The sequence below is a fragment of the Cynocephalus volans genome, chromosome 5 (assembly GCF_027409185.1).
Source record: "Cynocephalus volans isolate mCynVol1 chromosome 5, mCynVol1.pri, whole genome shotgun sequence".
NCBI classification, from domain to species: domain Eukaryota; kingdom Metazoa; phylum Chordata; class Mammalia; order Dermoptera; family Cynocephalidae; genus Cynocephalus; species Cynocephalus volans.
Genome location: NC_084464.1, coordinates 73122901 through 73267079, shown reverse-complemented (window position 1 = coordinate 73267079; position 144179 = coordinate 73122901).

Below are 144179 nucleotides of genomic sequence, written 5' to 3'. Positions count from 1 at the left end.
TTTATTGAAGAGGCAGTCTTTTCCCCAATGTATGTTACTGTTGCTTTTGTCAAAGATCAGTTGCCCATAAGTGCATAGGTTAATTTTTGGGTTTTCTACTCTGATCCATTGGTATGAATATCTGTTTTTATGCCAGCACCATGCTGTTTTGGTTACAATAGCTTTGTAGTATAACTTGTAAACTAGTACAGGCATTCTGAAGAATAGTATGGAAGTTTCTCAAACAACTGCAGATAGAACTACCTTACAATCCAGGAATTCTACTACTGAATATATACACAAAGGAATGGAAATCATCATGTCAAAGGGAAACCTGAACTCCCATGTTTACAGCAGCTCTATTTACAATAGCCAAGATATGGAACCAACCTAAATGTCCATTGACAGATGACTGTATAAAGAAAATATGGTATGCATACACAATGGAATACTACTCAGTCATATAAAGGAATGAAATTCTGCTGTTTGGAGCAAATTGGATGAACTTGGAGGAAGTTATGGTAAGTGAAATAAGCCAGAAATACTTCATGTCCTCACTCATAAGTGGGAGGTAAGAAGAAAGGAGGAAAAAACAGGAGAAAGAAAGAAAGAAAGAAGTAGGAAAGCATGCAATAATACATTGAACTCTCAGAAGGACAGAACAAAACTGTAATTATTGGAGGGGGAAAAGTGGAGGGGGAGAGGGTGTTTAAGAGAATTTGAATAATGGATCAAAGAATGCATACATTTGTACTGATGAATATACCAACTATACTCATTTTATCATTACATATTGTACACAAATACTGATAGTTAATGCTATACCCCATAAGCATATATAATCAATTATATTTCAGTAAAAAAGTTGTTAAGCCACAGGCTCTGGATGAGGTCACCCTGAAAGTTTTACGGATTTCTTTACAGAATGCAGTCACTACCTACTGCAGTAATGATTGAATTGCTGCAACATTTGTTCACAACTATTTCTTCCCTTGAGAAGGTATTACATTATATTTAAGATCATTTATCTAGTAGAATGCAAATTCTATTTTTTTTACTGAGACTAGTGTATTGATTGATGAGAAAAACTTTTCTCATGTCCTTGGGTAAAAAAGATGTGAGTTTTAAAGTGAAAACCTTGTACTCCAATCCACCTCTAAAGACCAAGGCTGATTAAATATTTATTGGGACCGTAATGGGCACATTGTTCTTTGGCTATTTACAAACAAGTAAGAAACATTAAAAGTCACAATTCCTTTAATATATAAATTGACTAGGTTTCTGGAAACTGAAAGAAAATAAAAATAAGTAAAACGTCATTAAATAATATCAGTACATTTCAGTGAATAAATCAAGCATTGGAATGAGATAAAATAAACAAGGAAAAAAAGTAACAACAAACTCTATTCTAATTTGGGACAATAGCCAACAGTGTAATATATATGTATCTCAGTCCTAAAAGAGAAAAAGACTCTGGTAAAGATCTAGTTTGAATTTTACCTAAAATTTGAAAAATCAAAGCAAAACTCTGGAAGTCTGTCAGTAAACATCTGACACTGATGTAAATGTAATTGTAAATAGTTAAAACATTCAATAATGAAGATAGTGATGTTTGTTTTTATGTTAGTAAATAAATGTAATGAACATAAATTTTGGAGAAATACAACATCATGGTAAAAAGAAATTTCTTGGTAAGAAAGTTATGGACAAGAAATGTAGTTGGACTGTGTTATGCATACACATAGTTGAAATGGTATCAAAATCCAATGTGACAAAAGAAATAGCTGCTCAATTGTCAAATTTATAAACTTACATGTATTGAGTCACTGAACCACAACATTCTGTGCCAAAGCTGATGGTGAATAGAAAACACACTTTAGAATGTATGTGCTTTCTCTTTTTGCTGACCAATATTTATTGGATTTCAAAAATGTTTGAGCCTTTGAAAGTTGCTTTATAAAATTAACTAAGTAATCTACAACAGTAATGAATTTTTTAATTATTATTAGCATACTCATTACTACTAGCATACTCATTACTACAAATCATGATTTTTCTTTATGTTCTTTAGCTCAGTTGGTTAGAATGCAGCCTTATAACACCAAGGTCACAGGTTCAGATCCCCACAAAAAATATTGGGCTGGCTGGTTAATTCACTTAGTTAGAGCATGGTGTTGATAACACTAAGGTCAAGGGTTTGGAACCAGTCAGCTGCCCCAAACAAAATTTTTTAAATTAAATAATATTCTAAATTTTGGTTCAAAAACTACTAGAAATCTTTAATCAAAATATTCAAATACTAACCCCCCACAAAAAGACAATATTTTGCTTTGAAATCTTTCAGTGAATCACATTTAATGAAATAAAAGCTTGCAAACGGACAATATTAAATATCGTACTTAAAAGTGAAGCCTGCAACAGAGCAAATTAAATTATGACATCCTAATATTTAATTTTAAAGTTCTATCATTTTTCTTTGGAATTTCTCAAACTGTTAGAAGAAAATTTTGATAGATATCTTATTCTAAATTAGATAATTTTATAATTTAAATGAGAATGAAATAAAACTGAAACATATATTAGTATAGTACTTAAAATGGAAAATCATTCAAAATAATAATAATCAGAGACAGCTAACTTGACAAGTGTTTTATATTTCCTTCTAAATGATTCATAAACTTTATAGTTCGGGAATGAAGACACAGCAAATTAAAAGATGTGGAGGTGGCCGAGCCCGTGGCGCACTCGGTAGAGTGCTGCGCTGGGAGCGCGGCGACGCTCCCGCCGCGGGTTCGGATCCTATATAGGAATGACCGGTGCACTCACTGGCTGAGTGCCGGTCACGAAAAAACGACAAAAAAAAAAAAAAAAGATGTGGAGGAAGAGTTCCTGGAAAAATAGTAGAGTTGGTTGGTATTTTTAGATTATGTGGATCCCATGTGCAGGACTAATGAGGGATGAAGGGCCATTAACAAGCAGCTAATTGTGATTCAGAGGGCCTCTTTTGTAGCTTATGAAAAGGTCATTATCTCCTACAGTAGAAGAGTACATATAGTTAAGCAATAGCTTTAACATATGATAGACTTATAGAATTCCAAAGATGTGTGAATGCTCACCCAAAGCACAACTGTTATGCTGGAAGGCCCTGCTGGGAAAATCTGGGACTCTCAGCCATGTGATGTGGATTTCTGGATGTTCTAAGAATGTTGCCTGCGCTGATCCCTCTGAACTCTCAGAGCTTTCATTTGTGGTCTCCCTTGTCCTAGTGAGGAATAGCACTTTTGCTGTGATAAATGTCACTGAGGAGTCCTTTCCTTTGCATGGAAATGGGGCCACTCTCAGGATCTTGACTCCCAGGAAAACACTTATGGTTAAATAAAAGTATAACCTGGCTATGAATGTTCCATGCCTGATGAAGGAGGAAAGAGATTACACCACAAATGAACTGCAATAATTAATTTGCATGTGCCAGCAGAAACTAGAGCAGAAATGCAGGTATTATATTTTGAGTCATCTTGATGAAGAGGGTGAAAATATAAAACTGGGTTAATTTGTTTTTTTTTTTTTTTTTTTTTGCACTTTCCACAGGGTTTTATTTTATTTTTATTTTTTTTTTTTTTTAGGAGAATTAACATTGTTTTTTTTTTTTTTAAATTTTATTTTGTCGATATACATTGTAGCTGATTATTGCTTCCCATCACCAAAACCTCCCTCCCTTCTCCCTCCCCCCTCCCCCCCGACAATGTCCTTTCTGTTTGCTTGTTGTATCAACTTCAAATAATTGTGGTTGTTATATCTTCTTCCCCCCCCCCCCGGTTTGTGTGTGTGTGTGTATGTGTGTGTGTGAATTTATATATTAATTTTTAGCTCCCTCCAATAAGTGAGAACATGTGGTATTTCTCTTTCTGTGCCTGACTTGTTTCACTTAATATAATTCTCTCAAGGTCCATCCATGTTGTTGCAAATGGCAGTATTTCATTCGTTTTTATAGCTGAGTAGTATTCCATTGTGTAGATGTACCACATTTTCCGTATCCACTCATCTGATGATGGGCATTTGGGCTGGTTCCAACTCTTGGCTATTGTAAAGAGTGCTGCGATGAACATTGGGGAACAGGTATACCTTCGACTTGATGATTTCCATTCCTCTGGGTATATTCCCAACAGTGGGATGGCTGGGTCGTATGGTAGATCTATTTGCAATTGTTTAAGGAACCTCCATACCATTTTCCATAGAGGCTGCACCATTTTGCAGTCCCACCAACAATGTATGAGAGTTCCTTTTTCTCCGCAGCCTCGCCAGCATTTATCGTTCAGAGTCTTTTGGATTTTAGCCATCCTAACTGGGGTTAGATGGTATCTCAATGTGGTTTTGATTTGCATTTCCCGGATGCTGAGTGATGTTGAGCATTTTTTCATATGTCTGTTGGCCATTTGGATATCTTCCTTAGAGAAATGCCTACTTAGCTCTTTTGCCCATTTTTTAATTGGGTTGCTTGTTTTCTTCTTGTAAAGTTGTTTGAGTTCCTTATATATTCTGGATATTAATCCTTTGTCAGATGTATATTTTGCAAATATTTTCTCCCACTCTGTTGGTTGTCTTTTAACTCTTTTAATTGTTTCTTTTGCTGTGCAGAAGCTTTTTAGTTTGATATAATCCCATTTGTTTATTTTTCCTTTGGTTGCCCGTGCTTTTGGGGTTGTATTCATGAAGTCTGTGCCCAGTCCTATTTCCTGAAGTGTTTCTCCTATGTTTTCTTTAAGAAGTTTTATTGTTTCAGGGTGTATATTTAAATCCTTAATCCATTTTGAGTTGATTTTAGTATACGGTGAGAGGTATGGATCTAGTTTCATTCTCCTGCATATCGATATCCAGTTATCCCAGCACCACTTGCTGAAGAGGCAGTCCCTTCGCCACTGAATAGGCTTGGTGCCTTTGTCAAAGATCAGATGGCAGTAAGTGTGTGGGTTGATTTCTGGATTCTCTATTCTTTTCCATTGGTCAGTGTGTCTGTTTTTATGCCAGTACCATACTGTTTTGGTTATTATAGCTTTGTAGTATAGCTTAAAGTCAGGTAGTGTTATGCCTCCAGCTTTATTTTTTTTGCTGAGCATTGCTTTGGCTATTCGTGGTCTTTTATTGTTCCATATAAATGTCTGAATAGTTTTTTCCATTTCTGAGAAAAATGTCTTTGGAATTTTGATGGGGATTGCATTGAATTTGTATATCACTTTGGGTAGTATGGACATTTTCACTATGTTGATTCTTCCAATCCAAGAGCATGGAATATCTTTCCATCTTCTTGTATCCTCTCTAATTTCTCTCAGCAGTGGTTTGTAGTTCTCATTATAGAGATTTTTCACATCCTTGGTTAACTCAATTCCTAAGTATTTTATTGTTTTGGTGGCTATTGTAAATGGGCAGGCTTTCTTGATTTCTCCTTCTGCATGTTCACTATTGGAGAAAAGAAATGCTACTGATTTTTGTGTGTTGATTTTGTATCCTGCTACTGTGCTGAAATCATTTATCAATTCCAACAGTTTTTTTGTAGAGGTTTTAGGCTGTCCGATATATAGGATCATGTCATCTGCAAACAGGGACAGTTTGACTTCATCTTTTCCAATCTGGATGCCCTTTATTTCCTTCTCTTCTCTGATTGCTCTGGCTAGTACTTCCAACACTATGTTGAATAGAAGTGGTGAGAGTGGGCATCCTTGTCTAGTGCCTGTTCTTAAAGGAAAAGCTTTCAGCTTTTCCCCATTCAGGATGATATTGGCAGTGGGTTTGTTATATATGGCTTTAATTATGTTGAGATACTTTCCCTCTATACCTAACTTATAGAGGGTCTTTGTCATGAATGAGTGCTGAACTTTATCAAATGCTTTTTCAGCATCTATAGAGATGATCATATGGTCCTTGTGTTTGAGTTTATTAATAAAACTACAGGCCGATATCCTTGATGAATATAGATGCAAAAATCCTCACTAAAATACTAGCAAACAGAATACAGCAACACATACGAAAAATTATTCATCACGATCAAGTGGGATTCATCCCAGGGATGCAAGGTTGGTTCAACATACGCAAATCAATAAAACTGGGTTAATTTGAAGGCACTTTTTCAGGACATGGAATTTGTTATCTTGGCAAAGGCATCAGAAGTTGTTGTCCTTAGAGGCAAAATAGATGGACAGTCGGCAAGGATGCTGCTTGGCATCTATATCCAAAGGAAAAAAAAGGGTAAGAATGGAGAAGTAGAAGGCCAAAAGCTTGGAAGGGGGAGGTATATGAGAGGGTAGGAAGAAGACTTCCAATAAAAAAAATCACCATCTCGTAAGCATTTACTAGATGTAAGCCAATTTTCAGATGTAGAATGCACTGACTGAAGAACTAGCTAAATTTATTGGAGGAAGGATGTCAAGTGTGTACTGAAATGATTCCTTTCGTCCTTTCCCAGAAAAGTCTATAGCTGCTCTTCAGATTACTGTTCTGTTAGAGACAATGGAACAACCAGACTGAATATCGTATGAATACTGAGGCAGAACACAGGCCGGATTTCTCTTAAGGGAAAACTTAGCTAAAGGACTCACCCTTAGGTTTAGAGCTGTGCTGCTGTCTGAGACTGCTTTTCCAAGCCATCTCCCTTCTCTCCCCACTTTGCCTGCATCTCCTTCAGCAGCCTTTTGTCTTCACAGATATTTCCTTCAATATGCTTTTGCATATCTAATCCCATCTTGGTTTCTGCTTCTTGGAAGACTTGAGCCAACTCATTAAAAAAAGGTAATCTACAAGGATTGAAAAATATGTGATACAAACAATTGAAAATTGCCTCCATTACAAAATTTTTTTTGTTAGTGTATCTGTTTCCTTAGGACTCATAGAGACATTTTTCAATAAAAATAATTGCTGCATATAGAGAAAAGTCAATTAAGAATGTTGACAATTTCAAACTTATGTATTTTAAGACACAACTGTAAAGAAAATCATAGAAAATGTTTAAGAAAATACAAAAAGTAAGTATGTATGAAGATATACATTTTCAGTAAAATATCAGTGACAAAGTTTCAGGTTCAGACACAACAAAGAAACTAATTAAAATGAATAAATAATTATTCTATTCATCTTATTTTTAAATATTTATATAATTAACATAAAATATTTCTTTTATGTAAATTAATTATTTAATCTATTAATGCTTTAGAGATGTTTCTATATAGATATGCTAAATTACATGATGCATTTATGTCTCTATAGTAATCAAACTGTACACTAAGATTGCTCATATATATTTTTTAGTGTACAGCAATTTTAGTGTATAGGTTGACTAATTTGAGCATATATATGCATCATGAAATTACTACTAAGATTAAGATAGAGAACATTTCTACCATCCCCAGAAAGTTCCCTCAGGCCTCTTTCCATTCAATGCCCTCTCCATCCCAAGGAACTAATTTTTTTATTTCTATCATTGCCGTTTTACCTTTTCTTGACTTCCATATGCAAAAACTACATAGCATTCATTGTGTGATACCTGCCTTCTTTCCCTCAATATGATAGATTTGAGAACCATTTATGTTTACATAGATACAAGATAGATTGATAGATCGATAGATAGATGAGTTGTCCATGAATACTATTCTAGTATGAATATACTACAGTTTTGAGTTTTGTTTGTTTTTATCCATGCTCTTGTTGATGGACATTTGGTTGTTTTCAGTTTGGGACCATTTTGAAAATAACTGCCATAGACTGCAAAATGGTGCAGCCTCTATGGAAAATGGTATGGAGGTTCCTCAAACAGCTGCAGATAGATCTACCATACGACCCAGCTATTCCACTGTTGGGAATATACCCAGAGGAATGGAAATCATCAAGTCGAAGGTATACCTGTTCCCCAATGTTCATCGCAGCATTCTTTACAATAGCCAAGAGTTGGAACCAGCCCAAATGTCCATCATCAGATGAGTGGATACGGAAAATGTGGTACATCTACACAATGGAATACTACTCAGCTATAAAAATGAATGAAATACTGCCATTTGCAACAACATGGATGGACCTCGAGAGAATTATATTAAGTGAAACAAGTCAGGCACAGAAAGAGAAATACCATATGTTCTCACTTATTGGTGGGAGCTAAAAATTAATATATAAATTCACACACACACACACACACACACACACACACACACACGGGGGGGGGAATAAGATATAACAACCACAACTACTTGAAGTTGATACGACAAGCAAACAGAAAGGACATTGTTGGGGGGGGGGAGGGGGGAGGGAGAAGGGAGGGAGGTTTTGGTGATGGGGAGCAATAATCAGCCACAATGTATATCGACAAAATAAAACTTAACAAAAAAAAAAAAAAAAAAGAACTGCCATAAACAATTTCTTCTGAACACATGTATGTTTCTAGAAGTTAAACTGATGAGTCATAGGTAGTTGTAAGTACATATATGTAGTATAAATTTTACATAATGTACAGAAATGCATCTAAAGTGGTTCTATCATTTTACACTTCCACTAGGCTCTTTCCAATAATGTATAAGAGTTCCAGTTGCTACAACTGCTTGTCAACATTTGGAAGTGTCAGGGTATTTTTTTTCCCTTTATTTTTATAGCAGTTTTAGTTTTACAGAGTAATTGAGCACAAAGTACAGATAGTTCCCATACAATTCCTCCATATACATCACAGTTTCTCCTATTATTGACATGTTACCTTAGTGTGGTACATTTGTTACATTTATGAATCAATATTGATAGATTATTACTAACTTAATTTTACAATAGGGTTCCCTCTGTGTATTGTACAGGCTATGGCTTTTGCCAAACGTGTAATGTCTTGTATTCATCATTGCAGTATCATATAGAATAGTCTTTCTACCCTAAAAATCTTCTATGCTCCACCTATTCATTCCTCTGTCCCCTCTATATCCCCTGAAACCCTTGCAACCGTTGATTTTTTTTTCATTACCTCCCACATTTATCATTACTTTGTGTTGTAAACATTTAAAATCCTCTCTTCTAGCTAACAGAAACTACACCCTAAGTTGTAAAATATAGTCAATCTACAGTGCTTTTGAACACTATATACTCCTATCACGCTGTACATTTTTATCTATTACCAAACCTCTCACTACACTCCCTCTCCCACTACCTTTTTCAGCCTCTGGCAACCACCATTGTCCTCTCTACTTCTATGTGATCAATTTTCTTTGCTTGACATATGAGTGAGAACCTGCTGCATTTCTCTTTCAGTACCTCGCTTACTTCATGTACTATAATGTCCTCCAAGCTTATCCATGTTGCTGTGAATGACAGGATTTTATTCTTTTTATGCCTGAGTAGTCTTTCATTGTACATATAAACTACATTTTCTTTATCCATTCACCTGTTGATGGACACTTGGGTTGATTCCATATCTCGGCTATTATGAATAGTGCCAGGAGTGCAATATCTCAAATATATTGATTTTCTTTCCTTTGGATATACACTCAGTAGTGGGATGGCTGGATCATATGGTAGTTTTATTTTTAGTTTTTTGAGGACCCTCCAGAATGTTTTCTATAATGGTCTTGATAATTTATATTCCTACCAGCAGTGTATAAGAGTTCCCCTTTCACTGCATCCTGACCAGCATTTGTTGTTTTCTGTCTTTCTGAAAAATAGCCATTTTAGCTGGAGTAAGATGCTATCTCATGTGGTTTTGATTTGCGTTTTTCTAATGATTAGTGATGTTGAACATTTTTTTCATATACTCATGGGCAATTTGTATGTTTTTTTTTGTTATTTTTGAGAAATGTTTATTCCGATCATTTGACCAGTTTTAAGTCATATTATTAGCTTTCTTGTTGTTGAATTGTTTGAGTTCCTTATGTATTCTGGATATTAATCCCTTGTCAGATGAATAGTTTGAAATATTATCTTCCAGTTTGTAGGTTGTCTCTGCACTCCGTCTTGATTGTTTTCTTTTTTTGTGCAGAGATTTTTATTTTGATATAATGTGTCCATTTTCACTTTTGTTTCCTGTGCTTTTGAGGTCTGCTTCATAAAGACTTTGCTCAGCCCTATGTCCTAAAGTATTTTCCCTATGTTTTCTTATAGTAGTTGCATTGGTTTCAGTTCTTACATTTCAGTCTTTAATCTATTTTGAGTTGATGTTTGTATTTGGTGAGAGATAGGGGTCTAGTTTCATTCTTCTACATATGGCTATCTTCTACATAGAGCTAAACTCCTACATAGTTTTGCCAGCGCCATTTATTGAAGAGACTTCCTTTCCACAATGAATACTCTGGTTCCTTTACTGAAAATTAGTTGAAAATAAACACATGGCTTTCTTTCTCAGTTCACTATTGTGTTCCATTGGTCCAAGTGTCTGTTTTTATGCCACTATCATGCTGTTTTGGTTACTATGGCTCTGTGCTATATTTTGAAATCAGGTAGTGTGATGACTCCAGCTTTTTCCTTTTTGATTAAAATTCCATTGGCTAGTCAGGGTCTTTTATGACTCCATACAAATTTTAGGAATTTTTTTTTCTATTTTTGTGAAGAATGTCATCAGTATTTTGATAGGTGTTGCACTGAATCTGTAGACTGCTTTTGGTAGTATTGAAATTTTCACAACATTAATTCTTAAAATCCATTAACATGGCATATCTTTCCATTTCTATGTGTTCTCTTCAATTTCTTTCATTACTTTTTACAATTTCCTCTTCAGACACACACATACACATAGATATATGTACATATCATATATATATATTTGTGCATATATTTTCCCTTTCACCTCCTTGGTTAATTTAATTCCTAGTGTTTTGTTGTCGTTGTTGCTGTTGTTGTTGTTTTGAAGCTATTATAAATTGGATTGCCTTCTTGCTTTTTTTTTTCATCTTGCTCATTATTGGTATATAGAAATGCTACTGATTTTTGTATGTTGATTATGTGTCCTGCAACTTTACTTTTATTTATTTATCGGTTCTAAGAGATTTTTGGTGGACCCTTTAGATTTTTCTGTACATAAGATCATGTTGTCTGCAAACAAGGACAATTTGAGTTCCTCTTTTCCAGTTTGGGTGCCCTTTATTTCTTTCTGTTACCTAACTGCTCTGGCTAGTAATTCCAGTTCTAAGTTGAATAAGAATACAGAGAGATGGCATCCTTGTCTTGTTCCAGTTTTTAGAGAAGAGCTCTTTCTCTATGAAAAATATTATATTGGCTGTTGGTTTGTCATATATGTCTTTTATTGTTTTGAGATGCATTCTTTCTATGCCTAATTTGCAGAGGGTTTTTAACATGAAAGGATGTTGAAATGCTTTTCGGCATAAATTGAGATAATAATATGTTTTTGGTCCTTCATTCTGTTGATATGTTTTATCATGTTTATTGATTTGCATATGATGAACCAACTTTGTATCTCTGGGGTAAATCCCAACTGACCATGATGAATGTTCTTCTAATGTGCTGCAGGATTTGGTTTGCTAATATATTTTTAAGGATTTTGCATTAACTTTCATCAGGAACATTGGCTTGTATTTTTCATTTTTGGTTGTGTCTTTGTTTGATTTTAGTTGAGGATAATACTTGCCTTGTAGAATGAGTTTGGAAGAGTTTCCTTCTGTTCAATTTTTGGAAAGAGTTTGACAAGAATTGATATTAATTCATCTTTAAAAGTTTGGTAGAATTTAAGAGTGAAGCCTTCCAGTCTGCCCTTTTTTTTTTTTTTTGTGGGGAGACTGCTAATCATTGATTTAATCTTGTTACTTGTTATTGGTCTGTTCAGGTTTTCTAATTCTTCTTGGTTTAGTCTTGGTAAATTGTACATGTCCCAAAATTTATCTATTTCCTCCATATTTTTTTTTCAATTTGTTGGTGTATAGTTGTTCATAATAGTCTCTAATGAATCTTTATATTTCTGTGGTATCAGTTGTAATGTCTCTATTTTCATTTCTGATTTTTGTTATTTGGGTATTCTTTCTTTTATTCTAAGTCTTGCTAATGGTTTGTCAATTTGGTTTATCCTTTTAAAAAAACAACTTTTCATTTCATCCATCTTTTGTATTGTGTTTTTGGTCTCTCCTTCATTTAATTCTGCTCTGACCTTTATTATTTATTTTTGTCTACAAATTTGGGGAATAGATTGTTCTTGATTTTCTAATTCTTGAGGTGGAATATTAGGTTGTTTATCTGAAATCTTTGTAAGCACTTAAATTTTCTCTTAGTTCTGCTTTTGCAGTATCCCACAGGTTTTGGTATGTTATTCTATTTTTGTTTCAAGAATTTCTTTTTTCTTGCTTAATTTCTTCTTTGACCCATTGGTCATTGAAGAGCATGTTTAATTTCCATGTATTTGCACAGCTTCCAAGTTTCAGTTGTTATTGATATCCAGTTTTCTTTCATCATGCTCTGAAAAATACTTGATATGATTTCAATTTTTTAAAATTTGTTGAGGATCAATTTGTGGCCTAACATGTGGACTATCCTGTAATATGGTCCATGTGCTTATAAGAAGAATGTATATTCTGCAGCTCTTGGATAGAATGTTTTGAAAATATCTGTAAGGTCCATTTGCTCTATAGTGCAGTTTAAATCCAATATTTACTCACTGATTTTCTATCCAGGTGAGTTGTCCAATGCTGAGAGTGTTGTATTGAAGTCCCCAACTACATTGTTTTGAAGTCTATCTCTCTCTTTAGATGTAATAATATTTGCTTTATAGAGAGAAATGCTCCAATGTTGGGTGTATATATATTTACAGGTGTTATATCTTCTTGCTGAATTGACCCTTTTAACATTATGTAATGACCTTCTTTGTCTATGTTACAGTTTTTGAATTAATGTCCATTTTATCTGATATAAGTATAGCTACTTCTGCTCAATTTTGGTTTCCATTTTGATGAAATATGTTTTTTCCTACCTTCACTTTCAATCTATGTGTGTCCTCACAGGTGAAGTGAGGTTTTGTATGCAGCATATAGTTGGATATTGTTTTTTTTTTTTAATCCATTCAGCCAGTCTATATCATTTAATTGGGGAATTTAGTACAGTTACTTTCAAGGTTATTGATAGGTGATCACTTACTCCTCCCATTTTGTTGATAGTTTTTTAGTTCTTTTGTATATCTTTTGTTTCATTCTTCCTTTCTTATCATTTATCATTGTAGTTTGGTTATTTTCTTTCCTGTTTGTGTACCTGCTTTACCAGTGAATTTTATTGTCCTGCATGTTTTCCTGATAGTGCTTATATTTCTTTTGCTTCCAAATGTAAGACTATCTTGAGCATTTCTTGTAAGTCTGCTCTACTGGTAATACATTTTCTCAGTTTTGTTTTTCTGGGAAAGATTTTATTTCTCCTTTGTTCATAAAGGGCAGCTTTGCTGGATACAGTATTGTTGGCTGGAATTTTTTTTATTATTATTAGTCTTTTAGCACCTTGAATATCTCATCCCATCATCTTCTGACCTGCAAGGTTTCTACTGAGAGATCTGCTGTTAGTCTAATGGGCAGTCCCTTACATATGACCTGATTATTTTCTCTTGCTGTTTTTAGAATTATTTCTCTGTCTTTGAATTTTGACTATAATGTGCTTTGGAGAGGATCTTTTGGGGATGAATTTATTTGGGGACCTTTGTACTTCCTGAGCTTTCTGGGTCTGTTTGTCCTTATCTTTGCCAAGACTTAGAAAGTTTTCAGCTATTATTTTATTGAATATGTTTCTGATGCCCTTTTCTTTCTCTTCTTTTGGAACACCCATAATTACAATATTTGTTTGCTTATAGATGCCCTATAGTTCTTATAAGCTTCTCTTCAGTCCTTTTTTTTCTTACTTTTATTTCATTTTCCCTGATTAAGTGATTTCAAATGACATATGACATATTTTTGAGTTCAGAGTTTTGGGTTTTTTGTCCTTCTGCTTGCTCTAGTATGCTGTTGAAGCTCTCTATTGTAATATTATTTTATTCCTTGAATTCTTTAGCTACCAGATTTCTGTTTGGTTCTTTTCAATGGTATCTATTCCTTTGTTATATTTCTCATTCACATCATGAATTATTTTCCTAATTTTATTGCATTTTCTCTTTGTATTGTCTTTTATCTCATTTTTTTTTTTTCTCTTCTTTTTTTTTTCTTTTGAGATCATTATTTTGAATTATTTTTCTGGTAGTTCATTGATTTTCTTTTCTTTGAGGTCTAGCACTGATGTGTTGGTATGCTCCTTGGCAGTTTTACATTTTCTTGTTTTTCTTTATTTTTTATTTTTTATTTTTCTCATGTCCCTGCCTTGAGGTTTGTGCATCTGGTGAAACAATCACCTCTTCCAAACCTTGCAGAGTGGCTTTTACAGACAGAGTCTTTCACCTGCAGTTGTCTCTTTGTGTGCTGGTTGAAAAGGGTGTTGTGATTCCATTTCCACATAGATGTAGTGGCTTAGTGTCTGGGCAGGTTCATCAGCTGCTATCAATGTGGCCAGTAATTGTAGGTGCCTCAGTGACCTAGGCTATAGAAGTTTGTTGCAGTGGCAGTGGAGGCATAGGTTCTTAAGGTCTTTGACAGCATGTGCTTTGGGATCCTATTCTCACTTTTCCCACAATGGGATAATATTTCCAAGGGGAGTTCTCTTCACGTTTGATCTGATATTACCTACAAGCAGCATCAGTAGTGCTGGTTCCAGGTGTGGTGATTGAAGCAACTTTGGAAACAGATTCTGGGCTTCATGTGTTATGAACTTATTGTGGTACCTAGGTCTTGGGGTGCAGGTTCACTCTCTTTGGCAGGGTTGGATGTCAATTGTGTAGAGTACCAGGATCTGTGGCTCTGAGCCAAGCCCCACTCCCTGCCCCAACCCCCCCACCCCCAGTGGCTTGGGATCTGTGAACCAGATTACAGCAGTGACTCTGACCTTGAGGGGCAGAACCCAGCACTGACCTGACTTTGGGGGAGAAGGGATGCTCTGAAAGAATGGGCCCTGAGAATGGTGTACAGCTATGATTCAAAAAGTAGAGCAAATTGGGCTCAGCTGTCACTTGGTTCCCAGGGGATAAGGCACTGTGTAGTGGTGACTCTAGTCCCTGGACTTGACACTATCTCAGTCTCCATGAGGCCAGATGCAGCAGAAGCAAGAGCCCTCAATAATGGGTCATAGCTGTTGTTCTTCCTTGCAGGAGAGGGAGCAACAAAATGCTGACTTCACTCCCCAGGGAAAGAGGTGACTGAACAGCTCAGTCTCTAGGGCAACAGTCCAGCTCCATGGAAGTAAAGTCCTAAAGTCATTTAGCTTCTAGGGCAAGGTGTTTCAGCTCAGCCACTGTTTTGTTTTCCTTGGACATAATGTGCTATATCATTTGAGCCCTAGGTTGCACAGGTGCTCAGCTTAGCCATGCAGCTTTTTGGCCAAGCAGCTTTTCAGCCAAGACAACAGTTTCTCAGGGGGCAATGTGCCACTTCAGCTCAGTCCCACAACTTGGGGCACATCTACAACTAGGAAAAGTAGTTAAAGATTCCCCTAGAGGGAGTGTGCAGCTTCAGCTTCAACCTGAGGATGAAGGACACAGATGCAGCTGGGAGGAACGAGTGGAGCAGTTCCACCACTGCCTAGGTCTAATGCCTCAGGGTAGGATGTAACAGTTGCTCTCATTTCAGCTTGAGAAAGTAAGATCAAAGTTAGCTTAGTCTCTAGGATAAAAGTCTGGGGTGAGACGCCCTCCAACAACAGTTCCAGTTCCAAGATAGTGCAGTAGCTATGTGGGAGACAGAGGGAGGGGTACAGTGTACAATCCTCTAGGAGAGCACAACTGTTTAAACTCCGGGCAGATCCCTCAGCTTGGCTTAGTTCCTGTGAGGATTGCCATGGTCCACGATGGTAGGTATAGTAGGTGTCCAAGGTATTGACAAGGGCTGCTAGGCTCTTCACACTTGCCTTTTCTCCACAGGGAGAAGTTCCTCCTGGTTCCCTGCTGTTCTTGGCTTGTGAATGGAGTGGTGGAAACGAGGTGTTTTCTTTTGTTCTCTATGTGGCTATCTTAAGTTTCTGTGCGCACTAGTGTTTCTGTTATTCTCTTATTGTGCTCCTGCCCTCTCCTTTAGATATTTTTCTCCAAGTGTGGTTGCTCATTCATTGTTTTGTCTCTCTTTATGGTAGAGACAAGAGGTAGAGTCTTGTTGCAGCCATCATGCTCCCTCACCATTTTTGATTTTTAATTTGAGACATTCTTATTGTTGTAAATTGGTATCTCATTCTGGTATTTGCATTTTCCTGCTGGTAATTATTTTTTACACTGCCTTTATTTATTAATATATCATTTTTGAAGCCTGTTCAAATTTTTGAGATATTTTTTATAGATTAATATTAGTAGTAAGATTGTCTAGATATGAATCCATTATAGTCATATGCCTTATGAATATTTCCTTCCACATATATATTATTTTGATTTTTATAGAGATTTTTATTTTAGAAAATATTTTGAATACAACTGTTTTATAGGGTGACCAACATAAATGAATTGGTTTGATGGCCAACTAACAAATATTTCAAAAGAGTATAATTTAAATTTTATTGCACATTCAGTCTCAAAAGAGTTCAAGATTAAATAAAAATAATAATTATATGGTCACTGTTACTGTGGCACAATTTGTTAATATACTAATAAAATTAATGTTGGTGCATTTTATGTATTTTTAAAAATAATTTTACCATGACTTGGCTAAAACAAGATTTTATTCACCAACATTAGTCATCTCGATTACATGTTAGGTAAATTACACTTTAAAAGTTTAATATTAAACATTAAAGCCACAGAAATGCATTCATTTAGAAATTCCACCTATCTACGAGTCACAGAGAGTAAGCAGTTTCGGGTCTACTGTCCATCTTCATGCCTAATCATACTATGTGGACTGCATACTGTTGATGTTAGTCACAACTTCTTTTTTCTTATTGAGCGTGAGCTTTATTATGCTGTCAATCTAAAATACTAAAATAGACATCTGAGGTTAGCAAGGCAGAGGAAGAAGATGAAGAATTTGCAAGGGGACTTCAGGCAACTGAAGGTACAGAAAGAATAATATCAGGGACAGATAAGCTGGGAGGATATCACGAAGAATCCATGCTATGTAATCCAGTGGGGGAAAAAAAAATGTGAGTCTGGAGGAAAAAATCTGCACAGTTTTTACTCAATACCAAAAGAACATTTGAGATCCAATGAGAATGGAAAAATTTATAAAAAAGAATTGTAAGTGGGCATTGTGACATGTGAAATAAGTTTTTACACGTTTCAAGAGAATGTACTGATCAAAGGATGCAATTTCACTTGCAATAAAGAGTATCAAGCAAAATATGATTATTCCTGCCAAGTCTCCGTCCCTGTAAAATTATCTTATAATTGTGTATCAAAATAAAATAATTTATCTTTACAAAATCATTAGAGAGCCTACTCTCTTTAAACCTTTATATGTAAAAATAAAAAAAAAATGAGGGGGGATTAGCTAGATACGTGTTTCATAACTTAGAACAATATGACAAGATGTCAGGAAAACAGAAGTTCTTAATAATCTCCTATTATGATGGAGGAAAGAAAGCTGGCTAATCACAACCACAAGTTATCAAAAAATCTAGACTACGTTAGGATGGAGGGAGCCACGCTATGTTCAGCCTGTAGGTTCTGCAATGTATTTTTCACAATGCAATCTTAACCTAATAAAGGACAGATGACTACCTGCCACTAAGCTATCACTCATCTCTACACTTAGTCATAATAAATTTGAGTTCCAATTTATCGTTTGTATGTTAGTACTCTATAAGAAAGCAGGAGAATGGATTTGAACAGCATTTTCTTCATCTAACTTTCTTAAACCTTCTTCTCACATTACACTATGCACAGATATATCACCTCTCTCTCTCTCTCTCTTTCTCTCTCTCTCTCTCACACACACACACACACACACACACACACACACACACACACACACACACACACACACACACACACACACACACACACATTCTTCCCATTCAGAGGAGCTTGGGGAAAGGAAGGGAGAGGTGTGTTTTATGTTTTATAGTTTTACAGAAACACGCACACACTATCACAGCCTTCTCCCCTGACCCCTAACTTATAAGCAATATCACTCAGTTTGAGGGACCCTTAATAACCTTACTCATTTGTTGACTTAACTGAGCAATGTACTTCTATGACTAGTGGTAAAAACCAAGATTATAGATGAGTATTAAAAAAATAGCAAAAGAATGACCAACGTCATCACCATTGAGTAATTTTTATTTACTTTCTCTTAGGCAATTTATTTTACTTGAGATGTCTATGCACCTGTTGTATCTGTCCTGCTAGATTTTAAGTTCCTTGTTCATGGGACACTTACCATTGAATCCTTCACACTGCTGAAATGTACCCCAAAGGACATACAAAATGAACCACTGTGGCTAAACGAGGCATTCAAATTGTTTAAGAGAACTAAATAGCCACATTGAGGGAAAGGGCAGACACTTTATTTCTCAGCCTGCAAGTATGTATCTTACTAACTGTCAAGAAGTTTTCTTTTCTGTAACCAAGCAAAGACAACTCTCAGAAGATACAGCCAAATCAGCTGTAGCTGGGAATTTCACACTGACCTTCAACAACCCCACCTGGCACAAGTCATTGTCCCTCTTCTTCTCATTCTTAAGGGCTCACTATGACTCCAGTTAGACAAGAGCCAGACTCCAAGGACATTCTTCTCCCTCATCTCTGATATAAGAGGACACATCAAAACTAGCCATGGCCAATCTATAAAACGTGTACAATGACATGCCTTTGTGATAGGTTCACACATAGCCTCCCTCATAAATATTCATAGTATTCCTATATGTTCATTGAATATGTATGTAAACCTGATCCTAGGAGAAATAGATAATAGCCTCCTCCCCTTGCCAGGTGGAATGCTTGACTTTGGCCCAGCCACAACCTGTATTCCGTGATCTGCAGATCCTCTTTTTCCTTTTTTTTTTTTTTTCTCTCTCTCGAAAATAAGGAGTCCACCTTCTCTTAGCAGATCTTTTGGTCCTCTTTTGTTAGCACTCTACACAGTATCGTCCATAAAATGGATGGTAAATGACTGTTTGCTGAGTTGAATTAAGTGTATTCAATTTATGCGTGGTAACTTCTTTTTCCCATTATTGCATAGCTGGCGAGTGATAATGCCAAAGTTTCTGATCAAATCTTCCTTTTCCCAAGCTGGTACTTTTTCTCCCTATTTCCAATTTTGTTTCATTACAGGCACATTTGCACAATTTAAAAGACACTTGGCAGCATATTTTATAAACTTTATGGGAAGTTTGCAACTAAGAACTGGAAATCACAATCATTTGAATTATCTCAACATGTATGCAAGCCAAAGTTGTTGGGATTTAATTTAAGGGTCATGCAGCCTCCTAACATCAGCATGAGTTGAGAAATATAGCACATTGAGAAAATGAAATAGAGTCCATCCCTTTTGAAAGAATCAAATTTTACTGGCTTTAATATGTTTTCATATGTCTAAAATCCAACCAAGTTCAAAAGTTTATCATTGTAATACACAAGAAATTTAGCTGCAAGTAAAACGTAAAAAATGGTTCTGAATTTTTAAAGCTACAATTTGTAGTCAAAATAATGAAAAAAAAAAAACAATATTTTGACCCTAAACCACCTTCCTATATTTTGCCAATTTAACGACATACACAGGCACATACATATACAAACAACCTGTTTGTCTCTGAAATTTATAAAATATACACATATAATTTCTGATATAACAAGAGTCTTTCAAAAGGGATGTGTATGACTGACAAATTGTGTTGAGCCTGATTAAAAAATCACTGCCTTTTCCTAGAAACTAGAAGATACCATTTTTCTCCTCTTTAGTAATTTTCTTGGCCTGATTTATTTTACATTAAAACAAAATAAGATGCTTTATGGCATACTTTTCTCCCCATCATTCAACAACTTAGATAAGATAAATAAATCTATAATTAAGTGGGACACCATAAGATGAAGAGACGTATACATATAATGCATGAGAAATGGAAATCAAGTACATTAATAGTATTTTAAAAACAATTAAATTACATTTTGAAGAGTATTTAAACTATGCCACTTGCTACTCTCAATGAGCAACTGTACTCAAAAAGACTCTGCTTTACAGATAATTGATTCTGCATTTTATTAGCTTTTATGAATTGATAAAACGACTTATTCATTATATGTAATCTCTATTGTATGTGTGTGTACATGCATGTGTGAGTGTATGAGTGTGTTTCTTTTTTGTTATAATTTCACTATTTCTCTCAGAAAAGTATATCATTAAAACTGCTGTTGCTATTGATTTCTTGAAACAGCAAGTTTCACTGAATATTAGGAAACATCTTTAGAAACATTATTTTTACTTTGTATCTCTTTATTATACATTAGAGTTTAACATACACAGATAGCATAATTGTGAAAAAAAATATATATAGATATAAAAGAGTAAAATCCACTGTAAATTTTGCCAGCAATTAAAAGGAAAAACCAATACTTGATATCCTTTTAGTTGTCCAGGATCATTTTTCATTCCTTCACAGGTGTGCCAACTTTACGGGTCTCTATCTCAGTGTTGTGAATAGGTTTTGGTTATTCTTTAATGTACAACAGTGCTTCCGGAGATATCTTACAATATAGTGTGTTGCAGTACCACATTCTCCTTTATGTAATTTAAGCAGTCTCAAAGGTGCCCAATTCTCCCCTCTTTAAGTAATTCCAAAGGTACTCATTCATTAAAAGTATAAAGCTTAAATGCCTTGAAAGTGTATACAACTGTCTTTATTGATATTGGGCCTGAACATGAACTGATGGCTTTCTCTTTCACTTATAGCATCACCTCCACCACTTTTTTCCATTCCTTTTATGTACCTTAACCAGCAGCCATACTCTCATACCCATTCTGATATATATCACATATATTCCATGTCTTTCCGCCTTTCTCCAAACTCTGTTTTCTCTCTAATTCATCCTCCCAAACACCCCTATCTAATGAGTCTCAGACACAACACGTTTTGAAGCTTCAGTTTAGATTACACTTCATTGTGAAAGTACCAGTTTTAGGTAGAGTCTATCACTAATTTTTATGAGAATCCTAATAATTTATAAACCATTTTTACTGTATATGCTTCATATACATTTCATTTATTTGTATATGACCTTCAATGAGTTATAAAGTGAGAACTTAAAATTTATATAAACGAAAGTGATTTAAGGGTATAAATATAAATTGAATATACAATCTTTGCTTTTATTTTTGTTAGAGAGTTTAAATTCAGGTACAAGGAAATGCACACTCACACACACATGCATTAAGCAAAAAGCTAACAATATTAAAAAGTAAAGATTTCCTTATCTCTAGATAGCTGTCAAAACAAACAAACAAAAAAGTCATTGTTACATTTGAAGCTATATAATGCCCAGGAAGTTGGGAAATCTTTTCTCAGAAACGGTTTTAGCAAGTAGGAATTATCAAATCTATTTCAGCCAATTTCTCATTTCAAAACAGGTAACAATAGAGTTCATTTCAAACATTGCTTTAAAATGTGATTAAATTGATATTGATGGGGGACATGCCTTTTTTTAGTCAATCATACTTAAATACTAAAAGAGATGTTTTGTTTTTTAAATGAACAATAGTAAATCCAATAACTTTTTCAGAGATGGCAACAAATAATACGAAATAGTTCCCAAAGAATTTTTCTCATCCATTTCTCTTTCCTATTATCTTTATGTCTTTCTGTGATTATATAAATGCATGTGTGTATATATATATATATTTATGTGTACTTAAATACACACACACATGTGTACATTATGTACACATTACATATTACTCCCACTGAGTTTTAAACTAAAACAATAGCTTTAAAAGAAATGCAAAGAATGCATTAATTTCAGTTATAACTTCTATAATTACAACCATTATACTGTATTAAGTTCAATTTCCAAACTGCTACACAGAATTCCTAAAATCTTTAAATGTACAATTTTACTATCATAGATTATAAAAGCTAAAAGTGTCTATAAAGGTAATTTTAGATATATATTTTTATTGATAGAGATATGCTAGATGCAACGGCAACATTAAAATTAGATTTCTGACTTCAAGTGACTGTGTGTGCCCACAAATGAATCAAAAGAGAAGCAAAGATAAACACATACATGTGTGCATATAAGTATACATAAACATGTATATGTATATATAAAAACATATTTTCTAAGCATCTGTATATCTACAGACACATGCACACACACTAAGGTATCAGTGGCAATTTACCCTGTTTTCTGGTAACCAAGACTACAAGGATATTCATTCAAATATTAGTTTGATTTTAAATGTTTTCTATTGAGTTGTTTGGTCCAATATGACAGAATGGGATAAAGATAACTTACCACTGAAAGTAGATGATCCTGGATTATTTTTGGCCTGTGGCAATACTGACTTACTATAAGCATGACCTTGGATATTCCACAGAAATATTTTTTTAAATCTTTGCTCAATTCCCATTTTTCCGTTAGTTTTTTATAATACCCAAAACAGACCATACTGAATAAAAACATAGACAATGACTAATAGTATTTTTAAGAGGACAGAATTTTATTGCCCTTTTGAAGTAGGGTGAAAAGGGTATGTTTTCTATATGGTATGACTAGTGAGACTGCAATTTAGATAATAAACGCAAATTCATATTACACCCCAGAGAATTGGTCCAAATAAAAGCAAGGTAGAACCTTAACACTAAAAATGCTTTCAAAGTCACAGCCATGTTTTCAAAGTCTGAATTACTGTTGACTTACCTCAGCATTTTCTTATAGTTGATTCCAATGGGACTTGTAGAGCTGTTGTAACACATTTCTTAGTTTAGTTCTGAAGAGTGCCTTCTACTTGCAGATGGTCAAAAAGAATTTCTGAAGGCTGGCTTTGGGAGACGTTGTTCTCAAATTCCATCTATCCTTTTTTTGTTTTGTTTTGGTGCATATCACCTTCTAGTTTATTCATTTTTAATCATTATAGAACCAGAAATTCTGGATGAAGTAGAAACAAATGTTATGAGGTACAAAAGAATAGGATAAAGATAATTTTCTATTATTGCTTAGCAGTGTATAGTAATCTTAAAAAGGTAAAAACATATTACTCTTACTGTGTTTTAAGCTAAAGAATAACTTAAAAAGTAATTCAAAGAATGCCTTAATTTCAATTATAACTCCTGCAATTATAACTATTACACTGTCTTAATTTCAATATCAAAACTACTACATGGAATTCCTGAAACCTTTAAAGTTAAATCCCATAATCATAGATCATAAAAGCTAAAAGTGTCCATAAAGATAATTTAGACACATACTTTTATTGATAGAGATATGCTGAATGCTAAATGCAAAGTCAATATTAAAATTAGATTTCTGACCACAAATGACCACATGAGCATGCTCAGAAGCGTGCGCGCGCGCGCGCGCACACACACACACACACACACACACACACACACACACCAAAAGAGAAGCAAAGACTTCCGATCAAGATAGCAGAATACATAGTACCCAGCATTCCCCTCTCCCACAATCAACTGATTTCCAACTATTACAAAGCAACAACTGCCAAGCTGGGGCTGCTAGAGCTCAGGGAAAGAGGAGAAGAGACCAGACCCACGGAGTTCATCAAGGCAGGAGAAGCCACGGTGAGAAAAAGAAAAGATTGTGCTCTGATGGTTTCGAGCCCTGGCCATTTCAATTTTGCCATGGTGAGCACACAGAGCAATAGCGGGCAAAAGCCACTGCTGTGCCCTTTGTATGATGTTGCTTGTATACTCCAGGGAAGAGGAGGGCCCTAGTGGCCCCCATACCAGCAAGACCACTAACATTGTTCCTGTGGACCCACATAGGAGTGCAGAGCCACAGACAACAGTAAAAAAGGAGCCACTCAGAAGCCGGTGAGTCATCTCTCTGAATGGCCCGTCCATGGGAAGTGTTTGGAGTGCAGGGGGTGGGGGAGATGGGCTACCAGGTGGACACTGGGGCACAACATGGACAGCCGATCTGCCCTCCAGTCGGCACAGCACCACTCAGTGGAGACTGGCCAGGAATATAGAACCGCAGGATTGCAGTTTGCTAAAAGACTCAGGCCCAGACCAGAGTTTCCATGCAGCCCAGGTGTACAGGACCTCACAAAACCCAGAAGTGTTTATAAGATCAACAATTAAAACTTAACTGTACATAAAGCCTTCCCCAGAGAATCACTAGCAAAACAGCAATTTAGCTCAACCACAGAGCTCAAGGGCTGTTCCCCACAGGAAATTCCCCCACTTTAGAAGTAACCAAAGGACAACAAATTAGTTCCACGCAGAGTTTAAGTAGTGGGAATAGAGAGCAATCCAACACAGAACTGAAAGAAAACACAAAAAGCCCACAGATCAGAGACAAAAATCTGATATTAACCAGTAAAGGTCTAATGCCACCAAAGAACACCTATAAAACCTAGAAGGACTGGAAGCCCCCCAGGTTCCCAAGCTGGGGTGGAGGGAGGGCCAAGGGCCTCAGCCACACCCCTCCAACATTAGCATTCAGCCCAGAGATGACCAGCAAGTGGCAGCCAGACACACCCAAGGCCCCTGAGCTGGGGCAGTGAGGAGGCAAGGGCCCCAACCTTGCTCCCCTAATGTCTGCATCAAGACCAGTGACAACCACCAGACTGCCACTAGAAGTGCCCTGGACACCCAAGCCAGAGCAGTGGGGGGCCAAGGGCATCAGCCACACCCCTCTGACATCCACATTCATCCCAGCAACAACCACTTGGCCAATGCCAAAAGGACCCTGGGCTCCTGAGCCAGGGCAGTGGGAGCTGAGGGCCTCAGCCACGCCTCTCCAATGTCTGCATCCAGCTCAGCAACAACCTCCAGGATATGGCTGGAAGTGTGCCAGGCCCCCAAGCTTGGGCAGTTGGGGGTGGAGGGCCTTAGCCATGCCCCTCCAGATGTCTGTGTCCAGCCCAGTGATGATTACTGACCATTGACCTGCCACTGGAAGTTCCCTGGGCTCTTGAGCTGGGGAAGTGGGGAGCCAAGGGCCTCAGCCACACCCCTCGATGTCTGCCTCCAGCCAGCTGTGACCACCAAGCTACTGCTGGAGGTCCCCTGGGCTCCCCTGCTGGAATGAGGAGGGTGTCACAGGCCTTAATCATGCCCTACCCTCCCTCCTTTTTCCTCTTTCCACCCTATCTCCCTCATTTTCCCCTTCTTCCCTTGCCCCTAATTGCTCCACAACAATATCGTAGAATGTAAAAAAAAAAGTAATAATAAGAAATAAATTAAAAGGAGAAAAAAAGAGAAGCAAACACAAAAACAACACAATGTCCATGGTCAATTTTGGCTAATTTGGGGGAGGTAAACCACTATTGTTTTAATATTTATTGATCATCATCAATTGTTCACTTACATGCAGGGAGTACAATGCAGAAAACACAATTTAAAAAGTTTTCATGCCAATTGGAGTGTCAGAAAATAAACATGTAACACATAATAATGAATAAATATAAATTTTATAAGGGAAAATTAGGTTGTGTAGATTAAAATTTAGTTAAATAGCAATAGATGGAGCATGCAGAGACACTCCTATGTAATTTTTTCCCCATGCATATAACTTTCACATCCTATAATAAACTAACTTAGTGTATGTTCACTAGTGTCATAGTAACTTCCTTTGGGAGTACCTCAAATTGTAATATTTCCATTGATTGAGCTATCCTTTGAATGATAAGCTATGGAAATAAGATACCCCAAATGGATAGGTTAAAAAAACAAGGCAAACAGTACCTGTCCAGACACACGAAATACCACAATTTGGGCAAGTGCAAAAATCAACAGTTTTATCAAGGTTAAAAATGTCTACGTATTTTAAAAATACTAAAATCAATTTATTCTAGATATGTTTGAAACATACATGTTTTAATATGATCACAGTAAAATGCACAATTTTACTTCTCTGCCTCTAGAAGGATTATAAGTATGATGCTATAAAAAACACTAGATTTTATATATTTATATATACACACACACACACACACACACACACACACACACACACACACACACACACTTTATGGAAAGACTCCTATTAATGTTCAATTCTATTTTTCCACAAACTTTTTAAAGTATCCTCTAGTGTATGTGTGTGTGTACATATATGTATTTTACATAGATGTCATATCTACTCAACTGAGTTTTAAGATAAATGTAAAGAAATTTTAATATTAAGGATATATCATATTATAAGCTATTATTTTATTTACAAGTTGAGCTAATCCCACCCTTATTTTCTCCTTAACAAATGAAATAATTGTACTTTCTTATAATTTGCATAATAGTATCATTTTTTAAAAATGCTTGCTTCTTAGATTATTTTGACAAAAAATGGCAAATCTAGCCCGTTTATATTTGGCTATTATAGTTTCTGAGTGTAAAATAGTTAGTGGGTAATTTATCAGTGTGACAGAGAGAGAAAAAGGAAGTGAGTGAATCCATCTGTAAGCTCACATTCAAACCAAGACTTGCAGAGCTGATTGTGATCTGATATGGACCTATCAACACTGCATGCAGAGACATGAGGATCATCACTGAAACCAAACCTGACATGCAGTGCCCAATGAGAAGCAGAATGATGATTGACAGCAGAGTTTTCTTTGTGCTTAGTTTTAGATAGGTATTTATTCTCACATTCTTCCACTCCATCAGTAAGAATTATATATAGGTATAGATACATGAACAACTGCATACACTAAAACAATGATTATTTAATCCTATTAGCCAGGATTTGTTATTCTTTATTTATTTTTTTGCAGTGTGATTGATCTTGTCATCTTCAAATAAAGATATTTACAGGAATATAGAACAAAACACCTATGTCCCAATTAAAAAGAAATAAAAATTATATGGGTCTGGTACTCTTCATCTCTGTCCTATGTACTGTGTTAATTTTAAAAAGTAGAATTCAGTGGTACTCATAAAATCTATTAATTTTCATGTTGCAATTTTTTACCTATCTGCTAATCAGATATTTGGCAATTGTTATCTGGAGCAAAGCCAGAAACCTAAAATTTTTACAGAAAATGTCCCTAAGAAACAAGGAGAAATGGCCATCACAAACCCCATGTGGGAGAATTATAAACCTACCACCCTTTCTCCTGCAATGTAGAGTCTATTAGTTAGAATTATTGTAAGATTAAGCTTGCCAAATTGACAAGTTTATATATTAGACCTTCACAATTTTCAGTCCTTCCAGTTTCAAGGTACAAGAAAGAAGAAGATAGTGAAAAAAACTGACTGCGAGCAAGTAGACATTAAAGGAGTAGAAAGTATAGGCAAATGGAATACAATTTGTTACCCGCCTGGGGGCATTTAGTGTCAGGCTAAAAGACCCATAGACCTCAATATTTCCTCAAGGCATTACTCAAAGTCTCCATTGAAGAAAACTTTCTGGCGGATTGTCTATTTAAAGAAGGCAAGACATCTTTCACTGTATTCTAAAAATAAGAACATAATTCCAGTTAGTTAAAAAGATGCTCGCAGAGGAAATTTCACTAATTAGATTAATGCAAACATAGATAATACCAGAGAAGTAAAATATTGAAAAGCTAATGTAAAAATAAATTAAAACACATTAGTTTTTCTATCTTGTAACTAATACATTAGAAGCAGCATATATCTGACTCAGTTAAAAATTATGTTCTTCAGTTATTCGTACAGATACAGCAAGGCCTCCAATCAGTTGCATACCTAGATTTGACACTGCTATAAAGAAGTTTCTAAACTTGACTTGAGGTATTTTCATTCACTGAATAATTTTTTTTAAAAAGTTTCAGATAATGAATATGCATGACTACTTTTGTTATTACTAAATACAGGAGGATTCTGGCACAGAACCTTAATATCTCTGGCAATATTTTGACTTTAAACTGCCAAGATGAAATAAAGTAAGGAAAGGCCCCCGTTTATTAATTTCTCATTTCCTATCGATTAGTAGCTGAGTTTTTACCAAAATTTCACCCATGTTAGAGGTTATAATTGAAAAGCAATTTGATTCATACTTTTTTTTGCTTCCTTCTGTTTTTGTTATTTTTATAGTAGACTATTTGGACATGATTTAATTTTTCTATCAGTATTATATATTGAATTTTAGTACAAATATCATTTAAAATATCTTACACTGGAAGGTGATCAGTAAATGTTCATTAAAAAAAGGTATGTTGAGAGTCAAGATGGCGGAATAGACGGGCCCCAGTGTCACTCTCTCCCACAAATCAACCAATTTACAACTATAACAATGTAACATCAGCCAAGCTGGGCCACTGGAGCTCAGGGGAAGACGAGGAAAGACCTATGGAGCTCACAAAGGTGGGAGAAACCATGATGAGAGAAAGGAAAAACTGCTTCCAGCTTTTCGGGCCATGGCTGCTTTAATGCCTGAGCACATGGAGCAGGAGCCAGCAGAAGCCGCAGCTGTGGGGAGGAGAGGGCCTTGGTGGCCCTCAGGACAGCAAGACCACTAATAGGGTTCCCATGGACCCACATAGGAGTGAGGAGCCAGAACAGCTGAAAAAGGGGAACCAGTGAGTCAACACAAGGGACCGGCGCAGGGCCTGTTTGGAGCATGGGAGTGGGGAAGAAGGGCCCACCTGGAGAACACTGGGACACAGCAAGGACAGCTGATCCGCGCCCCCCCCCCCAATCAGCACATGACCACTCAAAGGAGACTAGTCAGGAATGAAGAATTGCATGGCGTGCAGTTTGATGAAAAAGATTCAGGCCCAGATCAGAGTTTCTACACAACCCAGGAGCCAGAAGTACCTATACCATTAAACCCTGAGCTGCACAAAAAGCCTTACCTAGGGAAACAGCAGCAAAGTAGCAATTTGGCTCAACAACACAGCTCAAGTACTGGTTCCCACAGGAAATTCCCCTGTTTTAGAAGTAAGCAAAGGACAAAAAGTTAGTTCTGACCCAGGCACACCACCAATGCCTTGGAGCCCACCAGGGAACATGAGATATGGAGCCAAGGGCAGGTCCTCCACCCACAACCAGGCATACCACACTAGCACCTCAGGGCCCACCCAGGGACCTGGGGTATGGAGCCAGGGACCAGACACTCCCTCTCACAAACAGGCACACCATGTCAGCACATTGGGGCCCATACAGGGACCTGAGGCATAGAGAAGAGGACTGAACCCCCTTCCCACAACCAGGCACACCATGTCAGCACCTCGGGGCCCTCTCTGGGACCCAAGGCATGGAGCTGAGGATCAGATAGTCTCCACCAGACACAGAGCCAGCACCAACGAGCATGCCAAAATCATCTCCTCCATGTGGGTGGCCCACCACAGCCACCACAATTACCATGGCTGCCGCAAAAATGACTAGACACCACAACTACCACGCAGATGGTCCACCAGCCACTGGAGTGCATTAACACAAGGAGAATCACCAGCAGAGATAAAGAAAAGAAGAGGATGTCTCTCTCCACAAAGCCCATTTCAGAGTGACAGAAGAAGCATCTGCTGTATGATAATGTTGGGGGACCTGATCACACCTCTCAGCATTGGACAGATCATCTAGGCAACAAATCAACAGAGTAACCATTATTCTTTCAGAAGGAGAGAAGAAATCTAGGGTAATTAGAGGGGGCAGGGAGAAGGGAGAGGGGATGGGGAGAGATTGGACAAGGGGCATAAAGAATAATTACGATTTGTAACAGTATATGTGCTAGTAATATTGATTTGATCAACATATCTCAATGTTGAACCCCCAAAATGTGTATAATCAATTTTGATTCAATATATTTTTAAAAGGTATGTTGATAATCTGTTACATAGTATCAATCACTTGTATGAATATTTTAAAACTAAATACCTTGGTGAAAGATTCATTTAGAGTTAATTTCTTTTAGGTACCATAATAGGATTCTCTTTATCTTCTTCTACTTCTTCTTTTTCTTAGTTGTAATGAATGCAAAGGCCTACTGAATGTCAAGTGTCAGTTGAATGTTTCATGCAAAAAAATTTGATTGACTTATTTTAATTTTGTCCTCATGTCTTCCAACGACATATTAACAGCGGTAAGTAGCTTGCGTACTGACACATATATCTTACTAGTATAAAAGAATACAATCAGATGTTTCTATTAATGGAAAACCAGATCTATAGCATAATCTATCTTCAAAATCACCACATACATCTTAAGTCACTTAAATGGTTTTCAGTTCTTTCTAGCAATATCTCATAAGATTGTTAATGCTTTTCTTAGCACCTTTGACATAATGGGTGGAAATTATCTGTCTTTATATTAATCTCCCAAAGCCAATTGTTAGTGACTGAGGGACAGAGGTGAAACTTACTCATCTTTCGTCCCAGACATTTAAATAGCTTCTTGCATGTCATAGAGCCTTAGAAAATAAAGAGCTAATGAATGTGTTAATGAATAAGTGAAGAATTAGAAAAAAAATTGGGTATTCTTTTCTTCAAACCTCATACTTTATAACAAAAGTAAGTCTAGAAAAATTAAGTGTGTTCATGAATATCAAATTTGACACCTATGTTTTATTCATTTCATGCTACAAAGTACAAAGTAATCTGATACACACAATGATGCAACATGTTTATAGGTAATTTCACTTTGAAACTTCACTTAAGCTCAAACTTTTATAACTTCTAGTTAGTCATACTACATTTATTTACTTACTTATTTTTACTACTTCCACCCTGTTCTGACCACCCCATCTAACCACCTGACTGAGGATCTCAGAGTGGACCTTGGAATTAATAATCTTAATGGTCTCACTTTTCCTTGATTTTTTCCTTTCATCGAAATGGTTTCACCTTATGTTGTCTTCCCTGATATCTCACTAAAATGTAATTTAGCGAACCAATCCTCGCTAAGATATGTATGACTAAAACTGCTAAAACACACTATTCTGTCAAAATTTTGTTTGAACAGAAATCTTCAGTGCCTGAGACAAATAAATTGAATAATATACAACCCTTAAAACTGAGGAATCTCTCAAATAATACAATTTTGTTTGTTTGCACTATGTTTTGTATGAGGCTGGTGTATTGTGTGTAGCAATGTGGTTAGTACGAGGTCTCAATGACCAATGCCGTCCGGCAACCGTGAAGCCTCAGCTAAATTTAGACCAGGAGCCGAGAGAAGAAAGGGTTAGTACAGAATGGAAGGAAGGATAGCAAGGTCAGATTGTGCTCCAGGAAAAAAAGTGATTTAAACTGAATCTTTTAATTGAAAAATAAATATTGTATATATTTTTGGTATAAAACATGATGTTTTGAAATATGTATACATTGGGAAATGGCTAAAGAAAGCCAATTCATATATACATGCATTACCTTACATACTTTGTGTGTGTGTGTGTGTGTGTGTGTGTGTGTGTGTGTGTGTGTGTGTGGTGAAAACTCTTAAAAATCTACCCTCAGCAATTTTCAAGTATTGTAATGCATTATTATTAATGATAGTGACAATAATGTACAATAGATCTTTTGAACTTCTTCCTCCTTAATTGATCATATTACATTTCAATTTAAATATTAAGCCCAGGAGAAATCTTAGAACATGTGTTTATCCTCATTTGATCATCACACATTGTACATAGGTATTGATATTCAACTCATTTCAATTTAAAAAATAAATGTTTCAATTTAAAAAATAAAAAATAAATCACACACACAAATAATAATAATAATATAATAATAATAATAAGCCATTGTGGAGGCTTTTCCCTGCCTTGGCCTTGTTATGTAAGATTCTCAAGCTTTTATAATGAATTCCCTAAAATCTGTGGTAATAAAGCTGCCAGTGGATGGGAAGTGTTTGGAGGAGAACTTACCCTCACATCTCCCTCCTTTTGTTAAAGTTAAAAAATCCTCAATATATCCTGCCTTTTTTTCCAAAGATTTAGAATCTAGATAAATCACAATGATTTGGGGGTATGTGTGAATTTTTTTAAAAAATTTACTTGTATCTATGGCCACCTACCATACTGATTTCTATTTTCTGTACAAGGTCAACTCTAAATAAGTGAACACAGAAAAGACAAATAAACTGAAAGAAAAATTCACCAGGTCGATACCATGTAGTAATCAGAATTGCCCCTTCTCTTTTAAAATTAAGGTTTTTTGGTTAGGTCAAGATCTTATACTCTGTTTCTTCGTCCCATGGGAAAATCTCCCAAGAAAGTCCCAAGGGTTCCATGCCTTGCTTAGACCAACCTCCCTAGACTAATCTGACAGAATTTACACTCAGGTGGCAACTCTTTCTACATTATAATTTAAATAATTTGTATTTGTTTTCTAATGCTTCATAAAAAATTGCACATTTTGTGACTTTAACCAACAAAATTTATCATATCTTTTGCCACAGTTTTCCCTAGTTTTCATTGTAACATCACCCAGCGAAGCTCAAAAATCTCAGGAGTTATTCTTGATACCAAATCATCTATATTCATTAGCTTTCTAGGCCTTTATGATCACGGCATATGTTTCCTTTCCTTGTCTCTCATGCTGCTGAATTATCTTAGTTCTGAACACCATGGATAATTTTATACAATATGGCTTGAAGTGTATTCCCTTAAATATTAAGGGCTATTTGACAAAAATACATTATTTAAAAAAAATGGTTTTACAAATTTACATTATGAAAAACGAAATAATTTTTTTCATGGGAGGGCTTCTACCAACTCCAATGAAAAATCCATTTCAATTTACTGATGTAGACATGCAGCATCAACATTTGTCCAGATAATATATTACAGTGTATGGAATAGACTATGGATATGGGGAAAGACTGAAATCTTAATAGTTGGACAGTGGTTACCCTGATCAAATCAATCAGTCATGAGAGTTTAATTCAGATAGGTAATAGTTGGAACACAGAGGAGGAGAAAATTCAAGTGATTTGGAGGGCAAAACCGGAAATTTTAACAAGATCACAGACAGTTGTCAAAGGTAATGAGGGGAGACAGGAACTAGCTTAAGAAATAAGGTATATGGTAGTCCATTCAGAAAAACAGGGAACAAAGGAGGAAGAAAATTTTGGTAGAAGAAACTGAAACCTCAGTTTTAGACTTGTGCTTTTACTATCTTGAGATATTCAAGAAAGAAGGTAAGTGAATGAATGGGTCTGATGCTCAAGAGAGTAATCTGAAAGGCAGGCCCCATTTGGCTATATTATCATTTGGAGGTAAAATACCTTAGGAGTGGCCATGTTCATCCAAGGGAGAACAAATGGTGTGAAGGTGGAAGTCACAGTCACTGGAAGGGATGCAGATGATGCATGGTATGGAGGAGACATACAGGGTACAACAAAAATACAGTTTCTTTGTGTGTTTTTTTGTTTGTTTGTTTTTGTTTTCTGGAAATGGTAGGAATGGCCTGAAATTCAACTTGTTTAAAATCAATTTTATGATTATTATAATGTAGAACTTAAACTAGTGTTGTTATAATTTTCAAGCTTTTCTGTCTCCTTTCAGTAGGTATTGTTTTCAACAGAACGCTGAAAATTACATAGAATGTGAACCATTAAAACTACACCATTAAGAATTATTGCTTTTTGAAACTTTCAATGTTTTATTATTTTAAAATATTTTATATGCATCACGTGCTGTATATTTATGGCACAGATTCTTTCAGAATCAATCTTGGTGTTGCTACTGCGTTGGTTCTATCATCTAGACGCCCAATATATTGAGGAAAAAAGTAGATCTGCATCATATGAGAGTTAAATATGGTACACTAGTTATGCATATAAATTATGAACATCTTATTTTATCACAAGTCAGTTTAAGACACAGCTTACATGAAATATAGGAAAAAAGCTCAATAAAGTCATTGTTATACCCTGTTTCACATTTATGAAAGGAAAACTGAATTCTTAAATCTTTCAGTGGGTTCAAATTAGATAATACATTATGCCTAGGGGAAGAAAAGAAAAAAACAAAAACAAACAAATGAACAACAACAACAACAAAAAAAAATCACAGTTAAACAGTGAATTTCAATGAGAAGAAATTCCAAAGTAATTTAGAAGAAATCGAGATTGTAAATAGGCAGCATTTCTTCCGTGTGTCTGTTGTGTAATTTGCCTTCAATAGCTTTTTCTTTTTCTTAATTGGACTTAAAAGTGAAATCTTTTATAAACAGAAGCAAAGTTGCCTCAGCATTAAAATAAACTCAGTTATGTGTTCTCAGCAGGTATTTTAGTGTGTTTCTGTGGAAACATTTTCTGAGTCAGAAGGCACAGTCATGCAATGAGATTAAAAAAGAAAACCTTGCATGCCACTTCTTATCTGGCTTTTCTGCAAGTTTTTTGTTTGTTTGTTTTTGCCCAAAAGAAGATTGTCATGAATATTAAAGTTGGGCTGAGTTAATCATCAGTCATTTATTCAATGCCAAAACATCCAGTAGGAGTAAAAATCTGGCATATCATCCCAAACAAGTGTTTTTTTGATGGATCCTTTATAATATTTCTCCTTTTGTGTCAAGGTCATTCTTTGATAATTTGTATTTTCAAACAATGTAATTTATTCAATTGATCAATACTCATTGAACATCTTATTAAAGCAAGTTACTCTAGAAGGCCCTATACAGAGATGAATCAGACAATGATCCCAAACTCAAAAATTCTATTTTCCCCAGTGAATATGTGGCATGTACATATTCAGTTATGACAGAGCATGCCCAACAAGCCCTAATAGGAATGTATATTTGAGGAGTATACTATAAAGCAAATGTATTTCACAGGGCCTGGTTGTCCAAAGCCTTGCAGTTTCAAATACTGACCTTACAGAAAACCAGGAAGTTTTCCCCAGGCTATTGAATCTCTGTTGTAAGATGAAGAGTTGTAACACAGCAAGATTGCTGGCTCAAGGACAGACAGGTTACTGATTGATATGTATAATAATAGATACTGGGAAATTGCTGCAAAAAGAGAAAGTTTGCTAAGATCAAGTTTTTGTTGGTGGACCACTTAATTGCCTTAATGAAATGTCATCTGACTTGTTTTTACTGAAAGCTACCAGCCTATATTGTTAAACTATAACCCCACCTATGTCTCTTGCTGTAACTTCCTGGGATGGAGAATAAATACAAGAAGGAAACCTCAATTTGTGGTTAACTTCCCAAATGGAAGGAATGCCTCTCTCTTGAGGGTTCTGGGGAATTAACCACTTCAGGGCTTCTCACTGCTTAGAAGAGATTGGCTTTGAGTAATCCTTTGTGGCTCCATCACCCAGGGGAAGAGTGGTGACAAATCCGTGGGGGGCAAAGCAACATATTAAGTTTCTTTGTCATTTTCAGGAGACAGACTGTTCTATTTTGTTGGAAGAAGAGTTGGGGAGATTGAGGGAGCCCATAATAAAAAGGTAATACTTGAGCTGAGTTTAGAAAAAAATAATTTTCATACAAAAAAGGGGTATTCTGAGCATTCCAGACACACAGTTAACACCCTAATCAAATACTGTTGTCAAGCAATTCACAAAACTGCTAAAAAGTCTTCAATAATTTATATTAGTTATCAACTAACACTCAAGACACTTAGCATTTACTGACATTCAAGATTCTCCATCAGCTAGTCTCAACAAAAATAACATATACCCTCTTTCCAACCATATTGATTCAAATTTTCCACATTCTACTTCATAGTCCTGATGCTTTCTCTGATATTATCATCTTGGTGTAATAATTTTCACCTTGGTGTGATAACTGAGTGTTTCTAAGTTGTAAACTAGTGTCTGTCTATGTAGGATTTTGGTCCTGTTTTTTCTTGTTTTGAAACCCCTTAGTCTTAAGTAGCCACCAAGTAGTCACTACCATTTATCTGTATATAGAACCAGAGGAAAAAACCCTACTGATCATTTCAAGAATATCCAAAATATTCATATCATATTGACTGAAACATAACTCAATTTACCTATCTCAGAAACCACACCCACTTAATTAAAGAGCTCACACAGATCTGCTGAGAACTATTTAAAAAATAAGCCTGAAGTCTCTAAAGGTAAGAGGCCCAAGGAGATAGTTTTCTTTCATGGAATCATTTTTCTGAAGTATAAGCACTTGACTCATTCTGTAACACCAAAATGCATTAGGGGCAAACATAATAATAGATATAGAAGATTGTATTGCAACCTAGCTTTGTCTAATCAATTCAGCTTTTCTTAATTTTGTTTGTCATGAATATGAACATTTGGGACCCCATGTTAAATGAAATTAAAATAATAATAGTAGATGCCTAAGTTTTTCACAAAGATTAGCTTTTTCCCTGAAGATGAAAATGAAAACAATAATATCTACCTAAAAGAAATGTTTTATTTATGTCTACATATGTTGAATATTTATTTTGATCATAGGTTTCTTAAAGCAACATTTTTTTGTAGTGACTTATAAGGATACTAGGACTGACGAGTACTAAGTGCAATTTTCCATGTTTTTTGAACAATGAACTCTAATTTCATAAATAATTTTAAGTTGCTTTTTAAATTTATTAATTAAGCACAATTTTTATAACTTGAAAATAAATATATGTTGAATTTTCCTCTGAAATGTGAGCACTTGGATGGACAGACAATAATAACTCATTCACCAGCTTTTGTTATTTTCATTCTTTTTGATTATAGCCAGTCTAACTGGGGTGAAATGATATCTCAATGTAGTTTTAGTTTGCATTTCCCTAATGACTAGTGATGTTGAGCATTTTTTCATGTACCTATTTGTCATTTGCATATCTTCTTTTGAAAAATGTCTGTTCAGTTCCTTTGCCCATTCTTTAATTGTGTAATTTGGTTTTTACTGTATAATTGCTTGAGTTCCTTGTATATAATGGATATTAATCCATTGACAGATGCATAGTCAGTAAAAATTTTCTCCCACTCTTTGGGTTGTCATTTCAGTCTGTTGATTGTTTCCTTTGCTGTGCAGAAGCTTTTTAGTTTGATATATTCCAATTTGTTTATTTTTTCTTCTGTTGCTTGTGCTTATGTTGTTGCCATGGCTTATGGTTATAAAGTCTGTTCCCAGACCTAGTTCCTGAAGTGTTTTACCTATATTTTTCCTTAATAATTTTACAGTTTCATGTCTTATACTCAAGTCTTTAATCTATTTTGAGTTGATTTTAGTAAATGGTGAGAGGTGCATGTCTAGTTTCATTTGTCTACATATGGATAGCCAAGTTTCCCAGCACCATTTATTGAAAAGGCAGTCTTTTCCCCAGTGTATATTATTTTTTCCTTTTGTCAAATATCAGATGGCTGTAAGCCTGAGGGGTGATTTCTGGGATCTCCATTCTGCTCCACTGTTCTGAGTGTCTATTTTTATGCCAGTACTATGCTGTTTGGGTTACAATGGCTTTGTAGTATAATTTGAAGTCAAGTTATGTTTTTTGCTCAGGATTGCTTTGGCTCTTTGGGGTCTTTTGTTGTTCCATATGAACGGTGTGATTATTATTTCCATTTCTGTGAAGGATGTCATTGGTATTTTGATGGGGATTGCATTGAATCTGTAGATTGCTTTGGGCAGTGTAGACATTTTCACAATGTTAATACTTCCGATCCAAGAACATGGCATGTCGTTCCACCTTTTTGTGTCCACTTTTAATTTCTTTCAATGGTGGTTTGTAGTTCTCATTGTAGAGGTCTTTAACCTCCATGGTTAAATTGATTCCTAGGTATTTTATTGGTTTTGTGACTGTTGTAAATGGGCTTACTTTCTTGATTTCTCTTTTTGTTAGCTCATTATTGGAGTATATAAATGCAACTGATTTTGAGGCAGTTATTATGTATTCAGCCACATTACTGAAATTATTAACCATCTCTAGGAGTTTTTTTGATAGGGTCTTTAGGTTTTTTCTATATATAGTGTCCTGTCATCAGCAAATAGGGACAGTTTGACATCATCTTTTCCAATCTGGATGCCCTTTATTTTTTCTCTTGCCTGATTGCTCTGGCTAGTACCTCCAGTACTTTCTTTGATAAATAGAAGTAGTGAGAGTGGGCATCCTTGTCTTTTTCTTGTTCTTAAGGGAAAAGCCTTCAGTTTTCCCCATTCAGAATGATATTGGTGGTGGGCTTGTCATAAATAGATTTTATTGTGTTGAGATACTTTCTATACTTAATTTGTTGAGAGTCTTTATCATGAAGGGATGTTGAGTTTTGTCAAATGCTTTCTCATCATCTATGGAGATGATCATATGATTTTTGTCCTTGAGTTTATTGATGTGATATATCTCATCAATTGTCATTTGAATATTGAACCATCCTTGCATCCCTGGGATGAATCCCACTTGATCATGCTGTGTGTGTGTGTGTGTGTGTGTGTGTGTGTGTGTGTGTGTGTGTGTGTATATTTATATATACATTTTTTTTTTTAATGTGTGACTGTATTCTGATAGCTAATATTTTCTTGAGGATTTTTGCATCTATGTTCATCAAGGATATTGGCCTGTAATTTTCTTTTTTTGTTGTGTCTTTATCTCGTTTTGGTAGCAGAGTTATGTTGCCCACATAGAATGAGTTTGGAAGAATGGCTTCTGTTTCAATTTTTTGGAATAGTTTGAGGAGAATTGGCATTAATTCCTCTTTAAAGGTTTGGTAGAATTCAGCTGTGAAGCCATCCAGATCTGAGCTTTTCTTTGTTGGAAGATTGCTGATTACTGCTTCAATCTCATTGCTTGTTATTGGTCTGTTCATGTTTTCTACCTCTTCTTAGTTCAGTCTGGGTAGTTTGTATGTGTCCAGAAACTTAGCCAGATCCTCCAGGTTTTCATATTTGTTGTCATACAGTTGTTTATAATAGTCTCTCCTGATTCTTTGTATTTCTGTGGCATCAGTTGCAAGGTCTCCTTTTTCATTTCTGATTTTTGTTATTTGAATCTTCTCTTTTTTCTTTTCTTTTCTTTCTTTTTTTTCTTTTGTTATCCTAGCTAATGGTTCGTCTATTTTATTAATCTTCTTGAAAAACCAACTTTTTGTTTTGTTGATCTTTTCTATCATTTTTGGAGTGTGTTTATTTCACTCAGTTCTGTTCTGCTCTTAAGTATTTCTTTCCGTCTACTACATTTAGGACTGGATTGTTGTGGTTTTTGAAGTTCTTTGATGTGTAGTTTTAGGTCGTTTATACGAAAGCTTTCCATTCTTTTGATGTAAGTGTTTATTGCAATAAATTTGCCTCTCAGTACTGCATTTGCAGTATCTCACAGGTTTTGGCATGATGTATCTTTATTTTCATTAGTTTCAAGAAACTTGTTGATTTCCTGTTTAATTTCTTCTTGGACCCATAGGTCATTCAAGAGTCTATTGATTAGTTCCTATGTATTTGTATCATTTCCAGAGTTTTGCTTGTTATCGATTTCCAGTTTCAGTCCATTGTGGTCTGAAAAGATATTTGGCATGATTTCAATTTTTTAAAAATTTGCTGAGAGTCAATTTGTGACCTAATATGTGATCTATCCTGGAGAATGTTCCATGTGCTCATAAGAAGAAAGCATATTTGGGCTGGCCCTGTGGCACACTCAGGAGAGTGTGGCACTTGGGAGTGCAGCGGCGCTCCCTTTGCGGGTTCGGATCCTATATAGGGATGGCCAGTGTGCTCACTGGCTGAGCGTGGTGCAGACAACACGAAGCCAAGGGTTGCGATCCCCTTACCGGTCACAAAAAAAGACACAAAAAAAAAAAAGAAGAAAGCATATTCTTCTGTTGCTGCGTGAAGTGTTCTGTATATATCTGCCAGGTCCAGTTTGTCTAATGTATAGTTTAAAGCCTGTGTCTCTTTGTTGTTTTGTTGCCTGGAAGATCTGTCCCATAATGAAAGAGGGGTGTTCAGGTCACCCACTATTAATGTATTCAGGCCCATTTCTTTCTTTAGGTCTAAGTGTGTTTGCTTAATATATCTGGTTGCCCCAATATTGGGTGCATATATATATATGATTGTTATGTCTTCTAGCCGGATAGATCCTTTTATCATTATATAGTGGCCTTCTTTGTCTCTTTTTATGTTTTTTGCTTTAAAGTCTATTTTATCCAATATAAGAATAGCTACTCCTGCTTGGTTTTGGTTTCATTTGCATGGTACATTTTTTTCCATCCCTTCACTTTTCATCTGGGTGTGTCTCTATATGTGAGATGGGTTTCTTGAAGACAGCATGTACTTGGTTCTAGCTTTTTAATCCAATCAGTCAATCAGTGACTTTTGAATGTGGAATTTAATTCATTCACATTTAGCTTGGTTATTGACAGATATTGTTTAATTCCTATCCTTTAATTACTTTGTGCTGAAATATCTTTTGATCCTCACGTGCTCTTTTATTTCTCTTCTTTGATGTTAGTAGGATATTTGAGGTGGCGTGATTTAGCTCCTTGCTCTTTCTCACTGGCATTTTTGTTTTAACAGCAGGTTTTGCTCTTTCTTGTGTATCCATGTTAGTGACATTCATTATTCAGATTCCAGATGCAGGACTTCCTTAAGAATTTCTTGCAAGGTTGGTCATGTAGTCATGAACTCCCACAATTTTTGTTTGTCTGGGAAATATACTATTTCTCCCTCATTTATGAAGGAAAGCCTTGCTGGGTAAAGGATTCTTGGCTGGCAATTTTTTCTTTTTGTGTTTTGAATATATCATTCCACTTTCTTCTGGCCTGTAGGGTTTCAGTTGAGATGTCTGCTGTTAGTCTGATAGGGGTTCCTTTATAAGTGACTTGAAGCTTTTCTCTCACTGCTTTTAGAATTCTCTCTTTGTATTTGAGCTTTGCAAATCTGAATATAATGTGTCTTGGAGAGGATCTTTTTGAATTGAACCTGTTTGGTGACCTTTGAGTTTTCTGGATCTGAAGGTCTGTATCTCTCCCAACCACTGGGAAGTTTTCTGTTATTATTTCTTTGAATAGGTTTTCTATACCTTTTCCTTTCTCCTCCCCTTCTGGAATACCTACAGTTGGGATGTTAGAGCACTTGAGGTTGTCTGCTATCTGTCTTAGACTTTCCTCATTATTTTTCATTCTTTTTTCCTTTTTTTGTCTGCCTGTGTTATTTCAAAAAGACCATCTTCAAAATCTGAAATTGTTTCTTCTGCTTGCTCTAGCCTGATGCTTAGGCTCTCTGTTTTGTTTTTTTTATTTCAGTGAGTGAATCTTTCATTTCTAGGAGTTCTGCTACATTCTTTTTTAAGGTTCTAATCTCTTTGTAAATTTCCTACTTCATATTCTGGATACTTTTACTTGTTTCCTTGTGTCCTCTAATTGAGTCTTCTTTAATTTTTTTAAGTGTTCTTAAGATCATTGTTTGGAATTCTTTTTCAGACATTTCAAGGATTCCCTGTTCTATATTTCTTTGGCAGTATCGTTATCTTCTTGTGTGTCGTTCTAGTATTTTTTCATTGATGTTTGGTTATCTGGTAGAGGACTTGCTTCTTCTGTTACTCTGGGGTTGGCTATGATTATAAAAACTTCTGCCTCTATTTCTAGGTTCTATTGGTGTCTTTTCTTATATCAATATAGTCAAGTGAGTGGCAGGTTGCTTGTAAAGTGGCCCTGGCTGCTACTGTTGTGGTGAACTGTCCTTGTGGTGACAGAGGTGTGGTGGTATCTATATTATACCACCTTGGCTCCTTTTCTAGCATTCCATGGCTGTAGACTGACTCCCTGTTTCTGTGCATGTCTCAGCTCACCTCAGCACCTGCTGCGCTGTATGCACTTCCCTTACCCACAGGGCCTTAGACTGAGCTCTGGTGCCATGCAGGTCTTGGCTCACTTCAGTGGCTGCTGGGCTGTGTGTTCTTCCCTCTGGGCCTGCGATTGGGCCCCAAACTGGGCCCCAGTGCCTCAAGGGTCTGGTCTCAGCTTACATTGGCTATTGCTGGGCTGTGTGCACTTACCTCTGGGCCTTAGACTGAGCCCCACAAGGATCTGTTCTCTGCTCATTTGGATGGTTGCTGAGCTGTTTATGTTTCCCTTTCCCCTGGGGCCTTAGACTGGGCCCGCATGTTGGAAGTGTCTTGGCTCACCTCAGAGGATGCTAGACTGTGTCTTTCATTTTCCTTTTACTCTTAACATAGTAATTCTATATGAAGGTCAAGGTTGAATTGCTGACTAAATAAAATTGTTACACTTTAGCAAATCTACTAGTGTAGGGATTTGTTATATGCTATAATGATGTATTCTGAACTTGAGGGCCATCTGTAGAAATCAAGTGCTGTCACAAAGAGAAAATGTAATGCCATCGTGGTCATACCTATATTGGTTAAAAGGAAAGTTTTTAACCATTTATATAAAACCTGGATATATAGCAAAGTATTGGGGAGGTGGGGCAATTCCAACTTCCTTTTCTTTTTTGAATTATTATCAAACTGACAATATCCTCATTTAATTAGGAATGAAATGGAAATTTCAAGTGTTAAACCCTCAAAATCTAGGTATAACTCATGTGAGAATGCCATGCTACATATATGTGCATCCACACATATATGTACAAGGGTCTTCATAAAGTTTATAGAAAGATTCATATTATCTTTAATTTTATTTTCCTTTTCTTTTTGAAGTACCCTCAATGGTAAAATGCTAAATAGGTATATATATTTCTGTGTGTATAGAGCATTAACAAATTGTCCATTTATGTTAGTTACAACATATTTGTATTCTCAAATCCATACTCTGCAAAAGTTTTAGTTCTCTAAGTATGATTTCTAGACCTTCATCTTCAGCTGTTAGTAAGTATATGTGTTATTAGACAAATAGTTAATAAACAAAACAGTCTTATGCGTAGGAATGTTGTAGACCCAATGTACGTATATAATTTTGCATATCAATACAGAAGGTTCAATAAATCAGTCTTGCAAATTGGGGAAGGAAGCTTCACAAATTTTAGAGCAGTTCTTGGTCTTAAAAATGCATTCACTAGATGTAGATTCAGGAGCAATGCAGAATAGCAAAATATGCACAGATGGGTGAAAGGATGTGTACTGTGTGCATAGCAAGGGGAAATGCTCTGCATGACTGAAGTAAAATTCATGGAAGTGATAGAGAGGAGAAATTGTAAATTTCACTTCAGACTGAATAATAAAGTGCCTTCTATTTCTTGCATATCTAGTTGGATTGCTTACTAAAACACTGGCACACATTGGCACACATTGGCACACCTTACCAGAAAGTTAGTCCTGATTGGTTGGTAGCTATGTCTTAGTATGTATTAAGCATATTGAATATTATCTCTGCCACTAACCGTTTTATGAAATAGGTTAATTGGAGAAAAATTTTCCAGGAGATTAAGACTTCATCCTTTTTATATTAGATATGGTATTATAGATTTTAAAGTAGAATATAGTGAGAAGATTGCATTTTAGAAAAAAAAAGTTATGTAAAGCAGTGTGATATTTATTTCACACTAGAGGAAAATATATTGGAGTTAGAGATGAAAAGTAGTATCTATTGCACTCATGTCTGAACTAAGGCAGGCACAGTAGGGATGGGTAGGAGAATATGATTCAACAAATACTTGTATATAAGAGTTGCAGTAAATAAAAAACTGGATAATCGATGCTTAGTAAATTGGCCACACTGAGGACACAGTGAGTGTGAGCCACCACTATCAAGATTTGTTATATGCTATAATGATGTATTCTGAACTTGAGGGCCATCTGTAGAAATCAAGTGCTGTCACAGAGAGAAAATGTAATGCCATCATGGTCATACCTATACTGGTTAAAAGGAAAGTTTTTAACCATTTATATAAAACCTAGATATATAGCAAAGTTTTGGGGAGGTGGGGCAATTCCAACTTCCTTTTCTTTTTTGAATTATTATTAGGATTTTCATCATTACAGATTGTAATCTCTCCCATGCCCACCACCAGACTTATCACTCCACAACTGAACTCCCTCCCTTCCCCCATCTCTACTATCCTTAGATTTGTTCTCTCCTCTGAAAGTTCAACATATTATTGTGGTCCTTCCTTCCTTCTTTCCTTCTTTCCTTCCTTCCTTCCTTCCTTCCTTCCTTCCTTCCTTCCTTCCTTCCTTCCTTCCTTCCTTCCTTCCTTCCTTTCTCTCTTCTTTTTATTTTTTTCTATCTCTTTCTCTCTTTCTTTCCTTCTTCTTTAGCATCCAGATATCAGTAAGAGCATGTGGTATTTCTCTTTCTGTTTCTGGATTATTTCACTTAAGATAATTTTCACCAGGCTCACTCATGCTGCTGCAAAAGACAGAAATTTATTCTTTTGAATATCTGAGTAGTATTCTAATGTGTACATATACCACATTTTCTATATCCAATCATCCATTGATAGATATTTAGGTTGGTTCCATGTTTTGGCTATTGTAAATAGAGATGCAATGAGCATGGGATAGGAGTGCAGTTATCCCTTAGACATAATGATTTCCATTCCTTTGAAGTGGGATTGCTGGATCATATGGTAATCCTATCTGTATTGAGAAACTTCCATACTGTTTTCCATAATGGCTGTGCTAACTTACAATCCCACCAACAGTGTAGCAGAGTTCCCCTTTCCCTGCATCCTCACCAGCATTTGTTAGTTTTTGTCTTTTCAATAATGGCAGTCTTACTGGGGTGAGATGATATCTCAATGTGGTTTTGGTTTACATTTCCCTCATGATTAGTGTTGCCAAGCATTTTTTTTTTTTCATATACCTATTGGCCATTTTTAAGTCTTCCTTTGAAAAATGTCTATTTATCTTCTTTGCCCATTTTTTACTGTATTATTTTGTTTTTTACTGTATAGTTGTTTGAGTTCTTTGTATAATCTGGATATTAATCCCTTGTCAGATGTATAGTTTGCAAATATTTTCTCCCATTCTGTAGATTGTCTTTCCACTCTGTTGATTGTTTCCCTTGCTGTGCAGAAAGTTTTTAGTTTGATATAATCCCATTTGTTTGTTTTTCCTTTTGTTACTTATGCTTTCAGGGTCTTATTCATGAAGTCTTTGCCCAGTTCTATACCCTGGAGTGTTTCTGCTACATTTTCTTTTAGTAATTTTATGGTTTTGGAATGTATATTTAAGTCTTTAATTCATTTCAAGTTGATTTTGGTATACAGTGAGAGGTACAGGTACAGGTTCATTTTTCTGCATATAGATATCCATTTTTCCCAGCACCATTTATTGAAGAGGCAGTCTTTTCCCCAGCATATGTTATTGGTGTCTTTGTCAAAAATCAGTTGGCAGTAAGTATGTGGGTTGATTCCTGGGTTTTCTATTCTGTTTCATTGATCTGAGTGTCTGTTTCTACACCAATAGCATGCTGTTTGGGTTACAATAGCTGTGTAATATAATTTGAAGTCAGGAAGTGTTATGCCTCTGGCTTTATTATTTATTTTTTTGCTCAGGATTGCTTTGGCTGTTTGGGTTCTTTTGACCATTAGGTAGGTTAACAAAAATAAACAAATAAATAAAAAGAATAGAGAAGACCCAAATAACAAAAATCAGAAATGAAAATAGAGACATTACTACTGATACCACATAAATATAAAGAATCATTAGAGATTATTATAAACAACAGTACACCAGAAAATATTGAAACCTGGGGAAAATGGCTGGATTTCTGGATACATGCAAACTACCAAGACTGAACCAAGAAAAAATAGAAAAACTGAAGAGATCAATAACAGTGATGAAATTGAAGCAGTAATCGGCAATATTCCAACAAAGGAAAGCCTAGGACCAGAAGCCTTTACAGTTCAATTCTATCAAACCTTTAAAGAGGAATTAATACCAATTCTCTTCAGGCTGTTCCGAAAAATTGAAACAAACTATTTTCCCAAACTCATTCTATGAGGCCAGCACCACCCTGATAGCAAAAGCATACAAAGACACAACAAAAAAAGAAAGTCACAGGCCAATATCATTGATGAACATAGATGCAAAAATCTTCAACAAAATATTAACTATCAGAATACAGCAACCACCATGATCAAGTGGGGTTCATCTCAGGGATGCAAGGATGTTTCAACATACCCAAGGCAATAAATGTGACACATGACATCAAAAAAAAAACAAGGACAAAAACTATATGATATTCTCAATAGATGCAGAAAATGCATTTGACAAAATTCAACATGACTTGATGATAAAGATTCTCAGCAAATTAGGTATAGAAGGAAAGTATCTAAACATAATAAAAGTCTTATGCAACAAACCAATCTGATATCATCCTGAAAGTTTTTCCCTTGAGAACAGGAGCAAGAAAAGGACACCCAGTCTCACCACTCCTATTTAACATAGTACTGGAATTAATAGCCAAAGCAATCAGGCAAGAGAAAGAAAAAAAGGGCATACAGATTGGAAAGGATGAAGTCAAACTGTCCCTGTTTGCAGACAACGTGATCTTATATACAGAAAAACCTAAAGACTCTACCAAAAAACTCTTGAGGAGATTAACAATTTCAATAATATTTCAGGATAAAAAGTGAACACCCAAAAATACGTAGTGTTTTTATATGCCAAAAACAAAGTAGCAGAAAAAGAAATCAAGAGAGCAAGCCCACTTACTATAGTCACCAAATAAGTAAATAAATAAATAAAATACCTAGGAATCATTTTAACTAATGAGTTGAAAGATCTCTACAATAAGAACTACAAAACACTGCTGAAAGAAATTAAAGAGGATACCAAAAGGCGGAAAGACATACCATGCTCTTGGATTGGAAGAATTAACATCATGAAAATGTCCATTCTAGCTAAAGCAATCTATGGATTCTATGCAATCCCCACCAAAACGCCAATGACATTCCTCACAGTAATAGAAAAAGCAATCCAAACATTCATATGGACAAGCATTTTCATTTGAAAAATTTCGGACAGTTTCTCATGTTCCTGGAATTCTATGGGTATCTGGCTTTTTTTCCTTAAGTGGAGTTTACAATACTATTCTAATTGGTTATGGCAGCCTAATAAATAGGTAAATGTATAAATTTAAATGACTAATTGCATAATCATAATATCTGTTATTGGAATTTAAAAAGATTAAAATCCTAGACAAAATAAAATAAAAGTTAAGAGTAGGATAACATATGAAGCTTATTAATCTTCTGGCTTATAATTTATTATGAGCAAAAAATTACTGGTTGATTCTGGATTTCATTATGTAAGAATATTAAATTTCACAGGTAACCATTACTTGTATAATTTCCAATTTGTTGTGGTATATTCCCATGCGAGTAGAAACCATCATGTTAAAGGGATTCCTATACTCCCATGTTTATCACAGCTCTATTTAAAATAGTTAAGAGTTGAAACCAACCTAAATGTCCATTGACAGATGACTGCATAAGGAAAGTGTACTATATATATGTGTACGTATACCATATTTTATACACACACACACACACACACACACACACACACACACACACACACACACACACACACACACACACACACACTGGAATACCACTCAGCCATAAAAAAGAAAGAAATTCTCTTATTTGCAGCAACATGGATAAACTTAGAGAAAATTGTGTTAAGTGAAATAAGCCAGGCATAGAAAGAGAAATACTGCATGTCCTTACTCGTAAGTGGGAGCTAAAAAAATTAAATATAAGAAAGCAAGAAACATACAACAATCACAATAATTTGTTGAACTGTCTAAAGAATAGAACAGAACTGAGGCTTCTAGAGGTGGGAAGGGTGGATAGTGAGAAATTGGTAAAGGGCCACAGACAATAATTACATTATGTTATGTTGAATATTTTAATAATCTTGAAAACAAAAATTAATAAAATACATGAAAAGGGAAGAAGGAAAAAAATACCTACAGTCAATGCAATAGCAATAAAAAAATAAACAGATAAAAGCAGCATAAAGACAAAAAGAATACATCAGAAAAGAGATGTATCAAATATATCAGTAATCAAAATTATGAAAATTAATTATACTGCCTTACAAGAAAAGGCAAATATTTTATGACTGGATAAAAAGAGAAAGACAATTAATTATATATGGCATATAATGAACACCTCAAAACATAAAAGCACAAGAAAGATGAAAGAAAATGACAGAAAAAGTTATATTATGGGTGGCCTTTTTTTCTCAGCATGCTACCACACTCTATGTATTAGTCTGTGACTTGTGTATTGATTAAACATGAGTTTGCGAGATTTGTATATATTAATGCAGCTCAGAAAAGGAAAATAATTAAGCACTATGCTGTTTGGGTTATACACATGAGTGCTGGTTAGCCCAAAGTCCAGGGAACACAGCTGGTGAAGGCTTTGGCGGTGGCGACAGTCACCCAGGGTTCTCACATTGTGAGATGGTGGAAGCAGAGAGAGCAGAGAGCAAATTCCTCATTCACTCTCTTTTCAAAGCCCTCAAAACCATGCTCATTGCCACCATTTTTAATCCACTCACTACCACATGGTCCTACAACCTACTCACCTCTTCAAGGCCTCATCTTTCAGCTACCATAATAGGATTTCCTACCCTCAATAGTTGTAATGGGGATTAAGCTTCTAATATATGAAATTTGGGCACAATTCAATCAATTCACAGAAAGGATTTACATTAAAATAAAAAAAAAAAATTCCTACTTTAGAGGCAGGAAGATGATTGGATCAAGATTGAGAGTGTAGGAGCTCTTCAAGAGAAGCCGTAATTTTTTTCTTTAGCTGGAAATGTTTATTTGATTACTATTTAAAATTTACTCATGAATATTAAATATTATGCTGTATATTAAATATATATTTAATTATGTAGTTAGTATGTTGTATATGCATAAAGTATATTTTTATTGGTAAAAATAATTTTAGCTATTTCATTATAATATTGAAAGCTATTTGTGGATATCAGTAAAAACAATGGGATAGGCAACTCCAATGTCTTTCCACAGAAAGAAAATGAATCATTAACTGTCAGAGCTTATTTTGTCAATATTCTGGAAAGTAGTCAAAGGTTTACAGTGCCCAAATAAATACTGAATCAAGGAAATGGCAATTTAAAAATTATAGAAAAGCTTTGTTGGAGTTTTAATTGCACTTGCCCTGTTCCCTCCCCAGCTGACAGGTAAGTCACTTGCACAATCACATTAGAGAAGCATTGCCCATTGGTATGGCTGCAGGAATTGACACATGGACCACATCAACTTGAAATATGATTTTATTCAAACATTGCAATATATGACATTGTTTTCATATTAAAAGTAATGTAAATAGATTATTACAGTGTTTCCCAACTTGCTAAATCATAAGACATAGGGAAAGTTAGTTGACATATTGATAAAAAGAACCTCTGCTTGGAGATTCTTTACATCTGGGAATTACGCAATTTTGGCAAAAAAAAAAAAAAATCACGACATTGTAAAAAAAATGTATCTACATTTTTACTCTTAATCAGAAGCCACTTGAAAAAATCTTAGAATTTAGGGAGAGAACTCAATCTTTCCTCTCAAATTATTGAGGTTAAAAATAAGGCATTAATTCTGTTATACTTTTAAGAACATTTAGGTTGAATGATTTTTATTTTATTCATTTATTATTTTTAAAAAATTTTTATTGAATCATAATTGATTATACATATTTTGGGGGGGGTCAATGTTGACATACGTTGATCAAATCAATATTACTAGCATATACATTGTTACAAATCATACTTATTCTTTATGTCCTTTGTCCAATCTCTTCCCATCTCCCTCTTGCTCCCCGCTCCTACCGCTGATAACCCTAGATTTCTTCTCTCCTTCTGAAAGAGTAATGGTTACTTTGTTGATTTGTTTCCTAGATGATCTGTCCAATGCTCAGAGGTGTGTTCAGGTTCCCCAATATTATCACAGAGCAAATGCTTCTTCTGTCACTCTGGGATGAGCTTTGTGGAGACATCATCGTATTTTCTTTGGCCTCTGCTGGTGACTCTCCTTATGTCAATGCACTTCAGTGGCTGGCAGACCATCTGCATGGTGTTTGTGATATCTAGTCGTTTTCACAGCAGCCATGGTTATTGTGGTGGCTGTGGTGGGCCACCGACATGGAGGTGATGTTTTTGGCATGGTCCTTACGAAGTTGTTGGAGGTATTGGCATTGTGCCTGGTTGTGGGAGGGGATCTGGTCCTCTGCTTCGTACCTCAGGACCCCTGGTGGGCCCCATGGCATCAGTGGTGTGCCTGATTATTGGCAGAGGGTCTAGGTTGAATAATTTTTAAAGCACAAATTTAGGTAATCTTCCACAACACTTCACCTCCAAAAATAATACAGGAAATTATCTAGCTTAAAATTTGTGTCTATATTGGTTTCTATTTTTTTTTGACTTATTTTTTAATTCTCTGAGTAGAAATTTTTAGAGGAAAATGTAAGTTGTCATATGTTACCCAATTATATTTACTAATAATTTTTTGAGCATATGTTTACATTTTATTACTTTGAACAAAAGTCATTGAATTTCTTAGTTACTCTCCCTGCTCTGTAATTTGGAGGAAAATATTGACATTTAGTATTTTGCACACATTTGAGGAGATAATTATTGACTTTCTTTATAATTCAGAAGAAAGGAACAAAGCTTAGCTTTAGAAAAATGAGTTAAGCTGGTGAAATATAATCCTGAACTTGAATTTGCTTCCATGCCCTGAATAATAAAAAATAGTTTATTTTACAACTACTATGAGAAAATTGAAATTCCAAATTGCCAACAAATTTGTCTTCACAGTAATTTTGAAAATACCAATTGCTTTAAAGGATGAAATTTTTCCTTGCCAAATGAGTCCATTGTTCCTCTTCATTTTTTTTGTTTGTTTTATTAAATGTACCAATTTTAGTACCTTATCTTATCTTATTAGTATATTATTATTAAGTAGTCATTATTTAATTAGATTACCTATCATTATTTGGGATACTTAGAACAATGAAAATAATAGCTGGAGAACAATGAATATGTTAAGTAATCCAGTAATTTGGTTATTTTATATCTTCATGACCACAATAATGTAAATCCACAAAGGTAGGGATTTTATGTATATTTTTCACAAATACATCTTCAAGTCTTAGAACAGTGCCTGATAAGTGTTCAAAACTTTTATTGTTTGAATAAAATAAATTACAGTTGCAAAACAAAACTGATTTCATACAGGAACTAATTTTTTTTTCGTTATTTTTGTACCCTTCCTCAAGGCTCCATTGTAAGCATATCTCCAGCTAGTATTCCTAAGGAAATCCAGATGGAGAACTAGATAGATATACATATGCATATCTTTTGAATTTACTGCCAGACATTTGCACTGAGTTTGAATATCTATATAAGTGTCTGAAAAAAGACAAGTAGAGAGGAGATGAAATATGTATTCCTGAGAGTTGGCATTGACCACCAAGGAGTTTTGTCAAGATCAGTCTGGAAAATCAAGTAACAAAGCACAGCCATTTGACAAGATGTAAACACTAACTTCTAAGGCAGCACCTTAATGGTATTGGCAACAATGTATTTTAGTATTTCTCTTTTGATATATATCTTCCACCCTCATACTCCATATTTGAACTTTATTTATACATTTATGTATGATCAAAGGGGTAATATCTGTGGAACATGCCTCGGTTAGGTTGGATTAAAAAAGTTTGAGAAAGCTTCTCTGTCCAAAAAAAAAAAAAAAATGGCTTACTGAACATTGATTGACTTGAAGGGGGGATAACCACGTGTCGGGCCTTAAAAACTAACACCACCTTAAGGGACATTACAAGTGGCACCATTATGGGCCCACAAGGGCATATTAATGTGGCAGCCCAAGAGGGCGCTGGGAGGAAGTAGGGTGGGGGTGTCTGTGAGAACCTTGCCTTAGCCCTTATTGGCCAAATACGTGCTTCTGCGCCTGTGAACACTGCATAGTTGCAATAGCTAGGCATTGAGACAGGATGCATGCCCTTGACCTTTAAGCTGATAGGATTATGTAAAAAACCTTCCTTCCCCATTTGCCTTTAAAAGCAAGTGCTTGTGTGATAATAAATGGAACTGCTCAACAGAACCCCCGCTGCGTCTGAGTGTCCTTTAAACCGGGCTGCTTGGGGCCGGTGGTGTGCTCACCTCTCTTCATGGCTCTCTTCCCCATCTCCTTCCAAAGGGGACAGGAGGGAAAGAGTAATCCGGGCCATTTGCTCGCCCACCAAAAGGAATGATGCTAGGGCTGTTCGGGTCGGCAGCCGGCCGACCCGACAACCATGTGCCAATAATATCAAGATTCTCCCATTCATACATTGCTATGTTTTGGTTACTCGTTAGTATCATGAAGGTTATGAAGGTTATCAGTACAGGTAAATAGATTCTGGTAATTTAAAAATATTCTAGTCAACATACTTGAAAAGTTATATGATCAATTGATTCTTCTGCTTACTCATCTTTGAACACAATGTTGTGGCATGCTACCTTCTAATACACAGGTGTGTATTAGACACAGGTGTGTCTAGGATTTCTTTGTTCTTAAATCATGTAGCTGTCTCTTTTGAATTTAGCCCTATCTAGGGATGGAGCACACTATCAATGAGATGAAATATGGTAACCTTCGCTCAAGGAATAACCCAGGGTCCCTTTGCTTGGGACTAGGCTCTAGGCAAGACCTTTTCCCCTAGCAAATAGTTATAGAGTTAATGGCAATTGAGTGATATTTTCAGTAAAATCATTCACGAAGTGAATTATTCAAGATTTATCACAGCTGATATCTATTTTAAATATACACATTGACTTACTTCAGTCAAATTAATAAGAAACAGTCAAAACTTCCAATTTATTCTATATAGATATAATATCCACCTATTTGAGATTTTTAAATCATTACTCCTTTTTTGCAAATGATTGTTTTTTAAAGATTTAGGTAATATTCTTTACTTTTCCAGTACTAGATGAAACACAAAAGTTATATACTTGTGATGGTTTTATTACCAGTGATTCAGAGGACAATAAAGACATATCAATGTTGTAAAATCAAATAGATTTACACAATTATGTGGTGTGAAATGTACATAATTCTATATATTAATGTCAATGTATAAGGAAAATTAAAAAAAAAAATAAGGCATTCTCAACAAGGGCCATTGATATTTTAAAAACTGAGATTTCAAAAGCCCAGATTTTTAATCTGTGACTTTATTCTTATTTTAACTATCTTTCTCCAGCAATATATGCAAAATATCTTTTTTGCTTGTGTTGTTTTAGAGGTACTAAAAGAACCCTTGCCAAAATTATTAAATATAAAATATTGTGCATAATAAGGGATGCTCTCCCAGACACTGTCTTAACATCTTTGTCAAGTTGATTTTTAAAAAAAGAAAAAAAAATTCTTGATAAAAATTAACAGTGAACTCTATATATACCATAAATTATCAATTACAAATAAACAATTTCTCTGTAAGAGCTCACTGAAAGAATTTTTCAGTACTAAATAATTGTGCATGGTGAAGAGGGGACAGATATACAATATTACCTTCAGGACATGTTCCCTGTAGATCACTTTCCACGAAAAGTGGAAAAAATTGGCCCACCCCAGGGACTTGAGAGAGAGGATATCAGGAACCCAGGGACATCTGAATCCCAGAGAGAGTATTTGCTTTTTACCTGTTGTGTAAGCTTGGGTTACCTATTTAAATATGAATCTCAGATTTCTCGAAAAGTAACTGTAAGCCGTTTAATGGAGGAAGAATTGTTCCCAAGAGACAGAATGTAGCACAGTGATAGTTATTTATAAAGAATGTATAGGTCCACAATCACTTATACAGAATAAGCATTTAAAACTAAGTATTTATTCCATCAACTTTGGTGCCAAAACTCATTTAGCACCAGTCTGACCTGAAGTAATTTATAGTTCTTATTTATCCCATTTACTGAAAATATTTACACATGTTACTTCAGAATATTGTGTGTAATAAGATCTGCTTCTTCAGACTCTGTGGTTTTGCATATTATGTTATAATCAGTTTATTATATTTTTAAAATAATAATAAAAAATCTGAATTAAAAAAAAAAAGAGTTTTGTTACTGGAAGGCAGTTAGTTCCAGGTTCTTGGTCAAACTGTGAAGTAAAAACCTTTCATGGGACCAAGTGGAGGTCGCATTGCAGTGCTCAGTGAAAGAAAAGGAAGAGAGGGACAGACAGACGGAACATTTAAACAATAGTACTTTATTGTAAAGCAAAAGTACATACAGAAGCATGCATGGGCAACCCCATAAGTGAGGTCCTGCCCCTCGCATTCTTAGGGGGAGGGTTTGTATGCTATTCTGGGATTGTTTCTTTACTCTGACTAAGGGGAGGAATATTTGGACTAAGGGGAAGGATCTAGGGTAATTAAGGCCTAATAGGCTGATGCAGGGTTGCATCAGCTTCCTCTCATGCACCCCTGAGTTTCTGAAGTTTTTGGCCATGTGCTGTGGAGTCATTTTTTCCTTAACTTTGTCCTTTCGAATCTGGCATCATGGGTAGAAGGTTGTATAGGGGTCGTCCATACTTTTCTTCCTTCTTCACAGGTGCAGTGGTTTTCATAATCTGCAAAATTCCAGGTGTAGCATGCTGAATGGTAGGGTGGTTAAGCTGCTGTCAGCTCATTTTGGGTTCATTAATTTCCAGGCAAGGAGGCGGTTAATTCTGTTCCAGTCTAAATATTTATGAGCAGCCTCCCTGAGATGTGTCCCTACTTTGTCCTGCCTCAGTTTCCTGTTGGGCTTGTGAGCTATAATGTATCCCCTAAAGCAGATGCAATACAGATAAGCCAGTTCTGAGCTACATTACCTTCAGATTGCAACTGCCTAAATCTAATGTAAGCGAGAAAATTCTGAAGAGTAAGAGGAAATAGACAAAAAACTCTTGTTTAAATTGACATTCAGAACATCATATGGTAAGAACTTCCTTATAGTTATACCTTTTAAAAAGAATTCGTCACAAACAAAACTTTGCATTATATTACCCAGAATCTGATTAAAGTCATTGCCTTCAGGAAGCCAAGAGTCTTGATGTCTTTCGATGTGCAGAAATTGAAATAAAATATTATGAATGCTATAGGGAAGTTTAAATAAGAAATGGCAGAAGCAAAAGGAAGTCATGAAGATGAGGATAAATCACAGACTGAAAGTGAATCTCAGTCTAAGGTAGTAGAGAGATTAGTAGCATAATATTGGCCATATTTCTCCATACTTTTCTGATAAAGTACATGTGAAGTTAAATAAAAGGGACAAAATTTTACATATACACATCCTTTATTAAAACCGAACTGGTCATATATGAGTTAGGTTACCTGATTCTTGGCTTACTACCCATTCCATATCATTGAATTGTAGTTTGTGACTTTTTATTTATTATTTATTATTATTCTACCAAACTGTACCTTTCCTACCAGGCAAAACCTCCTTGATGACAAGGTACCTTTTTTTACAGTTCTACTCCTACAGCACCAGCCATCAGCTTTGGAAATAATAGGCTTACTAAGTATATTTCGAATTGAATTCTCTTTTTACCTACTCTCTTTTTATTTTATTTCTGACTTGCTTTTCTTATATACTATGGGATTTGAATTTCACTGCAAAAACCTTCTCCCATGATTGCAAACCTCAAGTTCCCTATTACCCACTTCCCACAATGGAATTATTTAGCATATTGTCCCCGTTTAATTCTTGAGATTTTACTCTTCTTTCATTGTAATTGTCTAGAATAGATTCCAGACCCCAGACCCTCATAGATTGGCCCATTTCACTATTTTCAATTCTTTCTGTTTTTGGTGCTAACTCTCCACCTAAATATGTTTATTAAGTTTAAGCACCTTTACAAATATGGGGCTTTTCTTGAACTTACAATAACAGACACCTAAGCAATTGAAGTTTCACTGTTTAGAAAATCAGTGGATGAATTACATATTTAAGTTCAGATGAGCAGTTGCTTTTGCTGTAATGTTTCCTCTTCAGTTATCCATTGATCAAATGCCAATAAGGTCCACTTTTTCCAAATCATTAATTCCAATATAAATAAGCTATACTTGTAGAAAAGAACTTTAAAACACTGTAACTCAGAGGTAAAGGAAATGGCCTATTTATTTTTAAAAACATAGAAATGTCTGATGAGATATATATTGTAGAATCATATCATTTTCTAACTATTCTTCTATCTTCGCATTATTAAGAAACACTCTTTTATTTGTTTTGTTAATTGTAGAGATATTGTACTATTAAATTGAACTTTTAAAATACTGTGGGAGATATTTAATGAGGTAGAGCTCATAATTATTTGCTCATGTAAAAACAAATTACATTTATCTTCGATCCCTTAGCATACAAACAAAAATTCAGAAATGTTTACCAAATCTCTCTACAGATCTACTCAATATTACGTGCTTTGTTTCATGGAGTCATTTCTTATCTAATCTTCATTTTAACTTGAGCAGGAATATTTCAGTTAGGGTTGCCATATTTAGCAATAAAAAAAAAGACAGATTTGAAATTTAGGTAAATAATTTTTAGTATGAAGCATTTCACATGAAATATACTGGACATAGTGATACTAAAAAAGTATTCTTTGTTTATCTAAAATTCAAATTCAACAGGATGGCCTGTATTTTATCTGGCTATTCTAACTTCCATAGTAGTAAATTATTTTTTAAAATGATACCAAAGACCAAAAAAAAAAATGAAGAAAAGAGGATGCTATAATATTATTGCCAGGAAAAAAAAAAAAAAAAAAGAAAAGAAAGTACACACCTAGGCAAAACAGTGTTCTCTAGGGCACGAGGGCATGGGCAAGCAGTCCTATGTAACATTCTTCTATTACACATAGTAAAAACATTGCTATTAATTGTGGTGATTTTTTAAAAAGTTTTAATTCAAGTAAAATGCACATATAGGCAAATGTAGAACTCTTAAGTCAATGACTCAATAAATTATCCAAACTAACTCATGTGAATAACCACCCAAGTCAAGATATAGAATATTAACAGTATCCCATGTGTCCCCTCCTACTCACTAACTTCTTATCCTTATTGAAAGGTGATCACTAACCAATTTCTAACACCATAGATTTATTAGGATGTTTTACATTTTATGTAAATGGATTCATATAGTGTTTTTACATTAATTTCTGCCTTCTTGCATTCAATATTATGTTTGTGATATTTATGTAATTAAATATTAAAATATATTTATGTAGCAATAGTTTATTAATTTCATTGTTAAATATTATTTCAGTGTATGAGTACATTATAATTTGTTTGACTTTTTTTTTCTCTTTTATTTTCCTTTTCTTTTTCCCCTCTGTTTGACTCTTGACAGATATTTTGGTTGTTTCAAGGGGTCAGATACAATTAATAATAAATAATGGTTCTGTGAACATACTTGCAGATATCTTTTACTGAATATGACACATGCATTTCTGATATTCATATATATACAGTCATGCGTGGCTTAACAATGAGAACACATTATGAGAAATGTGTCATTAAGAGATTTTGTCTTTCTGCAAACATCATAGAATGTACTTACACAAACCTAGATGGTATATAGCCTACCACACACCTAAGCTATACGTTGTAGCCTATTGCTCCAACCACTATTACTAGTATGCTCATATTATGACGACTACTACTATTTCTCTTTTATGCAGTCAATCATCGACTAAATATCATTATTCAGGCATTTCTACACACACATACACACACACGAGTACTTCAAAAAGTTCATGGAAAAATAAAATTAAAAGATAATACAAATTTTTCTGTGAATTTTTTGAAGACCCCCTGTATATATACACTTCCTCCTCTAGTCTACGAGAGTTCACACTGCCAATATCCTTACCAATACTCGACTTTGTCATATTGCTCATTTTATCCATGCTAGGATGTGGCTACTGTAACACATTTCAGTTTTAATTTGAATTTTTCTGTTTTTCTAATGTAGTTGACCAGTGTTTGAGAGCATGTTGGCCAGTTGAATAACCTGTTTTATTAGTTGTATCACATACACATGATATAAATTATAAGCACACAGATATATTAAATATATTTCATACTCTGTAGATTTTTTTTCTTTTTTTTTTTGTTTTGTTTTATTTATTTATTTATTTTTGATATCCCTAAGTTCTCAAATTAATATAATAGAATATGTCTACCTTTTCCTTCATGGTAAAATCTTTTGATGTCCTCCTTAAATAATCTTTCCTTAAACCAGGGTAATAAGATGTTCTTCTATAATATATTCCAGAAAGTTATTGCTGTATATTTTACATATAAAGCTAAAGTACATATTAAATTAAGTTTGGTTTATGGTGTGAAGTATATCACAAAATTAATTTTATTTTCCTTCTGGATATTATAGTAAATATCTATGTATTTACTAAACAGGCCAACTTTTATTTATATTTTCCACATATTTACATTTTTTTTAAAAAAGGTCTTTATTTCTTATCTTTGAATTTTATGAGACAATTTTCCTTCATCCTGTATAAATTATATCAATTATATCAATTATTATATCTTTAATTGAGATTTTTTTGTTAACACATTCTAGTTTTATAATTAAAAAATTTATTTTTATTTCACCTTGATGTTGAAGAATTACCTTTTTTTATAGATAATTCTGTGTTGGCTAGTGATTTCTTTCAGGTCTATGACAAAAATTTTTATTTTTTTTTTAGGACTTGCATTATTTTTTCTTAGAAATAACATGCTAGTCTTATGGCGATTTTTCATGATTATATATGTTTCTTGAGGTGTGTTAAATTTTTGTTTTACTAGTTTTTGTTTTACTTATGTTTTATGTTCTTAGAATTTTTCTTAAATAGATTTCATGGTACTTTTGGATCTGTAAGTTAATATCTTGCATCAATCACTATTGAGATATATTAGCCACTATCTTTTAAAAATAAAAAAAAATCCACCTATGATTAGAAAAAAACAATCACAGAAAAACATAATATCATTATACTCCTTGGTGGGAGATTGACTATTTTCCCCATAAGACCAGGGAAAGTATTAGTATGTCTGCTCTCAAGAATTCTTTCCAACATTGTACTAGAGAGTGTACAGGTCGATTAGGCAAGAGAAAGGAATAAATGGCATATAAGTTAGAATGCATGATGTAAAATTATCTCTATTCACAGCTAGAATGGCTTTGTATGTAGAAAATTCTAAGGAATCTACTCACTCTTAAAAAGATATTAGAATTAATAAAGCAGTTCAGCAAGGTTGCAGGATATAGTATCAACATAAAAAATTGTATACCAATGCACTAATAATGAACACTCTGAAATGAAATTAAGAAAGCAATTCAATTTATTCCTTTGGATATATACACAGTAGTGGGATTTCTAGATCACATGGTAGCTATATCTGTAGTTCTTTGAGAAACCCGATACTGTTTTCCATAATGGCTGTGCTAATTTACAGTCCCACCAACAGTGTAGAAGAGTTCCCCTTTCCCCACATCCTCACCAGTATTTGTTATTCTCGGTCTTTTTAATAATAGCCAGTCTTACCAGGGTGAGATGATATATTAATGTGGTTTTGATTTGCATTTCATTGATGACTAGTGATGCTGAGCTTTTTTTCAAGTTCCTGTTGGTCATTTGTATGTCTTCCATTGAAAAGTGTCCATTCATCTCCTTTGCCAATTTTTTAATTGTATTTTTTTCATCATGATGAAAGGATACCCACACTCCCATGTTCATTGCAGCTCTATTTACAATAGCCAAAATGTGGAACTAACTTAAGTGTCCATCAATGGATGACTGGGTAAAGAAAATGTGGCATATAAACATAATGGTGTACTAGTTAGCCATAAAAAAGAATGAAATTCTGGCATTTTCACCAACATGTATGAGTCTGGAGAAAATTATGTTAAGTGAAATAAGCCAAACTAGGTAATGAGAAACACATTTTCTCACTTATACCTGGGTGATAGGAAGGAAGGAAGGAAGGACGGACGGACGGAAGGAAGGAAGGAAGAAAGGAAGGAAGGAGAAAGAAAGAAAGGAAAAAAAGAAAGAAAGAAAAGACCACAACAATTCATTGAACTTTCAGAAGGAAAGAACAAGCTGAAGGTTGCTAGTTGAGGTGAGGAAGAGAGGGGGTTTGGGGAGGGACAGGTTGGGTAAAGGGCATAAAGAAATATCATGATTTGTAATAATGAATAATAAAAAACTAATAAGAATAATAAAATAAATAAAATGCCAATAGCAAGGAAATAAAAAAGAAAACATTTCAATTTATAAAAATATAAATCAAGTAAAATACTAAGGAAACTAAGTAATAAATTTAACAAAAGAAGGGCAATATGTACACTGAACACTACAAAACAATGTTGAAAGAAATTGAAGTCCTAAATACATGGAAGGATATTGCTTGTACATACATCAAAAGACATGATTTATTAAGAAGACTTTACTTCCAAAATTGATTTACAGATTCAACAGAACCCCAATGAAAATTTCAGATGCTAATGATTACAAATTCTAAGTAAGCCAAAGCACCACTGGGAATTGTTCTTAATATTAATGGAAGAAGGCACAGTTCAAATAAAATTATTTAATGGCAATTGAGATAAAGATCTCAACTACGAATACTGAAACAAGAAATGTGAGCAAGAAGCAACATAGGAATCCTGAGAAATAATGAAGTATTAGAGAAATAGTAGAAGCCAATTCATAGCTGAATGAGACAAAAATTGTGCCTCTATTTGTAATATGCTTGTTATTTTATAGTAATATCGAATAGATAGTGCAATTATGAAAAAAAAAATAGTTATGCAGCTTTTTAAAAGTACTGTATCATTAGAAGAGCCAGAAAAGCTGCAGGGGCTGTTTAACTGAAAAGAGGAAGTGAAATGAAGGACCAACATATTTTAATTTGAAAATCCAGATCTTCTTTGAAATGCCAATGAGATTATGAGATTATGTATAGCCCCCACTGAATAAACCCATTTAATTTAGCAAGGGTTTATAATACTGCAACATAAAATACCCCAGAATTGTGTTATACCAACTGGAAAACTTTGGAAAACTCTTAAGAAAATCAGTCTAATGAAGAAACAGACAAAAAGTAACTAGTAGATTTTTCTATATTAACATGGAAAAAATATTTTAAAGTTCCATCATAATACTGTTAACCCAAGAGTTTTGGATTTAGCTCCGCTAATGCAACCATTTAGATAGATTTTCTTGTTACTGAAACCACACTAAAAATTTTGGAAAGAAAAAGCAATACCACCATAACATGATAAACATGAAGACATAAGCCAATTTTCAGTATAGTAATCCAAAAGGCCCAGAACTTGGCGTGCTCAAGGACCACTGGAAGAGGACTATGTGTCCTGGTCCTCATCTAACCTGGACAGAGTAAATCACAACAGAGTGTCATTTATGCAGGATAAATACATTCTAGAGATCTTGTGTACAGCATGATGAGTATAGTTAATAACACTGTATCATATCATTAAACTTTTCTTGAGTACAACTTTAGTGTTCTCATCACAGCCAAGAAAAAATGGTAATTATGTGAGGTGATATGTTAACTAGAATGATTGTGATAATCATTTCATAATCTAAATGTGTATCAAAACATCACGTTGTACAGTATAAATACATACAATTATTTGTTAATTATACTTCAACAATTGAGAGATAAAAGAACAAAATTGGAGTTTACTCTCTGAAAATGAAAATCAGAGAGTTTCTTGTTTGGAGAATCCCAGGTACCACTGGTTATGAGTGTTCAGGAGGAGAGTCTTTTTTTCAAAAAATGTAAATGCATATGTACATATTTTATAATATATACCAAGACGGGGGCCTATATCTTACTGGTTCACCAAATGAAGATGATGCAGTGTATTATAAGAAGAATATTAGGAATTTTACCATGTGGATTCTGATCAGTCCAAATAAAAAAGACAAATATATGCACTTCACAAAAAAGGGAGCTCTGTTGATGAGTCCTATCTATGAAAATGTCTCTCATACAATTTTTCTTGCCTTAATTTTAAATACGAAGAGAAATTGTGGAACCAGCAGATATTCAAAAAATACCTTTCATGTAGTGATTAAAATCAAAACATTCGCCCCCCAAAATCTAGAGGAAATAAAGCACAAAGATAAAAACTTAAAACAAAATTGTCCTCTGTGATAAATAAATAAATAAATAAATAAATAAATAAATACACACACACACACACACACACACACACGTATATTGTACTTAGAAAAATAAACAGTATTATAAATTTCGGGTATTCACAGTAATGAAAAGAGTTCTTAAACATTAAAAATGTGATAACAGAATTTTAAAATACAATCTTTCCAAGTGGAATAAAACTGAGGAAAATGTCTGCTTCTTTGAAAATGGAATAGGCATACATTCATTTATTCTGTCAAACAAGTACAATTAAAATTTGGGACATTACAAATATTATTAAAGAACATAAAAATACTCTAAAGGTAGAGAAAAGGCAGAGCAGCTAGGGATCTTGGAAACTGAAAAATAACATAGTGGTGAGTTCCTTGGGTTTTCTTTTCTGCTTTACATATGCCAAGGTTGGTGCTGGAGAAGTTATAAACCTGTAAACTCCAATGGGCTTAGAAAAATAAAGCTCTAACAAAAGCCTGCTTTCTCTGGCCAAAAGACCAAAACAAAAGGAATTCTAAAAAGATAATAAAATTTTAGACAATAACTGCTCTGCTCTAGACAAATACTTCAGAAAACATGTGGTCCAACCTCCATCTATGTCAGCAAATGACAAGCTAACAGCTCGTAATTCCACCAACTTCAAACCATAACAAAGTGAATTTTGATGGTCCAAATGTTTGTGTCTCCCCCTGATACCTATGTTGTAACTTAATCCTTGATGTGATGGCATTATGAAGTGGAACCTTTGACAGGTGATTAAAATAGCTGAATAGTTAAATAATAAAACAGTTAAACAGTTAAAATACTTTCTATGGATTGGAAGACTCAAAATAATAAAGATGTCAGTTTTCCTCAAATTGATATAAAGATTTAATGCAATTTCTATCAAAATCCCAGCAAGTTATATTTTAGATATAGACAAAATTATTCTAAAACATTAATGGAAATGCAAAGTAATTTAAATAATTTTAAAAATTGGGAAAAGAAAAAATAAAGAGAGAAAAATAGTCCACTTGATATTATGATTATTATATAGCCAAAAAAATAAAGACTGTGTGGTATTTTTGGAGGGATAGATGGACATGTAAATCAATGGAACAGAACAGGGCATTAAGTTAAATAATTAAGTTAATTAAATGAGAAATTAAAAGTAGACCCATATAAATATACCCAACTGACTTTTGACACAGGTGGAAAAGAAATTCAATGGAGAAAAGATATCCATTTAAGTAAATATCCATAGATATCCATAGGCAAAAAATTATCCTCAGTTTAAGTCTAACATCTAATTCAAAAGATGGATGAGAGATAAATATAAAGCACAAAACTATAACACTTTTGGAAAAAAAATCATAGAGAAAAATTTGTGGGATACATGTCTAAGCAAAGAGTTCTTACATTTTATACCAAAAGTACAATCAATAAAAGAAAAATTTGATAAAAAGGAAATCAAAACAAAAACACATGAACAGATAAACAGGAAAATCAATAAGAGAAACATTTGATAAATTGGACAAATACCAATTGGACAAATGTATTTGCAAACCACATATTGACAAAGAACTACGATCTAGAATATATAAAGAAGTCTCAAAACTCAATAGTAAACAAAAAATTTGTTAAGAAGTGAACAAAAGACATTAAGAATCATTTCAGTAAAGAGGCTAGATAAATGTAAAAGAAGCCCATGAAAAGATATTCATCAGTACCTATTAGAGAAATGCAAATTAATACCACAATGAGATGTCATTACATAGCTATAAGAATGTCTAAAATAAAACATAGTGACAACACCAAAAATGCTGATGAGGATGTAGGAAAACCAGATTGTTCATTCAATGCTATTTGGAATGTTATGCCACTCTAGGATGTAACAGCAATAAGACCCAGAAATTTCGCTCTTGGGCACTTATCCCAGAAGTATGAAAACTTATGTTCAAACCAAAAGACTATACCTATGTCTCTAGCAGCTTTATGCATAATAGCCCAAAACTGAAGCAACCCAAATGACCTTCAATGCCTAAAAATCACTGCATTAATAAAGATGAAGTATAGATATATGAAACAACTTGGATGAATCTACAGAAAATTATGCTTAGTGAAAAAAGCCAACATCCCAATATAATTCCATTTATAAAAAAAATTCATGAAATGACAAAATTATAGAGATGAATACATATTAGTAATTGATGGTGATAAAAAGAGGAGTCAGGTGTGGAATATACTAAAAAGCATATGTACTTCACAGGGCCTGGTTTTCTAAAGCCTTGCAGTTACAAATATTGACCTTGTAAGGACAGGAAATTTTCTACAGGTTAGTGAGCCTTGTAGCAAGATAAGAATTGTGGCACAGCAGTTTGCTGGCTCAAAGGCAGACTAGTTACTGATTGTTATGTAAAGATACTGAGAAATTGCTGTAAGGTCACTTAATTGTCTAATGGAATGTCATCTGACTTGTTTCACTGAAACTTACCAGCCTATATTGTTAAATTATAACCCCACCTGTGTTCTCTTCCAGTAACTTCCTGGTCTGGAAAATAAATGCAGGAAGAGAACCCCAATTCAGTGTTAATTTCCCAAGGAAGGGATCCCTCTCGCTGGAGGGTTCCAGGGAAGTTAACTGCTTCAGGGTCTCTCACTGCTCAGAAGAGATGGGCTTTGAGTAATTCTTTGCATTCCCCTCACCCAGGGGAAGTGGGGTGACAAATCCGTGGGGGGTGAAGCAACAAAATGCAACAAAACGGTGCCCTATGTGAGGACATTCTCCACGGATCGGAGACTGACCGGCCAAGCATTGGAAAGGGATAGGATGTCTGATTCATCCCGGCAAGGGAGTCCCTAATAAGGGAAACACATTCCAGTAAGGGAATCATAGGTGGCTTTCGATTAGCAACTACACACCTGCAACAGGTCAAAGTTAGCTCTTTTCAACCCTGGAGATATTTTTTCGTTCTCTTTACTTTTAAAATATGGATAATTTGTTAACAAAAGGGGAGACTGAACATACATTACAACTCCAATGTCTCCTTAAAGCAGCAGGCTATAAGTAACTGAATGGCAGCTTGTAAAATTGTGAGTGATTATTAAACAACCATGTCCTTGATACCTCAAGGAAGGGAGCCAAAACATAAAAAATTTGGGAACAAATTCACCACTGGTTAATTATGCAATGGGTCTCGTTAAGGCTTCCCACCTAACAACTAGGAATTTAGGTCAAGTCGCTCTGAGACCTATCCAAGACCTTGACAAAAAACTAAGACGTGTTTATGTTGCCAAAAAAGGATAAAACTTAATCTTTGCCAGAGACTGAGAAAACTTTAAATTAGACAATCTAAAGTACAAGAAGTTAATATTTCTTTGCGGTGTTGGTATTGTTTGAGCATGCTTTTCTTTCTTATCTGCACTATGCTTCTCTTCTCTCCTAAAAGCAGTGGTTCTTTTCTTAACTGCATGTTCTACTCTTTTTCTCTGAAGACTATGTAGTTTTATGAAGAAAAGCAGCCATGGCACCAACCAGACACCTTTTGGGTCTACTGCTCTTCTCCTAAAAACCTCAAGAGTCAAATGGTTTCATCTCTGATTGGTGGCTCAGCTCTTGAGCTCAGTAAGCCATTTAAGAAACAAAACTAGACTAAGACCTACCTGTTTAACTAGATGGTCTCAAATTTTCTGGCATCTTAGACTTCTAAATTCTCTTCTAGTCTCATCTATGTATTTCTTCACAAAATTCTATGGTAGAATTCTATGCTATCTTCTTAAATGAAGAAAATCTTCTCTGCATCTTCTTGAAAAGGCTTGCATACTTTGCTTTACAATGTAAATTTGTTATCTTGCTTTCTTTAAGGCAAGGTGAGCTCACCAATAAGTCTTTTGGAAACACACAATCTAAACCTGACTGTCCTTTTTACTAGTGAGCTTTTTATTACATCTTGAAAAAAACCTATAAGATCTTTTTTGTTCCTGTTGTTTATATCTGCATATATGTGTGTGTAAGCTGTATGTTATGTCTATTTGTTCATGTCTGTGTAATTGTGTTATGTGCAAGCTACCAAACTGACTTATAATTAATGTGTGCTCAGTAAATAAATAAGTATACTTTTCAAATTCATGTGACTTAAATCTTGTAAAGTTTTGATAAATATATTTTCAAAATTTGTTCAAACCTTTTACCTAAATTTCTCTCTAGGTCAACATGTCTCCTCACTATCTCAGCTCTGCCTCCTGGCCATGCTGGGAGAAACAACATCTTTTAAACATAGATAGTGAATACTGCCCTCTGCCTCTCTAGATTCCACTTGGATTTAAATGCCACGTGGGACCTGATATGACTAGTGAAAAGAAACCTATGTCAAATATCGCATAGACCCTAATTAGCATTAACTGATAAGGGTATAGATCTAATACACCAAGGTTTTGGCTGGGAAACCATAAACATTTATTTGGTAAATATAGCTAAAACTCAAACTGGGCTTTGTATAGTTTGCTCTGATAAATGGATGCCTATTTACTAACCTGAATGTATAAAAATGTTCTTATCAGCAGACATCATTGCCTGGGTTTACTAATCAAACAGGATTAATAAAGGTCTTTTCACTTAACTGTTCTTGGTGCAAAGTTGTAAAAGTTTTTCTTTGTCCCTTAGATAACTAGTTTAAGAAACTTATTTCATAAGTTCTTGTGCTCTCTGCCTTTAAAACCCTTTGTCACTTTCATTTTATTTTTTTTCTAGTAATTTGTGATCTTATTCAACTAAATGTTTTAAGCATTTTTTTATTTAACAAAACTTGCCAAAACCAAATTCTGAAAGCTCAACATTTTGACTTTAACTTTGAGGAATTCCAAGGGCCCTGGAGTTTCTCAAAGGATATATAAAAGATGTATCAAAACTAATTGGCTTATTTAAAAATTAGACTATATGGGAAATCATTGTCAGTACTGAAGGTGTTATGGATATGTGTTCCAAAATATTGTAAGGTTCTTAAATATCTGTATCTTAATATAAATGCTAACGGTCATAATCTTGGTTTAATTATAATTTTAAAATGTTATGTCTTCAAATATTTCATGAAAAAACTCTGATAGGTACATTTTCCCAACAAACTTTGAGTTTACAGCTTTAAACCAAAGTTCCAAAATTCTAATGAAGAAACTGATGGGTTTGTGAAATTGTTCACAAAGGTCAAGTCAACAAAAGTTAATTGGTAAACTAATTAAAAAGTGTTGTGGGTTTTTACAATTTCCTTATTTTAAAACACTGCTGGTTCTCCTAATGTTTTCCAAATGTAAGAAAACTCTCTCTCTCTCTTAAGCTATCTATAACTAACAACAGTTTGGTAAAATGTCATTTAAAACAAAAGTAAAAATATTTGTTTTCTCCCTATTTGATCCCCACCCAAAATTTAATAACTTTAAGTATCCTTATGATTATTATGACAATGTGGCTATTTTAATATAAGTTCAATGAAAATTAACTCTCTCTCTCTTTATAACAGGATATAATTTAGAACTTTGTATATAAGATAGCATGTCTCATTTCCAAGTTGCTGATCTCTCTTTCACATTTGCCGTAATTTGGCCCAAACTGCTGCTTCATCTTTCCTCCTGACGTGGGGCAGACACGGAAATAGCATCCCAAGCAGCGTGGGATATATACAAAGAAAAGTAAGACATTTTCAATCAAGATATTGATCATCAATGCTTTTATGAGGGATGCCTTGATCATAAAGGGGGAAATAACATATTCTCTACAAAAGCAGTTCTTTAAATTTTCCTGGCCTTAAAGAGGATGTTTGTAATTTGGATGGGACATCCTGTTCTTAAACAAAAGACTTGTAATTGATCAAAAATTTGACAAAAGACTAGATGCTCTTAAAGGGGTAATGTCCTGGACAGTTGAACTAATAATAACAAACTCTCAGGACTCTGAATCAACTATTATGTGGAGCAGAATCCCTTTCCAGAGTTTCAACTATTGGTAATTACACCCAATTTATAGCACCTGGAATTATGCCACTGCAGCTGCCCTGAAAGAGGATGACATCATCAGTCCTCACCTGAAGTAAATATAAGGGACTTGCCATGCTAAATGATACTAACTTTGCTTTAACAAATGCTTTTTGTCTTAACTGGGACAACCTGATCTACAGCTTTTGCTTTTTCTTTTAAATAAATAAAACGGGGGAGATGTGGAATATATTAAAAAGCATATGTACTTCACAGGGCCTGGTTTTCCAAAGCATTGAAGTTTCAAATATTGACCTTGCAAGGACAGGAAATTTTCTCCAGGCTAGTGAGTCTCTGTTGTAAGATAAGAATTTTGGCACAGCAGTTTGCTGGCTCAAAGGCAGACTAGTTACTGATTGTTATGTAAAGATACTGAGAAATTGCTGTAAGATCACTTAATTGTCTAATGGAATGTCATCTGACTTGTTTCACTGAAACTTACCAGCCTATATTGTTAAACTATAACCCCACCTATGTTCTCTTCCAGTAACTTCCTGGTCTGGAAAATAAATGCAGGAAGAGAACCCCAATTCAGTGTTAATTTCCCAGGGAAGGGATCCCTCTCGCTGGAGGGTTCCAGGAAAGTTAACTGCTTCGGGGTCTCTCACTGCTCAGAAGAGATGGGCTTTGAGTAATCCTTTGCATTTCCATCACCCAGGGGAAGTGGGGTGACAAATCCGTGGGGGCCAAAGCAACAAAAAGCAACAGTCAGGGTGGAAGGAAATCACATAGAATATAAATGGACAACTTAGGGGTCCTTGTGGTTATGGCAATATTTTGTTTTACTGTACACTGTATAGATTTCAATATTGTAGTCAAGATATGTGGCATAGTTTTACAAAACATTACCATTAGGGGAAACTGCATAAAGTGTATGGGATTTCTCTGTTTTGCTTATTAGTGAATCTACATTTCTCAAAAGTAAAAAAAAAAAAAAAATGTATAATTTACATTATAAGGCTAAGGAAGAAAAGGGAAGACTGAAATTGGGAAAATCAGATTAAAATAATAATAAATGATGTGTCAAATGAATCAACACAATGAGTTTTTAAAAGAAAGAACAGAGTGGAGAAAATCTTTAAACAAATAAATCAATGAAACATTTTCAGAATTGTGGAAATTTAATATTTGATTTAAAGTGCCCATACAGTCCCCAGCAAAATAAAGGCACTCTGTTAATGCTCTCTTATAGGTGACTTCATGCTTTTCTCTTGCTTCTTTTAAGGTTATCTCTTTGTCTTTGAGCTTTGCCAGTTTGACTATAAAGTGTCTTGCAGAGGATCTTCTTGGGTGGAATTTGTTTGGCAATAGCTGAGCCTCCTGGATATGAAGTTTTATGTCTCTCCCTGTGCCTGCGAAGTTTTCCACCATTATTTCATTGAATAGGTTGTTCATGACCTTTCCCTTCTCCTCCCCTTCTGGAACACCTATGATTTGGATATTTGTCTGCTTAAGGTTGCCCACTAGCTCTCTTCAATTTTCTTCATTTTTAAAAATTATTTTTAAAAAAAATTTTTTTTGGTCCACCTATGTTATTTCTAAAAGACTATCTTTAAGATCAGAAATTTCTTCTTCTGCTTGTTCTACTTACTGCTTAAGCTCTTGGCTATGTTTTATATTTTTTTGAGTGAATCAGTTTCATGAGTTCTGCTACATTCTTTTTAAAGACATTAATCTCTTAATAAATTTCCTCCTTAAAATCCTGGGTTTCTTTCCTCTCATTTCATTATGTTGTCTAACTGAATCATCTTCTATCTCAGTGAGTTTCCTTAAAATTATTGCTCAGAATTCCTTTTCAGTCATTTCAAGGTTTTCATGTTCTATAGGGTCTGGTATTTGAGAATTACTGTATTCTTTTGGTGTTGTCAGGTTTTCATGGGTTTTTGTATTTCTGGTATCTCTATGTTGAGGTCTGATTATCTGGTAGAGCAGTTGCTTCTTGTATTACTCTGGAGTGGGCTTTGAGGAGAGAGATGTCCTCTTCTTTTCCCGGTCTCTACTGGTGGCACTCCTTGTGTCAATGCAGTCAAGTGTCTGGCAGGCTTCCTGCACAGTGGCCATGGCCACTGCTGTGGTGTCAAGACACTTTGGTGGCAGCTGTGTCTGTGGTGGTGGCTATAGTGGGCCACCTACATGGAAGTGGAGTTTCTGGTGTTCTCTCTTGTCTGCTTCAGGCAGAGTGGCTGCCCTTGGCTCCTGCCTAGGACCCTGCTATGCTTTCTTGCCTGCGTCTGGGGAGAGCCCAAAGTTCATATACTAGAAGCTAAGTTCCCACTGTAACAGTTGAGGGTGGGAAATTTTATTATGGCAATTGAAAGGTGGGGCCTTGAAAATGTGACTAGATTGTAGGAACATACTGTATTAAACGGATTAATAATGGTGGTCAGAGGCATGGTTCTGAGGGCTTTAAAAGGAGAATGCATGAGAAACTCTCTCTCTCTCTCTGCTCCACCATTTTCTGTAGATTGTTATGTGTTCAGAAATTTATTTGTTTCCTCCAAGTTTTCAAATTTGTTGATATATAGTTGTTCATAATAGTCTCTAATGATTCTTTGAATGTCTGTCATATCAGTTGTAATGTCTGCTTTTTCAGTTATGAATTTTGTTATATGGGACTTCTCACTTCTTTTCTTAGTTAGTCCAGCTAATGGTTTGTCTATTTGTTTATCTTCTCAAAAAAGCCTTTTTAGTTTTGTTCATCTTTTGTACCATATTTTTGCACTCTATTTAATTTACTTCTGCTCTGATCTTAATTATTTCTTTCCATCTACTAATTTTGGAATTGGATTTTTCTTTCTTTTCTAGTTCTTTGAGGTGTAGTGTTATTTATTTGAAATCTTTCTATTCTTTTGATGTAAGCATTTTTGTAATAAATGTTCCTCTTAGTACCATTTTTGCCATGTACAGCAGGTTTTGATATGATGTGTCTTTATTTTCATTAGTCTTAAGAATTTTTTTTGATTTTTTTTAATACCTTTGACCCATAGGTTGCTCAGGTACCTATTGTTTAATTCCCATGTTTTTGTATGGTTTCCAGAGTTTCACTCATTATTGATTTCTAATTTTAATTCATGTGGTCTGAAATGATACTTGAAATGACTTCAGTTTTTTTTAAATTTGTTGAAACTTGATTTGTGATCTACATGTGGTCTATCCTGGAGAATGTTCCATGTAAATTCAATGTATTACTGTGGTTGTTTTTTGTTTGTTTCATTCTTTCTTTGTTCATTTATTATTTGTCTCCCACTTATGAGTGAGAACATGCAGTATTTTTCAATCTGTGCCTGACTGATTTCACCTAATGTAATTTTCTCCAATCTCATCAATCTTGCTGCAAATGGCAGAATTTCACTTTTTTTTTAATGATTGAGTAATATCCCATTGTGTGCATATACTGCATTTTCCTTATCCAGTCATCCACAGATGGATATTTGGGTTCTTTCAATATCTTGGCTGTTATAAATAGAGCTGAAATAATTGGAAGTGCAGGTATCCCTTTCATATGATGATTTCCATTCCTTTGGGTATATTCCCAGTAGTGGGATTGCCGGATCATATGGTAGTTCTATCTGTAGTTGTTTGAACAATCTCAATACTATTTTTGATAATGGCTGTACTAATTCATAGTCCCACCAACAGTGTAGAAGGTGGAAACCTTACTCTGCATACTCACAAGCATTTGTTATTCTTTCTCTTTTTAATAAATATTTTCTCCCACTCTTTAAATTGTCTTTTGTTTGTTTTCTTTGCCGTGCAGAAGTTTCTTTAGTTTTGTATAATCTTATTTGTTCATTTTTTCTTTTATTGCTTGTTTTTAGTGTCTTATTCATAAAGTCTTCACCCATTCCTACATCCTGAAGTGTTTCCCCTATATTTTCCTCTACAAGTTTTATTGTTTCAGGACATATTTAAGTATTTATTCTATTTTGAATTGATTTGGGTATATATATATATATATATGGCAAGACAGATGGTGGTTCTGGGACCAGACAATAGTGCTGGTGACTGTGGTGGTGGTGGCACTGGGTGTGGTATGTTTCTATTTATAATATTTTATAAGACAGCCAGTTCTTCAAATTACAAAAACTTTAGTAACAACAAAGGGAACTTGGAAGCTGAGGGGATGCAAAGAGACAAGAAGGCTGTCTTTCATATTCTCCACTGTGAGAAATCAATTCAAAACAATTATATTACATATATTATATGTGTAATATATGCATGTCATCTAAAAATAAGAGAATTAAGACCAAAAATAATAAAGCTAATTAAAATACATTTAAAAATAATCCATTCCAGCATTCAACCACATTTTAATCAATTATTTGAGAAAATAAATTTAATAATTAAAAACAAATTTAAAATTAACACCAAAATTTTAAATAAAGAGAAAAATGCCTCAATAGTCAAGGAGCAGAAGTTAGAGCTAGTATTTTAGATAGCAAAAGCCACTCTTGTATTACCAAGATGCCAGACACGTTGCAAATCATTGTATTGGCTGAGAGTATATTAAAATATTTTATTCTCCTTTGAAATTAGTATCAATTAACTGAAATAACTTCGATAAATATAGAAAATTCAAAATGTGTTAGTAGTGCTCAATATATGTTAGTTCTTTTTCCTTCTCTTAAAAGAAGTGTAATAATTTTAGACAGATTGTCCTATGATTACACTTAGCTTCCTGAAAATAGACTCACAAACTTACCATTGATGTTTCATTTTATAAAGTCCTTACAAGAAAAGTCTATATTTTATATAAGATTAAAATCAGATGTTGAGAAAATTACCTTATCTAATATATAGTGTTTCTTTTTTAAAATTTGTTTCTTATTAACTTTGTAATACCAATATCTGTAATAGCAATTTTATAAGATAAATTTAGGATAAATATTCTCTTTTATTTCTTACTCTTCTCAAGTCCAGGTATACATTAGAAATTGCTATATTTTCTCTGGAATTGATAGAATATATTATTGTCTAAATTGGTGAAAAAGATAAGCAAAATCATGAAGTTCTGGGATATGAATTACATGGGCAATTTTGCGTAAGTGTAAATATCAACTAAGGAAGTAATGTTGAAACACTGTCTTTTAAATCGCTCCTGATTCATAGAAGTGACAAGAAGTTTGAAGAAATAAGCCGTTTTATCTATGTTCTTTATTTCGTTCATGAATTTAAAATAGCCATTTGCCAACCTCCACTTAGAAATGGATAGAAAATGTTATGGTGTTGTCATATCTTCATGGACAAGATAAAATATGTATGCATGTGGCACGTGTGATGGACTGATGGCTCAGTGTAGACCTCATGAACGTGGAGAAAATAATGAGGTAAATTTTTACAAAACATATTCTGAAAGTCAAAGCTCGTAGAATGATGGCTAAAAAATGGTGCCTGTTAAAGGAATTAATTTTCCACATGTTATTCAACTACAGCTTAATACAACACTATAAAATTGAACAAGAAAACATCTAAAGTTATTAAAAATATGATTGATAGTCAACTCTATACCCCATAAATATGTATAATTAATTATGTTTCAATATAAAAGTAAAATAGAAATATAAAGTTATTAAAAATATATACTCTAAAAGAATTGTATAGGCCATAGATTTCAATGTTGAAAAAATTTGTGAAGTTTCTCCTTCATAGAGAGGTACTTATTACTGGAAAAAAATGAGCTTTTTTTTCTTTTAATTGCTTGTGCTAAAAGAATATTTTATGAAGGCTTGCCTAAAATGACAATATACTATTTTGGTTTCAAGTTTAAATCATATCAATTTCTTTTGGAAATTAATTGCTTCTATTTTGACCCTTCACAATATTTTCCTTCAAAGAAGAAATTGATGATTATATTATTGTAAAGCTCTTTGGTGAGTTTGTAAAGGAGTGTAATATGGATTAGCACTAATGGTCTTTATACAGTTCTAGTGCTTCCAAAATAGGTATTTTTAACCCTGACAAGATGGGTCATGTTAGGACTTCATTAGAGACTCTGCTCTGGAAGCACGAAAACAATTCAGAGAGGTTTTGTCTGCATTCCACTCATAAAAACACATTTGTAAAATAATTTCTTTATACCGATTAGCTACAAAGCAAAACATTTCAAAATTAGAAAATGAGTGGAGGAAAGCTCTTTCTATTCTCTGCTGGGAAAAAAAAGCACATCTAGTGAAATTTTGTTCAAAATGATGATTTAAGTTCAATAAGATTAACTTAAAATTAAAATTAGTAATTATATGATGGAGAATAAATGAAAGTATTTTAAAACATAAAGTAAAAATGATTTAAAGTTTTATAAAAAATTATTTAGAGAAAAACAAACAAAAACAATGTATTTTTACTATATAAACAATGAAAGAGCAATTAGTTTTAAATTTGTGCACTTACATGCAATAACTCATTTCTAAAATCTCTCTCTTTCTAACATTATTTCAGGGTGGAGAAATAAAGAGTATAATCGTTAAAATCCATCAAAGCGATCAACATTTTTAGATTCCAAAAAATGAATGAGATCATGCAGTATTTGTCATTCTGTTTCTGGCACATTTCACTTAACATAATGACCTCCAAGGGTCGTTATGGGGAAAGGTTAGTTAATAGGTACAGAGTTACAGTTAGATAGGAGGAATCAGTTCCAGTGGTTCAGTACACAGCAGGGTGACTATGATTAACAAGAACATGTTGTGTATTTCAAAATGGCAAGAAGAGAGGATTTTGAAAGTTCTCTTGATTACATGTATTGAATCGTCACATCGTACCCCACAAATAGGTATAATTAAAAATATATATATTTTTTAAATCAAGAATATAAACACAGGTGCCACCTGTTACTGATCTGGTATTTCAGATAAGAATATTTGAAGTTTCTGTTTATTCACTTTGCTCATCAATATAGTAATACTGCTGTTAAACTTATGTGTTAGTGTCACTGTTGGGATAAAAATGAAATGACATATGCAATCATAAAGCAACATCCCTCTCTAAAGAATTATAAAACAAAGCTTCCATTTTTTTTTTTTTTTTACTAAGCTTTTAATGATGAGAATAAGGAAGAGGATGAAATAATAATAATAATAATAGTAATACTAAGAATATCAACCCTAACATTTAAGAAGCATTGCTATATGACAAGCGTTCTTTAACGTACTTTACAACTGGCCATTACTTAATTAGTTCCTAAGAAAACCCCTATGCTATTGTATCCCTCTTTTTGTGTAACCAGAATTTTAAGCACACAGAGGTTTAGAAACTTGCCCAAAGTTACACTGTTAGGTACAAGAGTGAAAGCTGCTCAACAACAGAATTTACCTCCAAATACCAACTCTGAAAAGATAAGTATACTGTTAGCCGCGTGGATTCAATTTCCAATTAATATATTTATTTTTTTATTTAGCTAGCATACTTTCTGTGTGTGAGAGGTGGCATGGACTTTGTGCAATCCAATTTTCCTTCTAATTCCATATCTTTGATTATATGTTGCCCACTAAAAATGTCCATTATACACTTTCTTCCTTCATACATCATCGTTTGTTCTTCATCATTGTCTAAAAGTAGTAATTTTGATAATTTTCACATGCTTCAGTTTCCCTGCATGTAGCTAATATTTGAATAGATAGATAGACAGAGATAGATATTTAATGTATATATTTAATGCACATGAGTAATATAAAAAAATTGGGTACCTCCCCATAGTTCAGACCATTAGTTAAGTGACAGAGCCTGACCTTGAACACATGTATTCATAGTACAAATTCTGTGTACTTTTCAATATTCCAAAATGATTAACTATCAATTCAATTAGAATTAACCTTCAATTTAGAAGTAATTAAATTAGTGATTCTTAACAGATTCTGAACATACACCATAAATATTCTAAATTGTTTGTGGGAGTTTGGCTAAGTGAGTAGAAATGGTGATTTACGTAAAGTATTCTTTTTTAATGAGCCGTTTTATTACATTTTAAAGGCTATATGCGTTCACGAAAATTTTCACTTGACACTAATTTGCATACTAAAAATTAGTTGTTGCATAATTTCAGGTAATAAAAAAAAATCTTATTAAGTCTGCCATGAGTTTAAAATTTTAACTTTATTAATAACTTGTAGTATTACTGTTTTAAATACAACTTTTTAAAATTTCATTAACATGCAATGGTACTTTATTACATAGCAATTTTAATATTTAAAATGAAAGTATATCTATAGTACATTAGTGTAGATTTTTAAATAATATTCTATATTTAATGTAAAGGAAAATAATGTAAGTTATGTTTACCAAAGTAGATATGTATCATTGTTTTTCATGTTTCATTGTATATATAAATTATACTTTGGGGAGAAGAGATTTGGCATATTGAAAATATTTTATGTAGTATATTACTTTTTTCTCACATATTTTTCTAAGATAAATAGTTGTGAAATTTTCTTGGCAAATTATATTAATTCAGGGATAAAACATATGTCTTAAATTTTTATTTTCTAGATGATAGGAAACATGTTGAAAGGATTCTATACAACATGTGGTACTTTATACAGACAAATGTGCATACTTAAATACTATCAAATGTAACAGTAGGAGGCAGTATTAACTACAATAGAAAGGGATACAAGGGTCATTTCATTTAACATATTTTCTCTAAGTTCATCCATTTGGCACAAATGGCATTATTTTATTCTTTCTATGGCACAAAAGTATTCCACCACATTTTCCTTATCCAGGCATATGATGATAGACGTTAGTTCCAACTCTTGGCTATTGTAAATAGAGCTGCAATAAACATGGGGATCCAGGTAACCCTTCGACATGATGGTTTCCATTCTTTAGGGTATATGCCCAACAGTGGATTTGCTGGATCGTATGGCAATTCTATCTGTAGTTGTCTGAGGAATCTCTATACCAATAAGACAAGCACAGAAAGAGAAATACCACATGTCTTCACTTATAAGTGGGAGCTAAATAAGTAAATAAACAAGTAAAAAAAGAAAGAAAGGTATAGTAATCACAATAATACATTGAACTTTCAAAAGAATAGAACAGAAATGAGATTACCAGAGGTGAGAAAGGGGGGAGAGGGAAGAAAGTAAGGGAGGAATTGGTAAAGGGCCATGAAAATCGATTACATTGTATAGTACTAAATATATTAATTTTCCTGATTTGAACATCACATATTGCAAGGAAATATTGATGTTCAATGGTGTACTCCACAATCATGTACAATCAAGTATGTTCAAGTAAAAATTAATTAATTAAAATATATATGTATATTTATATAACAGAATTGTTACTGAAATATCTCAATGCTTTCTATATTTTCTTGAATATATTAGTGCTATAGCAATCACAATCAGTTTGAAATTAGTATTCCTTTATGAAAAAACACTTTATCATATGTATAGCTGGAGTAGAAGGACACAAAAATGAATGTGACATCCTAGCTTTCAAGTAACGTACAATCTGGAAAAGGAAATAGACTTGTAAACACATAATTAGAGAATGCTGTGATAACTGTTATTAAGGTGAGGTTTGCGCAAGTACTCCCTAAGAAGGGGTAAAGGATAATAAGTAAAGTAAACCTTAATGGCTATTAGGAGTTCAACAGTAAAGAAAAGAAAAAGAAGATCTTTTTCAGTTAAAAAAAAGTTTGTATAAAAATATGAATAGCAAAGGAAGATAAGCTATTAATGAGAAAGTTGCTGCTTTTTAGTTACTGAAAATTTGAAAGTAAAAATTAGAAGCTAGAACTTTTCTGAAGACTATATCCTGTGGATACCAGAGAGATATAGATTTCAAGATTATAATTGTCTTGAATAATACATATTTTGAAAAAACACTGTTGCCAGTAAAACAGAAGACAAATTGAAAATAGGAAGAAAGAGAACAGGAAACTCTTGAGAATAGAGAATCAAGAATTATTTAATAAATATACAACAGTTGGTGATGTTATAAGTGACAAAAATATTAACCAATAATGTTGCTGAAGTGGTTGGCTTAAGAGACCCTGAATGAATGACGTGAAAGAATCACAGGGGAATTTAGAAGGAAAAAATGTTATCTGGGAGGATGAGTTCATTTTTTGATGAGTTAATTTGGGCATATTAGAAATATGACTAAGTGAAAGTTGAAATTAAGTATCAAATTCAGAAGGTCGGTTTGAGCAAGAAATAGACATTTGCAGGTAATTTATATTAAGCAGTGGTTGAAATCAAGGAGAGAGGGATTGTTCACAATGGGAGAAAATGCTCAAAGACATAGTTATTAGACACACTGATGATATACTAGGTGTTCAGAAGAGTAGTGAATCTTAAAAAACTGTAACCCAAAGGAAAAAGTTTCAAAAGCATGTTTGAAATGTCAAATGCAGGTGAAAACCAAGGAAAAGGAAGATTTTAAAGTCTCCATTCTTAAATAAGTGAGGAATCTAACTCCAGGTTTAAATTCTGTGTGTGATTTCTCAGTCCTTACCATAGGCAATTAGAAAAGTCTTACCTGGCAGGCCTCGTGAGGGAAGGCTGCCCTTCCCACACCTACGTTGTACACAGCTAATGCCTTTTAATCTCTGAAGGAGTTGAAGTCAAGCACCCAGTCTTCCCTGGTCTGACATGCTCCAGTGCATATCTGTGTTGCTAACCCACGTGCCTTCATTTAGAGGCTACCTTATGGCGACTGTAGGTTGAGGCCTTCCCATGTTGCCTCTAGCGAGACCTCCTTATGGGAAAGGTGGGGGTGCATTGAACACTTTTTTTCTACTCTGACTTAGTGCTTACTTTTCCACTCTTAGCCCTCCTTCCTCTACTTGCTGGGTGCATGAAATGGATAAGATTTTATTCAAGCCTCCCTTGGCAGTGAGATGATTTCTCCAATGCTGCTTATCCACTTGACCCTCTCCCAGTGTGGTCAAGTGAATCAGCAAAAATGGAACATTGGAGGATTTGATACCTTTTCCGAATTCTTGGATTCTTGCTTATACTATTTTAGTTAGTAAATGAATTCTTATTTGTTACTTTAATTTTGGTTTGTTATAACTAATCATCTTGCTCCTGGCAGCTGATTTCTCTAGTTCAACTTTTGACAATTAGTAGCCAAAAGAGCACAGATCCAGGCTGGATATGGGATAGCTGGAAGCTTCATTGTTGGAATTGATGGTAACTGATCTCTAAGGCAGTGTCTTTGGAAAAAACACGAATCTAAAACCTGAAAAGTCACCAAGGGAAGAGTTTTAATGCGATAAAAGCTAACAGGTTGAAAAAGTATAAACTTTCATTCTTTCATTAGACGTAGTTATTAGGTTTTGTCTCTCCCGTTTATCAGGAGAGACCTATTAAAACCATAAAGGTACCTAGCTGGTTAGCTCAGTTGGTTAAAGCATGTTTCTGATTACATCAAAGTCAAGGGTTAGATCCCTGTATCAGCTAGCAAAATAAATAAATAAAAGCTATACATTAACATTTCTTTAGTCTTCTATAACCAAATGACCTTCCAGAACTACAGGCCTCAGAATGAATTATTTTGTATACAGTCTCCATATAATGAAGGAAGAATGGTATGCCAATTTTGTATGACATAGATTTCAAGTAAAATGTGTTTTCATGTGGACAATAGGGACACCCTATAGTATTAATTTTATTTTCTTATATATGTCATCTTTACTAACTAGCTGTTATTAGTGCTATGTTTCATTTTTCTGAAATAGAGATAGATTCAAGGACAGAGGTAATTTCTTATTCATCTTGAGTTCCCTGGTGAACCACTCGCTGTCTGACACATTATAGGTGATCATTGTGTTATAATTGAATGACCACTCTATTATGTACTTTTTACGACAACGACAAAACAACAATTAAAAAAAAAAAACTTTCAGAGGTAACACAGAATCATGTGCTAATGATAATACTGATATCAGTGACAATGTTCATAAAAACAGCTGACATCTATAAGATGCTTCAAACCCTAGGCTATATGACTTCTGAAAGCAAATCTAGCAGACATAGAGGTAAACGGAGTGCACATTGGATCTCCAGATTCAGCTCTCCTTTAAGCAGATAAATACTTGTCTATACAATTTTATGTGCTGAATTTACTCTCTCTTCTCTCCTCTCTCCTTCCTCCCTCCCTCCCTTTCTGTTATAAACTTTTAATCATATTTCTATCAGTTTCTATCACTTGAAACCAAATAGGTACTGGTTTCTACATTTTGCCAAATAGTAAAATCACTGATTTACTCATTTCATAAGTAATATGTTGGGTGTACAGAGATAGTCACTTTAACAGGACATTGGAAATAACAAAGAATCAAGATAATAAAACTTATATACAGTTTCCTGACATTCAATGTTACATTTTCATTATCAATGCTTGTGTGTTGCTCATTTAAATTAAAGGCATTTTCTATCAGAAGGGACTTCCAGAGTTTAAGCAAATTTCTATGTTTTTACTGTTTACTTGACAGCCAGAAGATGCCTTTAATATTTTGGTAAGAATATTTGTGTTCATAATGGAGAGCAGATACACCTGTTGACATGACAACATCTACATAGGCCTCAATCTGATTGTTCTTCACTCCTGCCTCCAATTGAAATGACCAATGAGATGCAAAAATAGAGAGAAACCCAAATCAATATTTGAAATTAGGGAAGGTTTGCTCACTATGTGAGAAACATCAAGTAATTGTTTAGTTTGTAGAGTATTAAGGGAACATTAAAATAATAACAGATTTGTGACTCACTCCCTATCTGGAAAGCATGCCAGATCAGATCCCAGCAGAATGCCATTTGTATTCAATAAGATAAGCCATAAGGCAACTGTGAATGAATTTGCAACCTTGGCAATGCCACTGGGGAAACATTCTTGTTGTTTTAAGCCAAAATAAGGAGAGAGCATTTGGCAAGGTTTATTCTTGGCTTAGACTTGGAGCCCTCTTGTAGCAGAAGGCTTTGCCAGGCAAAATCAGAGGATATGCTATGGTTGGCTCTTAAGGAAGTTAGATGTTCCAGGCAAGTATCAAGGATCCTGAGAAGGCTAACTCCTTGCTGCCATGCCAAGCACTAAAAGGACACAGACAGAAGGCAAAACTCCCTACTGTGACTGATTCTACTTCTATTTCCAGCTATTCCCTTCCCTGCTCTCCCTCATTCACAGCATCACTTCTGTAGTGTAGTAAATATCTCTAATCTATATCTAAACATTTCTATTCTCACCTGTATGTCCCCTGGATTTGAACTAGGACCCATTCCAATATCTAACAAAAGCAATTTCAACTTGAATTTGCTATCAACTTTTAGTAGTAAAGCATAGACTTTGTTCTTTAAATATGAACTAAGCCAAATATCATCATAACTATGAATAAGTAGTATTGTTACAAAAAGTAAACTTTAGACAATTTTAGAAAATGTATCTGGCCCTGCAATTTAGATAATATTAAGTGAATGAAAAAAGTGAGAAAAAGTAAAAGAACATGGTAGATGCATTAGGGAGACCGTTCTATCCATATATAATAGTTTTCCCAAACTAAGAGAGATGGAGAAGGTGGAATAAAAAATATTCAATTTTCATATAATGCTTTAATTCATTATGTAAAAACTAAATAAGAAAATCAGAAAAGCTCCTTACACTTGGAAATATCTATATCTTTATTCATTCTTATCTGTATATAAAAATCACCACACTGAACATATTCAATATAGAAAATAGAAAACAAATAAGGAATAAAAATTAGATACATAGCAAATGTCCCTCTCCACATTAAATGCCAAAAGACACTGATATAATGTCGGGCCTTAAAAACTAACGCCACCTTAAGTGACATTACAAGTGGCGCCATTAGGGGCCCACAAGGGCTTATTAGCGTGGCCGGGAGGAAGTAGGGTGGGAGTGTCTGCGGGAACCTTGCCTTAGCCCTTATTAGCCAAATATATGCTTCTGCGCTCGTGAAAACTGCGTGATTGCAATAGCTAGACATTGAGACAGGATGCATGCTCTCGTAACCTTTAAGCTGATTGGAGGATGTAAAAACCTCCCTTCCCCATTTGCCTTTAAAAGCAAGTGCTTGTGTGATAATAAACGGAACTGCTCGACAGAACCCCCGCTGCATCTGAGTGTCCTTTAACAGGATGGTTGGGGCTGGCGCTGTGCTCACCTCTCTTCACGGCTCTCTTCCCCCGTGTCCTCCCAACGGGGACTGAAGGGAAAGAGGAATCTGAGCAATTTGCTCGCCCACCAATCGGACACCTAGGGAAAGACTGATAACGAGGCTAGGGCTGTTCGGGTTGGCCAGCGGCTGACCGGACAATATAACAGTGTGGTTTTAAATAAAAAATATTACAGATCTAGAATATTATACCTGTCCAACTGGTCATTCAAGTTGGTCTGAACCCAAATGCTATTTGGGGTTGGGTTAAATATAGGCATACTATAGCTGATGTGGATAAAAATAAATAAATAAAGCATGTGAAGGCTATAACAGATTGATTAAAAGATAAAATTTATATATTAGTTATTGAACAGAAAACTATTAAGGTAAATTGATTTTCTAACATTCACTAGAGGTAGGAAAGGGGGAAGGGGAAGGGGGATAGGGAGTAATTGGGTAAGGGACACAAAGAATAATTATGATTTGTAATGATGAACATGCTAATAATATTGATTTGATCTTCACATACTGTACACAAATACTGATAGTAAACTCTGTACCCCAAAAATATGTATAATCAATTATGTTTCTATTCAAAAAATAAACTTAAAAAATAAAAAATTAACAAAATTATTAAAATAAATACATGTATTAAGATATTAAACTGTACTGACAGATGATCCTAATTTTCTCATTTTACATTTATTTTTATAACAGTAAAACAAATAGCAGTTAATACATGAGGATAACTACATAAATTATGTTAGATATTTTGTTAAAAATTACTTTTAAAAATAAACACAGGATCATATTCTATTTGTCTGTCTGCTGCATGACAAACCTAATGATGTAAATCTGAAATTTATTATCATATATCACAATTATGAGAGTCAGAAGGACTCCTATGGCCACAGATGGAAGGATTTAAATGTCTGGGAGCTGGAATAGCTGGGGTCTGACCAGGCATTTATCCGTCTTTCTCTTCTCTCTCTATCTGTTTCTCTGCCTTTCTCTTTTTCTTTGCAAGGCTTCTCTCCCTGCCTAGCTTAGACTACCACATAGCACAGCACCCCCAGGTACACAGACTTCTGATGTGGCATCTCTGGGCTCTGAGAGAAAGGCAATAAAAATTTCCAATCCTCATAAAGGCTAAGCCAAGAACCACCTTATCACTTCACCACACTCTGCTGGTCACAGCATTGCAAAAGATCCTATCTCTCTCTGAATGGGAGAAGTATCCCCTTTGCTCTTTAATCTGAAACAAAGCCCAACAGACCTAAGACCTAGCCCAAGAGGGACCAATACTTTCTTTCAATGTCTCAGTTTAGTTATCTGTAAAATAGAGTTATTAATATATCTTATGCCACAGAGCTATAAAGATTAAATAATTTTTGAAATATGGTAAAAGTTCAAAAATTTAAGGTATAATTTAAAAACTATTAGTATTTTAATTTTATATTTTAGGAATATTTGAGTTGCACTATTATTTTTCCCCCTGAATCCACTCCTGCACATACATAAAGACAGATGCTCTCTCTCTTTCTTTCTGTCTCTGTCTCTCTCATTTTCTTGTACACACTCACATTCATGAAAATTTCTTAATCTCAATCGTGTTCTAGGCCGCACGCAAACACGTACTCAAATATTGGTGCATAAAATAATAGGCAATTATATCTTAAAACAATGCAAAGAAAAATTAAAATTACATTTAAATTAATGAAAAATATATCAACAAAATTTAAAATAGCTTAAAACATTTTGGAAATTTACAAATAAATTAAAAGAAGGACTAAATATCAGCTCCACATAAAAGAGAGAATCAAACTGCTATGAAAGATGCTTAGAAAATGAGCATAGTTACATTTAGTACCTACATTTAAAAATTTGTTGAATAAAGTAAAAGCTCTATTGGAAGTAAATGTAACAGATAAAATCTTGTTGTCATCAAGAAAGAAAGAAGAAAATAATTAAACCTATACAAACATACAAACATATATGTTTTATGTGAAGATATAAAACAAACAATGTATACCTAAAGAATATAGTGGTAAACAGTTAATAAAAATAAATCTATATGTCATGGTATGGAAAACAGTAGGATGATAAGTACACAATTGGTCTATTTATTTTATAAATATTACTTTTTAAAAGCTCTTGGGCATTCAAACAAATGAAAAAAATATGCAAAATTACAAATGTGACACAGTATATTTCCAGAGATATGAAGAATATAAAATGTTAAAATACTACCTTCACTTTTCTATGCCATCAAATTTGAAAGGAAAATGAAATAGATATTTTTCCATAGAAAATATAAAATTTCAAGATTATTTTGTAGAAATGTGAATAGAAAGTAATTGAAAGAAAGCTGTCTAAAAAGAGAAATAAAAAAGAAAAATAAAACTTTAAAAATGTATTCAAATTTTCGACAGTTTTACATTGGAGTTCCAGGAACAGATAATTCTATGCTATTTAAATCACACTAGAACACAGATGACGATGGCCAATCTTTCCAATTGTTTTATTAATCTATGAAAAGATCACAATTTGAGCCCCCAAATTTTTCCTGACTAGTCTTCCTCTAGTTATATCACAAACATAAAAGTAAAAATTAGAAAATTAAAATCAGCACTACATTATAATATTATTACATAATATTGTATAACAAATTTAAAGGAAATGTAAAAATGCTAAAAAATCTTAATAATCTGTGACTAATATCCAAAATTTCTCCTGATAGGAAGAACTTAAACTTTATTTTTAAAATTAGTTCACCAAAAAAGGTTTGCAAATTTGTTCACTCTACTTCCCATAATATTTGCCTATATTAATCATTAGAAGAGATTGACTAGAGATCCTGTTCAAAACTGTTTTGTTTGTGGATACAAGAGAACGGTGTAACAAGTAATTTCAAACTGAATCTACCAGTTGGCTCACAGGCAAAGGGCCTCCTGTATTATATTGAGTTCCCCAGTGAAAAACATATTCATCATTGATAACAAAGAGCTTTAGCTCTCAGCAGTTAGCAGCAAAAATATGTGGTGACTGAGCAATATTTTTGTGTCTCATTTTTATGCTTTTTATTACTTGCATTAAAATAGTTGTGAAATACAGAGTTCTAAACTGTTAGTACAGTTCCACATGAAACAATTATAGGAATTAGATTTAAAATGAAATAAAACATAATCTAGAAATATTGACCTCTACAAGTTAAAGACAATTAATTCCCATGGGAAAAGCATGCAGGTAGCCATTGTGATAAATCTGCTTGTGATATCAAAAGGAATTTGAAAACCTGGGGTGATGTTTTTAGAAAAGGTTATCATAAGCTATAACTTTTACTTTTTTGTCAAGGCTAGCATTTGTGTCCAACTTTGATAATTCTACTCATATGTCTTGACTAGTGCTACCTTTTTTATTACATTTATTGTTGTTGATGTTTATGAGAGAGGGTGATGGAAGCTATTTGAATGATTACTATTTCAGAATTGTGCATTTCTTATTTGCAGATTGGTTTGCCTATGTATTAAAATGATAATCTACTACAGTATACAGTGAGGGAGTAAACTATAGAATTGAACAGACTTTGAAGTGTCTGTTCTTGATCTTTTACTTGGACAATATCCAAGTTCATCAGAACTAAAATATTGGATGAGAAAAAAATCATAGTGATTCATGCTGAAATATCTCCATAATGTCATACATCAGTGGGCAAAGTATCTTAGATTCTAAATGTATTTTTGACTCTGCTCTCAAGAGTACATCAGAAATACAATATTTTTTGCAATTCCATTTGAAGAATCCACCTAATATTTCAATGCTGATAAATAACAATAAAAAATAAGAATTGCATATTGTCTATTGGGTGTGTTAAGATGAAGAATTTCTTCTTAAAGGCTTCCAATATATTGGTTCTATGAAAAAAGATACAATAACACTGGGGAAGGAAGCACAAAATATTTGCTTGATTATAATAAACTCATTGAGTTATAGTATATTTCAATAAAAGGGGAAATTACATGTGAAGAAAATTTAATTTAGTACAAAGTAAATGGAAAGACCTCTTTATGATGCATGTTTTCAATTTCCTCAGTTACATAATTTATGAAGTGATAGAGGACAGCAAAAAAAAAGCATATACATAATTTCTCTAGATTTCTGTAGAACTAATTATTCATTCCAATTATTTGACATTTATAATTTATTGCCTTTATCTCTTAGATGTGATAAACAAATAATAGTTGATAAATAGAAAGTTTGATTTCTGCTTTTTATCTAGATGGAAATATTTCTGGGAGCAGAAACTTTGTAGCCTAATGGCTATTTCAATGTTTTACATATAGAATTAAATTAAAATATGTTTGATAATGATGGAACTACAGTGTAGAATAAGACTGAATCATTAGTGAGCCAAAATTGGTATCTGGTGTAATAGAACATATAATCGAAAGCATAAGAATTCATGCTACAAGAAACTAATTCATTGAAAGACAAATGAATAGAAAAGTATATTTGGAGTTTTTGACAGTTGATATTAGGCGAGTTAGAATTAGATTAAGACATTGCTATGATAAAAATACTCTTGGTGTGTGTGTTTGTGTGTGTGTGTGTGTGTGTGTGTGTGTATTTAATCGACATATCATAGAAAATCTTAACTCACATATAATAAAAATTTCTCATATTTGTGGAATATACTATAAAGCATATGTACTTCACAGGGCCTGGTTTTCCAAAGTCTTGCAGTTTCAAATATTGACCTTGCAGAGGACTGGAAATTTTCCCCAGGCTATAAGTCTCTGTTGGAAGATAAGAATTGTGGCACAGCAAGGTTGCTGGCTCAAAGTCAGATTAGTTACTGATTGATATCTAAGTTGCTGGTAAACTGCTAGAGGGAGAAGGAATGTTTGCTAAGATAAAGCTTTTGTTGATAGCTTTACTGGAATGTCATCTGGCTTTTTTCACTGAAAGTTACCAGCCTATATTATTAAACTATAACTCCACCTATGTCTCTTCCTGTAACTTCCTGGTCTGGAAAATAAATGTAGGAAGAGAACCCTAATTCAGGGTTAATTTCCCGAAGAAGGGCTGCCTCTTGCTGGAGGGAGCATTCCCAGGGAAGTTAACCACTTTGGGACCTCTCACTGCTCAGAAGAGATGGGCTTTGAGTAATCCTTTGCATCTCCATCACCTAGGGAAAGCGGGGTGACAAATCTGTGGGGGGCGAAGCAACACAAAGCAACACATATTTGCAAGGGATTGTACTAAATGAAGTCTATGATAATGATCCATTTCCTTCCAGGATTTACAAAACTATGGTAGATAAGAATTTCACTTGTGAAGGCAGAAGTAACAACAGCAGTCAGTGTTAGGCAAAATTATTGCATGGTCCTAGGATTCCCACTCCCTGTTGCACACACCCTTTGAAATTCCATCCCCTTGAATATCGACTAATCTTGGAATATGATAAGAAATTAATTTGGGTGATTTGGGTGCTAATGAGTTGACACTAAATTAAAGAGAGATTATCATGGATGGACCCAATCTAATCAAAGCAGCCCCGAAAAGAAGGCGAAGAGTCAAAGAAGCACATTCCTGCTGGCCTGAAGGAAAGCAAACATCCATATAGTGAACTGTCTATGGAGTTCATGTGGCAAGAAATGTGTTGCTCCTAGGAGCTGAAAGTGTTCCTTAACTCACTAGCAGAGAATGAGGAACTCGATCTTACAGCACAAAGAAATGCACTCTGCCAACAACCTGGAAAAGTTTGAAAAAGGACCCTGAGCCTCAGAAGAGTTCGCAAACTGGTCAACATCTTGATTGCAGACTTGTAGGACCCAAAGTGGAGAATTTAATGAACGTGTGCCCAGACTCTTCACCTATGGAAATGGTGAAAGTGTAAATTTCTTTTATTTCAAGACACTATGTTTGTCATAATTGGTTACACAGAAATAGAAAGTGAATAACAATTGAAAGCCACAAATGACTTATTACCAGATGACTTGCAAAAAATAATTGCTATATCATGTAGAAGAGAAAGACACAAGCTGAAATATTTCATGAGAATGATAAGAAATTTATTATTTTCATCAATTTATTGGCTTAAAGGAGATAGAAAGAATGACATTTGGAGCACTAATTTTAGGACAATGCTTCAGAGTGTCCTCAGAGATGTAATCTATAAAGGAATGAAAGTTGAGGAGAAAATGGATGAGTTTCTGAACTTTGGCCAACAGCTGATTTGCATAAGAAGTGACTGGAAAGTATTCTGGCTGGGTGAAGAAAAACACAGAGATTAGAAAAATGTCTCTTAGGCTATACTCATTTGAAAGATAGAGAAAGAATTTAAGGACAAGAGGAAGTAGAAAAAGAATGAAAGAACAAGAAAAATAAACCATTGTTTGTTCTCAAATATTGGAATTTTGTGGCTAGCTTAACACTGAGTTCCTACAGTAAGCAATATTTTAAATTAACTTTGGAAAGTCAAGAGTGTTATCAGAAAAATTTGCCTGGCTCTCTAAAAAAATCATATGCATTGATAAGTACATATAGCCTTATATCTTTGTAATACATTGCAGTTTTCAAAGAAAAATATAAATATATATATATATATATATATATATCTCCTCATGATAATCTTCATATTCACACTGAGAGGTCAGACATGCATTTTTATTATCAAATTACAGGCTTGAATGTGGGGTTTAGAGAATATAATAAGTGCAGACAGCTTTTGATAACTCTAATCTCAGTGGTAGTCATAAATTAACAAATATTTCATTTCATGTTCTGGAATTAACTACAACAAAGAATCAATGAAGAAAGTCAGTTTTAGTGTGAGCGATAACTAGTTCATTTTAAAAGTACTGAGTTTGAGGAAGAAACTATAGCAAGTCATAGAATTGTTTTTTTCTGAATAATGTTTATTAGTTTTTTAAATATGAAAGCCTGTCACAATTTTAAACGTACTCTTTCATACATACAATGCAAATGAAAATTTTAAACGGTTCACAACTAAGATAATTACTTGTTAAAATAAAACATTTGATCAGCAAACTTATCTGCATATTGAGTTTGTAAGAATTTTTTTTTTTTTGGGGGGGGGGACTTAAGCCGTGATTGAAACTAATAAAAGTGAGTAATGTTCATATTACTCATGGCCCTTTATTTAATTATTAGTCAACTTGGTTTCTATGAAATTTGATCAATATTATTCCTGTAGTGAGAAGCCATTGAGGGCACTGGTAAATAATATATTTTTGGTTACATTCTTCCTTAAATAGTATTAGAATTGGTATATGTAAATCACTCAGGCTGGGCTGCTATAAACAAATTTGTACAAATGTGTATTGGTTTGTTAACTGGGTAAATAAATGAATGAATTAAAAATGTGGATTTCAATTTCTGTGTTTTATATATCCATAGATCATATAAAAAATTATCAGTATGAAGCTATTCATTAAATAATTGACTTACCTGTTGGTCTGAAAAAAATTGGAGTTCTGTTAGACAAGAACTCTAGTTTTTATTTATCCAATGAGTTTGTAGTACATAATATAAAATTGATATTCTTGCATTTATTGCAATAATAATAACAATAAACTGTTATTGAGCTCTTACTAAGAATTGTGCACTACGTTATGTTCTTTAGATTTATTAGCAAATGATTCTCATACCTATGACAGCTATTTTTATTATTCTCACTTTGCATATGAGCAAAATAAAGATTAAAAAAGTTAAATAACTTCCCAAGCTTATATATCAAATAAGTGTTAAATCTAGAATCCCAACACATCTTAAAAATTGTATTTGACTACTCAAAAAAAAAAAAGAAAAGTTCCCATAAAGAAGTATAGGGACAAAATCTCTAGTAATATACAAGAAAAGCAGCTCTTTAAAGAGCTCTATATGGACACATGCAAAGGTCGTGATGATTCAAACTGATCCAATTATATACTGAAATATGCAGAAGATCCTACATGTGCAGCCACTCCTACACAAAAATCTACCTCTTTCAAACATAGATTTTGTACTTAAATAGCATAGGTTACGAAATTCTCTGAGAAAGTTTGATTGCAAAAGTTCTATTTTTATTGTTAAAGACATATCTAGACACTTTAACAGTGATTTAAGTAATGATGGAGTTGATATCTTCTATAGATACATTTGTGGAATAGATGATCTTATTAGCACTGTCCATACTTTGCTCATAAACATTTAAGCCAACATGTAATTGATGCTCTAAATCACCACTCCAAAAACATGGCTGTAGGGACTTTAGTCAAAATATTATTAAATCAAGTTGCCCATTGCTGATAAAAGTTTTAATATAACTTGCAATAATAACTAAATCAGAAAACCATAGGATTTCTATTTTAAGTAATCTAATTCCTGCTGCAGCATCCAAGTGTAACATATAAGTCAAGATAGCTTCCTGCTAGAAGGTTTTTTTGTAAAAAGATAAATTGATAATGAAGTTCACTATCAAAATGGGGTTCTTCTTTAATTGTCAATCAGATAGCAGAACTAGTTACTATTGAACCTATAATCCAATACAATTCTACAAAACAGTACAAATCATATATTGTCATATAGGAGAACACTTGCTTTTTTCTAAAATTACATACATTTTATGATACAAATAAACACAACTATTTACAACAAACTATGAATGAGATATAAAAATTCTTGTCTAGTCCTTCTTGAAAACATCCATGCAGTTTTGGCTAAATAAAGCATTATTATTATGTGCCTGTCTGGATTATTTTGCTTTTTTCCAAATTCTTTTGCTTATCCATTGTGCATTTCATCCTATTCTTACTTCATTTAAGTTTGTGAGGAATTGCCTTTAACAGTAATCTTATTTCTTATTAGATTATGCTTATCCACCAATACAAAGTTATCTTAAGAGTTCCAAGTATTTTATCAGTGATAAAATAGTTTAGGAGGTACAACTTTCTTTTGATAAACTCCGCAAATGTAAATGCTCGTTTTCTACACTAGTTTCTAACTCATTTACTATCTTTCTTTGCTTTTTGCTGCAGGATAAACATATAACAGGAGTACTTTTTCTGAGTAACTTCCTGATTGAGAATAAGCAGAAAATTGACTTATTAATGGACATAGCATATATGATAGAATGTGCCCTGAAGGTGGCACTGTAGAGGAAGTGGGATCTACTTCTTAATCCCAGAGTTCCAGAATGTTAAAAAAAAAAAAAAAAAAAAAAAAAGTTTCAAAGAAGGGCTATTGATTGAGTTGGGTCTTGAGGAAAAGCAGGTGCTAATATTTCAGGAGAAAAAACAAAAACGTAGGAAAGAGATTAGCCCAAATTAAGGATAGAAGAGGAAATCTCATTTGAGGAATGGAAAATTGTTCTGTATGATAAGATATGTGTGTGTGTGTGTGTGTGTGTGTGTGTGTGTGTGTGTGTGTGTGTGTGCGCGCGTGCGCAGTAGTTACAGCTGGACAGCTATGTAAGAAAAATAGTGTTCTGAGTTTTTACAAAATATTCTCAACTAACAGAAAAATATACAGAGGTACTAGCACAGAAAAACCATGCTATTTAATAAGTAATTAATGTTTAAAAACAAAAAACAAATATGGTATTTCTTGGTACTATTTATACAAGAAATACCATATTTGTTTAAGAAAGACATTATAAAAAGAAAGTAAAAGAACAGCACTCTGAAAGTATGTAGTTAAAATTCTTCAAGTCTTCATATTCACCAACACTATTCTAAGTAGTTTTCATGTATAATTTAATTTAATATTTAAAAAATATTTGATATGTATTATTACAATGTGAATTTTTAGATGAAGACACTGAAGTGCAGACAGTATTCTGATTCTATCAAACATCACATGGCTAATAAATTATGGCTCTGGCATAGGCTGTCTCCTTGAAGAGCCTGTACTTTCAATCCCTTTGCTGTACTTTCTTCATGAATTATATGCACATACTCATTTTAAGACACCACTAGAAAAAATTTTACTCATTTGTGGCTCAACCAAAAGCAGGGACAGTGTGTTTATGGTAGTCTAAAAATAAATTCTGTCATAGACTTTGCTTGTTCTCTTCTTATTTTTCAAACTATTGCTCTTTTCTCTATTCATCCTTTCTTGCTTATGGCTCAGAAATACAATATAACCAAGTGTCATTTGCAATAGCTAGATGCATATCTCACTCTTTAAGAATTCTAGGAATGAATGCTTTACATCAGGTAACTATAACTACCGATGCCATACTTAGCTTTCAAAGGCTGTATCAAATTTCACCTGCGAATTGAAAAGACAGGTCTTGTTTGCTCAGTAGAAGGGTAGCTGCAAGTTCCTGCGTTTTGCAGAATGACACCTTATGCAGCTGGAGTAGATGGTTGAGACTGACTGAAACTTCCTGTGAAGTTACTCAGAGAAGATGGGTGCCCACTGACCCAGCAGTAGTTGCCACAGATGCCAAAGTCACATTTATCAGTGGCGGCAGGTGACCTTCCATAGGCACCTTAGTATCTCAGGTTTCTTGCAGATTCCTGTCTCTGGGCTCTTTTCCAGTACAGTAACCAAGACGTGTAAAAGAGCAAATTTGATTCTTTACCATTTTCCTTACTTAATATTACATTTTAAAGCATTATAATTTTAGATATTTTAAACCCTATTTCTGTCTTACACATTTTTGTGCGGGCTCCACTACAATACCTCCGTGAATATTTTTTTTATGTTATTCAGTTTATTTGCACTATTATGAAAGAATAATCTGCATATACTAGGTCTCTTTTTTATTGTATGATCCATTTTCTAGCATATGTAGTTTTCAAGACTGTATCAAATTGTACCTCTGCACAATGGCAGACAGATTACCTGTTATGAGATACTTTGTTCTTACATACATTTATACAATCATAAGCAAATGTAGCTTCTTTATATCTTTTAAAGGAAATCTCCCAGAATCAGTATATAGTTTAAATAATTTTTCTCTTGATAAATAAATACATAAAGTATGTAATCTCATTTTAAATGATTTTGTAAAACTAAACTCAGTTTCTCTGACTATAAAAATGTTTACAAAATTTCCCAATATCATGTTCACTATAAGTTAAATTAATTTGCTATTTACCAGATCTAAATGATTGTTAGTGAGGATGTTAAACAAATTAGGTGTAACACCTAATTTGTACCACTTGGCTGCACACATTAGTATTGTTTTGTACACTGCAGTTTATAGTCATTTTTCAATTAAGACGCCTCAGATACTTTTCAATTCATCTAATACTTTCCTTTGGAAATTAACTTAAGTGTATTTTACACTGAAACATGTTAGAATTTTATGTAAGAAACACTTTGGAAAAAATTGACAAAAGAACATTTCTTTTCTTAAAATAAGACTTAAATTGCAAAATCCTTGGCTATATTTTGTAGAGAAAAAAATGAAGAGTCATATTACTTTCTCCATTTGAAGCCATTTGCCATGTTGTAAAATAATCCAGAATCATATGGCCAAAGATAATTTACGCTATCACTCTACAACATGTGAACAATAGAAAACAAAAACCAGAGATTTGCTATTTTCTGAAACAAAAAGGGAAAATAAATCTTTGCTAACTCAAGTTACTTAAACATTCTTGCAAAAAGAAAATAAACTAACAAACAAAACAAAAACACATGGAAATATTTCTCACTTTGGTACCCACAGAAACAATTTCTTGGATTTTTTTAATTCACAGTGGGGAATGGCACTCAAATTTTTCTTATGTAATTGATTAAAGTAGATATTTCCTAACAAAGGGGAAATATCTACGTAAAATTGGTCCTAAGTTGCTTGCCAGGTGTGGCATGGTGACAAGCTGATCTCCTAAGAATCCTACAGTACTCTTTTCCTGCCTTCAAGTTGCACTGTAATAGAGTCAATATTTCAAATATGCGCTCAAAAGACTGTTTTCCTAAAATATTTCCGCTTTTTCTCCTTTCTTTGCTCTCTGGAAAATAATTAAAATTAGTAACAAATTTATAATTATTCTTAATAGAGAGATAATTATATAAGCCTGTGTAGTCAGCATTACGTGGATAAAATGCACAAAGTGGTTGAGACTACCCTGACAACCCAAGTCTGAAAAAACATCCAATCATTTTACTTTCCATTGCTTTTTCCCATTTTCTGTTTTAGAATTCAAGACATTTTACCTCTCAGTATATCACATAACACATAAGCATGATCTTAGAAGTAAAAAGAAGTATTTACCTCAAGTTATTTTTTCTGTCATCATATTATTATTATTTTTTATTTCTTTAATACTTCTTTATTGGAGACATAATCACTTTCTATCCCTTTATAACTCTCCTCTGACTCTTTACTTCCCTACACTTTCAGTGTGTTTATATAATAAATTATTGTGTTATATTACATTGTATGTATATAGTTCCGTAAGTCTTCATATATAAAATGTGGTTGCCTATTAAGAAAATATGGAGATGTTTTAAGAAATTACCTTTCACTTTTTGAGTCATCTGATGTAGGTTGTAGCTAGGAAGAAATTGGCTATATAGTGGTAATGGAAAATTCTCTCTGCAAAGGTCCTGGAGAGAGAGAATCTGTGTTTTTCTCATTCAAAACAAACAAACAAAAAATGAGCAGGTCAAAAGAGCAAAAAATAGTAATCAATAAAAGTCTGACAGGTAGATCTGGAATGTGAATATGGAGTCTGTGGTTTGCAAACAAAAATGATAAACGACTGGTATTCAGCAGGAAAGTGACAGAACTCACATAAAATTGTTGCTCTTTTGTTGTTGTTTTTCAGAACTTTAACCACCATGTTGAGAACTGACTTGCAAGGGGATGAAAAGAGAAATAGAGAAACCAATGAGAAGGTATTATAGAAATTCGGGCAGAAAATGATGATGGCCAATGTCTAAACTTCATAAAATATGCTTAACAGAAATTGAATAAAGTCCACAACACTGAGGTAGAAGGCGGCCTGAAAGTTTGAATGACTAGTTTTAGGGCAATCACAGGAAAGCACAAACAAAACTAAATTTATTTAGTGGTTACTGTTTCCTAGGCACTGTGCTAGACACAGGCCTCTCAATCTGTCCACGAAGAAGAATTGATTACCTTTCTTCTAAAGAGGATGAATGTGGTAAAGTGCCACAAAAAATGATTACATTGTATAAGGTTGAATGTATTAATTATCCTGATTTGAGCATCACATATTGCACACTGGTATTGATATTCAACTCTATACGCCACAGATATGCACAATCAACTGTGTTTCAATAAAATAAATAAATAAAAATAAAAGAGGATGAATCTGACTCAGAGATTAGATATATGATCTTGGATAAAAAATGCTTCTAAATTGCTTAATGATATTTATTTCAAACCATTGTCTGACAGGAATATATGGCAAATACAAGACCTGAAATCTTATCCCCAGGAAGTACACACAGGCAATAGATTAACAAAACAATAGACTAACAAAAGGTTTAGATGTATTTATGGATGATTTCTTTAGGGGGAGAGTTTTAAAGCACTTATAAGTAATACATACATCGGGTCCATTGTCAAGCCATGGTAGGGAACAATGCAGTGAATTATTTTGTGGTTTGACCTCCTATGTCTCCTCTTAACACTTTAGTGAAAGATGAAGCCACACATTGGAAGAAATGCTTTAGGCTCTGGAGATCCCTATGAGAAAACTCAGTCGTGCTTGAACCAAGTAATCAGGCAGACACTGTGTAGTTAATTAGTTTTTTTCTGGCAGAGGGAGCTCTTTTATTTGTGGTAAAAGGACAGCAACCTCCTGCCTATAACAATTGGTGATTGAAAAATAACTTCATAATGTTACTTGTTGATTGCTGATGCATGATTATAGAATGCCATTTAAAAATATTAGCAAATAGATTTATTGGAAAATACACATTATGCAAATATTCTTTAATTCAATCTTCATTTTGTTAGTTTTAATTTATTGCATAAAAGCTAAAATGTATAAAAGTATGTTTGCTTGAGTATTTTTAAGCCATTTTCATTGACTCATTTGAATACAAACTCTGATTTCTAATTTTTTAAAAAATATTTTGTCAACAGTATTATTTATTATAGCAGGTTTAGAACGCTTCTTACATATCTAAAATTGTAGTTAGGGGAGATTTTATATGACAAATTGAATATTATTTCTAGCAACTTGGTATGTTCTACATAGCATTTTCCTTTTTATTTTGATTTAGTTTTACAGATATTTTCATAAATGGCTTCATATCATTAAAGACCTTTAAACATTTCCTTTCTTCCTTAAAATAGAATATAAACTTTAGAATACAAAAACATTCCTGAAAGAGAATTCTAATGAACAATGCAGAATAGAAATAAATTTTCAAGTTCATAAAAGCCACAGTTTTGACAATTAAACTTTATAGTTACCATGATTTTTCTTAGTCAATATTATTTTTTCTTAACATGGTGATTTATAAAATTTATTTAGCAGTGATTCCATTGATGTAACCATTTCTGAATGATTTTTTAAAGACCCAGAAGAAACCACTGTTAAAGTTGCAATTTGTTTAAATCTAAATAGATCATACAATGTAAATATATGTTTATAAACATAATTTTCAACACTGTGTAAAATCAAATACCCAGAATTTTATTATGTATTTTGCCTATCCTTGTAAATCTTAAAGGAGATATAAATTATAATGGTTTCTGATAGTTACAACAGTAACCCCTTTGTTTTGAAATACATACGTATAAAATTAAAATACTTTAAAAATGTGTGTACCTTCACCATGCAAACATATTATCTCTGTATATCTTGATGCATTTCTACCTAATTTTTTCCTATACTAATTTTGAAATTTTCCTTTGACACCACATATTCCTTGAACACTATATTCTCAATAAGTAAAATACTAGGAATAATTTAACCAAGCTACTATACTGAATATTTTATTCTAATTATTTGGTCGTGTTATACAGATAACTTTTATATCTAAAGTTGTAAACACATTTCTTATTGTTTCCTTTGGATAAATTAAATTTGAAAATTTTAAATGAGTTAATGGTGTCTCTTTAAATGAGACCAATGTATCAAAGGGAAGAAATACTTTAAATTTTTTACAACTCCTTATGAATGCTTCATGAAAGATTTGTGTAATTTAAACCAACAACAGGAGTGCCGAAGAGAGACCATTCCAGTGAATTTTGAACAATGCTGCATATTTTATTTGTCATAATATCAAATAGTTGCACATAATCACTTTAAAACTATTTATTTAATTACTAGTTACTACTTATGTGTTTATTAGACATTAATTCAGCCTGAATTTCCCATTCTCACACTTTTCCTAGTCTTACATGAGAATGGACATTTTCTTTTTCTTAACGATCTCTATGAACACTTTGTGTATAAATCATATTAATCTGTCATGTTTTAATTTTTTTTATAATTATTGTATGCTTTTTAAAGTTTATATGGTATTGTTGATATTCTAAAGTTTTAAATTTTGTAATACAACTTTCACATTTTCACTTTGTTTTCTTCTACTGCTTTTATTTATAGGAATCCTTTTTCTTTAGAATATTGTACAAAAAATATGTCTTTTATTTACACTCTATTGTACTATCTTATTCTTTGAATTTTATTTTAAATTTAAATCCCCCAAACATTTGAAACTTATTTGTCCTATTTTTAAAGTAAAATTCTTAATTATTTCCAAATTATTTAGTGATATTATATGAGTATTACATGTTTTCTGATTTTCCATTTGATTTTAGGTGCCATATTTTTCTGAAGAGTTTTAAAGTTTCAGATACTTCAGGGCTGTCTCTTCTACTTCATTTCATTGTTTTTATTTTTATTTTTTCTGGTTTTAAAAAATAATTCCTGGGTAATATTTTTTGCAAGGTGATTGAAACATGGTGAAATATATTTTTATAAATTCTAAGAAATAATGATCTCTTGTTTTTAACTGAAATGTTGAATTATCAGCAAATAAATTAAATTATAGCTTTCTATTGAGAAGCATAATTAAAAAGATAAAGGAATTATACTGTAATACACACACACACACACACACACACACACACACACACACACACACACACACACACACACACACACACACAAATAAGACTTAGAGATTCTGAAATGTTTTCTGCTTCTTTTCCATGGTAGAATGGTTTTAACAGGTGACAACATGAATATCTCAGGATTCTGCCACTGCACATTATATTCACAGGCCTATCACTATTTGGAATCTGATACATGATGAAGTTACAAGAGCTCTCATTAGAGTCATCATTTGAATTATCTTCATCAGAAAAGAAAATTCCATGGCTTCAAAAAGAATAGAAAGTATTAAAACCAAACTGTCCAGCATAGTGTTCTAAATTAACTCCTCATTTTAAGATTATGAAGAGGTACTTCTTTTTCTTATCTGCCCTTCAATTCTGGTGAGATAGAAAAAAAAAAAAAAAATGAACAACCAGAAGTGAATTTAGGTTGCATTAGACTTCCACAAAAACTGATAAAATTGCTTTAACTTAATTAAATTAACCAAGGTAGTTGCCTGGAAAAGCAGTGGGAATAAGCATTATTCTCCCTTGTCTTCACAGCCAATTGGAAGAAAAACATTGGTGGTATAGAAAGGAAAAAAAAATCCTCAATCAGAATGCCTGATAGATGGTTGGCTTCTATCGTTCTTTTCAAAATGTGTGCCACAAATAATGGCCTCAATTTGTAACGGTATCAACTCAGAATTAACTACCTGGAGTTACCTTTAACTATAGATGTACTTACACCACATTTTCCAGGCTCTATTTCAGCTAAGAATGACCAGTTGATTAAGTTCTGCATAAAGGGAGATGAGTTTAAGTATTGTGTTCAACTTCCAGGTGATATCTTTTAAAGAACACTACTTGCCCGTGTCTCTTCTCTTATTCCACCTTCGACCCCACACCCCAACCACTTTTCCTGAAGCCTGTAAACACAGTCATGGTGGTGGTGAACCAGCTTGGAACTTGGCAGGAGGAGAGGTCTTCGAGAAGGGCAGAGCAGTACAAAGGATGGGTTTGTAAACCTGAAGAACCTTTAGAGGAAATCCACACTCTCACGCCAGATTGTTTCTCAGTTGAGAAGTTTACATTGGAAGAAAAATAAGCTTTCTGTCTTTTTTTATTTAGTCTCTGTTAAAATAATTGAAATAAAATCTTCACTGATTTGTTCTTTACCCTATTTCTGTTTATTATATAAAAATTTTCATTTAAGTTTCCTCTGCATATTTGCATTCTCTTGTGTGCATCCGCTCACAGTCCTCAAGGTTAAATATCTAGACCTAAATATGCCAGGTGAGAATATACAATATTAAGATAATGTAATAGATAATTATAAATTGCTCTCCAAAATAGCTGAACTATTTTACACTACCTACAGAAGTCTAAATGAATACACATTTCCCGATCATCTTTTAGTATTTGATATTAACAACTAACTACATTTTACTGAAGTTCTATGTTAAGGTTGTCATTTTTTCAAGTTTAAATATAAGTTTAAAACCCACAGAACATCAATATAAATTTTTCTATCAATATTATTTTTTGTTAGACCCACATATTTCCATTTATATTGGTCTGTATTTATTCCTTTATTTTATTTTGTAATGCTAATTAGCCAAGATCTTTATTGATGCAGGAGGCACTGTACAATGAACCCAGGACAATCCCTCTTCTCTGCGAAGACGGGATGTCTATACAAACTCTCATTTTTTTTTCCACTTCATAAAAACAAGCTCTTTCTTTTACCACAGCCCTGGGATCTGCAATTGTCCTAGTCATCTCTCCCCCATTTTCAACACGCAGTGCACACAGGTACATTTGGCCAACACTGGCCAGACATTTCTTTATTTCTAACGTTCCATCTAGAGTGATTTTCTATCTCCCTAATGAACACCCCTGTGTGTTTATTTTTTTTTAGTATTGGTCTTTTGGTAACACTTTTGAACACTTTTTGTTTGCCCAAGAATTGTTTATTTCACCTTAATTCTCAATGAATAGGTGCATGGATAAAAGTAATGGTTCAGTGATTATTTTCTTTAAGCACTTTAAATATACCATCCCTTTATATACTACCTTCTGTTTTTTCAATTTCGGTTCAGTTGTTTAAAAGGTTGATTTTACTTTGCCTAGCAAGTTGTTACGTTGTGATTCAGCTCCAAATCTTTCTTCTACAATTTGCTTTGTTATGACGTCTATTAGTATCTGTAAACCACATCTTTGTTTTGACAACTAGCTCTACATTAATATCTGCCAATAGGGGGAGATAGAGGAAAACTGCAAAGCTGGGGGAGAAGGCATGTGCTTCTTTCTGTTTGCTTCTAAAGAGATTCCTGTTTGCTTAACGATGCTCTTACAGATTTGAAAAAATGTCTTTTCCGCATTTATATTTTTATAAATATCTTATGTATGATAATTTTAAGTGTTCATAAATATTGCACTAACCATACTTCTTTATAACTTTTAAATTTTCCTTTAAAAATGTAACAACTTTATAACTTTATTTATTTCCAAAGCATTATTTTTAATTCTAAAATATTTTAACATTTATTTGTGGGTACACTACATTGTTTTAATACATGCATATACTGCACAGTGATTCAATTAGCATACTTTTGTAACCATTACCCCACCACTCTTCCTCCTCCCCCACACTCTCCCCTCAACCCCATATACCATTATACTACACTCTACTTCTAGGGGAACCATTTTTTTTTTTTTAGATTCCACATGAGGGATGTCATGCTACGTTTGTCTTTTGGGGCCTGACTTACTTTAATTACCTGTTTCTTTTACACTGTACAAAAAATGGACTATTTATTTAACCAATTCCTATTACTGAGCTTTCAAATTTCTGAGTACTTATTTTATAGTATTTTATAATTATTGTATTATTTTCATATGACATTTATTTACTATACTGAGGCACGCTCGCTTGTGTAGCCCCGCTTTCTCTAAATCTGTGGTTATCACAGACTGCTGAAATTGAACTTCTTTTAATTTTTTTTCTCTGTAGTTTTCCACTCTAAGATAAAGCACCCCCTTACCATTCTGTAAAACCTGGAAATGCTATGATATAAAAATAACTGCCCCACTGTGTTGGACTGCTCAAAACTTTGGACATGAGTCCTTTTGAGCCAGATGCCGGCATTTCAATAAACTCTGTTTTCCGCTTTTAAGCCTCAGTGTTTTCTGCCTCTAGTAACTGGGAGTTCACGGTAACTCACTGCAACATGTAATAACTCACTACCAGACATGAAGCTAAGCATTTTATAGCTATCTCCGTTATGATGCAAAAACCTTGAGAAGAAACCACTGCTTTTCTTTCTTGCTGATGAGGAACTGGAAATTTTTAGTTTAGATGGTTTTCTTAAGCTCATACAGTAAGTAATTGTTTGACTTACTCCAAAACAAAACTATTTCAATAACATTTATCTCCAATAAGTTTTATCCTTTGTATTTTGTTTGCTTGCCTGCTCGCTTTATTATTTTGGTTTTCCTGCATCTATTTTCCATATTCTGACAAAGTCTCACAGTTTTCATTTGGGGATTAAAAACCTCACTCACCTTTAGGGCATGTAGTTTTGAAGGGAATTCACCTCTGCAAATCGGCAAGGAGCATGTGATCCAGTTTTAAACGAATTGGGGGATTTAGCTCTTTGGTCACAGTAATTCAAAGTTGGGCATGTGATTTAGGCCATATCAACCAAACTGACTTAAAGCCAATTTTTGATTTTTTTTTTTTTTTAGAAATTTAAGGGCATATTTGGATTTGAACCTGAGAGTATGTGAAGCTGGAAGTGCTGCAGCCATCCTGTGACCATATGCAAATCAAGATTAAAACCACCACATGGAGGACAGGGATGAGACAAGAAACAGAAGCAAACCTAGTTCTCTTAACATAGCTAGCACCAATTCAATCATTTCCAAAAACAGTATGTCCACACACAGCTCTTGTTTACAATAGAATAATGTGGGAAAAGTGGGGTTAGTTTAGTCAGGCCCTCTTGCCTCATATCCACTTGGGTATGATTCAGCACATCCATTATAAACAAGTTAGATAGGACTAGAGTTAGTGTGCATGTGTGTCCATGTACCCCTTGGCTCATTGCCGTTTGTGTACTCTTCCATATGGAAGGTAGCACTCTCAACTACTAGTCTGCAGAGCTCGCATCTAAAAATAAAACATGTCCACTTTGTCAGCAGCTGCTCAATTTTTCTTTTGCTTTCCTGACCCAGGACCTGCACGAGATGAGGCAGACCGGTCTGTGATCCAGACCAACAGCTAATATTAGCCATTTTTTAAAAAATTGTGCTCCATTTCTAAGCCAGTCAATAAGCTAAGTAAATTATCTGACATAGTAATTTTTAATACTTATAAAAACCATGGGAGGTTATTGTTATCTCCATTTAACAGAAAAGGAAATTAAGGCCCAGAGACTTTATATTACTTGTAATGCACCAGAATCCACGGAGTGGACATCGCGATTAGAATTCAGTCAGTGAGAATGCAGAGTCCAACATTTCTCTCTACTGCCTTGATTGAGCAAGTGTGATTTGTATTTTTGCCCTTACGACCACAAACATTCTTACTAATATAGTAAGGACTTTTTATACTGTAGAGCTAGGGCTGGGTCTGGAGCTTGCAGACTCCTGGAGCCTGTTCACAAACCCTTCACACGCATTTCTATGAGCTAGGTAACTGGCATAAAATGTCCTTGGAGCCCTGGCTGAAGTAGAAATAGTCTTTATTCAGCACACACACATCTAAGAGCTAGGCAGTACAAAGAGAAACTCAGAAACTCAACTGCTACCAGCCAAGTCCAAAGTAAAACTGAACAGCTACCATCAGAGTAAACCTGCTCTATTTCTAGAAGCATGCTCTGCTGACCAGCACTGCTTCACAGACTCTGAAGAACACACAGTAGCAACAAACTACAAAGATACATTGGTGCACATGCACACTAACTCCACCCACACACAACTTGTTTACAAGAAATGTGGTGCACCATCCCCAACCAGACCTGAGTCCAGGGAGACTGACTAAACTATTCTATTTTCCCCACATATACATTCCTTTATAATCTATTGTATTGTTTTTGATACTCTGTTTTAATTAATTCTCCTTTCACTAAAAGTCAGTGAAAATGGAAAGAGAACTGTCATCTAGCCTTTCATGATCCAGGCATCTTTGTGTTTTTTATTTGTAATGTTTTCCATGGCACAGAATACATTGATGTTTGGGACGAAATGGAAGTTAATATTGGAATGAGTTATATTCCTCATCACCAATAAGTCTTGTGGAATAGCATTCTTTGGATATAATCATGTGTAATAATTAATGACTTTGTCTTGGAATATGTATACCCTTCACCAAACAAACATATTATCTAGCCCTTAAAACAGCTAGCTATGCTCAGAATCTGTTTGGACACAAAATATGAGTTGAACATTGTTGACCATGATGTACTATTTATGACATAGTATGTATTTTAAAAAATACAAAGTGATTTTCTTTATCTTTTCTCTGTTTTCACACTATTTTTTAAAGTTTTAGTTGGTATTTTTAGAAATTACAAAGTAAATATTTTGGGTTGAGAAAAAAGTTACTTTTGGTAGAATCTAGTGTACTAAAAATTCTTGCAAGGTAGCTTTTTTATTATTGCTTACAAGTACATTTGTAGAAAAGTATTTAACATGAACCTTTAAAAATATGAAGAAATAAAAGATGCTGTCTGAATGGAATTCAAGAAAACATTTTCTTGTGTGATAATAACTGTAATTCGCTTTGAGAAAAAAGGATAGCATTGTCCTGCCACAGAAATAAGACTCCATGTTTTTTGATAGGAACTATAAAAACTTACATTTCTCTGTTCTAAATTGAACCATTTAGAAAACCTGATACTGCAGAATCACACTATTTTTCTATAAAAAATGTCTTGTATATCCCAAGATACTATTATTGCAAACAATAAAATACACTATTGTAAGATCAACGAGGGTTGAGATCACTATATTCTCATAAGCTAAAAAAGACAATCAGTATGATAATTAGAACATGTTAATTACTCTCCACCAGCAGCAAAAAATGCAAATGATATACAGCAGGAAATTAACAGCAGTTACTGCTCAATATTGCATGACTTTTCCATTAAGAATAATATGAGAAGTTGTTAAATTATAGAAAATGAGAATAATGAGCCCAGAATATTAAAGAGATTTAGGTTTCCGGTCTGGCTGTAGTGGGAATCATTAGGAATGATTCTCAGCAAGTGCTTCATTCTGTGTGGGTTCAGCTAGCTTGTTGAGTACAATGGGGAAATCTTCATGTATGCTTTTGTTTTTACAAAAGAGAACAAGACTGGGTATTCCGGTTCAGGTAGAAGCAGTTCAGTAACCTTTCCTGAATAATACATTTGCCAAAATCTGCTAACACCAGTTCACTTTTTAAAAAAATATGTTGGACTGATGGAACAATGAGTATAATTTGCCACAGTCCCAGAACAATCTGAAGAATTGGAGAAAGTCTTTGTAATTACAAGTCATTTTTAAAGAAAGGAAAACTATTATATGACTAAAATTTAGATGAAACATAAATATGATAAAACACTAAGAAACCTTAACTTTTTCACATTTACTACAAAGAAAAATTCATATCAACTTTCTTCTGGAAAGTTTTAACATGAAAAGAAACTATATTATATAGATCACTTAATTCACTGTCATCCCTATTTAATTCTGTCTATCCAGTGTGATACAAATACAGCAGGAGCAAAATCTAGAAAGTTTGATATTAAATATATATTTGAAAGAATGTACAATTATAAAATAGTCTTTAAATTCTGTGTGAAATAATTTATATATATATATTTATTATATATGTGTATATATTACAATTTATATATTTTATAGAGAAATATATATTAATTTATTCAAGCCATTGGGACATAATTTAGTTCACTAGTAAAATACATGAAAATAAAACTGTTGTTTTAGGAAATATAGAGGAGGAATGGAGACAAAGCAATATCTGCAATATTTTTAGTTTTTATTTAGGAAGTTTTAACAATTAATTGGATATATCAATATATATTCACCCTGATTTTTGCTACAGCATACATGTAGGCTATATAACTTGATATGATTTAACTACTTAATTTTGTTGTATTTTTAGTTTAAGTTCTCGTATTTTAAGTTTTTCTAAAATTTCAATGTGAACTTAATAGCGGTTCAATATATTCTATATCCACTTTATCTGAGATCATGATCATTATGTGACTTAATAGAAAGTTTTTATCTGTAGAGCAGAGTTTGAGATTTATTTTTCCTTTTTGTCTAGGAACTCCAGTTTCTCTCTCTCTCTCTCTGTCTCTCTCTCTCTCTCTCTCTTTTTTTTTTTTTGCTCAAACACAGCTAGTTTTTCCTAATAAAGTATTGAGTTACTATCACAATTCCTTCCTTTGCCTTATTTTTCTCTTAATACCTATTTGTTACAGCCTGCCATCATGGTTTCATTTGTGGAAAACATTTCAGAGGCATCCAGGAAAGTACTACATCACTAAAACTGTTCCACAACAAAATTATTGGCATAAGTGGACGTATCATAGCTAAATACAAGCTGTCGCTAACTACACATAAGCAAGCTTACCCATCTCTTGTATAATATCATTGCACTCCAGGTAGGCAATTCATTTCTCCAGAAATATCTCTGAAACATGCCTCAAGATGATTATTGCCCAGTAAATATACATTTCACTGCTTAGTGCCTTGTTGTTACTGTTTTTGTTGTTGTTTCCACCGTATCGGTTTTAAAAAACATTTTCTCTGAAATTAATATCATACTGTTTCTCAATTTTAGGATCCATGCCAGCTTTTTCATGAAAATACAAGGAGATAGGATCATGAGTAAGTCAGACTCTCCCTAACATTTTATACTTCCTACCCTACTTTATTAAGATCATGTGATCTCCTTTCACTGAACCCACAGGCACCAGTAAGGCAGTTTTCGCTGCAAAGTAATTGGATTGACACAGTCATATGGGCTCTCTTCCTAACTGCTGCTAATTTTCACAGCTGAATCCATGATGACATGACCCCCAAATACCCTGACAACATCCAAAATGAAGAAGATATACAGACACCGCCAGTAGATGTGCTTATGATTACACTGAACCTTGAGTTGTAGCAGTAGAGAGCGTGCAGGGTCTGATGTACTCTCAGGAGAAGCACTTCAAATGAAAGATGGAAGTAAAAGTAAACATGCAGCAATAGCAACAAAGTACGTATGCTTTGAAAATGCCGAAACCCCATAATTTTGCATAAACCATCACTCTTGATATGTAGAATAGCTCCATATGGCAAGTAGGACAAGTGTGGAATATTAAAGTTTGAAATCAATTTGTACATTTAAGTGAGTTTAAATGATGCAGTTTTGCAGAGGATATAAAAAAGTGAATGATAAAATGAATGACATCAGTGAAAAAGATTTTAATCCAGTTTTGTGACTCCAAGCCTGGTACTCTTTCCAGAACAATATGATGCCACTTAAATAATTAACATAAAAATAACTGTATTTTAGAAAACGTAGTTTACAGAGCTCTTTCACATACATCATAACCGTTAATCTCCTTATGATACTACAAAAGCTTTGTTCCTTTTCCTAAATACGGATGAGAAAACTGATTGATAAAACTTAAGAGACCGGTCCAGCATAGCTGCCTGTCTCCAAAAATATCATAATTCCTGGCCCTGGATCCTTTCTACTGTATCACAAGCCTTACAGATAGGATGTATCTAACTTTTTATTTATTAAACAACAACAACAACAACAAAAACACTCATCACCTATCAAATGCTAGGCACCTCTAGTCAGATAGGATATACTGAGGGTGAAAAAAAAAAAAAAACAAGAAGATTCCAGACTCAATGCAGCTTTTATATTTTATATTATTGTTTTGGGGTTTTTTGTTTGTTTGTTTGTTTGTTTATCATAGCAGGATGAAAGTTAAAAGAGCAACGTAGGTGTGGGGTAGTGTGCCTATGCTTACCCTTTACATGATCGCTATTTATTAAGGATCTTGATTTATCATCACTCCCCACTTTAAGCCTATCCTATATTCATGGGGAACTTTTGCTTTTCCTAACATAGGACAGTTTTTATCTCTGGTTGTCTTGATGAGAATATCTGAATATACTTATCTCTCTCTCTCTGCCTAGCTCATTCCTATTTGTCATTAAAGACACAACTTACTGATCATGTTCTCTAAAAATTGCTGCTTATCTGTCCAATTCAAATACCCACTCCTGTTTTTCCATATTGCCAACGTTTATGGTATTAAAGGAAATGCTATGCCTTACTTTAACTCATATACTTGCTTGTTTATGTTCCATTTTTAGCATGCATTGTTGAATAAAAAGTCATATTTGTTCCCAGCAGTTGGTGCAGTGACCAGAACTTGGTAGGGATACACTAAATATTAGTTATCCAGTTGAATGTCACAAGAATTTTAGGGTGTTATTTATTCCAATGATTGCTCCAACCAATCATCACAATGACCTGAGTTTCTTTTTCCCTTGTCAGAAAATTCAGAAAAAAACAGAAAATTTCTGTAAAATTCTGTTTACAGAAAATTCCTTCTGTAAACAGAAAATTTCACAAATACAAACTTTAAAAAATAGATATCTTGTAAAAGGAGACCTTTTTACCTTTTCAAATAAACCCAAAGTATTTTGATGATTGGCCAGATTGAAGAGTCATTGAGCATGGAGATATTAATTACATTTAACCCACTATTATTTATCTTGGAAGACATCGAGGCATTCCATTTCCTTGGTAAATAATAAAGTAAAAAGGGAAATAATACACATTATAAAAACTTAACAATAAGAAAACTAACAACTTAATTAAACAACAGGAAAAGATCTGAACAGAAACTTTACCAAAGAAGCTACATAAATGGAAAATATATATATATATATATATACACACACACACACAAAGAAGCTACATAAATGGCAAATATATATATATGATTTGCTCCACACCTCATCAGGGAATTGCAATTTAAAACAACATAAGATACAAATACATAGTTATTAGAAAATCAGAAACACTTATAATACCAAATGTTGCAAAGGATATGGAACAATAGAAATTCTCATTTATTGTTGGTGGGAATGAAAAATGGTACAATATCTTTGAAAAATAGTTTGGTGGTTTCTTACAAAACTAAAAGTACTCTTACCATATAAGCCAGCAATTGCACTTCTTGGTATTTACCAAAATGAGCTGAAAATTTATGTCCGCACAAAAACCTGCACACAAATGTTTATAGTAGTTGTATTCATAACTTCCAAAACTTTCAAACAATCAATATGTTCCTCAGTAGGTAAATAAATTAATGAACTATAGCACATTCAAACAATGAAATATTACCCATCATTAAAAAAATTAGTTACAAAGTTATAAAAAGATATGGAAGAATTTACTCAATATTACTAAGTGAAATAAATCAATCTGAAAAGGCTACATACCATACTTGTATTATTCCAACTATATGACATGCTGGAAAAGGCAAAACTATAAGAATAGTAAAAATATCAGTGGTTTCCAAGTATTAGGGGATAAGGGAAGAGAACAGGAGAAGTGTAGGGGATTTTCAGGGAAGTGAAAATTAATTTTCATGATACAGTAATGGTGAATACGGGTAATTACACATTTGTCAAAACCCACAGGATGTACAACAACAAGAGTAAACCCTAATGTAAAGCATGGACTTTGAGTGATAATAATGTGTCAATATTGGTTTATCAATTGTAACAAATGTACCACTGTGGCACAGGATATTGATAGTGGGGAGGCTGTGGATGTGTAAGAGATGGGGATACATGGGAACTCTCTCTACTTCCTTCTCAATTTTTCTGCAAAGCCAAAACTTTTCTGAATTAAAGTCTATTAAAAAAACCTAAATAATCCTAGGAAGGGCAAAAAATAATACATAATATGATAAAATTCAACTGACCTTCAATGAAACCAGCACCTCACACTCAAATGGATATTGTGCTATCAAACCGGTGTGCATCTTCAAACTAGAAACTAATGAAAATGACACCAAAACTAATTTTTGAAACTTCTATTTTTAATAAGCATTCGATTTATATGTCACACAAGAATAAGAATTTCATTATTTTATAGTCTCTTTTTTTGCAGTGTTTTCTGTTGTGCCTATGTACTCTTTATATGCATAACCATGAATTTGTGGATGTTTTAAAAACTCCAATATAACTAAATCATACATCATTTGTCACAAAAGAAAATATACATACTGCTATGTTTTTTATACCCAGAATACATAATATTAACTAAATAAAGAAAAACAAAGCAATAAAAATAGGCAGAAGACTTTGAACAGGCATTTCACAAAAGAAGATATAAAAATAGCTAAGTATACAAAAAGATAATCAGTACTCTTAGTCATCAGGAAAATGCAAATTTAAACCAAAATGATAAATGATTTTATGATCACAAAAATGAATAAAATTTAAAGTGACTTCACTAAGATGGCAAAATAGATGATCCCAGGTGTCTCTCACCCACATAACTGATTGACTTAACAACTGTTCAAATGCAAACACAGCCATTGTGAGATTGCTGGAACTCTGTGGAAGTGGAGGAGAGATTGCAGAGATTCATGAAGGCATGAAAGGCCAGAGCAAGAGGGAGAAGGAACCATTCTGACCATTCAAAGCCCTAACTTCCCCAGCCAGCATGCTATGATGCAAGGAAAAGCTACCAGCACAGAAAGGAGCTACCAAGAGACTGTAAAGCTGCAACAGCACTCTTTGCATAAAGTTACATGAAGTCTGCAAGTAAAGGGATGCTTCAGAGTGCATCCTCCCATCTCTCATGCCAGCAAATTCACTAGCAAGCTTTCCTTGGACCTGCATGGTAACAAGGGACAATAGGTGAAAAGAGGAAGAAATCATCCAGAGGTCAGTGAGTTTTTGTTGGGGACTCAAGCACTCATGAAAATGGGAAATGTTTGGAGTGCCTGAGGGGAGGCTGAACCACCAGGGGAGAATTGGGGCATAGCGTAGGCAGCTGATCTGTCTTCTAAAAGCAGGGCACCACATAGTGGAGACCAGTCAGGGCAATAGAACAGCAAGGACCACAGTTTGCAGAAAAAAACATAGGCTCAGGCCAAATTTTCCACACAGTTAAGTTGAATTTGTGGTGACACAACATAACCAGGAAGTGACTAAAAGGCCACCAATTAAAATCTGATTCACACAAAAAGTTTTCTCCATCTGAGAAACAGTAGCAAAGAAGCAATTTAGCTCAGACACAGACCTCAAGTTCTGGTCCCCACAGTAAATTTCCCCAAAATTGGGAATTAACTACAGGACAGCAAATTAATTTCAGTATGGATCTTAAGTGATGGTGGTAACCATTAATCAACCACGGAATGGAAACACACACACATACACACACACACGGACCAGGGATAAAGCTCTGATATTAATCAGTAATGGTCTAAAATCACCAAAGAACAACTTATAAAACCTGGAAGAGATAGTCATCTCTTCAAAAGCACAGGCATTAATGTAAAGACACCAAGATCAAGAAAGAGCAGAGAACTATGACACCACCAAAGCATAAGCAATGGACTGAGAAGAATAAGAGATTTATGTCTGACACAGAATTCATATTACCACTCTTAAGGATGTTCAGGGAGTCACAAGAAAATATGGATAGAAAATTAAATGATATTCAGAAAAAAAAAACTCAGGAGCAGAATGAGAAGCTTCACAAAGAAATAGTACCAATTAAAAGAAAGCAAACATAAATTCTAGAAATTAAGAATATTTTATCTGAACAGAAAAACTCAATAAGGAGTTCAAATAGCAGATTCAATCAGAGGGAAAAAAAATCAATGATCTCAAAGACAGAACATACAGTATTATCCAAACAGAGGAGGAGAATAAACACACACACACACACACACACACACACACACACACACACACACACACACACACACACACACACACAAAGTGAAATAAGCCAAACACAGAAAAACAAAATGCTGCATGTCCTCACTCACAAGCAGGAGCTAAAAGATAAAAAAAAAAAAAAAATAGAAAAAGAAAGAAAGAAAAAAAAAAAAAAGAAAGAAAGCTGCAACAATTACAATAATAAATTGAACTTTCAAAAGAAGACAACAGAACTGAGGTTACCAGAAGTGTGAAAGGAGAAAGGGGAGGGGAGTTAGGAAGGAATTGGTAAAGGGCCATTAAAAATGATTACATTATATAATGTTGAATATAATAATTATCCTGATTTGAGCATCACATATTGCACACAGGTATTGATATTCAATTCTGTACCCCACAGATACATACAGTCAACTATATTTCAATAAAAAAAAATTAAAAAGAAAAGAAAAAATGAAACAGAAATGCATCAGTTATGAGACTCCTTCAAGTGAAATAATCTCAGCATAATCAGTGTACCCAAAGCAAGTGAAAAAGGAAGAGAACAAGAAAGCATATTTAAGGAAATAATGACTGAAAATTTCCCAAAGATTGAGAAAGATGACAGCATCCAGGTACACAGAGCTCAGAGGTTACCAATCAAATCCAATCCAAAGAGGACATCCCAAGGCACATGATAATCAAATTATCAAAAACAAAAGACAAAGAAAAAATATTGAAAGCAGCAAGAGAAAATAAACACATAACATTCAATGAAGCCTTAATATATCTTTCAGTGGATTTCTTAACAGAATACCTGCAGGTCAGAAGAGAATGGGATATTACACTCGAAGTGATGGAGAAAAAAGACTGTCAACCAAGAATTCTGTATTCAGCAAAAGTAACTTTCACATATGAAAAAGAGATAAAGTCTTTCCCAGACAAAAGCTAAGGAAATTCTAGACCTGGCTTAGAAGAAATGCTAAAAAGAGCTCTTCAAGCTGAAAGAAGACTATACTGAAGAGTAGAAAAAAAAACCATTGAAAAGTACATAACTCACTAATACAGTAAGTTCACAGATGACCTCAGAATTCTCTAATGCTGTAAGAGTGTGAATAACTCACTTATATTCTTAGTATGAACACTAAAGGACAAACCTAACAAGACAATAACAAATACAAGAACCATATAAGTGATAAGCAATATTAAAAGATCTGACTTGAAATAACAAAATGTCAAAAAGTAGGGGGGATAATGTCAAAGTGTAGAGTTGTTTTTTTTTTAACTACCAAAATTAAGTTGTTATTAGTTTAAAATAATCTTTTATAACTATTACAAGTTTTCTGTAAGCCTCATGGAAAACCATTCAACCGCAAAAGAAGACAGTAAGACCAGGAAAAAAAAAAAAAAAAAAAAAAGATCTACAAAATAATGAGAAAAGAAGTAACAAAATGGCAGTAACAAGTCCCTATGTATCAATAATAACTCTAAATGTAAATGAAGTAAATGCCCCAATTAAAAGACACGGAGAGGCTCAATGGATTCTAAAACGAGAACCAACAGTATGCTGCCTACAAGAAATTCATTTAACCTTTAAAGACACACACCAACTAAAACTAAAGGGATAGGAAAAGATATTTCATGCAAATAGAAATAAAAAAGGAGTAGGAGTACCTATTCTTACACCAGATGAAATAGACTTCAAGCCAAAGAATTTTAAAAGAAGATAAGGAAGGTCATCATACAATGATAAAAGGATCAATTTAACAAGAGGATATACATACACCCAACACTGGAGCACCCAGATATATAAAGCAATTACTCTTAGACCAAATGGAAGAGATAGACTCTAACAAAATAGCTGGGTAGTTTAATATTTCACTTCCTGTAAAGAGAGATCACCAGACAGGAAATTAACCATGAAACATCAGAGTTAATCTCTCCTCTAGACTGATTAGACCAAAGGAAAATTGATAAAACATTTCATCCAACAACTGCAGAATATACATTTTTCTTAGAAGTGCATGGAACATTTCTAGAACAGTCCATATTTTAGGTCACAAAACAAGTCTCAACAAATTTTAAAAAACACTGAAATTATATCAACTACCTTATCCAATCACAATGGAATAAAACTAGGAATAAACAACAAAAGGGACCCTAGAAACCATACAAATACATAGAAATTAAACAAAATGCTCCTAAACAATGAATGAGTCTAAGCAGAAATCAAAAAGGAAATTTAAAAATTCCTGGAGATGAATGAAACTGAAAACAAAACATACTAGAACCTATGGGATACAGTGAAAGCAGTTCTAAGAGGGAACTTTATAGTAATAAATGCCTACTTCAAAAAAGAAAACAGATGTCAAATAAACTATCTAACATTATATATCTCAAGGAACTAGAAAAACAAGAACAGACAAACCAAAAATCAGTAAAAAGAGGAAACAACAAAGAGCAGAGCAGAAATAAATGAATTAAAAGTTTTAAAAAATACAAAATATCAATAAAACAAAAACTAATTTTTTAAAAAGATAAACAAAATTGATCAATTTTTGCTAGACTAACAAAGAAAAAAGAGAGAAGACTCAAATTAGTAAAATCAGAAAGGAAAAAAGAGACATTACAACTGACACTACAGAAGCACAAAGGATCATAAGAGACTTCAAGAAATTACTATATCTGAGAAAACTGGAAAATTTAAAATAAATGGATAATTTCCATACATGTGAAACTTAGAAAGACTGAATTACGAAGAACTAGAAAACATAAATAGACTAGCAACAAGTAATGATATTGAAACACTCCCAACAAAGAAAACACTGGGGCCAGGTGGTTTCACTGCCAAATTCTACCAAACATTTAAAGAACTAATGACAACTCTTCTCAAACCTTTCCAAATAATTGAAGATGAGGAAACACTATTGAACTCATTTTATGAGGCCAGCAATACCCCCATACAAAAACCAGAAAAAGACACAACAAAAAAAGAAAATTACAGACCAATATTCCCAATAAACTTAGAAGTGAAAATGCTCAACAAAATACTAGCAAACAGAATCCAATAACATATTAAAAAGATGATTCATCATGATCAACTGAGATTCATCCCAGGGATGCAAGGATGGTTCAACATATGCAAATAAATAAATGTGATACCTCACATTAACAGAATTAAGGAAAAAAATGATTATTTTAATAGGTACAGAAAAAACACTTGATAAAATTAAACACTGCTTCATGATAAAAACACTCAATAGATTAGGTATAGAAGGAATGCACTTATATGCAATAAAGTTCATATATGACAAATACACAGTTAATATCATACTGTATGGGCAAACATTAGAGTCTTTTCCTCTAAGATATGGAACAAGACAATGATGCCCACTCTCTCCACTCATTCAAAATGGTAATGGAATTTCTAGCTAGAACAATAAGGCAAGAGAAAGCAATAAAGGGCATCCAAATCAGAAAGGAGGAAGTCAAACTGTCCCTATCTGCAGATGGCATGATCCTATGCATAGAAAACCCTAAAGACTATACCCCAAAATTACCAGAACTAATAAATGAATTTAATATATTGGCAGGATACAAAATCAAAACACAAAAAATCAATCACATTCCTATATGCCAATAATGAATTAGCTGAAGAAGAAATCAGGAAAATAATCCCATTCATAATAGCTACCAAAAAAAAAATAAAAGAAAGAAAAAAAAAAAAAAAAACTAGAAGTAAATTTAACCAAAAAGGTGAAGGCCTCTACAATGACAATTATAAAACATTGGTGAAAAAAAAATTGAAAAAGACACAAATAAATGAAAAAATATCCCATGTTCCTGGGTTGGAAGAGTTGTCACTAAAATGTTCATCTTACCCTAAGCAATCAACAGATTCAATGCAATCTCTATCAAAGTGCCAATGACATTCTTCAGATAAATAGAAAAAATGATCTAAAAATTTGTACAGATCCACAAAAGACCCCAAATAGCAGAAGAAATCTTAAAACAAAAAGAACAAAGTTGGAGGCATCAAAATACCTGACTTTAAAATATACTATAAAGCTATAGTAACCAAAACAGCATGGTATTGGTATGAAAACAGACAAATAGACAAATGGAACAGAAATAAACCCGTATACTTAAAGCCAATTGATTTTTGACAAAGGGGCCAAAAATATACACTGCGGAAAGGACAGCCTCTTCAATAAAAATAACTGGGGAAACTGGATAATGCACAATATTGAAACTAGACCCCTATATCTCACTGTATTCAAAACTCAACTCAAAATTGATCACAGACCTAAATTTAACACCTATGAAACTACTAGAGAAAAACATAGGATAAATGCTGCTTGTAATGGGAGTGTTACCAGGCACACAGGTCTGGCTGCCTGTCCCTTTCAAAAACAAATAACCCCAAAGTCAAACGTTGGTAAAAATGGAAGTCATCTTTTATTCAGGAATACCAGTGACCTGAAGAGAGATGTTAGGCTAACCCATCTCTCTGATAAACCTAAAAGAAAATGATTACCAGACTAAAGCCATCTCCAAGACTAAGAGAGTGCTGAGGGAATGGAACATGGGAAACAAAAAGCATGTGCAGGTAGACATTAACTGCAGGGGCTCTGTGAAAGGAGCTGGGTGCAAGTTCTTAGGTTCTTGCCCAGACTCTGTCTGGTTTCTGCTCCCATCCTTGCTGTTATGTCAGAGTCTGGGTAGTACATGCAGTTTAGGTTAGCTGGAAAACAACTTTACATTTGTATAAACAATATCATCTTGCCCCATACAAAGGTTTAAAATAACAAATAACTATGGGAAAAGAAGGAACCGAATAAACGCATGCCAAGGAAAAAACCGTGTCCTTTTAAAATCTTTTAGAGCCCATGTGGTTTTAGGTCCCAACATGGCTTCAGTCTTTCTCACTCCAACAGGAGTGGGCAGTGCTTTTTTGAACAAGACTACAAAGGCACAGGCAACTAAAGCAAAACTACATAAATGTGACTACATCAAATTAAAAAGTTCCTCTACAGCAGGGGAGGCTATCAAACAAAGTGAAGAAACAACCTACAGAATGGGAGAGTGTTTGAGAATTCCTCATCAGACAAAGGGCTAATATACTGAATATCTAAGGAACTCAAACAACACACAATAAAAAATCAAATAACCCAATTAAAAAATGGGCAAAAGCCCTGAACGGAAATTTCTCAGAAGAAGACATACAAATGGCCAACAAACACATGAAAAAATGTTCAACATCACTACTCATCAAGGAAATACAAATCAAAACCACAGTGAAAAATCACCTCACTCCAATTAGAATGGCTATTATCAACAAGACAGAAAATGAAAAAATGCTGGTGAGGATGTGGATGTAAAGAAACTCTCTTACACTGTTGTCGGGAGTGTAAATTGTTACAGCCATTTTGGATGGCAATATAGAGGTTCCTCAGAGAACTAAGTATAGATCTACCTTAAAATCCAGCTATCCCACTACTGGGTATATACTCAAAGAAAATGAAGTTAATATATCTAAAAGACACCCATACACTCATGTTCACTGCAACACAATTTACAGTAAACAAGAGATGGAATCAACCTAAATGTCCATCGATGGAAGAATGGATAAAATAAACTGTGGTATATATACACAATGCAATACTCTTCAGCTACAAAAAATGAAATCCTATCATTTGCAGCAACATGAATGGAACTGGAGACCATCATGTTAAGTGAAGCAAGCTAGACACAGAAAGACAAATATCCCATAATCTCACTCGTATATAGACTCTAAAACAAACAAATAAATAAATAAGTGGTTCTCATAGAAATAGAGAGCAGAATAGTAGTTACCAGAGGCCAGGAGATGTTGAGAGCAGGAGGGAGGAGAAGTGGTGGACAAATGGGTACAAAACTATGCTATATACTCAAAATGAATCATTGTGCAGTATATGTAAGTATTGAAACAATACACTATACCCCACAAATATGTACAAGTAAATATTAAAAAAATAATAATTAATGGATAAAATTAAAAAGACTAATAACACTAAGTTTTAGTGAGGAGTTGGAGCAGCTGAAGCTCATGTATTGCTGGCAGAAATGAAAAATTGTGTAGCTGCTTTGGAAAACAGTTTAGCTATTTCTAATAAATTTAATATGCACCTATCCACCAAGGGCTATTCACTTTTCTAATCTCAAGGGCTACACAGAAGGAAAACACCAAAGATTCCTGTTTTCACGGAGCTTATATTTTAGTGAAATAAGAGACCATACACACAAAGAATAAGTGAATTAAGGAGTATGTAAAAATGCAATAATGAAAAAGCAATTTTACTCCTATGTATTTATCCACAGGGAAAAATATATACCCACAAAAAATCCTTGCAAGAATATTATTAGCAGTTTTATTAATAATAGCCTAAAATTGGAAACTGCCTAATTATCTATTGATGTGTTTGTGGATCAACAAACTACAGTTCATTAATACAGTAAAAGACACTGCAGCCTTAAAAATGAATAAACTACTGATACGTATAACAGCAGGGATGTTTATGTATGCACACATGTGTGCATATATATAAATATATATATATATATAAATATATATGTATATGTGCCTATGGAACACACATAAATATACACATGTATAGTGAATCAATATATTAAAAGAGTTCATGGTTGTTACCATTTTATGAAGTTTGAAGTAAAGCCAAAACTAAGCTATGATGATACAAATAACAATGTTGTGGTTTGATTGCAAAACTGACATAGGAGAAAATTCAAGGAAAATAAAAATGTTCTATGTTTTGGTTATGTTGGAGGTTATATAATATTCATCAAACAAATAACTTGTGCATTTTATTATATTTAAATTGTACATCAATGAAAATTACTTTAAAAGTGTACTATAAATTATAATGTAGTCTAAAAAGAGAAGCTACAAAAAGTTTTGACTTGACAAGTAGCAGAATTTTAGAAGAATTTCTTATCCTCTTTGAGTGTCTCCATTGTATAGGTTAATATTCATTGTGATGAATCAATTACATTCTATTGTTTTTAAATAAATGACTTTGTATTTAATGTCCTTATTTCTTAATTTGAAAAATGTAACATGTGTACAAAAAAGTAATATATGTGGAGAAAAGGGCATATCATGACATAATATTGGATTTTTCCCTCATTGTATCCCATGTAACTAGAAAAGTGTCTAGCACTTGGTCGGTGATGAGCTGAAAATCCAGATATATTCCATCTGTAAATTCTGTGATCTAGTAGAAATAATCCAGGGCCAAGATTACTCATGAGTAACTGGAACAGTGGCTCTGAACACAATCATGTAACCAGAAGTCAGATATTAAAAATCAGAAGATTAGAAGACCCCCAAATCTTCTTTTGTCCTCCTTCCCAGTCACTACTCACTACAGCGTAAACTACATCCTTGTTTCTAAAAGCATGGATTAGAGCTTCAGAGAATCAATGTGCATAGATTATCTTTAATTACTTCTCTATGTTTCCTGTTTTTTGTTGACAGTATCTTGTTAAGTTTATTTCAGTTTTGAGAAACATTTTCTTAATTTTAATTCCCACTCTTACTTGTATAAAACTTTAATAGCTTCCTAACTAGTCTTAGAATTTGAAGTTTCTAACTCATCCAATATGTCCTACCATCTTAAATTCAGATTTTATTTTTCTACTTTGTAGAGATGTGTATGTGTATATAATGTATACATGCATAAAATGTATAGATATACATGAATGTATGTATGTATGGGTATATATATATGTATGAACACATATTTTTATGTCATCATATTCATACAGTACCCATTTTTTCCAACTTATTTATTATGTCATAGTTTCTTCTGCCTAATTTATTAATTTATTGAGTAGTTGAAATCCAATTTTTTTGTTAAATTTCACCTCTAATTGGAAGTGGTTTTGAATATTGCCTATCAAAGATGATCTCTTCCTGCTCTGTGAACCCACAGAATTTTTAAAATGTATCCATATAACTGGTACCACAATCCTGCTTGAATTACAGCTAGGATGCTGACTATATTCCTGAGTAGCTTTTGAGACTCTTAAAAATCTTAATCTTGTATGAGTATATTATTCTATGTTCATATCTAGCTAAATACATTATTCTTTATGTTTACCCCATGTCACATACATTGTAATAATCGGATATATTTGTTTAAACTACAGAAGCCTCCACCTCACCCCAGCCTATTACACAGCCTCTCTAAATGCAGGTGTGGAAATCTGGATTTTAATCAATTACTCTGGAGATTATTTGACACACTATATGTTTAAAACCACTGCCCAAGCCATTTATTATAAATAAATAGTATAAAAATATATATTTATATTTATTTATATATAATATAAATAATATATAATATAAATAACTTTATTTATAATATAAATTATAATATACATAATATATCTCTATATTTATATACTATATATTTATATCTATCTATATATTTATATATATTTATTATAAATAAATAAATAGTCTAAATACTATAAAACCATGTTATGACATTTTTCTAGTAATCTACAAACCACACTTATTTCTAAATAATAGTAACCAATACATATAATATTTACTATGTAACAGGTGCTTTTCTCAGTGCTGTGTATATATTAACTACTGGAAACCTCAACCTAACGCACTGAGGTGGTTATTATTATTATCGCTGTTTTGCAGATGAAGAAAATTAAATCTGAAAACATGAAGTAACATACCAAAGATAACAACTCTTTTAAATCTATGCTGCAGTCTATGCGCTTATACAGTACACTGTATGGCTTCTAGTGCATAAAGATACACACACACACACACACACACACACACACACACACTCATATATTTGATAAACACTATTATTCTGGAACATAGAAGACAGAAGATATAAAGCATAAGTTAGTTGGTCCTATTAAAAACCACACCCTGTTCAGTCTTTAACCAATTCACAAATGGAAATTATTACTACTTAGCAGTAGAAAACTCTCATCCATTACACAACCCAAACTGCTAGTTTATGTAAATTAGGTGTTTCCTACAATCAATATTCTTTATAAACTGTCTGATTCAAGATAAATAAATATCTCAGAGAATTAGGCCTAAAATATTTTTCATTCTTAATAGTTTTTACATTCATAAAACCAAAGAAAATTCAAAAGGTGAATCTGGCCATGAATCTTACTTACTGGCAGTTAATATGAAATCTTTATTTTTATAAACTCCATTTAAGATTTGTTTCAATGTCTCATTCTGTATACATAGAATATTCAATCTCCAATGAATGTTTGTAAAGGAAATGACCTTACTATTCAGTATATTGTCTGAATATATAATTTAATTCAAAGCTTGTGTCTGTAATTTTTATTCTGTATGGTAATTGTTATTGGTAAAAATATACTTAACTATGGCTTAAAGTTGTTTTTATCACCTTCTACAGCCAAGGCACTTCTTATACATTATCTCATATAAAGCCTCATAACAAACTAGAAAGTAGACATTATTTAGAAATGAATGTACCAAGGCTCAGGAAGTGACTCGTCAGGTTACACAGCCAATAATTTTCAGATATTGAGGAAAAAAAGATATTTTGTGAAGGAAGTAGAAAAGACATTTCATAGATGATGATTATAGATAGATGATAGAGATAGGCAGATATAGATAGATACTTTTAGACCACCTGTGTATGTGGTGTGTATTCATGTATGTGTTTGCCTATAGCATATCTATGCAATGTTATATATATATTAAAAATATCACTCACATTTAGTATTTATGAAATACTTATAGGATAGCATCTTATCTTTATTTTAGATATGAAGATGAGCCTTATTCATTCTTTAAAAAAGCATGTGTTAGGTGCCTCTTCTGCGCAGATACTATTCTAGGAACTGAAGATAATCTTGAACCACATTGACATGGTCTCTGCTCTTAAATGCAGATATTCTTGGGAAAAAACACAGAGATAACATAATTAAAATTAAATCTTGCTGACTGGTGGAGAAAGAACAAAGGATTGTTTACACACATACAGCATGCAAGCAGGCAAGGGCTTTCCAGGGGGATGACACTGAGGCTAACACCCACAACAGGAAGTTCAGGTTTTTGTCACTGATCTTCTAAAGCAAAGTCTAGTGCACAGTTTCTTAGGCAGAAATAAGCCTGGTTCATTCCCAGGACTGAAAAAAGGTCAGTTTTGTTTGAACTTAGTGGTCAAGAAAATACAACTGTCTGCCTCTGTGAAATATTTTATCACACTTGTTTTTTACTTAACACTGGGCAGGAATGGGAAGAGGAAATGTCAGTACCAGAAAATTTCTAGTGGGCAAAGGAAGAATAGTGTTAATCTGCATTTTCTCTGTATGGAATCTAGATTTCTTTTGAGATAAAAAGGAAGGAAAAGGAGATAGATGCTACAATTATGCTTCTCATGATCCAAACTAACATTTAATTAAGCTCAACAAAATTGTATTATGTCTTTTAAATGATAGCCATTAGAGGAAAAAATAATGTAGAAAATAGAATGAATGATGGAATGAGATAACTATTTTCTTTTCTCAACATCACTAATCATCAGGGAAATGCAAATTAAAACCACATTGAGATATTACTTCACCCCAGTTATAATAAAAAAGATGGAGAATAACAAATGCTTTCAAGGATGTGGAGAGAAGGGAACACTCACACACTGTTGGTGGGACTGTAAATTCATACAACCACTACAGAAGGATAGCATAGAGGTTTTTCAAACAACTACACTTAGATCTACCATACGATCCAGCAATCCCACTTCTAGGTACATACCCAAAGGAATGGAAATCATCAGGTTGAAGGGATACTGCACTCCCATGTTCATCACAGCTCTATTTACAATAGCCAAGATATGGAAACAACCTAAATGTCCATTGATGGATGACTGGATACAGAAAATGTGATATATATATATATATATATCATGGAATACTACTCTGCCATAAAAAAGAATAAAATTCTGCCATTCACAACAACATGGACGAGCTTGGAGAAAATTATGTTAAGTGAAATAAGCCAAGTGCAGAGAGAAAAATATCATACGTCCTCACTCATAAGTGGGAGCCGAGAGAGAAAGAAGGAAGGAAAGAAAGACCACAGTGGTGTGTTGGATTTGCAGAGGGAGAAAGCATATATGGAGTTGCAATGGGAAGGTGGGGGAGGCCAAGGATTAATTTGGTGGGGGACATGCAGAATAATGACAATTTGTGGTAATGGGCAATGAGCATCCTGATACTATTGATCTGACCATCACATTCTAGGCACAGGTGGTGAAGGTCAGCTTTGTATCCCATGAATATGCATAATCAATAAAATAGCAACAAAAAAATATAACTATAAATAGTAATGCCATTACAAGAGTAGTCAAGAAACATTTGTTTCTGAGAAGAAAAAAAAGTGAAAAAATTGTCTTTGGCCTAAGTTTGTACATAGACAATATTGGAACCTTCAAAAAGCTCAGCTTTGTATCCCATGAATATGCATAATCAATAAAATAGCAACAAAAAAATATAACTATAAATAGTAATGCCATTACAAGAGTAGTCAAGAAACATTTGTTTCTGAGAAGAAAAAAAAGTGAAAAAATTGTCTTTGGCCTAAGTTTGTACATAGACAATATTGGAACCTTCAAAAAGCTATCCACTTTTTCTTATGAATTTCAATTTTTTTACAGACTTTTTTAGTACGTAAATAACAATTTTTGCACCAGGGAAGCTTCAGTCTAAATATGAACGCTATGTATATAAACATAAAAAAAGTAGTGTGCTATTATCTCCCCAGCATAAGAGTGGATACAGACTTAAAAGCAGGCATAGCATAAGGGCTGACAGGTCTTTTTCTGAGAAACAAGAGAGACACTTAGAATTTCTGAGATGGAAAAATCATGTATATAATGACTTGAGGAATGAAAAGGAAATAGCTGTGAATTTGCCAAATTTCAAAAAAACTATTCTAAGCCCAGAAAGAAGACTTCTAAGTGTATCTAAGAAGACCAGAAACTATTACCAGCAGCAAGAGATATGCACTATAGCTCTTCTGCTGACCTCAGACACCAAATCCCAGATGGATTATGCATTCAGTATTGATGCATATGCTTTCCTTTTATTGACCATCCTTCCTACATTGTACTTTTGGATCTTGAGCTAATGAGTGCCATAAAAACTGAACTTGGAATCTAGGGCGTAGTTGGGCAAATCAATCATACACAGGAAAACAGAAAAGTTCCTTTCTTACTAGTACAAAGAAAAATAAATAAATAAAAGATTCCATTTCACAAGGCAAAAGAGATATCTAAATGACTTTTACAAATAGGTCAAGTGGATAAGCATAAATATACATTTTTAACATTTCTTAGCTTTCAAGGCAATTGTTATACAATCTGAAAAAAAAAAAAGGCTAACCTGGTGTTTTATCAATCCATTGCAACTAGCACACTCATGGATTCAGATATAAGTAAGAAAGACACTAGAGAGAAATAGATTAAACTATATAAGAACTGTCAGCATGAACTTCTGAGACAGCTTGACACACTCGACTGTTAAATTACTTGCATCTGAAAACAGGCAACTTCTGCAGGACACCTGCTCTCAGTACGTGTAGGAATGCAGGATCTTATTTAATGAAAACAAAATATAAGGCTTGTGGAGGATTGCAGAGAGAGAGAGAATAATCATTTGTATTTACTAACTTATTGCAACATTACTGCTGAAAACAAAAAGTAGAAGAGCAAAGTTTGCAAGTGTATTTTGAGTCAAACTGGTGGAGGTGATGACAAGGACAGAAAATTGAATAAGGGACATGAAATAGCTATAAAACTGCTACCCAACTTGTCACAACCATGAAATGGTTTCGATTTAATGTTGAAGAAAGCTCATAGAACAAAAGATGATATGCTTTACAGGAGACAAAAAGAACAAAATAAATCTATGTAATTTTACAGGACATTTTATAATACCTACGAGAATTTGATAAAAAGTGTTGTTAAAAACCCTCATTGTTCAAAAATTTTGATGAACAATAATGTGGTTAGTATATTCAACATTGTAGAACATACTGCTTATTCTGATTTGAGCATCACGTATTTCACACATGTATTGATGTTCAATCCTGTATGCTACAGATGTGTACAATCACTTATGTTTAAATTTTTTTAAAAAGGGTGCTTAGTAAAATATTCTTACTTTTGCTATGTCCAACAATAGTTAGCTGTTAGTGTGTAGATTATGTATGTATGTATGTATGTATGTATGTATGCATGTATGTATGTATGTGTGTATTCATTTGACTATTACTAAAACTGTCATTAAGCATATTCTGGATACAAAAGTGGATTACACTTTTTGATTCCCTTATCCTGAAACATGTTTTTAATAATTTAAAACTATCAGCATTATACTGAAATTTGAATAAAAGCCATCAAAGAATTGTATTAAAGCAAAACATGTCCTATAAATATTGTGACAAATAAAGGAAACCAAGGCAAAGTAAACTATAGATAATTTAGAATGCACCAAATCCAAAAGTATCTCCCTGCATTTTTCCAAAGTACGGTATTATAATAACTTAATTTATTTGCACAGTGATGGCAGAATCTTGCACTACTTTCTGTACCAAATACAGATTAGTTTGTATATAAAGAGCTCATAATTCAGCATCTTATTTATTGACAACATGAATCCTGATAATACAGAAATGTTATGAGTGAATATTTGGGGTCAAATTGAGTTAACAATTAAGTAAAATATTCCATCTCTTATCTTTTCAGGTATTCTTTTCATTTAACTAAAAATCATTGTAAATAATATGTATATATATACATACACACACATTAACAAATATGTTTTTATTTCACAAATAAAGGAAGCCAAGTACAGTGAATGTCTTCATAACTTCTAAATTTGTATTTACGAATTTATAGATTTTTTGGTTAAAAAATATTAACATATATTTGGCTATAAGACCAAAAATCCAATATCCCTCAGAACTAGGGTTAACTTCCAAAAAATTATTCATTCATTATTTTAAAAATAATTATTGTTTCTAAAGATAACAAGGCACAAGATTTATTATTTTTTAAAAAATCATAATGTTATGTAAGAGTATTCATAGTGTGTATTTACTCCTTTAAACTGTATTCATTCAAAAATAGTTTTTGAGACTCATCCATGTTTGTGTGTATACTTCCAGTTCATTCATTTTTCACTGCTATCTTGTAGTCATATGCATATACCAGAATACATCGATTCTACTAATGATGGACATGTGGATTTCCAAATTCTGATATTTATGTATTAAATGTTATAATAATGATTATTATTTATAATCTTTTTCTGTACCAAACATCTTAATGAATGTTTTACAAATATTAGCTTGCTTAATCTGTTACGACAAACTTTATACACTTATAAATGGTTTCTAAGATAAATGCAAAAGATTTCCTCTGTGGTGATATATTTGGGGAAGATTGCTATGTCATGTTCATTTTTACTAGTTAATACCAAGTGGGTTCTCGAAATGATTACGCTAATTCACCTTCCTACAGATGTATACTTTCTCTTGTTCAACAATATAGCCAGTCATGGCATTGAAAACCTAATTTATGCAAATCTAGTGAGTGTGAAATCTCGTTATGCATTTATTTAGCATTCTTCCGTTAAATATTAAGGTTGAAGATCTTCACATATTTTGAGTCATTGATGCTTTCTGTGACAGGCCTCCTTACGTCTCTTTTCCATTTTTCTATTGTTATTAATTTTTCTTATTGATTCTAATTATTTTTTTATTAAATCCCAGGTTTTAAAAATACCTTCTCCTAGTTTGTGTTTTTTCTTAAGACATGCTACAAATATCTTGATTTTTTTTGTCTCTGTACTTAATGTGTCATTGATGAATAGAAATTCTTAACTTTAATGTATCCTATTCTACCCATCTATTCTCTTATGATTCATGTTTCATACATTTTAAAAATACTATCCTTCCATTGGGGTAATAAATAGACCCATATTCTCTTTTCAAATTACTAAAATTTTGGTTTTTGCACTTAAGTATGAAATCCATCTGGAAGTAATACAATCTGAGAATTGAAATTGGGATGAATTTTCCCTTCCTTCCTTCTTTTATTCCTTCCTTCCTTCCTTCCATCCTTCCTTCCTTCCTTTTTTTTTTGTTCTTCCAGTCCTCTCTCTTTTTCTTCTTCTGTAGATAAGCATAAAAGTATGAGCACAACTTATTGATCTTTTTCATGAGAAAGTGCAATGATAAAATTCTACTTTTTACGCACATATGGCTCTGTTCCTGGTCTCTATTCCACTGAACAATTTGACTGTATGTGAATTGAATAACATTGACTTAATTACTATTTATTCATAATGGTTCTTAATCTCTGGTAGGGCTTTTCCCATGTCTGGTTCTTTTCCTTAAAGAATCTCTTAAATACATTGTATCATTTGCTTCTCTAAATATGTTTTAAAGGCAAATTTTAATTTGTGTAAAATTACTATTGGACCAACATTGATTCTGTAAGTCAATTTAGAGAGAATTTATATATAGTAACCATTAAATCTCACAAACAATGAGCATAGTATGCATATCTCTTTATAGTTTCATTCAAATTTAAATGTATTTTAATATGTTAAAAATGAAGATCTTGCACATAATTGGTTAAAATACATGTAAAACTGTTAACTTTATTAGTATTAGAGATGTTATTTTTTATTGAATTTTATTTTCTGTCTTCTACAAGTTTCACTATCCAAATAAACTTTTTTATTGATATTCTATTTAGAAAACCTGTTAAATTCCATTGTTAATTCTAACATATTTGTAGATTCTCATGGAGTTTGTATGTAGGCAATCATAATCTATAAAAACAATAATTTTGATTCTTCTTTTTAATTCTTTAAGTTTTATAACTCTTTTCTAGTCTTATTGCTCTCTATGAGACCTCCAGTACATTGTTGAAAGGGAGTTGAAAATTAGATATCCTTGTTTTGCTTCTGACCTTAATGGATAATTTCTAAAGACTCACAAACAAGTTTACTTGTAATAGGAGTTTGATGAATGCATATAATAAAATGAAGAAGATTTTGCATTTTTAAATGTAATATAACAACATTTTTGTAATATTCTATGACTAAATTTATAAATTCATCTGTATCTGTTATAAGTTCTGGATTTTTATTGCTGAGGGTATTTGTGAGTGTGATATCTTTCTTTGGTCATACCAAAAACACTGCCTACATTTATTCATTTTATTATTTTCTTCAGTGACTCAATTTCTGACTTTGCTGCTCTGTGTATATTTGTTCTCTATTTCTTCATTTTCTGCTTATGTGCTTATTATTATTTTTTTCAACATCACTTAGGTTAGTTCTGAAGTTAGATGCTTAATTCATTAATTTTTCATATGGCAAATTTATAATATAAAGTGTTGGGCTGTATCCCATGATGTAACTAAATTAACACAAACACTTTTATCCTGTAAATTTTAATTTGCTTATAAACTATAACCAGCAGTTTCACTCTTTAGTATATGCTAAAGAAATACTTGCACAGCTGTTAAATAAAAATATTTTAAATAGTATTTATAGCATAATTAATTATTATTACAAAACAGAGAAAAACATTTGTATATGTATGTACATGGTTGCTCTTTACTTGTTAGGTGTAGTAAGCCATAAATAACAGGTAAGGTGCTTATAGGGTTCTATACCCTTATCAATATTGTATCTATTGTTTTATCAATTAATTAGATTAATGTGTTAAATTCTGCAAAAATATTATGAATTTGCCTATTTATTCTGTTACCACTGTTAGGTTTTTTTGTTTCTTATGTTTTGATGTTCTTTTATTAGGTGGATATATAATTACAATTGCTACATTTTCATCATATATAGATCATGGCAGTCATACACATTTTTATGTTTATCAAATATTATGTAATTATTGAACTAAATTTGGTAAAGTTGATTGTATATAAATTTTTACTCAGCAATAATTTTTAAAAATACATCCAGCAAATTTAGTGATTCATCACCATAAAGGTTTTCTCTGTGATTCTAGCCTATCATATTGTTAGAAAGCAAATTCATGAATGGATTATTAAATATATGCATTTTAGGATATTATGTATTTATAAGGACAAAATAGTTTACCATGTTATTATAAAATGTTCCAAACATTTTTATTTGTTATTTTAATTAATTAATTAATTAATTAATTAATTATGTATTTATTTTATTTTAACTTCTCAATATACACTGTAGTTGATTTTCAAAAATCAAACATTTTTATTGATGTAGTATTTTGTGTCTATTAAATATTTTGCTTGTTTTACAATAACAACAATACTGCTCAGTCAATTCTTATATAGGTAACATCAGTCTATTCTTATATTTTGTTTCTGTGATAATAGGGAGGGATTACCTGATTCTGTTCAGATGAGCAGTAATATGGAAGAAAAACACAAAATATATTCTGCAATATTTAAATGTTGAATCAGATTCCTTCAGAAGTCATTAAGTATTTATCTGTGGTCAGTTCATCTACTACGCATGTGTGTTTGTGTGTATTTTCTCAGAATCTGAAGGTTCTGCCTTTCGTTGTTCCTCTCAAGTTATTCTGATTCTTTGATGAACCTGAATGCATGCTATTTTCTCATTTTTATCATGAAACTATTGGATATGACTATATTTAGTATATATTTATTATATATTGCAAAGTTTAATCAAATATTAACTTAAGTGATGGCAAAATACATACAAATTCAAAGCATATTACTGTATAATATCAAGAAGAACTACACAAATAAGCTTAATGTTACATTTTATATATTTTATACTGATTTTTAGGAGAAGGTTATCACTCACATTTTTAATTTCCTGAAATTTATAAGATACTATGTTTTTGTGAAACAAGCAGGGGCACATTCTAGGCCATGTTTTTATTTCTTTACCAATTTTCCTGCCAAGAACATTCTTTGTCCTTTTTTTTTAACTGGTGAGCTACTATATCCTTCAAATTTAAGTTTGTTTGTTTTCTTATTTTGCAAAACCCATTTTTAATGTAATAGTGATTAGTAAAACACTGTAAGATTTGTCTCTAAATAAAGAAACAAGTAAAGGATGTCTGGTCTCCCTACTTCTATTTAACATTGTACTGGAAGTTCTAGCTAGAGCAGTTAGGAAAAAAAAAAAAAGAGAGGAAAGAGAGAGAGAGAGAGAGATAACATGCTTCCATATTGAAAAAACAATTAAAATAAGCTCTATTTACAGATAAATGACCTTGTATATAGAAAATCCTAAGGAACTCAATAAAAATTGTTAGTATTAATAAACAAACAGCAAGGTGCAGGAAACAAGATGAATATACAAAATAATTAGTGTTTTAGTACATAAACAACAAACAATCTGAGAATAAAATTTTTTAAAAGTCTATTTTAAATAGCATCAGTTTAAAAATAATCAAATATGTTAACTTTTTAAAAAATGTATAAAATTTATACTCTGAAATCTATAAAACATTGTAATAACATAGTAATTTCTAAATAAATAAAAAGACATTCCATCATCACAGGTCAGAATATGTAACATTGATAAAACAGCAATAATCTCCACATTAATCTACATATTTAACAAAATCCCAGATGCCTGTTTTGCAGTAAAGAATAAAATAATTCTAAAATTTACTGAAAAGGTAAGAAGCCCAGAATATCCAAAACTAACTTGATAAAAAGAAAAAATTTAGAAGACTCACACTTCCCAATTTCAAAACCTACTACAAATCTATGGTGATAGACAGTGTGATATTGGCATAAGTATAGACATACATGGGCTAACCAGGTGGCTCAGTTGGTTAGAGCATGGTGCTGATAACACCAAGGTTCAGGGTTAATCCCTGTACCACCAGCCTCAAAACAAACAAACAAACAAAAGATAGACATATTACACAAATATATAGATTACAGAAATATAGAGTATTTATGGCCAATTCATTTTTTTAAGGTGACAAAATAATTTGATGGGATAGATTAATATTTTCCAGAAATATTGTTGGGACAACAGGATATACACATGCAAAAGAATGAAATTAGACCCGTACCTTACCCCATATGCAAAAATTAGCTCAAAGTATATTGAAGATGTAAATGTAAAAGCTAAAACTATAAAACCCTTAAAAGATCTCATAGGAATTAATCATGATAATCATGGAGTAGGCAATTGTTTCTTAGATATAACACCGAAAGCACAAGCAACATCATCAAAATTATAAATGTTTATGTTAATGATAAATGTTTATGTTATGATAAGTATGTGAGGTGAGGGATTTGTTAATTACTTTGATTCAATCATTTCACAATGTAAACATATATCAAATATATGTTTGCATATATTTGCATCCCAGAAATATACACAATTATTATTTATCAATTAAAATAAAATTTTAAAAAAGAAAGTTAAAAGAAATCCCCAAAATGCAGGAAAATATTTGCAAATTACATATTTGATAAGGAACTTGTGTCTAGAATACTTAAAAAGCTTTTACAACTCAACAATAAAAATTCAAATAACCTGATTTTAAAAATTGACAAATATGTGTAAAAAGAATTATGTATCACCACAAAGTGTGACTTTTCTCAGGCATACATGACTGGTTTAACATTTGAAACTCAATTAATGTAATTCATCTCATCAACAGACTCATAAAAATTATATCATATAAATAGATACACAAACAGATTTTGACAAAAACTGCCTGGGAGAGGGGAAGTCAGTACCCGCGCCTGCCCCCTACCCCCCAACTGGCTAAACCGAGCTCGGCTCAAGGGAATGAGGCCGAAGATGACTCCCCTGCCTCTTTCTCCCGGTGCGAGAGGGAGCGGGAGGGAGAGCCCAGGAGATAGGTAAGTGCATCACCGGCCCCTATCCAGCTGGCAAAGGAACACTCAGACACGGTGGGGGTTCTGTCAAGCAGTTCCGTTTATTCAACTCAAAGCCTACATATTTATGCATAAATGGGCTAAATGGGTGGGGGATTCTGGCGGGGGTCTCCACCTAACAAGCCAATCACCCTATAGGTCATGCATGCATGCATGGCTCCTGCCTATGCTTATAGTAAAGATCATGACGTGTCCACGAGCCCGGAAGGCTCTCTGCACCAATGATGCTAAGCCCCGTAAATGGGGTGAGGTTTTACCCGACACCATAGTCACTCCCCCTTTATGTCCTCCAGGCGCCATCCCGAGCATGTGTGAAACAAAGAAGGGAACAAGCAGTCGCCATTAGGTGTAGCAACCATCTGTGCCAGGAAGGTAGCTGCTGCCCAACAAAAACCAACACTCATTCATGAAAAATATTCACAGCAAAATAGAAATAGAGGGAAACTTCTTCAACTTGATAAAGAACATCAACAAAAAACGTACAGTCAACATCCTACCTAATGACGAGAAATTCAGAGCTTTTCCACTAAAATCAGGAACAAGGAAAGGGTATTCATCTTGCTACTGCTTTTCAACATCATGCTGGAAGTCCTAGCTAGTGCATGTCCGTGTTCCTTGTAACATTATTCACAGTAGCTGTGATATGGAATCAATCTAAGTGTCCATCCATCAGTGGTGTGTATCCAAATGTGATGTGTATGTCTGTGTGTGTGCTGTGTGTATACACACAAAATAGTGCATACATACACATGATGGAATATTGTTCAAACATAAAAAAAGAGAATTCTGCCATTTTTGAAAACATTGATGATCCTAGAAGACATTACGCTACGTGAAATAAACCTACACAGAAAGACAAATATCACATGATCTTCACATGTAGAATCTAGAAAGTCTAACTCCTAGAAACAGAGAGTTGCATGGTGGTTATCAGGGGCTGAGGGAGGGAGTAATGGGGACATAGTAGCCAAAGGATACAAACTTTCAGTTATAAGATGACAAATTCTGGGGACCTAATGCACAGCATGGGTAGTGATGGATGTGTGAATTTGGGGTAATGATTACACAGTGTATATGCATATCAAATCACCACATCATGCACCCTGAATATATATAATATGTGTTTGTCAATTAAGTATTTAAAAATAAAAACAATCAAGAACATTAAAAAAATATTTAGTGTTAAATAAATTCAAGAGTAATTTACTCCCTTTTAATTGTTCAATCCATTGAGTGCGAACTTTATTGGGTTTTACTCAGTATTCTTTCTTTGCCTTGAGTATTATAAAGGTTCATTCAATCTTTTTCGGTTAAGTCTTCTATGTATTCTGAATACAGTTTACTTTTCCAATGTTTAGGTATCTTCAGTTACGTTCATTAAAAAATAGGCTTCAAAAATATAAAGCAATCTCCTTAGCTTTGTATAAGGGAGCCATGTGGCAAAACAGCCTCACTAAAATTCTGTCTTTTATTTTTGTCTCCATTAGATGTTAAGTGATAAAGATTCTTAAAATACTTTACTTCTAAAATTCAGCTTTGGCAGGGAAGCTTTCTCCTATTCTTTGCTCCTGCTTAGGTACTTCTCCACCGTATCTCCATGCCTCTTCTACATCTCATGACATATGACATTGCATTTTTATTTATTTTAAGAACTTATTTGACTGAAAAAACTGAAAGGTCTCAGTGGAGTACAGACCCTTATTTTCACAGGAAGAACTATAATTCTTCCTATTAGTATCATTTATTAAAAGTTCAGCGTAGTAGAAACTGCACACAATTTAGCCAGTTAAGCTATTCCCCCAAAGTGAAGTTCCACGACAAAGAAGCAATCTCAGGTTTATTCTTTTGCTAAATAACCACAATCTGGGTCAGGAAAAATGGCTACTGAACCACTAATTTGATAAAAATTCTCCTTGGTTTAAAAACTTTCAATAATATGTGCGTAATTTTTGTGAAGCATACATATTGCTAATTTTTCATGTGTTGATATTAAAATGTTTCGGTACAAATAATACTTTAATGTGCTTTGATTAATTTTAAGCTTCTTTAAATAATTTACAATAATTCTGAAGAACAAAATGACAGGTTTCCTACAATTAATTGCATTCATTGTATTATTACCACTAGTATCTGATAGATTTAGGTTGCCAATTTAGAGAGAAGAATTTCTGACAACATTTAAAATACCAGTTAAACCCAATGGCCATTTATTTCTATCCCTCTATTCTAAAGAAGATAGTACTTATATTCTTGGTCATTTAATTCATCCCTATTACATTGCACTCACTGGTCTCTCTTCAAAAGTACTGCAAAAGTTTATTTGACTTGTATAGAATAATAAAGTTCATCTTCATTAAGCTTAGACTTTCATGGACAACATAATGGCTGAAGATCTAAGAGAAAATGGTGACATGAACTTAAATATGTTACCTAGAATTAAACATGGGTAATCACAGAACTGATTGAATATGTTCTCAAGCATTCTGCATTTGAGTGGCAATCAATTGATCTAGTTAAAATTAGAACAAGTTGGGTAACTAAAATACCATGCACTATGCATTCAGTAGGAAAAGAAATAATTTTTAATCAAAAGATGTTAGCTAAAGTTTTTAAAGAGATTTGTTGAGCTTCGTTGCTCTCTAGCTATAAACTTATAATTAATAAAACTATCTACAAATATTTTATTTAATTTATATTTTAAGGATATAAAAACACATTATGGAATCATTGAGAAAATAAAATGTTACCACATATATAAATATATTTACAATTTTGCAAAACACCTCACAAATATATAATGCATGATACATTAGTTGCCAAATTATTGTTGAGTGTGTAAAGTAGTTACTTGAGCAATGCTATCGATCATTTCTCTGTCTGCAATGGAATTCACTTCTTTGAAATTCTTGAAGACCTAATATCTATTCAGGCCAAGCTAGAGATATGTCATTTTGTTTGAAAATTCCTCAACAAATATAACTTCAAACACTCGTACATATATATATTTTCTATATTTATACATGTGACTTTGTATTTTAAATTTATCTTTAACTTCAATGTCCTTTGCCTTCAACTCGATGTTTACTTCTGCAGGCAAGAACCATAATTTACAAAGTTTATTTACTATTTTGACATTAGGGTTGTTTAGGACATTAGTGTTTTATAATGTTAGGTTGGCTAATATTTGTTTTTGATTAAATATAGACTCAAAATTACTATTGTTTCTATAGCATTAGAACATTTGTTGAGTACTATGGAAGAGGAGACAAAGACATGCATTGCCCTTTGATTTGGTCAATGTGTTCTTTTCTATCCCAATCAGAAAAGAAGATTGGGAATAGTTCACACTCACATTTAAGAAAAACAAAATATTTTTTACAGTTTTATTCAAGGCTGCTTTAATAACCTAAATTTTGATGCAGTACAAAGAGATCTGGGGTGTCTGTGCATCCTTCAGAACAACATCACACTGATACATTATGTGATAGACATTAGGTTTATTGAGCAGGATTAGCAAGAAGTGACTGGCTTGCTGGAGTCCTTCATAAGGAACAGTACTCCAGAGGGTATAAGATAAACTATGAAGAGTCATGGGTCTGGAACTCCATAAAATTTGTGGAGTACAGTGGTCAGAAGTGTGCTGGGATATCCTTACCAAGGTAAAAGACAAATTATTACAATTTGCACCTTATTCTCCAAAGAAAACATAATAACTGGTGGGGCTCTTTGGATCCTACAGGTAGTATTTTCTACATCTAGAGACAATACTCTAGATCCAACACAGTATGATACAAAAGTCTATCTGCTTTTGAGTAGGACCAAATCACAAAATGGCTTGCTCTGTGGCAAATCTGGGTTGCCATGAAATCAACCCTTGACCTTCCTGTTGGAAGTATTGTTGGTGGGATGGGGGGGGGGAGCTGTCTGCAATTTTTGGCAAGCCCCAGCAGAAGAGTCACAATGCAGATCCCTGATTTATGTACCAAAGTCCTGCTTCTTTAGCAGCAAATTAGAGCTTTTTAAGAAACAACTCTTGAAAACCTACTGAACCCTAGTATGAACAGAAAGCCTGATTATAGGAAACCCAATGACCACACAGCTGGTACTATGAACTATGAGCTGAGTACTGTCAGACCCATTGAGTCATAAGATAAAGAAAAACAGTAACAATTCACAGTAAGATAGAGGTGCTACATCCAGGATCAAGAAAAGTAAGTCTAGAGGAAAAACTTTAAGTTTCATGACCAGAAAGTTCAGTGGTTCCTACCATATTCCATTGTCACAGTAGTCACCTTGTCTTAATTTATACCCTTAGTTAAATAGAGTCTATATCACCAATTTAAGGAAGAGGAAAATGTCTGAGCCCATTTTATGCATTAGTTGGTTCATTTTGTGAATGCCTTCCAAAAATGGATGACAAATGCTCTAAAACCTTAATCAGGATTAATATTGAAAGACATTGGCAAGGGAAACCTTTCTGATGGACACAACTTCAGGTAGTACTCCTGGTAGTCTACTTTTTGAGGGCCATTCTTGTAATATATGGACTCATGAACAGGGATAAATGTCCTGGCTAGCAGGTGAGGGCTTTGAAAAGGAATAAAATGGAAGATCTAGTATCTAGAAGGGCTAGGTAGAAGCATGTGCGTGAATATATGAAAGTGGGCCAAAGTGGAACACTAGTGAGCATCTTTCACAGAATAAGAACTAACCAACCAAATTAACAAATAATCAGACCAGCTGACAACAGACAGGCTCTTTTGTGCTAGTGTGATGAACATAAAAAGAAGGTGGTCCCTGTAGCAGAGATGGGGGATATACATTGGTACAAAATCATATTCCTTGTGTATTAGTCCATTTTTTTGTGTTGCTGTAATAGAATACCTGAAACTGGGTAATTTATAAAAAAAAGAGGTTTATTTGGCTCAAGATTCTGGGACAGCTGCATCTGGTACAGGCTTCAAGCTGCTTCTATTCATGGTAGAAAATGGGAAGCCTCAGAGGGTGCAAGATCACATGGCAAGAGAAAGCAAGAGAAAGAGAGAGAGGGAAAGTGCCAGGATCCTTAAAACAACCAGCTCTCTCAGGAACAAATAGAGTGAGAACTCACTCACCATCCCCAGCAGGGAGGATGCTAATCTATTTATGATGAATCTGCCCCTTATGACCCAAACCCCTCCAAACATTGGCAAGTTAGGGATCAGATTTCAACATGAGCTTTGTGGGAGGCAACATAGCCAAATTCTACCATCTTGTTACCAAGGTAAGGCTTTCTATTGATTCTTCCAGATCTCTATACTGCTAACAACAGACACCAACACTACGCCCATGGTATGCCTCAACATCATAAGGAGACCAACTGGTCTCTTGATGTCAAGTTGACCACGTTGGGTCTCTTCATTCCTGAAAGAAGTTTGTTTTCACAGACTTCTGGGATTAAGTCTGTCTTTTCTGTCATCAGGTCCTCAATCCAATATTTTACAAAGTATTGGAACCATTAGAACAGGATCCTACTTAAGAATCTGTCAGGTAAGCAAATCTACTTTATAGCAAAGGAGATGCAGAAGTAAGTGTGTAATATAGGAGATACTTAGTCATATCATTTTTGAACTACCCCAAATCTGCTGGCCGGATAGTGCATTGAGAAGACCTGGAGAAGGCATAGCTGAAGCACTAGCTCAAAGTCAATAAATACTCTCCCAGTAGGGGGTGCTATCATTCAGAATGCAGCATACTCAGTAAATAAGAGACTTCTATATGGTGGTGTTCTCCCAGTAAGAAGAATGGATATATCTGAAAACTAAGTTGTTCAGATTTCTCCAGTAAAATCGAATCAATAACAGATACATATCCTGTCATGAAATAAATGGTCTCAATCCGAATCAATTCATTGTCCAAGTCAGATTTTCCTGCTTCATGTATATAATTTCAAATGACTACTGAAAAGAAACACATTCCAGCTCCATAGAGATGTTGTCTCATAAGAGACTTGTAACTTCTGAACTCTTCACTTTGTCTCCTTAGGGATATAATTGTGTTTCCCTCGTATATACTGAAAACACGTAAGTATAAAAAAAATGTGCCTGCAGTTTGCCTTAAAAACATGATATATATGATGGTGCAGAAGATGCAACTATAAGAGAAATAAGTCAAAACATAAATATTGTATAGATAAAAAATATATAGTTCACAATACAGACTCCTTGTTTGGCATTTTATTTAGCTTTTTGCTCAATACCGCAAATATTTTAGATGTCCCAAACATCTAAATGCAATCATTAAGTCAGATATGTCTTGAACATCTACTATACTCTCAGCATTATATGAAAATAATGAATGCATGACCTGTGGCCAAAAGGAACTTACATACTAATCCGATAGTGATCTTCAAATAATGTTAATAGTAAATATTCTATTTACTCACTAGTTCAGAGAAAAGGATATCATTGAAAAAAGAGAGAATGACTTTTCCAAGCCTTAGGAGGAGGAATGTAATTTAAGTTTAAAATTAAAATTCTTCTTAAATTGACTAAATGCAGTTCTCTAACTTCATGAGTTAGATTTCACATGGCTTCCCAGAGTCTTTAGGTGGTCTGAAATGTGAGGTTTTCTTTTAGAGTCAGTCATTTGTTCCTCTGCCCCTATTGGACTACAGAAAAAGGACCTACTTACATACATTTGTTCTTTTTTGCTCCAGCAGATTGCTACCCAGGGTCTCTTTATTTCCAAAGATTATTCCATTTATATTGCTGCAACTTGGTAAAAATAAATCATTCATAAGAACCACTTTATTTCTTTTTCAGGTAATAAGGTAGAAATTTTACCCGAGAAGGCAAAATCAAACTTTTTTCTGATTCCTTATATTCAGATGATAAGCTCTGTGGGTGCCTCTATCACAGAATCGTTGGTTTAGAAAGGAAATTTTCTTCGGTGTGGTGCTAAGCACTAAAATAAAGTCTTCTTACCGGGTTGCCATGGTAACATGCATGCATCACCTGTCCTGCTCATATTTAAAATTTGTTCCCTGATATCTTTCATATGAGTATTTGTTATGCAAACTTTATTAAGCCTGCACTGAATTATGGTAAGATTGACCAAGTTCAGATTACTAGTAAATATAATAATGAAATTAACTGATTTAAGAATACATATGCATAACTAAGAATCTACTGAAATCATAGAAATGGTAATGAAAAAAACCTGGAAATTAGGCACACTGTGTAGTTTAGCATTAGGCAATATTTTAAAACTATGCATAGTACATCAGTTTAATTCAGTCTTTTTACAGTAAACTCATCCACATAAAGTTAGTAGAAACACAGGGGGCTTCTGGAAGAGATTTCTTAACAGTGAATCAAGGCAATTGTGTTGCTACCACTACATTGTTCCTATTTCAGTTATCACTACTACTATAAATATGTAATTGCATGAATGCTTAATGTGTGTGATATAGTATACTAAGCACTTAGGCATATCTGTTCTTGTTTTATCATTAAAACTACCCTGTGAAGTGAGCACTGTCATTATTTACAAAGAAAAAACTTGAGGCTTAAATGTATAAGCTCCTGCCAAATGTCACACTGGAGATCTGGAATTCAAAATAACCCTAACTGCAAAAGGTATGGTTCGACTTTGAGCTACACTTCCTTTTCAGAAATATTCTTGTGGAAACTTTTTGGAAAACAAAATGCAAGAATTGACTTCGGCACCAAGAAGTGCAGTTCTCTCAGAAATGCTGCTACAGAAAAGGTGCAAAAAGAAAATACTATGTCTAATTTAAGAAGTAGTGCCTTGAGTATATCATTAGGTCATATTCCTAAGTAACTAAGTGTAAGTATTTTGATAAAAATTATGAAGTAAAAGTCAGATTGTATACTGGGAATTTTCCTGTGCTGCATAACATGTTGCCTCCTTGAAAAAAAAAATAAATGCTTATGTCTAGTATTCAAAAAGTCCATGTGCCATAAAACTATTTTGTACCTCAACCTCATCCCACCACTACCTGACCCTTCTTGTCACAAGAGACTTCTTGCCCTGCTTCATTTATCTCTGAAAGATTTATCACCTTCTGATGTACATATTTTCCTGCAGCAGATACTGCAGTGTCCTGTCCAATTCCCTTTTCAGGCCGAACACATTCTTTAGCTACTAGGAAATTTGGCTGCTGATGAATTATAGCTTCAAGTGTCCATTGGTATTGCTTTGGACAAAGAGATCTACCTAGCCCAAAGTTACATTCCCAACCAGCAGTCAACCAGTGTCCAGCCATGCAGGAATGCAAAGTCCTTGCCTTATTTTGGGACAACTCAGAAATGCCACCATAGCTCCAAAGATCCCTAGATGATTGGCTGAGGCCTCATGTGCAATTACATTACTAATCAGTTTCTCACTCTTTCCAGTCTAGCCTCCCTCACTTTCTCTAAGTTTTATCTCCCCAGAGAGCTTCTCAATAAATTTCTGCATGCAATACTTTATGTAAAAGTAGGAGTTTCTTACATTACTATAGCTATGGAGTAGAAAAAAATCGTGGTTTTCTCCTAAAAATATGAAGAATCAACTGCTACTTCTAACTCAGGTTTGTTATATTTTGTCTCATAGAAGAATATTCACCTCTAATTTTCCCTCTTTTTACTAGCTTTGATATTCCTGATACCTATCATGGTACCAAGAATGAATTCAGATTATGTTTTCTCAAATCTATTTCATCTCTTTCACCCTTGGCTCTTACATCCTGGAATTTGCTCCTAGTTTCCAACTTCTGATCCCTTTCCTTATTTTAATTGGAGCATCAACTTTCTGAGAAGATTAAAAATGCTCATACCCTTCTAAATTAACATTAAAATACACATGCCAGGATATCCAATGTTTCAGATAGAATCACAGTAAGAAAATATTAATGTTCGTGAGTGAATGAATTAATGAAGAAAATGTGGTATTTATACACAGTGAAATGCTATTCAACCTTAAAGAAGAAAATCTAATCATTATGACAACACAGAAGAACCTAGATAACATTACACTAATTGAAATTAGCTATGCATAGAGAGATAAATATGAATGATCTCATTTACATGTGGAGTCTAAAAAAGTTGATATCCTAGAAATAGAGAGTAGAATGGTGGTTACCAGGGGCTGAGGTGGTAGTAGGGGTGAGTGGGGAGATTATGGTCAAAGGATAAAAAAATTCATTTAGACAGGAGGAATAAGTGCAAAAGATCTGTTGTACAACCTGGTGACTACAGTTGATAATACATTTTATTCTTGAAAAATGAAAAAAAAGAAAAGAGCAATGAAAAGGACAATATAAACGAATATGTAATGTTAATGCATTATCTACAATTCTCTTTAATTTTGTACTTCATTTGTATTTATCTTTTATACTAGGCAGCTTTAGTGTTAAGCTCTCATTATTTAAAGTTTGTTAGATGAAAAGATATTCAATTATCCCAGAATTGCATCTATGCTGCTGTAGACAACTAATTAACAATGCCAGTAAATGCTACCAGAATTATAAACTTTTACCCAAAAATCTAAAGTAAAACAATTTAATAGGTATTATTTTAGTAGTTCATACCACATACAGCAGCTGAAAAATACATTAGGTTTGTCACTGTTTTTTTCTGTACTTTTACAAAAAAATTTTATGCATTTTGCTTCTAAACCCAGAGAACTTTATTCATAAACCAAATTAACACAAATAATATAGCAATTTACAACTCTAAACATTTTTTCAGGTATCCAAATTATTACCTAGGCTAAATTTTGCCATGGCTGATTTCTTGTTATATGTGAATTGTATGATAACCACAGAGAAGAAACATAGAAAGATGTACTTATATATAATTTTGTAGGAAAGATTCAATATGCTTTACAGGTATGAGACAGAGTTTTGACCAAATAAAAGTTTTTAATTGGGGTTTTTGCTTGGATTTGGTGCAAACTTGGACAAAAATGTGTTTGGTAGAAACCGTTCGTTCAACCCCAAATAATTAAAATGAATTTAGCTGCTGCAGATTTGATTGGGGGGCAGGGTAATTCTAGACTTGTAATTAGCATCTTCATTCAGACAAGATAAACAACACTACTTGAAGACTCTGTTCTATCACATTCCAAGATTATTCTGCCATCACTTTCACAAAGCATGCCTGTTTCTCCAGAAAATGAAACCTTTCTTCATGTCTGTCTCTTGGCACAGTTCAACTGATCTACCACCCACATTTAGCAATCTAGAAATTTCTCACAGAAATCTGCCTTATCTTACAATTGTTTGATTTCCACTATTCCATCGTAGCTAGGAATACTGCTTGCTTCTGCAGCTTTTTTCAGGCATCTCTTTTATCAATGTATTTACTTTTAAAAACATTTCTGGGTTAAACCTGTGATTGTACACGGGACTAATGAGGGATCAGGGCTCTTACTGAACCTTACCTACAATAAGTCGTTGTGGAAGGCTGTCTCCTTACGGGACAACATCTCTGCCTCTGCTAAAGATTTTATCTGGCACTTCATGAAGAAGGATCCAGAGAAGAGTTTCACCTATGAGCAGGCCTTGCAGCACCTGTGAATTGCAGGAGATATGGCTCTAGATAAGAATATCCACCAGTTGGTGAGCGAGCAGATCAAGAACTTTGCCAAGAGCAAGTGGAAGCAAGCTTTCAATGCCATGGCTGTGGTGCAGCACATGGGGAAGCTGAAGCTGGGCACCAGCCAGGAGGAGCAGGGACAGACGGCAAGCCATGGGGAGATGTTGACACCAGCAACTGGGAGGCCAGCAGCTGGCTGCTGTTGTCCAGACTGCTGAGTGGAGCGAGGCCCAGAACTGGCCTCCACACTGCCACCCACCCCAGCTGTAGGGCTCTGAAGCTGGGTAGCGTTATGTCAATCCTTTCTACATGAATGTTCACTTTTTCCAACCCCATTTATTGAAGAGACTTTCATTTCTCCTTTGCACATATTAATGGAAAAAAATATATATAACTACACACACACACACACACACACACACGTATGTTCACCCAATTTGTGCCCCACTTTTAAATTTCGTGCATGGTAATTTTGTTGTTGTTGTTAGAATACCAATTTTTTTTTAGTGGTTTCTGGCCTAGGTGTAAAGTTTAGAAATACTTTTCTGGTATCAAACATTCAATTTATTCACTTTCACAATTTTTATTGCTTCATTTTTTTAAATAATAAATGTATAAAATATAGATATTAATTCCAATACTATCTCAAATAGGAGTGATGGCAGTAGATAGCTTTGTCTTGTTCCTGTTCTTAAGGGAAAAGCTTTATTTTTTCCCCATTCAGGATGATATTGACAATAGGTTTGTCATATATGGCTTTTATTGTGTTGAGATACTTTCCTTCTATACCTAATTTTCTGAGAGTCTTTATCATGATGTGATGAGTTTTGTCAAATGCTTTTTCTGCATCTATTGAGATAATCACATATTTTTTGTCCTTAATTTTGAAAAGCTTCTTCACAGCATCAGAAATAATTAACAGATCAAAAAGATAACCTACAGAAATTGGATAAATACTTGCAAACTACATAACTGTCAAAGGATTAATATACAGAATATACAATAACACAAAAAACTTTACAGTAAAAAACCAAATACACTGATTTAAAAAATGGGCAAAGGATCTGAATAGGCATTTCTCAAAGGGCAATATATGAATGGCCAAGAGACACATGAAAAAATGATCAATATCACTTAGTATCAGATAAATGCAAATCAAAACCATACTGAGATATCATCTCACCCCATTTAGACAGGCTATGATCAAAAAGGCTTAAAATAACAAATGCTTGTGAGGATGGATATAAGGCACTAAGTAGCAAGTTTGACAGGGTCCTTGTTATCTTATGGGACTTATGCCAACAAAAGCTGGCTTCCCATTTGACTGTCTCTCCCTTCTCCCTCTTCTTGAGATCTGAACTTTGAATGAATCCAGAACCCTGAAAACTTTGTCAAGGAGGAACTTATAAGTAGTTAGCCCTGAACCTTCCAAGTGCCATGACAACAGAAAGTGTTCTGTAAACAGCTTTGTACCAGACATAACTGGCTTATCTGTATAATATGTTATTTTTACTGGCTTATAAAAAGAACCAAAAATAAACTAAGGGGCTTCTAAGTCAAGCAGCTTGGGAAAGCCCTTCTGATTTCATAAGTGTATCAATTCCCTATCGTCGCCCCTCGGGTACAGGTCCTCTACAGATGTAAAGAAAGTGGAAACCTCTTACAGTTTTAGTGGGACTATAAATTGATACAGCCATTATGGAAAATGGTATGTAGGTTCCTCAAACAAATACAGATAGAGCTGCCATGTGATCTAGCAATCCCACTACTGCGTACTTACACAAAGGAATGGAAATCATCATGTTGAAGGGATACTCACACTCCCATGTTTATTGCAGCTCTGCTTACAATAGGCAAGATTTGGGGCAAACTAAATGTACATCATTGGATGACTGGATAAGGAAAATGTGGTATATGTACATAGTGGAATACTACTGTGCCATAAGAAAATAATGAAATAATGCTATTTGCAGCAATATGGATGAATTTAGAGAAAATTATGTTAAGTGAAATAAGACAGGCACAGAAAAAGAAATTTCAATGTTCTCACTCAAAGTGGGAGCTAAAAATATAAACAAATAAGCAAAAAAACAGAAAAAAAGATATAGCAATCACAATAATATGTTGAATTTTCAAAAGGAGAGAACTTAACTGAGGTTATCAGAGGTGTGAAAGGGAGCAGGGGAAGGAAGGAATTGGTAAAGTGACATGAAAATTGATTAAATTGTATAATGTTGAGAATACTAAATATACAGATTTGAGTATCAGACAAAAAATAAATAAAATAAAATCTTTGTAACAGTGAAAACAAAACAAAACAAAACAAAGTCTGCA